Source organism: Quercus lobata, chromosome 8 (assembly GCF_001633185.2).
Source record: "Quercus lobata isolate SW786 chromosome 8, ValleyOak3.0 Primary Assembly, whole genome shotgun sequence".
NCBI classification, from domain to species: domain Eukaryota; kingdom Viridiplantae; phylum Streptophyta; class Magnoliopsida; order Fagales; family Fagaceae; genus Quercus; species Quercus lobata.
Genome location: NC_044911.1, coordinates 6,593,489 through 6,737,667, shown reverse-complemented (window position 1 = coordinate 6,737,667; position 144,179 = coordinate 6,593,489). Strand labels below are relative to the sequence as shown.

At 34.6% G+C, this 144,179-nt stretch overlaps 10 protein-coding genes, 2 long non-coding RNA genes and 1 pseudogene across 15 annotated transcripts; 1 reads left to right on the top strand and 12 right to left on the bottom strand.

Moving 5' to 3' along the window:
* Positions 1–40,677: 40,677 nt before the first annotated feature.
* Positions 40,678–41,492, bottom strand: LOC115956234 (annotated as a pseudogene).
* Positions 41,493–47,003: 5,511 nt separating this feature from the next.
* On the bottom strand, positions 47,004–49,123 carry LOC115956233 (receptor-like protein 7). The gene is made up of 2 exons (XM_031074669.1): positions 48,052–49,123; positions 47,004–47,974 (listed from the first exon to the last, which is right to left on the bottom strand). The coding sequence occupies exons 1-2, from the start codon at positions 49,121–49,123 to the stop codon at positions 47,004–47,006; spliced, it is 2,043 nt and encodes a 680-aa protein (XP_030930529.1).
* A 1,036-nt stretch (positions 49,124–50,159) lies between these two features.
* On the bottom strand, positions 50,160–52,564 carry LOC115955155. 2 transcript variants are annotated; one of them, XR_004084054.1, is made up of 4 exons: positions 52,456–52,564; positions 51,063–51,117; positions 50,378–50,470; positions 50,160–50,246 (listed from the first exon to the last, which is right to left on the bottom strand). It is a non-coding gene; the product is annotated as an uncharacterized LOC115955155 (long non-coding RNA). The 2 variants fall into 2 exon arrangements; XR_004084055.1 differs by lacking the exon at positions 51,063–51,117.
* Positions 52,565–59,365: 6,801 nt separating this feature from the next.
* Positions 59,366–59,761, bottom strand: LOC115956232 (receptor-like kinase TMK4). The gene has a single exon (XM_031074668.1). It carries the CDS (start codon positions 59,759–59,761, stop codon positions 59,366–59,368), a length of 396 nt encoding a protein of 131 aa, XP_030930528.1.
* A 4,221-nt stretch (positions 59,762–63,982) lies between these two features.
* LOC115955248 lies at positions 63,983–66,156 on the bottom strand. Its single transcript, XM_031073322.1, has 4 exons — positions 66,072–66,156; positions 64,899–65,000; positions 64,265–64,804; positions 63,983–64,169 (listed from the first exon to the last, which is right to left on the bottom strand). Exons 1-4 carry the CDS (start codon positions 66,072–66,074, stop codon positions 64,149–64,151), a joined length of 666 nt encoding a protein of 221 aa, XP_030929182.1. The 5' UTR covers positions 66,075–66,156; the 3' UTR covers positions 63,983–64,148.
* A 6,505-nt stretch (positions 66,157–72,661) lies between these two features.
* Positions 72,662–76,336, bottom strand: LOC115956230. The gene is made up of 4 exons (XM_031074667.1): positions 74,049–76,336; positions 73,698–73,955; positions 73,499–73,613; positions 72,662–73,399 (listed from the first exon to the last, which is right to left on the bottom strand). Exons 1-4 carry the CDS (start codon positions 76,334–76,336, stop codon positions 72,662–72,664), a joined length of 3,399 nt encoding a protein of 1,132 aa, XP_030930527.1.
* Positions 76,337–83,678: 7,342 nt separating this feature from the next.
* On the top strand, positions 83,679–84,283 carry LOC115955249 (mini zinc finger protein 3-like). Its single transcript, XM_031073323.1, has one exon. It carries the CDS (start codon positions 83,866–83,868, stop codon positions 84,151–84,153), a length of 288 nt encoding a protein of 95 aa, XP_030929183.1. The 5' UTR covers positions 83,679–83,865; the 3' UTR covers positions 84,154–84,283.
* Positions 84,284–93,390: 9,107 nt separating this feature from the next.
* Positions 93,391–95,756, bottom strand: LOC115956229 (receptor-like protein Cf-9 homolog). The gene is made up of 3 exons (XM_031074666.1): positions 94,937–95,756; positions 94,282–94,850; positions 93,391–93,612 (listed from the first exon to the last, which is right to left on the bottom strand). Exons 1-3 carry the CDS (start codon positions 95,754–95,756, stop codon positions 93,391–93,393), a joined length of 1,611 nt encoding a protein of 536 aa, XP_030930526.1.
* Positions 95,757–95,802: 46 nt separating this feature from the next.
* Positions 95,803–110,189, bottom strand: LOC115956228 (putative receptor like protein 25). The gene is made up of 2 exons (XM_031074665.1): positions 109,452–110,189; positions 95,803–95,997 (listed from the first exon to the last, which is right to left on the bottom strand). Exons 1-2 carry the CDS (start codon positions 110,187–110,189, stop codon positions 95,803–95,805), a joined length of 933 nt encoding a protein of 310 aa, XP_030930525.1.
* LOC115954621 (receptor-like protein 6) lies at positions 108,971–115,493 on the bottom strand. 2 transcript variants are annotated; one of them, XR_004083932.1, is made up of 6 exons: positions 114,603–115,493; positions 112,167–112,325; positions 111,929–112,072; positions 111,702–111,845; positions 109,388–111,391; positions 108,971–109,262 (listed from the first exon to the last, which is right to left on the bottom strand). XR_004083932.1 is itself a non-coding variant. In XM_031072533.1 (5 exons), exons 1-5 carry the CDS (start codon positions 115,351–115,353, stop codon positions 110,466–110,468), a joined length of 2,124 nt encoding a protein of 707 aa, XP_030928393.1. In that variant the 5' UTR covers positions 115,354–115,493; the 3' UTR covers positions 108,971–110,465. The 2 variants fall into 2 exon arrangements, 1 of the variants encoding a protein (XP_030928393.1); XM_031072533.1 differs by having other exon boundaries at positions 108,971–111,391.
* Positions 115,494–134,197: 18,704 nt separating this feature from the next.
* On the bottom strand, positions 134,198–135,194 carry LOC115954791 (receptor-like protein 9DC3). Of its 2 annotated transcripts, none has more exons than XM_031072728.1 (2): positions 134,491–135,194; positions 134,198–134,364 (listed from the first exon to the last, which is right to left on the bottom strand). In XM_031072728.1, exon 1 carries the CDS (start codon positions 135,148–135,150, stop codon positions 134,512–134,514), a length of 639 nt encoding a protein of 212 aa, XP_030928588.1. In that variant the 5' UTR covers positions 135,151–135,194; the 3' UTR covers positions 134,198–134,364; positions 134,491–134,511. The 2 variants fall into 2 exon arrangements, with proteins under 2 accessions (XP_030928588.1, XP_030928589.1); XM_031072729.1 differs by having other exon boundaries at positions 134,198–134,356.
* A 92-nt stretch (positions 135,195–135,286) lies between these two features.
* LOC115956227 (receptor-like protein 6) lies at positions 135,287–137,190 on the bottom strand. Its single transcript, XM_031074664.1, has 3 exons — positions 136,338–137,190; positions 135,378–136,259; positions 135,287–135,291 (listed from the first exon to the last, which is right to left on the bottom strand). Exons 1-3 carry the CDS (start codon positions 137,188–137,190, stop codon positions 135,287–135,289), a joined length of 1,740 nt encoding a protein of 579 aa, XP_030930524.1.
* A 1,263-nt stretch (positions 137,191–138,453) lies between these two features.
* On the bottom strand, positions 138,454–141,719 carry LOC115955315. The gene is made up of 4 exons (XR_004084094.1): positions 141,690–141,719; positions 139,357–139,411; positions 138,672–138,764; positions 138,454–138,540 (listed from the first exon to the last, which is right to left on the bottom strand). It is a non-coding gene; the product is annotated as an uncharacterized LOC115955315 (long non-coding RNA).
* Positions 141,720–144,179: the final 2,460 nt, after the last annotated feature.

Sequence of the window (144,179 nt, the reverse complement as noted above, 5' to 3'; positions counted from 1 at the left end):
AATCTTCATTGGTTGATGCTACGGTCTAGTAGCAGAATCCGGGAAGCTAGAAAAGAAAAAGGTTCGGCGCAACCTCGTTGGAGCAAGAAGCTTGGAGGGCTTAGGTGCACTGGGTAGATTAGGCTTGGAGGGTCTATTGCTGCCCATGTATCCCAACTGTATTTTCTAGTGGATTGTTTACCGCTTGAAGGGCGGCGGAGAGGTTTTACGCCGAGGGTTTCGGTTTCCTCTTCGATAACACATCGCGTGTTGTCTTTGTGTTTGCATCTTCCTTCCTCTCTATCTTTGCCTTTTTATTATCTGCTGTGGATTGTGTTGTGTTTTGGCTTAGATAGTTTTTAACCAATTCCATATTATAGCTTATGTTAAGTTTCCGCACACTTGTTTTTTGACATATTGCTTGAATTGGTTAAGTTGTAATTTGGGGGTCTAAACGTTCAAGGGTGTTTATACACGTTTTTGAACTTTCAATTGGTATCAGAGCGGGTACACTTGTTGTGGTTTTATTACCTAAGTGTGATCCTAGACCCCTGTGTTGTGGTAGTTGTTATGGAAAATACCATGCTAAATTGTAGCTTAAGTATTTGTGAAAATGATCTCATAGAGTTGTTAGAAACTAAGAAACATGCTAGAGTATTTGTTCACATGCTGGAATATCTTGAAAATCAGAATCATGTCTTACACAGTAGCATATCTGAATCTAAATCATTGATTAAGAAATATAAAAGAAAGAATAGAATGTTGTGTGAGATGATTGAGAGTCTGAAAATGAAAAGTCAATCTGAAAGAAGCATGAAAACTGATGATGAGTTTGTGTTTGAAGGTCAAGAATGTTTGTCACATGTGAACCTATTTGTGCATACCTCATTGAAGGTGTTTAATACATGTTTGTGGTATCTTGACAGTGGGTGTTCTCGCCATATGACAGGGGATAAGTCACTGTTTAAGGCGCTCAAAGAAAAGGTTGGTGACTATGTGACCTTTGGTGATGGAAGTCATGCTCAAGTCCTAGGCAAAGGAACCATTGAGATACCTGGTTTGCCGCTGTTGAAAGATGTGCTGTACATAAAAGGGCTGAAGGCGAATCTGCTGAGCATCACTCAAATTTGTGATGATGATTTCCTGGTACAATTCTCTAAGAAGGGATGCTTGATCATCAATGAAGAGGGGATTCAGGTTTTGGAGGGAAATCGGACTACAGATAACTGTTATGGAATAGTTCCCACGGCACCCATATCGTGTAGAAGTGCTCGTGTGGATATGTTGGAGCTGTGGCATCACAGATTTGGGCATGCCAACTTCAAACAAGTAGCAAAAGTCTCCAAACTTGAAGCAGTCGAGGGACTTCCTAAGTTTGGAAAAGTGAAGAAGACCGTTTGTGGTGCATGTCAAATGGGGAAGCAAACTAAGGCAAGTCATCACAAGGTGAATGTGATTGCCACTTCTCGGTGCTTGGAGTTACTTTATGTTGATCTAATGGGGCCTACCAGAACTGAAAGCCTAGGGGGGAAGAGATACATTATGGTCATTGTGGACGACTACTCAAGATACACTTGGGTTGAATTCCTTAGAGAAAAATCAGAAGCATGTGAGAGGTTGGAGATTCTGTGCAAGAAACTACAAAACGAAAAAGGGGTCCCCATTGCCAAAATTAGAAGTGATCATGGGAGGGAATTTGAGAATGCAAGATTCGAGTCCTTCTGTGAGAATGGAATCAAAAGAGAATTTTCAGCCCCCAAAACTCCACAACAAAATGGAGTGGTAGAGAGAAAAAATCGTGTGATTCAGGAAATGGCAAGAGTCATGTTGCTTAACAAGCAAATACCTCAAAAATTTTGGGGAGAAGCTGTCAACACCTCGTGTCACATTGGCAATAGGATTTTTTTTCCGTGTTGGTACAAAGAAGACCGCCTATGAGATATGGAATGGGAAGAAGCCTAGAGTGAAGTATTTCCGGGTGTTTGGAAGTAAATGCTATATCCTAAATGATCGGGAGAATCTTGGGAAGTTTGATGCGAGAAGTGATGAGGGTATTTTTCTTGGGTACTCTACTACGAGTCGAGCGTATAGAGTGTTTAACAAGAGCACAAAGACTGTGATGGAGTCCATAAATGTCAAGATTGATGATGCCTTATCTAAGGTGGAGATGATTGATAATGTAGAAGGGCCGAGCACCAAAGAGCCCGATGTTGAGGTAGAAGCTTTGGATATAGAAGGTGAAGAACCTATACCAGACGTAGAATCGACTCCCATCAACCCAAGAATGGAAACGAGATCGATGTCTAGAACATTAAGTCCTCTTACTCCTCCGGAAGTTCATCCTCCTATCTCTCAAAGTGATGAAGTCTCCACATCAAAAAGGCCATCTTCAAGAGTTATTAAAAACCATTCGGAAAGCAACATCATAGGATCTCTTGATGAAGGTCTTTGCCTCAGAAAAGGAAACATTCTGTTAGCCAATCATGTAACATATCACTGCTATCTTGCACAGTTTGAACCAAAAAGGTTTGAAGAGGCTCTTCAAGATGAGAATTGGGTTGAGTCAATGCATGAAGAGCTGAATCAGTTTGTGAGGAATGATGTGTGGAAACTTGCTCCAAGGCCTGAGAACGTTCATGTTATAGGCACAAAATGGATTTTTAAAAACAAAACTGATGAAGATGGAGAGATAATTCGAAACAAATCTCGGTTAGTAGCTCAAGGATACACTCAAGTAGAAGGAGTAGATTTTGATGAATCTTTCGCTCCTGTGGCAAGACTCGAATCCATTCGAATCCTCATGTCCATTGCATGCACTTTGAATTTCAAACTCTATCAAATGGATGTAAAGTGCGCATTTCTGAATGGATATCTAAATGAAGAAGTATTTGTTGAGCAACCAAAAGGATTTGAGGATCCTCATTTTCCAGATCATGTATTAAGATTGAAGAAAGCCCTTTATGGCTTAAAACAAGCGCCTAGAGCCTGGTACGATCGTCTTACACATTATCTTCTAGATAGAGGTTTCAAAAGAGGGTATGCCGACCGAACTCTGTTTGTCAAAAATGATGAAGATTATCTCCTTGTGGCACAAGTCTATGTTGATGACATAGTGTTTGGGGCAACCATCGAAGATCGTGCTACTGAATTTTCTGAGGAGATGAAGAAGGAGTTTGAGATGAGTATGGTGGGGGAACTCACATTTTTCTTGGGTCTTCAAGTCAAACAACAGAAGGAGGGTATATTTGTATCTCAAGAGAAGTATGCCAGAAACATTGTCAAGAAGTTTGGACTAGACTCCAAAAAACATGCCTCCACTCCCATGAGCTCATCCACTAAACTGAATGTTGATTCGTCTGGAGTCGAAGTAAGTCCTACATTGTATAGGAGCATCATAGGGAGTTTGCTCTATCTTACAGCTAGTAGACCGGACATTGCTTTCAGTGTTGGCGTTTGTGCCAGGTACCAAGCTAATCCGAAGGAATCTCACCTGACTGCTGCTAAGCGAATCATTCGATATGTGAATGGTACTTCAAACTATGGTCTATGGTATTCAAAGGACTCAAATGCTTGTCTTGCTGGGTATTCAGATGCTGATTGGGCTGGCAGTGTAGATGATCGGAAAAGTACTTCAGGCGGCTATTTCTACCTTGGTAACAATCTTGTCTCGTGGATGAGCAAGAAGCAGAATTCCGTGTCTCTATCTACTGCTAAAGCAGGATACATCGCTGTTGGAAGTTGCTGCACTCAGTTTCTTTGGATGAAGAAATTACTTCATGACTATGGAATTCCTCAAGAAACGATGTGTGTCTTCTGTGACAACACCAGTGCCATCAATCTTTCCAAGAATCCTGTCCAGCATTCAAAATCTAAACACATAGAGATACGTTACCATTTCATTCGGGATCTGGTAGAGGAAAGAGTTGTGTGTCTTGAGTTCATACACACCGACAGTCAAAAGGCGGACATCTTCACCAAGCCTCTCGATGGTCCACGGTTTGAATCACTCCGTAAGACCATTGGTGTTGGTACAATTCCTTGACTCTCTTGTGTGTTGTGTGCTTCACATATTTATAATATGATAAGTTTGTTTGTGTTGGAGCACACACTTCTTTGTTAGCTCTTTGTGCAGCATGTTTATTGTTTGTTTGTCCATTTGTGAATATTGTTGCTTCTTTCTATGTTTGTTCAATCTTTTTCTTCTTTTATGTCAAAAATCCAAAAATCACATAAAAATTAGAAAATCAAAAAGTTTGATTGACATTGTTGAGTTTTTGTCTCAAAACTTGGTTTGCCTTGTACCTTTGTGCTAATGGCTTTGTGCATTTTCGAGCATTGTTTGTTTCTTTGCACTCATATCTCTGTGGGAGAAATCTTGAAATCTATGTGATTGTTGTAAATAGATCTTCAAACTTGTCATGAATGATTAGTGAATGGTTTTGTTGATCTTGAGATATGCATAGACTTGTGTCTATATATATTCCCACTTTTTATTTTTGTTTTGCTAAAAAGAGCTCACCAAATGTAAATCTCCAAAATGAAAAGAGATATTGAGCTGTAAAAGCCTGTCGCACATTCTAGTATTCGACTAGAAAAAAGGGTAAGCGACCTTATATTAAAGTGAATGTTAATTCAAAAAGCCAAAGGCTTGTTCTTTAAAGTGAAATGTCATATATCACTCTCACAATGAGAGATGATTGTCTCAAAAGATCAAAATGATCAAATGTTATGTTTGAAAGTGGAGTCAAATGTTAAGCTCCAAGTTATGTAATCAAGTTGTGTGGGAGGTCACATATACATATTTCTATAATTGAGATGGGTCACATGATCTAGTGCTAATTGTGTATGCCTTGGTTGAATTGATCATTGAAGCTTCACATTAGACTAAGGACTATCTCATTGTTGATATCCACACACAACACACAAGTTTATGTTCAAAAAATGCCATATTCATTTGTGTGATTGTACTTGATGAAATGTGTTTTCACATGCTCAATCTTTGTTAATTCAAGCACAAAAAGATTTTTGAGTGTTTTAGGTGTTTTTGGAAAGTATTTTGTTTGAAAAATCTGAAAATTTCAAAAATCCAGTTTTGCCCTGTTTTGGCGGCTCAGTCGCGGGTATGTCAAGTCGTGAGCCTCAGTCGCGTCTTCGCGGGTCATTTTTGGCTACTTGTTCGCGAGTGGAAGGTCTAGTCGCGAGGTTTACTCAGAGATTTTCGTGGCTCAGCTCGCGACTCATTCGCGGGTAGACCTTCCAGTCGCGAAAAACACTTAGAAAAATTTTTCAAATTTGTGTCCTTGAGTGTTTTGGCGGCTTGATCTGGCGACTTTTTGGAGACTCATTTCAATCGCGAAAAATGCGTGTTTTGGAAATATAGGGGCAGTTTTTAAACTTTTTTGTTTTCCCTCGATCTTTTTGTGACTGTTCATTATCTTTCTCATCTGCTCTTACCCATTCACACCGTGCCTCCATTTTCGATCTCCATTTTTGCCTCTTTTCAGCTCAAAATCATCGAGTAACAGGTATGGTTTTTCTGTCTTGAACTCTATTCTACTTGTTGTTATGGTTTTCCCTCTGGATTATTCGCATTTGATTGTGATTTTGAGATGGGTTTTTAGCTCAGCTATTACTCTTTATCCATGCTTAGCTTATGGAAGCTTTTGTTTCTGTTTTGAGCTATTTTAAATTGTTGGTTTTGTTCTTCATCATATGCTTAGCTAGGGTTTGCTATTTTTTTTTGGTTTATCATCTTGTCTGATCTGCTGTTGATGTGTTGTTTCAAAATGATCCTGTGTTGAATATGGGTTCTTTTTCAGCTGATTGTGTGGTTTTATTTTGACTCCCCTTTACTGTGTAGTTCAATTTGGGCCATTTTTGTCCCTCATTGCTATTTTCTGGACATTTTCATCCAGCTGTTAGGGTTTCTTCATTATCCCTATATTACCACCAACCCACTGCTAATAAAGTCTGTTGGACTGTGTTTTGTCATTTCCTTGTTCATAATACAGACTAGACATGTCACCATTCAAGAAAGCAGCTGTGAAAGGAGGTAGTTCCAAAGGGAAGGAACCCGTAATTGATGTTGATGATTACCCACCTCAAACAAATGAGACTCACTCTTCATCAAAGAGATTTGATCCCAAAAAGTTCAGATCCTATGCAGCCTATCAGTCTCATGAGAATTATTTTCAAAATGCTACACCATTACTAGAAAGAACTGTGGATCAGTCCTCACTTCATGACACTGACATTCCGAAATGGTTTGCTCACAAGGACTGGAATTACCTTCTCTCTGATCTGGATGACGCATATGAAGATTTGGTAAAAGAATTTTATGCCAACGCAATTGTGGAAGAAGATGAACTTTAAGTGCTGGGTTCGGAAAAAGAGCTTTTCTGTCTCTCCTGCATATCTAGTAGAAATCCTTCACATCAACAGACCAATATTCCGACATTCACCGGTTTATGATGGTCTATGTCCTGATGAGGAGCTTCTCAAAGAAAGTCTTGGTCAAGACTTGGAGTTCTCACCCAATGGAAAATCCATCAGTGTTTCCTCTCTTTCTCCAAAACTGAGAGTGCTAACAATTGTGATGTTTCACAATTTGTACCCTTTATCAAGCACTGGGTATATGAACCTCGGACGTGCTTTGTTTCTTCATGATCTAATCTCTGATGTGGAAATAGACATCTGTGCTCATATCTTTCATGTTCTGCGCAAAACGGTTCTTCGAACTGAGTCTCGGATATGCGTTCCTTTCTGCAGTCTCATTTCACGGATCTTGAAGCTCAAGGGAATTTATCCAACGGCAGATGAATCTCCTATCTCAAAACCAAGTCCAATCAACATGCGTACATTCAATGCAAGCATTGGACATAGTCGGAAGAGAGCCAAACCAGAAACTTCTGCATCTCACAGTGGCTCTCATTTCAGCACTCTCTCCCTAGATGAGAAACTTGATCGCATTGTATCCTCTGTCCACGAGTTGAATACAAAGATGTCTGGACTCACAGCGTCTCTACACCATCAAAGCACTCGATGGGATATGAAGTTTACTTCTCTTCAAACTCAATTGGATCAAATTCAGAGAAAGCTGGAAGAGGATGAATAGCCTATTCCATGACAAAAAGGGGGAGTGATAGGCATGATCAGAGGGGGAGGATATTACCTAAGGGGGAGTGTCTTTACATTCTTCTTCAGTTTAAGTTTTCACTTTAAGTTGATATATTGTGTTTTGTAAACTGTTATTCAGGATGTTTTGTGTTTGTACCCATGTGCTTTTGTAAGCTTTTAGGGTTAATGTTTTATGCATAGTTTGTAGGCTTTATGGTATGTACCTTGCTTAATGCAGCCTTTATGCTATGTTGAAATCAGTACTTTAATCTAAATGTCTTGCATTTTGATTTATGTACTGTCACTCTTGTGCCCTTGTAGGATTGTTCCTAGATGCATATACCTTGTGTATTATGCATTGGTTGAGTGTTGAGCATACAAGTATCTTGCCTTGTGCTTGTTAACTTGTATGTCCTTGTGTTCATTCCAAGTGTGAATGAGCACTATGATCACTACCTTGTGGTGTTCACTTGGTTGATCAAGCCATGGTTTGTTTCTTAACTCCATCTTTGCTTGATCACATATTGCCTGTTTCATATGCATTTAACGATTTTCTGCTTACAATGATCATGGTGTATTGTTGTGTTTCAGGAGTCTTATGTTCATATGATTCAAGTGCTTCACAGCTTCTAGAGTTAGGTGTGAGTGAGTTTTGTTCAACTGTTCCCAACTCACATGTTAAGTCTAGAGTCTGTTTTAGGGTTTTGTCATGGAATAGCCAAAGGGGGAGATTGTAAGGTTGAATTTATTCAACCATCTAATTGGCTTTATTCTGTGCCAAATTTGCTTGTAATTCAGCATTTAGTAACCCTGTATTTAGGTGGGTTTGATGTAAGGGTAGTGAGTGAGATAGAGTGAAGATTGCTCAAGAGTGTGCAAGAAAACAGAGACTCGCGGCTAGGCCTCGCGGGTGACTCGCGGCTTCAAGCCGCCAGACGCAGCACACGTGCCAAGCATGCTAGAAGGTGAACAGTCATGCAAGCTGGAGCACTACAGGACAAAACAGGACAACTGGCCATACGGTTATCTCGCGACTGGATCTCGCGACTTAGTCAAGCCGCGAGGTCAAGCCGCGAGCCACCCCTGTTTTGTAAAACCTGACGTTTCACATTCCTCTCCCACTCCAGTATAAATACCCCTTTTACCCACGATTGTAAGAGAGCTTCCAGAGAGAATTTTGAGAGAGAAACCCTAAAGAAAAACAATATTGATTCACCCACAATCTATACATTAGAGTCTCTTCAAATTCCTCAACTCTCTTCCTCTCCATTGTCAAATCCTTGAGAGGCATTATACCAAACCTGATTCTCACCATTATCATTATTGTGAGAGAGCTGTTTGGATTTTTGGGAAGCAGTTAGGAAGGAACCAATCTTCATTGGTTGATGCTACGGTCTAGTAGCGGAATCCGGGAAGCTAGAAAAGAAAAAGGTTCGGCGCAACCTCATTGGAGCAAGAAGCTTGGAGGGCTTAGGTGCACTGGGTAGATTAGGCTTGGAGGGTCTATTGTTGTCCATGTATCCCAACTGTATTTTCTAGTGGATTGTTTACCGCTTGGAGGGTGGCAGAGAGGTTTTACGCCGAGGGTTTCGGTTTCCTCTTCGATAACACATCGCGTGTTGTCTTTGTGTTTGCATCTTCATTCCTCTCTATCTTTGCCTTTTTATTATCTGCTGTGGATTGTGTTGTGTTTTGGCTTAGATAGTTTTTAACCAATTCCATATTATAGCTTATGTTAAGTTTCCGCACACTTGTTTTTTGACATATTGCTTGAATCGGTTAAGTTGTAATTTGGGGGTCTAAACGTTCAAGGGTGTTTATACACGTTTTTGAACCTTCACTAGTTGACATTAGCCCAAACATTAATAAGTGTGAATGGAATTTACCCTTATTATTATTATTATTTTCATATCTTCACTGCGTTTATGATTGTTGAAATGGCTTGAATTGTAATGTCGGTGGATTGACATTACAATTCATGCATTCTTCTTCGTAGCCGAAATGGATGACTCTTTGGCAAATAAATGCTTGCCATTTTCTTTGACCAAGTAAGTGTCATGCCTATGTTAGGAGAAATTATAAGGTCCACATGGTGGACGAGTAACATGGTCCACCATATTCCACTAAAAGACTCACACATGTTTAAAATTGCTGAGTTAAAAAAAAAAAAAAAAATTTAAACAGAAATTGATTACTGACTCAGCAATTTTAAACAAGTGAGAGTCTTTTAGTGGAATGGTGGACAAGTGACGTGGTCCACTAGAGGACTGTATAATTTCTCCTATGTTAGGAAGTGTGACTTGATCAACAAAGCCAAAGACATGCTCAGCATGTAAGCATGTGTGAAGAAATCTGAAGTATTATAAATCCATAGTCTCTCCTCCAACATGAATGGTGGGTTCCACCATGAATTTAATTAGTATGACCCATTCATGTGAGAAGAAGAAGTATGTATTTATGGTACTATGGGAATACACAATAATTTTTCAGTATGAGAGAAGAGAAGCAAAAGAGAGTTCCTACGGGAGATAAAAAGAGTGCCTCTACGTGAGATAGAGAGATAGCAAAAGAACTTCTTCTATGTGTGTGCACCAGAGATAGGAAGCTAGAGTATCCTGCAACTCTTGTCTAAATACAATAGGGTGTTCTCTATTTATTTGTGAGAGAACCAAGGGTGTATATGAGGTTTGGGTTTGTGTGAGAGTGTCTTAAAGCCATTGTTGTAATTTCCACAATTATAGTGAAAAATTATTTTGTCGCCTCCCATGGACGTAGGCATATTGCCGAACCATGTAAATTCCTTGTGTCATATTTTTTCTCTCTCTTCTTTAACCTTGTGTAAATAGATTATTTCACCAATTTTCACAACAATGATACGGCCGTAAGCACAAAAAATATCTTGCACATTTATGAACAATTTTCCTGAAGCATATTGGCTTTTTATCATGGTTAACACCCAACTTTCTTGCATATAAAGGCTACTTTTTTCAAGTATTTGATTTTTTTAGTAGTGTTAATTACACAAAACTATTTTACACAGTTTTATACACTTTCCAAAAGGCAACTAACATGGTGCTTCCAAGTTGGATAATTTCTTTTTGGGTATGTAATATAGTTTATGTGCTATGGTACATTAAACAAATGCCCCAAAAGCACTTGTTAACCAAACCCCTTAATGAGAAAGTTAACAGATGCTCTAAGAACATTAGTTTATGAAATATTTTTAAGAACTTTTTATATTATAAGAAAAAAAATAACTAGGTTTTTGTCAACTTTTAATATTTCTCCTAAAATTAGTATAAAAATTCTTAAAACAAGAAAGCACTTATTAAACGAACTCTATATCTATATATTACTAAAAGCTGAAGTGTAGCATTTAATGTTGTTACGCTCACATAGAGCCATATTAGCAACTAGGCCACGTCATCATTTTTGTTTCCAATTTTTCTTATATATATTTTTAAAAATTTTCTCATTTAAGGTGACTTAAAAACTCCATTAATTAAAAATTAAAATATCTTTTAACCATTATTTTTATTATTAACAAAACTCTTTTACCTCTTCATCTCCCCACTACTTTCTACCTTAATATCATTTTTTCTCTACCTTTTTATCTTTCTTTATTTTGACTCTTCTTATTCTCAAGATCTTATTATAAATTTGACATTTTCTTTTTCATTCTATACATAGTTTTCACACATAAAAAAGGTTACTTCTCTCTCTCTCTCTCACAATTTGTTTTTCATTTTTTGTTTGATTTTTTTTTTATTGCATCAATTCTTTAGGTTGATGAATTTTTGTGTTAATTAGAATTCTACTTTGGGTTGATACAATTTAGTTTTATGTTTTAAGTTGTTATCTTTTATATTCTCTTTGATTAAATATTATCCTACTGCATTATACATATAGTATATAACATTATAGAATGACTTGGATAATTTGATTTTTATTGCTATATATTTTATTTTTACTCTTTTTTCCTCTCATCTTATTTTATTCAACATTTAAATCCAATCACATCTTCCATACTAATAAATTATGCAGCACAAATCAAAAAAAATGACTAGACACAAACCTGTCTTCCTTTACCATACATTGGGAGAATCAAAATATTTGTGTGATAAATGGTCATATAATTTATAATTTAGATAGCACCCTTTTAATGTATCTAGGCCCATAGATTGAGCAATTTGTAGACTTAAAAGGCTATTGAGAATGAACTTTTTGAATCAAGTCTAAAAAATATGAACTACTATATATTATTTAGATAAAAACTTGTACATTAATATTTTTTTGCCCCAAATTTAAATCATGCAAACTTAATAATTTTATATTATGTGTTAGCATCGTCTCTACTTATTCTTCTTCTTTTTCTTCTTAAAAATATTATTTATCATCTTTAAAGGAAGCCAACAATATTGATCTTATGGGATAAGTTACATAAAATATTGAGAAAAAATGTTTTATATTACAATCTACTAAAAATGTTTTTTAAAATATTTAAACAGTTCTATTTTTCATATCACTGGTGTGTTTTACAACTACCACATGTTAACTTAAGTCTTAATATTCTTAAGTTGTTTTGGCAAAAAAAAAAAAAAAAAAAAGGTTGTCACAAAAGAGTTCATGTAAAGTTTTTTGCAAAATGAAATATTTGTTTTGTAAGGCCACCAAACTTGATAATTTGCAAATGATGGAACCATTCGCAACAATATTTGCATAGTTATACAGGTCCAACTAAAGCAATTGTGTATACTTTTTGTCTTCAAAAAACACGCATCTAGCAATGGTTAAACGTTCATCTTGGGTAGTTTTAACTTTTCATATAATTTTACCTTTACATATTTATCTATTTTAATTTAGATTTTTTTTTCAAAAAAAAAAACTTTAATTTAGATATTTATAAGTAAACAACGAAATAATGATTCATGAATAATAAAAAACAAAAACAATATATATATATATATATATATACATATTTATCTTGTGCGGTTGTAACTTTACGTATAATCTTGCATTTATATATTCATCTACTTTAATTTAGATGTTTATAACTTAATAATGAAATCTATAAACAAGGTAATTAAAATAATCATATTTCTACAATTCAAAAGGTCACAATTTCTTTTTTCAAAAAATGCCTTTTACATTTCCTTGGAATTATTTTTAAATTTTTTTTATAAAACCTTTGACATACCACTAACCTAACCACTTCATACACTAAAAAAATTTAAGGCTCATTATTACTTCCGTTAATATATTATGGATATCTTAATTGATTGAGACCAAACTAGAGAAATGCTTTTCATATTTCCTTGAAAATTCAGAAGGAAAAATTAAAAAAAAAAAAAAAAATTTGACATACCACTAACGTAACTACATCTATAACTATTTAAGCCATGATATCTATTTCTTATTGATAACCATAAAATTTACAACTAGCAAGGGAACATACAAAGTAATAAAGAATATATAAATGAGGGAAGAAAAAAAAAATGAAGTCAAACGTTAATTAATAATCATTATTTGGAAAATTAAAACGTGGTCAAGAGGAGTAAGAAATAAAATAGAGATGGCTATATAGAGGACATTGAAAACTTTATAGTGCAATAAAATCAACCATTACATTCGATCACTTAATTAAATTAATAATCAACAATTAAATATAATAATACAAAATTTAAACTTAAAACTAATCAAACTCTAACTATGAGTTGTTCTACCTTTTATTTAATGTCTATGCTATGCAAATCATCAACCAATAAATATATGATAATGGTAAAAAAATAAAAGAAGAAAAAGTTATAGACAAGATTATGAAAGATATTATAAAACTATTTAAAAAAAAAAAAACTTTTTATAAAATCTAGGGACTAAAATAGTATTTTATCTAAAAAATTATCATGTGCAACACGCGGGTTTGCAACTAGTATATATTAAAGCTGTTTTTTGCTTTTTCTTTTTTGTAGGTATTAAAAGGAGTTCTGATTTTGATGGAGAAGAGAGTCCTGATTATGCTGATTTACAAAGAAAAATTTTCCCTCGCAACTGATATGAAAATTTGTTAAAATTGTTTTGTAGGGTATATTTGGAGGGCAAATGGGCCAGATTTTTGGGTGAAAATCAAGCTCGTGGTGCTTTCTTAAGTCTATTGGGTATCCAGCGCAGTCGACACACTTTGTGAGACAATCCCGAAAATGAGAACCTCAGTGGCAGCTGCATACAAACTTTCCCTGTGAGCTCTCCATTAAGGAATGCATTTTCACATCCATCTAAAATAATGGCCAGTTTCAAGAGCCAGAGATTGCAATGATTGTATGGAAAAGAAAAGGTGAGCAACTAGGACAAATATCTCCTCATTGTCGATCCCATATATGCTGATCAATTGGCAATCAGACGAACCTTGTAGTGATCAACAATGCTATCCAATCGGGTCTTAATCTTGTACACTCACTTGCAACCCATAACATATTTGCCAACTAATAGATCAAGCAAACCCCAATTTCATGTCTTAACCAGTGTATCCAACTCTTCCTTCATACCTTGCTGCTAAAAGGGATTAAATAGAGCCTTATGGATGGTATGAGTCCATGCGGGGTGGCAAGTGTAGAACCTACTGTTACTCTTCCTTCAACTCTTCCACTTTCTTTTTTTTTGGCTGTTCTTCTCCCCAATATTCCCATCTTACCATTACTCTCCCTCAAACTCTTAATTTTTCTTTTTTGACTCTTCTCCCCATTTTATTTTCTATAAATTTTCTAGTACTCTATCTACACATTTCTGTCACATTCAGTCCATGTTCTACCCACAAAAAAGGTGATTACTCTCTCTTTCTAATTTTCTTCTTTCTTTTAGTGGATTTTTTTTTTTTTTTATTTAAATTTTTTGCAACTTTGCTATGAGTTAATGAAATTGAGTTTTTGGTAATTCTACTTTGGATTAATGTGTTTTAGTGTAGTTTCTTAATTTTGTGTTTTAGTGTAGTTTCTTAATTCTCTCTCTCTCTCTCTCTCTCTCATATTGGAAGTGGAAACTTGAGTTTATATTAAAACATATTCTATTTAGTTATGCATTATGCCTACCAACTATTTGAGTAATTGATTAATATTAAATCTATTTCTTATGCCTTTAATTCCATCTTAATATTGGTTACAATAATATTATAATTTTGTAATATATTTTGATTGTCGTAATAATCTCTTTCAAAGAAGAAGAAATTGGAAATGTATCAAAATAATAAACTTGAACCTAAGAAAGTTCAGTTTTGTAAAGTTGTGATTTACAATTATGTTTTATGTTGGTTTTATTCCATGACAAAAAGTGTTGTAGTTGCTTTAATTTTGTTCCTTGTATTTGTGGGATTTTATTGTACTGGCTTTAGTATTAAGTTGGTGAAAAATCGAGCATGAATTGAAGAATCAATGCAGTTTCATGACTAGCTTGCAAGAAGTTTGTGAGAAGAGTAACCTGCGAAAAAGCCATTTAAGAAGCGCGCACATGCTGAAAGCTGAAGAGTCGTGCCGGGTTGTCAATTTCGCAACTGTCTCTCGAGAAGGGCCAACCCACGAAGTACTTGTGAAACATTTTGCTTGGAGGATTTTAAGAGTGACTTTCTTACCCTTCATTCATACTATATATACCCTCATTACCCATAAAAGTAAAAGAGGCTATTTGAAGAGAAAACCCTAGATAGGTTTCTAAAACACAACACACCCATCTTTTAGAGAGAGAGAGAGAGAGCTACTCATCCTTTAGTGAGAAATCATTTTAGCCTCTTCTCCTTCCCTCCCCCATTATCATATCTTGAAAGGAGATTTGTACCCAAACACAACTCATACCTATTCAGATTGTAGAGAGTGTTTTGGAGCTTGGAAGCTTTGGAGATGTGCCAAAAGAAGTTGGTGAGGCTTGACAGATGCAATCGGGCGTATTGCGGGATCCGAAAAGCTAGTGAAGACAAGATTCCGAGAAATCCGTTGGTAGCAGGAGCTTAAAAGGCTCAAGTACATTGGGTAAACTAGGCTTGGAGGGTTTTTTGTTATTCGTATACTCCAACTTATTCATTAGTGGATCGATTTTGACTTGAAAGGTCGCGGAGAGATTTTTCTTCGAGTTCTTCGGTTTTCTCTTCAATAGCACATCTTGGTGTTATTTTGTTTTTGCATCTCTCTTCTCTTACTCTTTAAGCTTTATTGTTTATTGTTGCTTGCCTGCTTATGGCATATAGAGTAGATCTAGTAATTGCGCTTCATTTACTCTTGTTTCGCATTTAGATGAGTTAAAGTAAAAGCAAGTAAGCCGTAATTTTTTTTGGGGGTCTGAACAAGCTCTTGTATTTCTCACAATCGAGTTTAAAAAAAAAAAAAAAAAAAAAAAAAAAAATTCTGGAGGCCTATAGTGGTGTTTTAGGGAGCCAATAGTGACATTTTAATGACCTATAGTGGCGTTTTGGAACTCGATCTTCATGAACTCGAGTTCAATGCAAGTTTTTCCTTTTTTTTACCTATAACTCGAGTTTATGGAGCTCGAGTTACAAAATGCCACTATAGGCTCCTTAAAACACCACTATAGGGCTTAACTCGATTTTGAGAAAATCGAGTTTTAAAAGAGGGGCATTTCCATGATTAGTTTGGAAAATGGGGCAAAATTCTAGATTGTTTTTTTTAAAAAGGGCAAAGGCCAATTTTTTCCCAAATCCAAGCTTTCAAGTTTTATAGAAAAAAATCTAGGAAAATACGACCCACTATATATGGCCCAAATTAGAAGAATATGACACATTTCAAACAAGAATAGAATTTAAAAAAGCACACTCAAAATATAAAAATAAAGAGTAAATAAAAAGATGCAATTGTAGAAAAAGAGAGACTGAGAAAATAGCTAGAGAAGTTGTTTCATTTGTGGGGAGAGAGAGAGAGAGAGAGAGAATGAATATAAGTTGGAGATGTTTATATGCAGCCAAGAATGAGGAAAAAAAAAAAAATTAAAGGGAAAACAAAATTGTTGAGTGTTAGAATACCCCTTGACTATAAGTAAGTGTATTCCTTCAAAAGATGGCCATCAATAGATTATCTTTAACAAATTTCCATGAACAACTTGTACATAATACTACATCACAAAATAACTACATAATCCTACACATCATGCTGTCAGCGACTAGTTGTATAAGAAAAAGTGATGACAGCTACCTCCTCGTTGTATTTTTTCTTTTTAAAATTTTAAAAAGGAAAAATACAACGAGGACATATTATTGAAGAGTGCAGACTATGATGGCTTTGTTGACAATAAATTTATTGTCAGTTGTCAACAAAGCCATCATAGTCTGCACTCTTCAATAATAAAACATTTTATTAGGACATATTGCCATATTGGTTGATTTCTTTTGGTTTTTCATTACGTTTGAGGTGTTGGCTCACCAAAACAAATAGAGTAATGGGTGCTCTTCTTTTTTCCATTGTTCACACTCGTCGTCAATAAAGCACTAATATATATATATATATATATATATATATATTTATATATATATATATATCTCAATAATAAAACATTTTATTAGGACATATTGGTTGATTTCCTTTGGTCATTCATTACATTTGAGGTGTTGGCTCACCAAAACAAATAGAGTAATGGGTGCCTCTTCCTTTTTCCTTTATTCACACTCGTTGTCAATAACGCACTAATATATATATATATATATATATATATATATATATAATAAAACATTTTATTAGGACATATTGGTTGATTTCTTTTGGTCATTCATTACATTTGACGTGTTCGCTCACCAAAACAAATAGAGTAATGGGTGCCTCTTCCTTTTTCCTTTGTTCACACTCGTTGTCAATAAAGCACTAATATACACACACACAAACACACACACACACATATATATATATATTCATTACATTTGACGTGTTCGCTCACCAAAACAAATAGAGTAATGGGTGCCTCTTCCTTTTTCCTTTGTTCACACTCGTTGTCAATAAAGCACTAATATACACACACACAAACACACACACACACATATATATATATATATATAATTAAACATTTTATTAGGACATATTGGTTGATTTCTTTTGGTCTTTCATTACATTTGAGGTGTTGGCTCACGAAAACAAATAGATTAATGGGTGCCTCTTCCTTTTTCCATTGTTCACACTCGTCGTCAATAAAGCAATAATATATATATATATCAATAATAAAACATTTTGTTAGGACATATTGGTTGATTTCTTTTGCTTTCATTACATTTGAGGTGTTGGCTCACCAAAACAAATAGAGTAATGGGTGCCTCTTCCTTTTTCCTTTGTTCACACTCGTCGTCAATAAAGCACTAATATATATATATATATATATATATATATATATATATGTATATGTATGTATGTAAAGTTGTGATTTCCAACTATGCTGTGTTGGTTTTAATTCCGTGCCAAATTTAATTGTAATTTCTTCAATAATTTTTTCCTGTATGTATGTGGGTTTTTTTTTTTTTTTTTTTTTAAGGGATGAGTGTGAGAGATCGGTGAAGAATTAAGCTTCAAAAGTTGAACAAGTGGATTTCGCGAGTAGCTCGCGAGAAGTAACTTGCGAAAAAGCCACGTGTAGAGCACATGACTGGAAGATGAAGAGTCATGCCAAACTGTCATTTTTGCAACTGTCTCGTGAGAAGGGCTAACCCGCAAAAGTCTCTGTTTGGCAAAAAGTTGTGTTTTGCTTTATCAAGTCTTCACCCACACTATATATACCATCATCACCCACAAAGTGTAAGGAGTGCTTTTCAGAGAAAAAATACACTTGAGAGTTAGAGATTGTTATACCCACAATCATCTACACATTTCCATGTGGTTTTCCTCAACTCCTATCTCTCCATCTTTAGATCTTTGGGAGGTTACTAGCCCAAACACTTAACACAACCATTTTAAGTGTAAAGTGAGATTTTGGTGTTGTTGGGAAGCATTGGAAGGAGTCATTCATTGGTGGATGCAATCAGACTGAATTGCGAGATCCGAAAATCTAGTGAAGACATGGCTTCGAGAAGTCAGTTGGTAGCAGGAGCTTGGAGGGCTCAAATACATGGGGTAGACTAGGCTTGGAGGGTCTTTTGTTATTTGTGTACTCCAATTTTATTCTCTAGTGGATCTGAAAGTTCAAATATGTGTATAAACACCCTTGAACGTTTAGACCCCAATTTACAAATTAACCAATTCAAGCTTTATGTCAAACAACTAGAGTGCGAAAAATGAACATAAGCTAAAATATAGAATTGGATAAATTATCTAAGCCAAATTAAAATCATAACCCACAGCAGATAATAAAAAGGCAAAGATAAAAGGGAAGGAAGATGCAAACACAAAGACAACACGCGATGTGTTATCGAAGAGGAAACCGAAGCCCTCGGCGTAAAACCTCTCCGCCGCCCTCCAAGCGGTAAACAATCCACTAGAAAATGTAGTTGGGATACAAAGACAGCAATAGACCCTCCAAGCCTAATCTACCCAGTGCACCTAAGCCCTCCAAGCTTCTTGCTCTAATGAGGTTGCGCCGAACCTTTTTCTTTTCTAGCTTCCCGGATTCCGCTACTAGACCATAGCATCAACCAATGTAGATCGGTTCCTTCCTAACTACTTTCCAGCAAACCAAACAACCCTCTTACAGTGATGAATATGGTGAGAACAAAGTTTTGGTAAAATGCCTCTCAAGGATTTGACAATGGAGAGGAAGAGAGTTGAGGAATTTGAAGAGACTCTAATGTATAGATTGTTGGTGAATCAATCTTGTTTTTCTTTAGGGTTTCTCTCTCAAAATTCTCTCTGGAAGCTCTCATACATTTGTGGGTATAAGGGGTATTTATACTGTAGTGAGAGAGGAATGTGAAACGTCAGGTTTTACAAAACAGGGGTGGCTCGCGGCTTGGCCTCGCGACTTGACTAAGTCGCGAGACCCAGTCGCGAGATAACCGTATGCCCAGTTGTCTTGTTTTGTCCTGTAGTGCTTCAGCTAGCATGACTGTTCACCTTCTGGCACGCTTGGCACGTGTGCTGCGTTTGGCGGCTTGAAGCCGCGAGCTACCCGCGAGAGCAAGCTGCGAGTCTCTGTTTTCTTGCACACTCTTGAGCAATCAACACTCTATCTCACTCACTACCCTTACAACAAACCCACCTAAATACAGGGTTGCTGAATGCTGAAATACAAGCAAATTTGGCACGGAATAAAGCCAATAAAATGGTTGATTAAATTCAACCTTACAGGATCGATTTCAACTTGGACGATCGCGGAGAGGTTTTTCACCGAATTCTTTGATTTCCTTTTCGATAACACATCTCGATGTTATCTTGTATTTGCATCTCTTTTCCCTACTCTTTAAGCTTCCATTTTATTGTTGATTATGGATGAATATGGCTTAGGGTAGTGTTATTGATTCATTGCACTCATTTACTCTTGTTCTGCACTTAGTCTAAGTTATAGTAAAAGCAATCCAACTGTAATTTTTATTTTGGGGTCTGAACAAGCTCTTGTGTTTTTGCACAAATCCAAGCTTTCAATTGGTATCAGAGCTTGTACACTTCTCAGATTTCAATATCCTAGTGTAATCCTAGACCCCGTGTGAGATGGATAGATCTCAATCCCTAATGCACCTCCCTACTTTGATGGGAGTAAGTATGCTTTTTGGAAAGTACATATGTGTGCTTTTCTTTGTGCGGTCGATGAGACGGTGTGGGATTCCATCGAAAATGTTTGGGTAATACCGACAACAGCCAAATCCAAATGGGATAAGGCTGCTCTTGCTTTGGCAAACGCCAATAGCAAAGCAATTAATGCTATTTTCTATGGTGTTTCTACTGATGAGTTTCACAGGATTTCGCATGTGAAGACCGCCAAGAAGGCATGGACCATTCTTGAGACAACCTACGAAGGTATCAAGAAGGTTAAGGACACCAAGCTTCAAATGCTCACTACTTGATTTGAAGAAGTAAAGATGAGCGACAATGAGTCGTTCGATTCCTTTTATGGGAGACTCAATGAGATAGTGATTGTCAAGTGTTAGGACATATGTGATTCACTTGTTAGGAACATATGCCACTATTTTATTTAATTGTCTAATCTTTTGACAAAACGCACTTTACTTATATTTGGGTAGATTTATGATGTGTTTAATACTTCAAGAAACTTTGTTTCAAGATCAAATGTTGAAGTCATGCAAGTCTGTCCAAGAAACAAGCTGAAAAGTGCCTATCATTAAAGCTCGACAGCTAGCTATCTATCGAGCTTAAGAAGCTGTTCCAACCCCGTGGCTCAATAGCTGCTCAACAGACAGCTATCTGTTGAGATTTATGAAAAACATAATTCCAATTCTGTTTTGACTCTAATCCGTGATTATGTATTTGGGCTTTCTTTTCTCACAACCCTAGACATATAAAAGGATTATTTTAAGGGTCTTCAAGTGTACACAAGTTGCTCAAGTGTTGAGCAAAAGTTTGTTCAAGCAAATTGTGACCGAAGACACAACTTTGCCCTAGTTCATCATTCTTGAAGAAGTTGCTGTGTTTGTGCACCGTAGGGTTTTATGACCAAGCATCTTCTTGATTTTCATCGTTAGTATGAAATGAAGAATTTTGTAGCCAACAACCTTTTCTAGTTGGTGATTAAAGTCGCATACTGGGATCCGCGCAATTGGTTAGTCACGTATTGGGAGCCGTGCATCAAAAGGGGAAATTGTCACTACAGAACAAGTCCAATTGGGTATTGGGGTAAGGGTTCAACTGTAGGTTGGTATAAAGTACTGAGATTCCTTTACTTGTAACCACTTGTTGTAATAATAGTGGAATTTCGGGAGTGGTGACTTTAAAATCACCCGGTGAGATTTTTGCCATGTAGGTTTTTCCCATTCGTAAACAAATCACCATGTCAATTTATTTTCCGTTGCATACTTAGTTTAATTGGTGATTTGTTTGTGCTACCATACCTTTGCATGCTAATTTGATTAATTAAAAACTTGGCTAATTAATCAATTAATTTAATCACAATGGGTCAATTCGTTTTTGGACTATCAAGTGGTATCAAAGCAGGCACACTCTAATTAGGGTTTAATCTTTGTTGTGTTTGATCCATTGACCCCTGTTTGTCATGGAAAGAGGACAGTCTTTTATTATACCTCCTTTATTTGATGGCGCTAACTATGCATACTGGAAAGTACACATGAGAGCTTTCTTATAGTCTTTAGATGAGAAAGTGTGGCAAGCTGTTGAGATAGGCTGGACCAAGCCAAAGGAAGCACCGGCTGATTGGGATGATGCCAAGATTAAGGTGGCAAACTTCAACAGCAGGGCGTTGAATGCTTTGTTCAGTGCGGTCACTAATGAGGAGTTCAAGAAGATATCCTCTACTGAAACTGCTAAGGAGACATGGATCATTCCCCAGACAACCTATGAAGGAACTAAGGCTGTCAAGGATTCGAAGCTTCATAGGCTCACTACAAGCTTCGAAGAGATTAAGATGGAGGATGATGAGTCGTTTGATGAGTTCTATGCCAAGCTCATGGACATAGTGAACTCAGCTTTCAATATGCATGGTAGACATATTATTCAAGGTTTCCCAACTTTAATTCCAACAATTAGGAATGACTATTCCTGATTTAGGTTTTATAAAGGAAAATAGGGTGAGTTGTTTACCATGCATGCATGAGGAAGAGAATCGAATCATGATGACATTAGAGGCACTTTTTTTTTTTTTTTAATAGGCTAATTTGAATTAAGGCAACCTATACTTCGTTCTTTCCAATAGTTATTCTATGCACCAAATCCTAAAAGTATTTGGCCTGAAATAATATGTATTTGACAATTTATGATACGTATTCTCCTTGCAAAAATTTTATTACATATTCTCAAGTTTGGTGGAAACTAGAAAATATGCATATGTAGATGTGGCTCATGTACGTATGTATTTTTTTTTTTTAAATTTTGAAAATATGTCATGTCTTTCCTTATATTGTGAATGTAATTTTTGCAAAGCTATAAGGACTATTCTTTTGAAGGTAACCCATCTTTCTCTTATACTTATCTATTATGTGTGTGTGTATATATATATATATATATATTATTCTTTTTGGTTTTAATAATTTCTAAGCTTAAAATCTTCTGAGTCTTTAAATTTTTTGGCCTTTCAAAAGTTTAAACTTTTAAATTTTTGGATTATTTTTTGCAATATCTAAAACTATTTGGCAAATTTCAACAACTATAGAGTATTGCCATGTAAATTTTTTTTAGGTTAGCTCATCTTTCTTTTATATATTTCTACTGTATGGTTATATATATTTTTGTTTTGTTTCATTAATTTCTAATTCTGAATCCACAAATTTTTTTTTTTTTTTTTTTTACTCTTTGTAACATTGAATAAAGTGAAAATATTTAACATTTGTTAACTATACGGTGCATCGCACAGCTTCGGTTTTATATATATTTAGATTAGAAATCCATATAAAATACTTTTGCCAACTTAAGCAATCCAAATCCTAATTGGATGCTTATCAAAAAAGTCCTACTTGGATTCCATAATTATGCTCCACAGATATATATATATATATATATACATGTTTTGTGCCTCAACATTGGTTTTGTAATGTAATAGAGTTCAAGTTGAGGCAATTTACTTTGAGAAAATTAAGGTTTCTCCTTGTAGTGAGAGAGCTCTTTAGAGTTTGGGTTTTGTGAGAATATTTTGATACTTTCTTTGTAATCTACATCTTTTCCTTGAATCATACAAATTTGTGTATTCTTTTATACACAAATACATAAGAGAGAGAGTCAATCTTAAATTCAAACTTAAAAGTTGATCATTTATTTCCAAATTTGCAAGGTTAATCATGAACACAATAAAAGCAGTGCAAACCCCAATATATATATATTTTTTTTAAAGTTGAGTATAGATATGAGCTCTTCTTCTGTTATTTTCTTCTCCTCTACTTTGTTTAAAATAAAAAATAAAAAAATAATTTTATGGGTTTGTGTACTTTTTTCTTTTTCTTATATTTTTCTTTTGAATTGTTTCAATAACTTATTCTTTAATTATATATCGTTTTTGGCATTTTGGAAGTTTAAACATCTAAATTTGTGTTAGTTATTACAATATTTGAACATGTTTAACAGATTTCAATGACTATACCATGTATTATTTTTTTGAAGGTAATCAATTTTTCTTTTATATTTCTCTATTGTGTAATCACATACATTTTTTTTTTTTTTGTTTCAAAAATTTATACGAAGTAAATCTTATGATTCTTTAATATTTTTTAGTCTTTTAAAAGTTTTAACATTTGAATTATTATTTTGATGGTAACACATCTTTTTCTTATATTTCTCTGTTTTATGTGTGTGTGTGTGTGTGTGTGTATGTGTGTATATATATAGAGAGAGAGAGAGAGAGGCTTTGAATCTTTTAATTCCTTTCAATAGTTATAGTCATGGATTATTCTTTTGAATGTAATCCATATTTCTCTTATATTTTTCCATTATTTAGTCATACATATTTTGTTTTGTTTCAATAATTTTTAAGTAGTGAGTCATCTAATTCTTTAATATTTTTTGGTCTTTCAAAAGTTTTAATATCTGAATTTTTGAGTTATCTTTTTACAGTATCTGTCTGACAAACAAATTTTTTGTAAGATGTGGCACGTTCAAGCAATGGCTTCTTCATCAAATTGTAATATAAATTGAAGTAATACAAGAGCAAATCATGCAATGGTGTAGTTTCTTAATCAATTTAAGATTTTATAAAATTATTTTAGTTTACCTCACAAATAGGTAGGTTCCCGTGCATAGCATGGGTTAGCGACTAGTAATAAATAGTTATCATCAAGAGCGGACGTCATAGGTTGAAACTATCTCAAAATAATAATAAGAATAATTTCCTTAAAATAATGAGAAATTTGAATAATTAATTTGAAACTACAAAAAAAAAAAAAAGAAAAAAAAAAGTGAAAACATTATGCACTAAAATAAAATTTTGAAGAATATAGACCATTTTTAAAGGGAATGAATTTTTTTTTTTTTTTTTTTTGAAAAGGGAATGAAATATTTTCAAAAAAAAAAAAGGGAATGAAATCTTTTCAAAAAAAAAAAAAGGAATGAAATCAATCCAACACAAGTACCCAAGTTTATTGAAAAGAATAAAATAAAACTCAAAATTACAGAGGTTAGAGAATCCACAACAATGGAGTTAAATTGCTAGAGCTAAAAATATAGCAATTTAGCTCCACCAAAAGTTACTTTATCTATTTTACCTATACACATACTACAGTAGTGGATCTATTTTAGCTTTCAACACAATAAAATAATATAAATATCATAATAAAATAATATATCCCACTATCCAAAAAACTTCCACAGCACCAACCATAACCACTTCTACCATCAGCCACAGCCATAATCACACCCACAACCACCACCACCACCACCACCACCAGTTCACAGGAGAAAAAAAAAAAAAAAAAACCAAATCTCCAATCTTTTTCCTCACCCAGACCAAACAAAATCACCAATCATAAACAAAATAAAAAATCACCAATCACAAACAAGCACAACGTCGGCAAGCTGGGTTGGCAGAAGGAATGGGTCGGCGAGCTCTATGGGTTTCAGACCGGCGGCTTCGATGAGCTTCAAACCGGCAGCTTGATGAGCAAGCGATCAGCGGCGTGAGATGAGATGAGATGAGGCGTGAGGCGGCGTGAGATGAGATGAGGCGTGAGGCGGCGTGAGATGAGATGAGGCGATCGGCGGCGTGAGACAATCGGCGGCGTGAGATGAGATGAGATGAGATGAGGCGATCGGTGGTGTGAGGCAATCGGAGGCGGAAGAGAAGTTTGCTTGAGAGAGTTTTGAGAGATGAGATGAGAGAGTGACTGAGAGAGATGAGAGATGAGAGAGATTTTTTATTATTTTATTAATCGGCCGAATAAAAAATTCTTTTTTTTTTTGCTCTCAGCTACAGTGCACATCTATCTACAGATGTGCACTGTAGCGGAACATCTAAAATTTTTAGATATGCCTCCACTGCTGCAGCGTGACTTTTGTGTATGTGGAGCTAAATTTTAGTAATATAGCAATATGCCTCCACTGTTGTGAATGCTCTTACAGCCCTCGCTGCTGGAGCAGAACACCCCCACGTAACGTAGAAGAAAAAGACAGTGAGAAAGAAAGACAGGTAATTCTTGTTTTGCGTTTCAGCGTTTCCCGTTTGATATTTTTGTTCTCTTAGAATATTTTTGAATATTGTTGGCCTTATCAGTCTATGACTCTCTGATTAATGGTTTTTCAAGAACGGGTTGGGTATTGAAACATTTGTAAATGTCAACTTTACTATTCGGGTAGAGATATAAGTCCACTAATATTTGAGTATTGATTTTTAGGGGTTAACGTTCTTTGTACTCTAATTTTTATTATTTTTCTTTTCATGGGTTCACTTAGAATTTCTCTGAATTTTTGTTATCTATGTATCTTTGAGTTAATTTGTCAAATTTTGTTTCATGAATAAAAGTATATTTTGATGATTTACTGAACTGTGAGAATAATATGATTTTTAAAATAATTTTTTAGAATAGACGGGAAGACAAAACTGAACTATTGGTTACTATGTTGAAGGAAACCGTGGATTTTGCAATAGATCTAATCATTTTGAAACATTTTTTCTGGTTGCTAATTATTTTTTGTCTGTGGAAATGGTTCTCATGTGTTAAAAATTTGGAATTTGTGCGTTTAGGAATAGATGCCCATTGCGGATGCCTTGGAAAAACTCCAGATTTCTTCATAATATTATATTCTACCTTTAATTATTCTTGATCAGGGCGACACATCTCCCTTTAATTTCAGCTCAGCAATATGGTCATTGTTTGATAGTTTATCTTCATAGCCGTCCCTAATTACTTTGTTGAGGGTCCATAGCTAATCCCATAATTTTGGGATTTTGTTGTTGTTGTTATTGTTGTAGAATATTGCAAATTCTAAATGTATATTGGGAAAATGTTCCTATATTATTGCCATTATCAATGCTTTGGTTCATTTTACATATTACATTTATGAGTAATTAACTTATAGTTGTTTTCTTTCTCCAAAAAAAAACAAAAAAACAAAAAACTTGTAGTTGTTTAATTTTTTTTTTTTTTTTTTTTTTTGAAATACAGTGACTGAACAATTTGTGCTGGTAGAGATGTAATAGAATACTCATCTAAAAATACAATTCATAGACTCTAAATTTTGCTTTTAGCATCTGCATGGCACAATACTCATTAAAGTAATTTTGTTAATAAATTTTGTTTCTTAATTCTAAATGTTAAAGAAAAATTTAGCTTTTAATTAAAGTAAGCCATGAAAGAATACTATGAGCGTTCTTTGATAGTGCTTTAAGCGTGCCTTGCACGTGCATCAAAACAAGTGTTTGGAAAAAGAAGTGATATAATGCGTATGACGTGGTTGATGATGTAACATAACAAAAGCTTTGCAAAACTATATGCAAAACTTCCATTATTATATACAGTATAGATTCTGATATATAGGCCAAAATGGCCAAATAACAAATTTTTGAAATATTTTGTAAAAAAACACTGTTTCGGAACTATATAGGAAAATACCACTTTTTATGGAACTCGAGTTTCTTAAACTGGAGTTCCTAGGAGTTTTGCCACCGTGGCACTGCTGAGGTGGAAATTGGGCCATTAAAAAATGCTTTTTTTTTTTTTTTTTCTAAGGTACTCGAGCTTGGTGAGCTCGAGTACCTTGTAAGGAACTCGAGTTTAATAAACTCGAGTTCCTTATAACTTTTTTTTTTTTGGTTGGGATTATTGACAAATAAACATAAACATAAAAATAAGTAGCTTTTTTTTTTTTATGTTTTTATTTATTTAAATAGAAGCATTGTAAAATACAGAAAGGCTTTGGAATTATATCTTTTTAGCACCAGTGCATTTATTGAAGCATCTGGTTGTCAACTCCCTGGCAAGGAGGTTGGAGATTCAAGCTCCATAAAGACAGAATCACAGTCTCCTAAAAGCTATCTTATGGGAACAAGCTTTTCAAAGCTCCACCCTAAGATTCAGTAAAAAATGAGACTTGCCACGAGACGGCAAAAGATCGTGTTCCTATTTATCTTCCTATTTTATACTGCGTTCTATGTAGTAATTATGGAGTAGTCCATGAGCATGAGCAGTATGAGGATAACTCCGATCTGCTAGGTTATTATAACTACGCGTATATAGATTGAAAGACAGACAAATATGCCAAGACAGAATGCTCTCCCGCAGTGATAGATCACTATTCACTGGCGACAGATCACTATTCACCAGCATGCGTGAATAGCTTCTAGACAGATACAAACAGTCCAGACAGATACAGATAGGTGTTCAAAAGTTACTACTGTTTACTAGCATGCATAAAAAGAGATCTGATAGATTCCCGAGATCTGAAAGATTCTCAGACAGACGCAGACAGACTACTACTCATCAGTACTAATTTCCATACCACCGACAGATTAACTTGAGTTAAATTTACCTACTTTACCATGGTTCATTTCACCTATAAAAGAGACGGACTACAAAGACAGAAGACAAGTTTCTAAGTTTCTAAGATTCTAAGCGTATAAGTTCCAAGTTTTAGAAAGCCTTTTGTAATAGCCTTCCCTCTCCCTCAAAAAGACTTTGTAGAAATAGTTTATATAGAAAACAGTGAACAATTTTTATGAGAAAACAATGAATAGTTTTAATTAATGCAGAAAAAAAATTTTATGAATGTAGTAAGCAGATTTGAATAGATGTACAGATGTACAAATATTCTGGACTTGTTGAGAAATTTGATTTCGTTGAAAGTACAAAATTGTGAAATTCATTTAGTTATTGTGTACATTAGATGTACAGATCATTCGAATTTGTAAAAAACAAAATTTAGATGTACAGATCGTTCGAATTTGATTTTGTTGATTGTATAAAATCTTGAAAGTACAAAATAAAATTGTGTAAATTAGATGTACAGATAGTCTGAATTTGTTGAAAAGTTTGAATTCGTTAAATGTACAAAATTGTGAAAATTAAATCGAAAACTATGTACTAATGTATTGATCATCCAAATTTGTTGAAAAATTCGAAATCGTTGAATGAAGAAAATCGTGTAAGCTCAATGGAAAATCAAAGAACGTACCAAATTGTTGAGCAGCACATGCAGCATTACGAACATTAGTGTAGTAATGGTGGACAGCTCACCCCCAAAATTTATGCATAAACTTTCCAGGAATGCTCTGCATCCTTGAAAACGGTGCATTACAAAGGGTTGCATATCTGTGTATTCACGTGGCAAGTCCTTACTTTAGGAGCCATATGGTTTTTTTGTGAAAGAGTGGTTGGTCTATGTGGTTTGGATGAGTTTGTATGTATTGGATTTATTAATTTTTGCTACAAGTAATGTACAATAAATCTAATTTGGGTGATAAGTGTTATGTGTTTAACATTTCAAATTACACAAATATTGGAAACATCAACATATCTAACTGGAGGCATTTCACTTCCTAAGGTGTTTCCTACATTACAAAGCAGAGGACATTGTCCAACCAAAGCACAAGAATCATATGTAGCAACAAAGAACAGCAGGGAAAAAATGACACAATGATTTCATATAAATTTAGCCAAAACTAATGAACAGTTAATCTTTAGATTTGTAAAAGTTGAATATAAATAATCATTAGTTGTCTTATATATAGTTAGAAAATAATTCTAAAATTATGTAATAATAACTCATTTAGTTATAATTTCTCAAAAAAATATATAAAGAAAATTCAAGATTAGAGCCATGCAACGCATGGAACTTTCACTAGTATCTTTTATAAATTTAAGCATTATAAAAAATTTCATCCATGCTTTAAGGGTATCATTTGATTCATGTTGACGACCCAACCCAACTCGAATAATATTGTGTGGTTTTTAATGGGAGATTTTTGGAGGCTTAGTCCATGGAATTAAATTCATATTTTGAAATTAAAATCTCTATATTTTACAATGCTTCTATTTAAATAAATAAAAACATAAAAAAAAGCTACTTATTTTTATGTTTATGTTTATTTGTCAATAATCCCAACAACAAAAAAAAAAAAAAAAAAAAAAAAAAAAAAAAAGTTATAAGGAACTCAAGTTTATTAAACTCGAGTTCCTTAGAAAAAAAAAAAAAAGCATTTTTTAATGGCCCAATTTCCACCTCAGCAACACCATGGTGGCAAAACTCCTAGGAACTCGAGTTCCATAAAAAGTGCTATTTCCCTATATAGTTCCGAAACAGTGTTTTTTTACAAAATATTTCAAAAATTTGTGGTATTTGGCCATTTTGGCCCTGATATATAACAAATAGTTTATGACGCTGTTACATCCAAAACAAGTTTAAATAAAGCCATATCACATTATTGGTCTAAACAAAGGTTTATCAAGCTCCCTAAGAGCTCCCTTGGACCCTTGCATTAATTTTTTTGCCCAGGTCTTTGATTCTTTGGCTGTCTCATCTTTCATTTCACCTCACTCAACCAATCTTACAAGCCAATGAGGTTTCACTATTTCAAACACAGTATATCCCATAGCTAACCCAAAAACCAATCCACAACCATAGCCCATTAACACTGCCTTCCAACCCCTGTTGCAAGCATTGAACCATTGTATTCTTGGACTATTGATGGTCTTGGTGGTAGTGACTCATCAATGCTACATTTCATTGACAAGGGAAATCCACACAGTCCTGGGTTCCATCATATGAGATGTTTTGAAATGTACCAAATTGTTTTCCTTGAGGTATAGGTCCAGTAAGCAGGTTTTGTGAAAGGTTTAACACAGCCAAAAATGTTAGACTTGTTAAATGCATTGGAATTTCTCCAGTGAGCATATTTGAAGAGAGATCTAAGGATTCAAGTGCTGTCAAATTTGCCAATGATGATGGGATATGGCTGGTTAGACTATTATGGGAAAGGTTGAGCACTCAATGAAACTTCAAGGTTCCAAGTGTTTCTGGAATTTTTCCATAGAACATGTTCCTCGATAGATCAATGATAGTGAAGATAGTTAAGATTTTAGTTGGTGCAAGTTCATTCCCCTTCATTGCTATTATGATGGAGTCTTGGTACACCTGCACTATATAGTTCTCTGTAAGATCTGTCCCTGAAAAGCCAGAGTTAAGTATTCCCCTATATATTTTGAACCATCTTCACTTTCATTGGTTGTCATTATAGCCTTCAACTGTTCAAAAAATTGAGTAGGTAAACTACCAATAAAATCATTGTGAGAGAGGTAACTTATCAGAAAAAAAAAAAAAAAAAATCATTGTGAGAGAGGTCAAGAATTTGTAGTTCAGGGAAAAACATCCCACCAGTCTTTATGGTTTCCAATGGGACCATAAAATTTGTTGGACCTCAAGATAAGAACTTCAAACTTTGGAAGAGCTTCCAACCAATAAGGGAATGAATCATTTATCATGTTATTTCCCAGGTTTAGAAGTTCCAAATTTATACAGTTGACCACAGATTTTGGTAACATGCCTTCTAAGTAATTATCATTCAAGGCAAGAGTTCCAAATTTATACAGTTGACCACAGATTTTGGTAATATGCCTTCTAAGTAATTATCATTCAAGGCAAGAGTTCTCAACCTGTTACCTTTTGCAAATGTGTTAGGAATGGTGCCATGGAAGTGATTCTTTTGCAAATTCATCACTGAGAGAAAATTGCTGATGTTTCCCAAACATGATGGGATTGTACCTCGCAAATTGTTTCTAGTGACGTCTAGGATTGTCAGGAAAGTTGCATTGCAAGCCATATATGGGATCTCTCCACTAAATCTATTTCTCTACATAAGAAAGGAATTCACGGAAGATGGTACAACAAGAAGCTTTCCATGCAGTAGATTAGAAGCAAAGTGAACAGCTTTAAGCTTTTTGAGATTTTTGAACATATCAAGGTCCACAATGCTAGTCAAGTCATTTGATGAAAGATCAAGATTGTTAAGATTTGTAAGATTAGAGATAGACTTGGGAATAGAGCCATAGAGCCTGTTATGATCTAATGCTAGAATCTCGTTAGAGATAGACTTGGGAATAGAGCCATAGAGCCTGTTATGATCTAATGCTAGAATCGCTAGTGAATTGCTAAATTGAAATTCACCAAATTGACTAGTGAGCTGGTTAAAAGACAAGAAATCTGAGATGAGTTTTGTGAGGTTGGTCCAAAAATCAGGAATCCTACCTCCAAAGTTGTTATATCTAAGGCCAACAAAAGTGAGATCCTTTATGTTTGAAAGTGATGATGGGAGTTGGCCAGTGAAGCTGTTAGTTCCAAGTAAAATTTTAAGTCTCGTGAGGTTCCCAAGCCACATTGGTAATGTTCCTGTAAAATTGTAATTTTATGAGATTCAAAAGATTTCTAAGGACTATATGTTGATAACTAAAAGTTCAGGATCTTATCACTAAGATTATTGGCTCGTAGATCCAAGGAGGAGAGTTCCTTGAGATTTGAAAGGGATGACAGCATCTGACCACCAAAACTGTTAGCTGATAAATTCAAGATGGTAAGTTGTGTAAGGTTACCAAGCCAGGTAGGAATTGGCTCACTAAAATTGCAATCACTCATAATCAAATGACTTAAAAATGTAAGCTTGCCAATTGATTTGGGTAATTCTCCCAAGTAATTTGTGTAAGAGGCATCCAAAACCCTCAAAGCGTTGCTTGAATTTACCATTGGAAAAAACCATGTGAGTTCAAGATTATGTGCTAAACTGAGCTCTTGCAGGTTTGGTAGGCGGAAAATGTGATCAAGTAGCCTCCCACGCAAGAAACAACTGTTGAGTGTAAGGGATGTCAAAGTGGAAGACAGATTCATTAAAGAACTCAATGAAAAAGAAGACATGTCAACATGATCAAGATGAAGTTCCCTGATTTTGAACAAGTGTCTTTACAACAGATGTTTCAAGGCTAACATTTCCATAGCCAGAACGATCCAGTGAGGTCAATTTGGAGAGGTTTGGTAATTCATACGGGACTTTGCCAGAAAACATGGAGTAAGAAAGATTAAGATATTTCAACCTTAAAATTTGTAAGTTACAAATTGGCCAAACCCAGATGAAATTGGCGAATGATTGAAGTAGTTGCAAGTGAGGTTGAGATGTTGCAAGTGAGGAAGATGAAATAGAGAACTTTTGGAAGGTACGGTGCCATAAAGCAAGGAGGTTAAAGCCAATCACATCTCCCTTTGTGCTATCACACCTAACCCCATCCCTTGAGCAACAATCAGTGTCCTCCTTCCAAGACTTCATCTTTGGATAAGAACGATAACCAGCTTCCTCACAAACGGAAGAAGCCTCTTTTGAATAAGAAAATAATTGCTTATTTTGCAGCAATGTGGAACTCTGGTGTTGGGAGCACAGTAGTGCTGAAGAAAAGGAGGAAGAAGAAGTTGACGATGAAGAAATGTATTGAGAAAACAAGAGCAGAAAGATATAAAAGAGTTGAAAGAGCCACATTAGTCTCCTCATCATTCCTAATGAGATAATAAGCACATATGTCTGTCGTGAGTAGAGAGCTGGAAGGTAAGTATTTTATAGGAAAAACCCACGAATTGATCTAAACAAAGGTGGTCTGGTGGTGAAATGACTTGAATTATGACTTTGTAATCGATGGGGGAGGCGGGCGGGACATTGGGTGTGTTTGGAGACTTATTGATAAAAAAGACTTGAATTTTTTATTTTTTTTAAGAGCCTTGATTCTAAGTACGAAGACTTGACTTTGTAACTTACATTGCGACAATTTGGTTGGTTTCCTTTTTTTGAAAAAAATCTACTGATGGGTGGATATTAGAGACTAAACAAGCACTAAGAAAGGGACTCAGCAGGGGTCCTATCATGGAAAAAATGGGGCGTATGATCACTACAAAAATTATTATTATTATTTTTTCAAAGGTTGATACCATTGAAAAAAGTAATAAAAACCAAACAAACTTGAGGCTTTTAGTGACTGTGGATGACAATATGTTGAAAAAACTCAAGTTTAGATATTTGACCAACAGTGAAACACGCACCATGTTGGGAAGAAAGTTGCACATTAGTTTTTTAGGTGATTACCACTGCTGAGTCCCTTTCTTAGTGCTCTATTCTTTTGCTTGATGGTTTTTTTTTTTTTTTTCCTTTCTACGTTTGTCTCTGCCTAAGGTGTTGAATTTGTTACTGTTGGGTTATTTAATTGGAGCACTGCTTCTTTTGGGTATGTTCATTCTGATTTTCTAACTATATTGAATCTATATATTAACTCTGTCATCTTTTACTAGAATTGGTCAAACAATTGGCGTGGGTTTTTTTGAAACCTCTTGTGTCACATCCAGGATTTTTAATCATGCGAGAGAATGTGCAGTTATATTATAGAACCAAGTGACTTGGAATGTCATGATTTTAGTAGCTTTCCCTTGTGTGAGTTGTGACCCCTAAAAGAATCATTCTGTATATATCTATTTTAATATTCTTCAGTACTTGAGATACTTTTTTTATGGATTCTTCAGTACACAGATAGAGTAGAAACCTGCATATGCTAATTTCAGAAATACATTTTTGTGGATTCTTCTCTGTCTCTCTCTTTTTCTTTACCACTCTCTGAATGATTCCTCCAACAAAATAAAGCATGGTTCCCCCTATTATGAATGTCAATTCAACTCAACTTTCTTCTACATGGTGAGATGAACCTGGATGAGAGGATTACATTATCTTAATTGTTGTGTTTTATTATTTTTGTTGAAACTTTTGGCATTTAGTTCAAGTATCATGTCAAAAAGTTGTTCACACTTGGTAATCAAAATTTGGAGTTTCAAATCACCATCATCTAATCATCTTTGATAGTTGTCCCATGAAAGAAAGATTGTTTCATAGCCTAACAGTACTGCAATTTCATAGCCTAACAATATTGCATCTTACATATTATCCATTTCATGTCTCACTTGCTATCTTACTGCACATTAATTTTCCTTAAGAAAAAAAACTGTGATGGTTCTGCTTTGGCTAAATCCTCCATAGATGCTAATAACCCTCTTGTACCTTTTCCCAGAACAAACTGATCGTAGAAAATCATCACTTTTTTCAATAATCCTCATCATAAAGACTAATCCCGCTTCCTCCACCTTTACTTTGAAGGATTTCTTTTCAATATATATTATAGAACTCCCTGGACATCTTATTTCAAGAATGGTGGAGTACTTACTTTTTCTCCACTAAAAAGGTTCCAGAAAAAGTTTCTGATTAACCAAGTGGTGGCTTAAGAAAAGAGTGAGGACTTCATTGAAAATGAATTTTACACCAATGCACCGGATTAACTTTCAAACAATGCCTTATCTTTCGATACCCAAAATAAATAAATTGGATTAAGAAATTGATTACAAATTTAATTGGGGTCAAGGAGAAAATTTTAATTTTATAGAAATCATATTCTAGAATTCAAATGCCCCCACCCCAACTATCGATGTAAAAAAAGGTTTAAAATTTTATATATCCTTTCTTTCTATTGATTCTATTGTTTAAAGAGAAAACTTACCCCAGGATTCAAATAATCCAATTTGAGGTGAAGAGTCTTTAGGATTCTAACTCAATTTTGGCCATGTGTGAATTGGACTAGACCTGTTTTTACATTGTCCTTGTGAGTTAGACCTTTTAAAAGGTTTGACATTTGCATGGATGGAGATAAAACCCTCTGGTATAACTCCATATGGTTTCTCAGTCCCCTTTTTAAATAGGCGTAGAGTGTTGTGCAAGATGTTACAAGTGCCGTTCAATTGTTTTTCAGGTCAGGTACTAATTATTAAGGAGGTAAACGCCACCATCTTCTCATGAATTACTAAGGTTCCCAAGCCATCTAAAATGGGTGATTGTAGACCTATCTATGTTGTAACATAATATATATAAATGCATTACTACAGTCTGGGCCGATAGGATTTAAGCCTTGGCTTAAGTATATTGATTGGTCAGCACCAAACCACACTTGTCATGGGAAGGAATATCGAAGAGAATCTTCTCTTAATGAAAGACATGAGGGATGCTGTGTGCTTTGTAAATTGTATAGCTCATGGCTGTATGAAATGGTGGCCATTAAATTAGTATAGAGTTTGTGTTTTCTTTTTTATGAGATCCATTGTGAATTTTTTCCACTAATTTGGATGGTTCTCCAATATTTATGTGCCGCCTTAAACAACTGACTATTTAAGCCCTTCAAATTCGTCCTTTTGTACTCCACTATAATAATTAATTTAAAAGAAAAGAATTTGAATCCTATTTCTCTTTCCTATGAATCATAGGCTATGATGTTACTAAAGATATTTCTGAAATCCTCTTAGCTCTTCTATTTTTTGGCCACCATCTGCTCATATATCTTCCTTTTTCTATCTATGTTGAAATTTCAATAAAGAAAAAAAATGTAAGATTCTTCACATTTACAATATGTTACAAAATATCTATGTGAGTGGGAAATATATTTTGCTCTCCAGCTAAGGAACTTAATCTAATATGGATGTTATTGTTCAACCTAATGTATAGGTTATGTAATTGTAAAGCCATAGTCATATGGAACATGTTATTGTGTAGGTGTGGGAGCAAATTTCATATTCGTAATGCAAAAAATACAAAGAATTCTCATATAAGCCACTCCATAGATATTAGAGATTTGCATAATTGTTAATTGTTGGATCTTCTGAAAGGTATTCCAATGTCTTGGATTAAATCTCCTCCACCCAGTGGACAACTTTAAATCATGGACAATCAATATGACTATAGAATTTGGTAAGTAGAAAATATGCCTCTTGATATGTAGTGATCCTACTATATGCAGAATTGATACCTTCATGGCCCCATCCTAAACACTTCTACTATCTGCATATTTTTTTACTTATTCATTTTTCTTTTTCAGGCAGGTAATTCATTGAAACAAATCTAAGAAACATTAAGAACAAAAAATATCCTCACAAGGCATCCCAATAAATATGGGAAACACATATTACAATTTACAACCAATACATTTCACCTGTTCCATTTTGTTTTATTGGTAAGTTACAGATGTACCTAGCAGGTTTTAAACTCTTGACCTCACCTTTCAACTAATTATTATAGGAGAAAGAAGTGCCAATTGAGCTATATATATTTAAGCATGTAGTTTGATGAAATATGTACTGATTGCCATGTTACTATTTGCTTGAAATGTTCATTTCCTATTGGATTTTTTTTTTTTTTTTTAATATCTGCATTGAACAACTTGCTAAATACAGGTTTTGTTACAAAGCATGGTTTAATACATCAAGATTCTGATCATATTTGCATTTTGGAGAACTATGTGAGTGTGGTTTCTATGATAGGTTACTTTCCCTATATCAGTATATTGTCTTTGAAGGAAATCGAGTACTTACCTTAAACTTGACTTTAACTGAGTCCACTTCAGAGATGTATTCACGAAAATATACACTTAAATGGCCATGAATATTTGGAGTCAAAACGTTTGCATCATTTTCCATATATGTGAAACTCAGCAAAATAATATCGTAGGCCATCAAATTTGAGATTGTTAGTAGATCTATAAGATTACCCCAGATTGATGTAAAGTTAAATGAAATACATAGCACAATTGCTCAAAATTTTCAAGATTGTCTGAAGAAAATTTCCCAATACGGCATTTATACCTGTAAACTTTCATTCGAACCAGTGAATCTTGCCACAAGCTATGATGTAGGTGCAACATCAGAGTCCTTCCATAGTATCTCATATGCCTTTTGGGATGTGATTTTACAAATTCTCTTTTGTAGCTCACAATAAATAACCGAAGTGCATCAGCCATGCATCATATGCCTTTTGGGAAATTCCATTGTTGCCTGAACAATTTATGTAACCAAAAGAAATAGGACATTGTTGAATGAGCTGCTTTGCTGGGAAATCCCATTGTAAATAGAGCTAGATGGTTTCTTCAAATGTGTCCAACTCTCAATTATAAATAAAATGAACATGCTATGCTAAGATTTTTTTATATTATCTTTTGGTTGTATAGGTTGTTCATATTTGCTACCAATTTAATATGGATTATCTATTAAATTGCAAGTTCAAAAGCTAGAATATATAGTCAAGTATCTCTAAATATTAGTTAGAAATTGATTTTTAGGTGGGTGTAATCAAATGGCTTTCTATAATTTGACTGAAAAATGATAATTAAGCCAAAACATTCGATGAAGAGATGTTGCTACTTCTGGAATTGTTTATAAGGCACCAATCAGAGCTTGAATTTCTATGAGGTTGAATATATGTCATTAATCAGTGAAATGGATAGGTTAGGAGAGAATAAAAGTTAAGGGGAATAAGGGTTCTCCAGTTGTCTTTGTTGGGTTCATAAATTATGAACGGTAAAAAAAAAAAAAAAAAAAAAGGCATATATAGCATGTAGGTGAGAATTCAGGGTAGTGCTAAAATAGGTAGTGGAATCTTTTAACACAAAGTGAAAGAGTAAAAATAGAGGGAGATAAAAAATAAAAAACGTGGTTGGATTAAGCATTTGGGTTGGGTCTTACCCTATGATGTTTTCATTATTAATGGAACTGCATAAAGGCAAGAATCTCCAAATAGTTTTAGAAAAATGCTCTTCATGTTACTTGTGTGAACTTACTATAATATTTTTTATATTATCTTTTGGTTGTGTAGGTTGTTCATAATTTTTACAAATTGATTACGAACTATCTATTAAATTGCGAGTTCAAAAGCTGGATTGTTTTTTCAAGTATGTCAAACTCCCAATTATAAATAAAATGAAAAGGCCATGTTAAAATATTTTTATATTTTTACATTATCTTTTGGTTTCTACCAATTTATTATTCATTCAAACATAGCTTCAAGGGCTGCCTCATACCTCAGGATCCCTGTGTTCTAGAGAGGCTTTGCTTCTGGTATGTATCAGACTTTGCTATGATGGTTTTTTTTTTTTTTTTTTGCCTTTTATATGTATATATTAATCAGAAAGACTGAGATGTGGATTTGGATCTCTCATTTATATGTTAGTTGGTTGAAATGGTTGATCTATGATTCTTTGATCAGAATATTGATCATCAGTCATGAAGTAAACAAATGAGTGAAATGGCACCTTCTTTGGTTGTAAGAATAACGTGTGAGAGGATTTTACATATTCATCTATTTATTTTATTTTTTATTTTTTTTTTGGAAAAAGTTCATCTACTTAATTTAGATATTTATAACTAGACAATTAAATAATAATTTATGCAACAATAAAAAAAAGCAAAAATTGTCTATATATATTTATCATGGATGGTTATAAATTTATGTTTAACTTTGCATTTACGTATTCTTATGCTTTAATTTACATATTTATAACTAAACGATGAAAATTATGAATAAAATAATTAAAACTGTTCACTCATCATAAAGCTAGAAAAATACTATAAATTACAATCCTAAACAACTTCAAAAATACAAACCAAAAATATCAAAAATACTCTTTACACAATCACAAAAATGCGCATGTAACATGAATTACCTACAGAATTATTGGTCAAAATATTATCCAGTGTGGGAAGACAATAGCCAAAATTTTAAAGCAACGTCAACTTTGCACTTTTTCTCTACTAATCACAATCTACAACGTCCAAAATTGTGGCACAAAATATTGTAGTCTTATATTTTCCCTTTTTATTAACTTTATACAATGAAGTCATGCACAATTTTAGAGCATTGATATATTTTTGAAAAAAAAAAAAAATTGACTTCATAGATCCAATATTGCAATTGTGATGATAACAATGTTCATGTGTCATCCTTAGTATATGATAAATGAAATGTTTTGTCATCAGTTGATTTTTTTTTTTAAGCACATCAGCTTCTTAATGTGTTTATGTTTACAAAAAACAGCTGCAGCAAGCTATTCAATTGGCTAACCAAAAAAAAAAGTTCTTCATGACATCAATCTAACTGGATTGCTCCAAAATTCTCTATTCCTTCGAAAGGAGGAAGGAAAACTCATTCATCAATGCTTTAGGGCTGGAAACAAGCAAGCACTATTTTGAGTCGAAGCTCACAAATATTTTGTACAAGATCAAACTAAAGCGGTAAAGAAATCTTTTTCAAGCCAACATAGAAGGAGACAAAAATGCAAAATACAGATTGGCAATTGCACTATTATGCGAATCAAATGATGAGGGAATACAATTACTGTTATCAATTCTAAACCAACCAGATGGAAAACTATTGCCGTAAAACTATCAACAAATCCTTCGACATACAACTTTTGGAACAAACACATTTTGCATCCCAAATAACCAAGCATGCAAGAAAAATAGAGTGGGTCATTGGGATCGTGAATGCCCTTACCCTTATGGAAATGAAGAATTACATGTAATATGCAAAATGTGCTCAATTGACTTGGAAATGTACAAATTAGACAATGGCAGAAATTATGTTTCAAAAATGAAATCTACAATAAAATTTCCTCATTCTATTCCGAATACTAATCTTTAATAATACAAAATTAATTCAAAGACCAAAACCTTCAATCACCATGAATCCTGAAATATATATATATATCATTATCATAAAAAATTTATCACGCGCAACGTGCGGGTCCGCGACTAGTGTGAGTAATTTTTGGGTTTCATTGGCTATATTTTGGACAATATGCTATTTTACATTAGCTGGTGCTAATGCTCTAATCCATATTGAATATCTTGCTAGCTTAGATTTGGTAATTCTTATGGTTAACAGCTGGTGCTAATGCTCTAATCCATATTGAATATCTTGCTAGCTTAGATTTGGTAATTCTTATGGTTAACAGCCATTAACTTTGTAAATTCACACTTGCTTGACAATATTGGAGAAGACTTTGATCTCAAGAATGGTGGTTTTTCTCAACACATAAGACCTCCTGAACGTAAAAACAACTGTGGATGAATTGTTAAGGAAGATGAATAGATTTTGGTTGATAAATGTCTTGAGTTATAACATAAAAGATAGTATTACATTTCAGGTGGAGTTCTAAGTATTACTGTTGGCTTCATTAATTAATCCCTCTCTCGTTCTTATAATTACTAGGAGTAAAATAAAACCCACTGAATGCATTTCTTTCTCAATTTTTGAATTCTTGTTTTAGGAATTTCTGTTAAAAATGTTCTATTCCGGCATTCAATAGAGAAGACCAGAAGTATGAGAAATAATGCAAGGCTGACCTTAGAACTAAATCAAACATGCCAGACACTGACAGTCTCAAAAGAAACAAATAAACACATGAAACACCCTCAAATACATAGATAGAGACCATGAGAACACAAGATACCCCAGGGCTAGCTATGTCCAATTTGTCACACAATCTCTTGACAAACAGACACAGAAAAGTATTTAAAAAAAAAAAAAAAAAAAAAAAAAAAAAACCATACAAAAATGAAAGTTGAACATATCTATCCTAAGAAGAAGAAAATAGCACCTTAATTCATACAAGCATGATCCACTCCTCATTAGCCACCATTCGAATGCCCTGGTGTAATTTAAAGGCTCACAATCTTCTCGCTGCTAGTTATAGAATACGGTCTTCATCACTTTCTACTTACCTTGCAAGTTTGTAACACAGAAAAATTATAGAATATACAAACTACTAATATTGTTTCTAATTCTAAGATATGTTTATTTGAAATCATAACATAATATAATTCTAATCAGAAGTTTGTCAAGCTCACCTAAGACCACCCTTGAATGCATTAAGTTCTTCTTCGCCCAAGTCTTTTATTATTAGGCCTTCTCGTCTTTCCATTTCGTTCTCCTTCAACAAACCTTACAAGCCAATGAGGTTTTTCTGTTTTAAAAGCAACATATCCCACAGCTACTCCAAACACCAAGCCACATCCATAGCCAATTGACACAGCCTTCCAACCAAATCCTCTTGCAAACATTAAACCATTGTCTTCTTGGACTATTGATGGTCTTGGTGGCAGTGACTCATCACTGCTACATTTCATTGACAAGGGAAATCCACACAGTCCTGGGTTCCCATCATATGAGGTGTTTTGAAATGTACCAAATTGTTTTTCTTGAGGTATAGGTCTAGTAAGCAGGTTTTGTGAAAGGTTTAACACAGCCAGAAATGTTAGACTTGTTAACTGCATTGGAATTTCTCTAGTGAGCATATTTGAAGAGAGATCTAAGGATTCAAGTGCTGTCAAATTTGCCAATGATGATGGGATATGGCTGGTTAGACTATTATGGGAAAGGTTGAGCACTTAAAGAAACTTCAGGGTTCCAAGTGTTTCTGGAATTTTTCCATAGAACATGTTCCTTGATAGATCGATGATAGTTAAGATAGTCAAGATACAACTTAGGGCAAGTTCATTCCCCTTCATTGTTATTATGATGGAGTCTGGGTACACCGTGTTGAAGTGGGCTCGTGTGGCTTGAATTGCTACAAGCCCAAGTTGACCGAATTCAACTAGGAATATAATTCCTAGTACAGCCGACTTTGACATATATATATATATATATATATATATATATATATATATATATTAGGTTTGAGATCAAGGGTAGCCGTGAGAGATAATTCCTAATAACCTAGCAGCTGCATAAGAAGAAAGAATAGTGTTTTCTTGTCTTGTGGGTGAGAGAGAAATATTATAGCCGCAAGTTGTACTCTGTATTTTTCCCTAATAATAGTGAAATCCCTGCAACTCCTGTGGACGTAGGTAAATTTTCGAACCACAAAAATATTGTCTTGTGCGTGTGATTGTTTTCTTTGGCGTGTGTTTTCTCTATTTGTTTTGTTTCTCACAGGTTGGGATTTTTAGTTAAATTCCCTACAATTGGTATCAGAGCCTAGGGTTAGGTTTGAGTGGGAGCAATGTTAGAGGAAACAGGAAAGGCGTCTAGAATAGAAAAGTTCGATGGCACAGGCTTTGGATTTTGGACGATGCAAATTGAGGATTACCTTTATAGGAGGAAGTTGCATCTACCACTTCTAGGGGAAAAACCTGAGGCTATGAAGGTTGAGGAATGGGCTCTTCTTGACAGACAGGTATTGAGAGTTATTAGGTTAACTCTGTCTAGGTCTGTTGCACACAATGTTGTAAAGGAGAAGACCACAGTAGATTTAATGAAGGCTTTGTCCGGTATGTATGAAAAGCTGACCGCAAACAAGGTGTATCTGATGAAGAAATTGTTCAATTTGAAGATGGTAGAGAATGCATTAGTAGCACAACATCTAAATGAATTTAATACTATCACAAATCAATTGTCATCTATAGAAATTGATTTTGATGATGAGATTCATGCTCTGATCGTCTTGGCTTTTTTGCCAAACAGTTGGGAGGCAATGAGGATGGCAGTAAACAATTCTACAGGAAAAGAAAAGCTGAAGTACAATGACATACGAGATTTAATTTTGGCTGAAGAGATTTGCAAAAGAGATGCAGGTGAAACCTCAGGATCTGGTTCTGCCCTAAACCTTGAGATAAGAGGCAGAGGTAATGACAGAAATTCAAACCAAGGTAGATCAAAATCTAAAAATTCTAATCAGAACAGAAGAAAATCTAGATTAGGCCAACAAGTACAATGCTGGAACTGTGGGAAAATAGGTCACTTTAGGAATCAATGCAAAAGTCCTAAGAAGAAGAATGGAGATGATTTTGCTAATGTTGTAACAGAAGAGGTACAGGATGCATTATTTCTCGCAGTAAACAGTCCACTTGATGATTGGGTTTTGGATTCAGGAGTTTCGTTTCATACCACTCCACACCGAGAAATCATACAGAATTATGTTGCAGGTGATTTTGGTAAGGTGTATTTGGCTGATGGTTCAGCCTTGGATGTTGTAGGTATGGGAGACGTCCAGATATTGTTGCCCAATGGATCTGTTTGGTTACTGGAGAAGGTTCGACATATTCTTGACCTAAAGAGGAATCTGATTTCTGTTGGACAACTTGATGATAAAGGGTATGCAATACTATTTGTTGGTGGTACTTGGAAGGTTACAAAGGGAGCTAGGGTATTGGCTCGTGGAAAGAAAACTGGTACTCTGTACATGACCTCAAGTCTAAGAGACACAATTGCATTTGTTGATGCAAGTACTAATACAAGCCTATGGAACCGCAGACTTGATCACATGAGTGAGAAAGGGATGAAGATGCTGCTGTCAAAAGGAAAACTACCAGAATTGAAGTCCATTGATTTTGACATGTGTGAAAGTTGCACTTAGGAAAGCAGAAAAAAGTGAGCTTCTTAAAAACTGGCAGGACACCGAAGGCTGAAAAATTGGAGTTAGTACACACTGATTTGTGGGGACCTTCTCCGGTTGCATCCCTTGGAGGTTCAAGGTACTACATCACTTTCATTAATGACTCAAGCAGAAAGGTATGAGTTTATTTTCTGAAAAATAAATCTGATGTATTTGAAACTTTTAAGAAGTGGAAGGCCATGGTTGAGACAAAAATAGGTTTGAAAGTAAAATGTTTGAGGTCAGATAATGGAGGAGAGTACATAGATGGAGGGTTCAGTGAGTGTTGTGCTGCACAGGGAATTAGGATGGAGAAGACCATTCCTGGGACACCATAGCAGAATGGTGTGGCTGAGCGCATGAACAGAACTCTCAATAAGCGTGCTAGGAGTATGAGGTTGCATGCTGGACTACCAAAAACTTTTTGGGCTGACGCTGTTAGCACTGCAGCTTACCTGATAAACCGAGGACCATCAGTTCCCATGGAGTTCAAACTTCCTGAGAAGGTTTGGAGTGGTAAAGAGGTAAAGTTTTCACATTTAAAAGTTTTTGGTTGTGTTTCTTATGTTCATTTTGATTCTGATGCTCGTAGTAAACTTAATGCAAAGTCTAAAATATGTTTTTTCATTGGCTATGGTGATGAGAAATTTGGCTATAAGTTTTGGGATAAACAAAACAGGAAAATCATCAGAAGTAGAAATGTGATATTTAATGAACAGGTTATGTACAAGGACAGGTCAACTGTAGTATCAGATATTACAAAGATAGATCAAAAGAAATCTGAGTTTGTCAACTTAGATGAAATGACTGAAGGTACTGTCCAGAAATGGGGTGAAGAAGATAAGGAGAATGTAAATTCATAAGTAGATCTGAGTACACCTGTAGCTGAAGTCCGCAGATCTTCCAGGAACATTAGACCTCCGCAACGTTATTCACTCGCTCTAAATTATCTCCTATTGACTAATGGTGGTGAGCCAGAGTGTTATGATGAAGCCTTGCAAGATGAGAACTCAAGCAAGTGGGAGTTAGCCGTGAAGGATGAGATGGATTCCTTATTGGGGAATCAGACATGGAACTGACTGAATTGCCAGTAGAAAAGAAGGTTTTGCACAACAAGTAGGTATACAGAATAAAGAATGAGCATGATGGTAGCAAACGTTACAAGGCCAGATTAGTTGTTAAAGGATTCCAGCAGAAGGAGGGCATTGACTACACAAAGATATTTTCTCCAGTTGTGAAGATGTCAACAATCAGACTGGTACTGGGAATGGTGACTGTAGAAAACTTACATCTTGAGCAGTTAGATGTGAAGACAGCATTTCTTCATGGTGACTTGGATGAAGACCTTTACATGATTCAGCCAGAAGGGTTCATTGCTCAAAGACAAGAGAATCTAGTCTGCAAACTGAGAAAGAGCTTGTATAGCCTAAAACAAGCTTCTAGACAATGGTACAAGAAATTTGACAGTTTTATGCATAGAATTGGGTTTAAGAGATGTGAAGCTGATCACTGTTGCTCTGTTAAGTTTTCTGACAATTCTTACATCATATTATTGTTGTATGTGGATGATATACTTATTGCAGGGTCTAGCATTGAGGAGATTAATAATCTAAAGAAGCAATTGTCCAAACAGTTTGCAATAAAGGATTTAGGAGATGCAAAGCAAATCCTTAGTATGAGAATCCTTAGAAACAAGGTTAATGATACATTGAAGCTTTCACAGTCAAAATATGTGAAGAAAGTTCTCAACAGGTTCAACATGAATGAAGCTAAACCAGTGATCACACCCTTGGGTAGTCATTTCAAACTAAGCAAAGAACAATCACCAAAACAGAGGAAGAAAGGGACCATATGAGCAAGGTGACCTATGCCTCAGCTATTGGCAGCTTGATGTATGCTATGGTGTGTACAAGGCCAGACATTGCACATGTAGTGGGAGTTGTGAGCAGATTCATGAGTAGGCCTAGAAAGTAGCATTAGGAGGCAGTCAAGTAGATTTTGAGATATCTGAAGGGTTCATCAGATATATGTCTTTACTTCACAGGTGCAAGTTTGAAACTGCAAGGTTATGTAGATGCTGATTTTACTGGTGATATTAATAGTAGAAAGAATACTACTGGGTTTGTTTTTACTCTGGGTGGTACAGCTTTATCATGGGCTTCAAATCTGCAAAAAGATTGTCACTTTGTCTACTATAGAAGCTGAATATGTTGCAACAACTGAAGTTGGAAAGGAGATGATTTGGCTACATGGTTTCTTAGATGAATTGGGTAAGAAGCAGGAGATGGGCATTCTACACAATGACAATCAGAGTGCAATCTTTCTTGCCGAAAATTCGGCTTTTCATTCAAAGTCGAAACACATACAGACAAAATACCACTTTATCCGTTATCTTTTTGAAGATAAGTTGGTAATACTTAAGAAGATTTGTGGATCTAAGAACCCGGCAGACATGTTGACTAAGGGTGTCACTACTGAGAAGTTGAAGCTATGCGCAGTTTCAATTGGTCTTCTAACTTAAGGACAGGAGGATGAGTTGCAGGGATGAGGGATTGTGTTATGGAGGATTGTGGTTGATGTTTGCAGCTTATGAGCCCTTAAGGGCTAAGGTGGAGGCAATGAAGGAGTTTGCTAGTGTAGCTTGATCAATTCAAGCCAAGGTGGAGATTTGTTGAAGTGGGCTCGTGTGGCTTGAATTGCTACAAGCCCAAGTTGACCGAATTCAACTAGGAATATAATTCCTAGTACAGCCGACTTTGAGATATATATATAAATATATATATATTAGGTTTGAGATCAAGGGTAGCCGTGAGAGATAATTCCTAATAACCTAGCAGCCGCATAAGAAGAAAGAATAGTGTTTTCTTGTCTTGTGGGTGAGAGAGAAATATTATAGCCGCAAGTTGTACTCTATATTTTTCCCTGGTAATAGTGAAATCCCTGCAACTCCGTGGACGTAAGCAAATTGCCGAACAACGTAAATATTGTCTTGTGCATGTAATTGTTTTCTTTGGCGTGTGTTTTCTCTATTTATTTTGTTTCTCACAGGTTGGGATTTTTAGGGACAAAATGGGCTTCAGCCCTTTTTGGGAAAATTAATTAGCCTTTTTCCCTTCTTCCTAAACTAAATAGGGAAATGCCCCTCTTTTGAAAATCGATTTTCTTAAAATCGAGTTAAAAAAAAAAAAAATTCTGGAGCCCTATAGTGACGTTTTTAAAGACCTATAGTGACATTTTAAGAACCTATAGTGACGTTTTATAACTTGATATCCATAAAATCGAGTTATAGGCAATTTTATTGCCTATAACTCGATTTTATGGATATCAAGTTACAAAACGCCACTATAGGTCTTTATAAACGTCACTATAGGTCCTTGAAAACGTCACTATATGGGTTAAATCGATTTTGAAAAACTTAATTTTCAAAAGAGGGGTATTTCCCTATTTAGTTTGGGAAGAAGGGCAAAAGGCTAATTAATTTGCCCGAAAATGGCAGAAGCCCATTTTGTCCGGATTTTTAGTTAAATTCCCTACACACCGTTACTAAATAGTTCTCTGTAAGACCCGTCCCTGAAATGCCAGACTTTGAGTATTCCCCTATATATTTTGGACCATCTTCACTTTCATTGGTTGTCACTATAGCCTTCTACTGTTCAAAAAATTGAGTAGGTAAACTACCAATAAAATCATTGTGAGAGAGGTCAAGAATCCGAAGTTTAGTAAAAAACATCCCACCAGTCTTATGGTTTCCAATGGGACCATAAAATTTGTTGGCCCTCAAGATAAGAACTTGTAACTTTGGAAGAGCTGCCAACCAATAAGGGAATGAATCATTTATCATGTTTTCTGCCAGGTTTAGAAGCTCCAAATTTATACAGTTGACCAAAGATTTTGGTAATGTGCCTTCTAAGTAATTATCATTCAAGCCAAGAGCTCTCAACCTGTTACCTTTTGCAAATGTGTCAGGAATGGTGCCATGGAAGTGATTCCCTCGCAAATCCATTACTGAGAGAAAATTACTGATGTTTCCCAAACATGATGGGACTGTACCTCGCAAATTGTTTTTACTGATCACAAGGATTGTGAGGAAAGTTGCATTGCGAGTCGTATATGGGATCTCTCCACTAAATCTATTTCTATACATAAAAAAGGTATTCACGGAAGATGGTACAGCAGGAAGCTTTCCATGTAGTAGATTAGAAGAAAAGTCAACAGTTTTAAGCTTTTTGAGATTTTTGAACATATCAAGGTCCACAATGCTAGTCAATTCATTTGATGAAAGATCAAGATTGTTAAGATTTGTAAGATTAGAGATAGACTTGGGAATAGAGCCATAGAGCCTGTTATGATCTAATTCTAGAACCTCTAGTGAATTGCTAAATTGAAATTCACCAAATTGACTAGTGAGTTGGTTAAAAGACAAAAAAACTGAGGTGAGTTTTGTGAGGTTGGTCAAAAAATCAGGAATCCTACCTCCAAAGTTGTTATATCTAAGGCCAACAAAAGTGAGAACCTTTATGTTTGAAAGTGATGATGGGAGTTGGCCAGTGAAGCTGTTAGTTCCAAGTAAAATTTTAGTAAGTCTCGTGAGGTTCCCAAGCCACATTGGTAATGTTCCTGTAAAATTGTAATTTTATGAGATGCAAAAGATCTCTAAGGACTATATGTTGATAACTAAAAGTTCAGGATCTTACCACTAAGATTATTGGCTCGTAGATCCAAGGAGGAGAGTTCCTTGAGATTTGAAAGGGATGACGGCATCTGACCACCAAAATTGTTAGCTGATAAATTCAAGATGGTGAGTTGTGTAAGGTTACCAAGCCAGGTAGGAATCGGCTCACTAAAATTGCAACCACTCATGATCAAATGACTTAAAAATGTAAGCTTGCCAACTGATTTGGGTAATTCTCCCAAGTAATTTGTGTAAGAGAGATCCAAAACCCTCAAGGCGTTGCTTGAATTTACCGTTGGAAAAAACCATGTGAGTTCAGGATTATGCGCTAAACTGAGCTCTTGCAGGTTTGGTAGGCAGAAAATGTGACCAAGTAGCCTCCCACGCAAGAAACAACTGTTAAGTTTAAGGGATGTCAAAGTGGAAGACAGATTCATTAAAGAACTCAATGAAACAGAAGACATGTTAACATGATCAAGATGAAGTTCCCTTTGCTTGGTCAGATTTTGAACAGGCCTCTTCACAACAGATGTTTCAAGGCTAACATTTCCATAGCCAGAAAGATCCAGTGAGGCCAATTCGGAGAGGTCTGGTAATTCAGACAGGACTTGGCCAGAAAACATGGAGTAAGAAAGGTTAAGATATCTCAACCTTACAAATTGGCCAAACCTAGATGAAATTGGCGAATGATTGAAGTAGTTGCAAGCGAGGTTGAGATGTTGCAAGTGAGGAAGATGAAATAGAGAACTTTTGGTAGGTACGGTGCCATAAAGCCAGCTACAACTGAGGTCAAGGCCAATCACATCTCCCTTTGTTCTATCACACCTAACCCCGTCCCATGAGCAACAATCAGTATCCTCCTTCCAAGACTTCATCTTTGGATAGGAACGATAACCAGCTTCCTCACAAACAGAAGAAGCCTCTTTTGAAAAAGAAAATAATTGCTTAAATTGCAGCAATGCAGAACTCTGGTGTTGGGAGCACAATAGTGCTGAAGAAAAGGAGGAAGAAGAAGTTGATGATGAAGAAATGTATTGAGAAAACATGAGCAGCAAGAAATAAAAGAGTTGAGAGAGCCACATTAGCCTCCTCATCATTCCTAATGAGATATTAAGCAAATATGACTGTCGTGAGTAGAGAGCTGGAAGGTAAGTATTTTATAGGAAAAACCCACGAATTGATAATAACCATCTCTTGTCCACACAGCATGCCTATTCTTGACGCTTCCATCTCTGTTATAGATCATTTCCTATCTTTGAACAATCATGAAATTTTGACTTTGAAAACAATGGGGGAGGCGGTCGGAGGGTGGGTGGGTTTGTAGACTTAATAACAAAGGCTTGACTCTGTGACTTACATTAGGACAAGGTGGTTACTGATTAAACAAGCACTAAGAAAGGGACTCAGCAGGGGTTCCATCATAGAAAAAACTAGTCGCTAACCCGTGCAATATACGGGAAAATTAATAACTAAGTTCTAAAATAGTGTTATTTATTTATTTTTAAGAATGTTAAATAATACATGAGTATTTATAGAAGTTCAAATATCTAAAAACACTATACCAATATGAGAAATTTGATTGCTTTGTTCTACCCAAGTACAAAGTTAAAACAACATCTAACTTTGTATAACTTATTTGTACCTTTAGTTAACAACCTCAAACAATTGGTTGGCATCCTATGTCTATTATCAATTGCATCCTTTCTTTCATGAAATTTAAGGTCTCTGAACAGTCTCTATCACTTTTTTTAACATAATCCCTTCTATTATTCAGTCTGTTTGCGAAATCTTGGTTATTTATTCCTTGTTCTTGTCATCATCAATGTTGCTTAAAAAATCACATTTAGGATTATCATTTGAAAAGTCATATATGGTGCAATTAGTAAACAGTAGAGAGGGAGCACAACATGCAAACACAAGAATGCTTTACATATCTTTATATAAACTACATCCATTTAAATAAATAAATAACATATTAAAAGAAAAACATTAAGGACCTTGAACTTGGTGAACCAAGGTTATAATGTTATTACATATAATGTTATTCATTAGCCTTGTCTCAATCTTGTGTGCATTGCAAGCATCTAATTGTTCATTAGTAGAAACTCCATCTCATGTAGGCCAGGCATTATAAAAGTATACATCCTCAGTCTCGTGCCCTTCGAAAGGCAAGAGAAATACAAAAGAAGCTCACCAATGCAACCCTTTTCACCTTAACTATCAAAAGAATAAAAGTTAGACATCCTTAAGCTAAACTCTCTCAATCAAAAAAGGGGAAACAACAATGTGATATTCCTTTTTGTTAAAAAGAGAATAAATAGAATAAATATTCCTAAGTAAAAACTAACCTCAAAGATTCCATGCCACTGGTGAGTGGTATAATTAGTCCAGTTCATCACCAATCAAAATGAAAAGCCATCTTTCTCCTTAAAATTCATAAGCTGCAATAAAGGAGTTGTTATACATTCTCTAAATCCTACACGTTATAATCTATTGTAAATTGGAAAGAGATATATTCTCCTAGAGATTCAAGATATGATGAGAGGGAAAACTATTATCAAATTTGATGGAAATGAAAAAGAATATCATATCATTCTTAGGTAAAACTAAAACATATAGTTTTTTGGATAGAAATTTCATGGTGTGAGCCTAAGAAGGGACCATCATGCATAATTTTACATGATAAGCTACAACCCTGAATATGAAGAAAATAGTCCTCTTGCTAACGCTAATTAGCCAAGAAGGTCATATCATCATATTTTAATTAACCCCTCCTTAGTCCTAACAAATCCAATTCTTCAGGCCTTTGTGCACAATAAAGCATTTTGAACTCTAAATGCAGGTTGTAGCTTCACTTCAAGTGAGAACTTGAGTTTAATATTGATCTTCAATAGCTTCTTTTCTTTAATTATTGTCATAATTATATAATTTATTTTTCTGTTTTTTTATCTTAATTTCAAAAAATAGAGTAGCCATTGGGAGAACCCATGGTCTTGAAGAGACAATGCAAAAATAGAAGAGAGTATATTATACCTTTTTTATACGCAAATTTGAGTAAGCATTGAGTATATATGTCCACTTATTAAACCTGAAAAAGGGACATTGTACAAAATCAAATTGTGGAAAAAGAACAAAAAACTAATGTAATTCATCAAACAATTTGCATTTTTGAATCAACAACAAATTCAAACCAAAAACCCTGTAGATGATGCGAATAAAGTTGAGAATAATAATGTGTTAGGAGAGTTATAAATTGGATTAATTGAGCAAAAAAATTCCAAAAAGAAAATTTAAAAAGAAAAGAGAAGTACATATTAGAATCTGTACAGGGAAGACTTCCTGCTATAGGCTTTCATGACAAGAGACCTATGTTTCTTGAAAACCATAAAAGAAAGAAATTTTGAAATAAAGAAAACATGGGAAGCATATTGGAAGCAAAAAGTACTACTCACAATACTAATTAAGAATACACTTTGATCATATATATAATTATTTAAGACATACAATTAGAGAAAGATTATTAATCAACCTCATGCAATTCATCTAAAAGTAAAGAAAATTAATCGTACAAGATTAGACTCAACTTTTACTTAAAATTGAAACCTATAACAAATCCTAGTATCAAAATTTTTAGAATCTCATAACGTAGGATCAGTACCCAATTAAAGAAACAAATGGATTGTAGAGAACCAAATTTAAGGTACATAAACTATCCTACAATTGTATTATGACTATTTGATAATCCTTTCAGATTTTTAATGAAGCTCCTTATCCACTATTTTATCAAATATGGGAATGACAAATAAGTTTGCTTAAGTTCCAATTCAATTTTTCAATCTCTCTATTAATTTACTTGTTGAAAGTTTTGTAGACAAACTTCGTAAAAAAAAACTGATAGAGAACAATGGTTCTAGGAATTTAATTAAATAAAACTGTATCTCACCAAAGTTCAGTCTGTCTCTTGAAAGAAAGAAAATACACTTTTTAATAAACAAACATAAGTTGTCATTAAGACTTGCTATGACAATTTCTCTATACTTTTTTTCATATCAATAAAAAATCTGCCACCCCATTATCTTATGCCACTTTGTTGATTACTAAAAATATTTGCTTTAAAGATTGAAAATAAACAACTTTCAAGGGAAAGAACCATCAAATTTTAATGTGGTTAAGCATTAGAACACAATAGGGGAAAATAGGACAAAATAAGGATTTGAAATATTATAGACAAAATAAGGATCTAAAATATTGTAGACAAAATATTATAAAAGATTTTGTAGTCCTCTTGCCTACTGAAGTTTTGAACGTGAAATTAACATTCTAGAATGTGCATCACTTTCTTCTACCTTAAAGCATAAACTTGTAAACAAAACTAATAAAAATAAATATGTTTAGATCCCACTGGAAGGAGAAGGAAAAATTATACCTTCTAGATGCAAGCCTTGTCTTAAGAGATCTCTGAAATTAACTTTTCTTGAAGCTTCAAGCAAAGCTAAACACCAACTTAGAAAACATAAATAGTCATAATTTCCATGGGTCAAATAATTTGTTTAAGCATTACAACACAACAATTGATTTAAAAGGTGTAATTTCCCGTTGTCTGGTCTACTAAAGTTTTGAACCATAAATTTGAAAGGGACAGATGTTTGGCTGAAAATGGCCTCTCTTGGTGCAATTAGAGGAGCCTAGAAAATTGAACTAATGGTAAGCGGTGGACTCTCATAGAGCATTGTAGAATGGCCACATTAATTTATGCAATAATATATATATTTTTTTTTATAGTATAAACACAAAAGAAAAAAAAAATGCAGGATTTCTTGTGAGAGCTCTCAAGCCAATAAAGGTGAACCACCTTCAACACCATTCTCGCATTTCACTTCCTCTCAAATTTGACTTCTACTTCCACTTCCACAACCAATATTATCTCACTGATCACTCAGAACTATCACAGTTTTGGTAGTTTTAAACTTCAAGTAACTTTGCTTCTCTTTTTCTCTTTACTGTCATAACCTTGTTTAGTTTTTATTGATCACTTCTAAGTACTTGAAATTATAGTTTCTAAGGAACTTACATGGTTTAGGTGCTAAGAACTTAGCATTTCTCATGTGCTTCCTTGATTTAGATTTAGCTTTTCTTCAGAAACTTCCTTTAGATGTTGCTTTAATTATACTGGAAAAAGTTAAATATATTATCTCAGTTGTTTCAGAATGAAGCACAAGAATGCCTTCATTTTGTTCCATTAATACAGTAGTAAACTAATCAGAAAAGCCATTCTACAGCTTCCATAGACATAAAACCATATATATTAATTCAATTGACATCTGTAAGGTACAAAGTATGTGTTCTTAGATGAATTAATTAGTATCAATATGAGGAGCATATATATAGGTTATGATATATAAGATCTATTAATAGTTCCCAAAACCATTCTTTGTTCTTAAAGGGAACAAATATGACAAAGAAATTGGACTTGAATAAAACAGGACACGTAATTTTTAAAAATCAATTAAATCTCTGAATCAATTTTGATGCTGCATTACGCATCACTAAAACTATCAAAGTTCTTAGTTTAATGCATAACTTAATAGGAGATTAGGAGAAAGAGAAACAATAAAATTTGATAAAACAATACCTGCAATTGTGTTAAGACGTATATCATTGATTGAAAAATAGCCTTCCTCATCTGCTTTGCTCCATAATTGGTATTCCTAATAATTGGGAATTGACATGCAAAGGTAAAATCTCTTTCAAATCTGGTTTAGGCATTTCTTCAAATAGTTGAGGAGGAAATAACACATGCCTCTAATTTGTGAAAAAGGATTTCATTAAAACTTAAAATTAGTAGAGATTTATAGGAAATTCACCAGACAAAGGTCAGGGAAAAAAGATTCAAATAGAAAAAAATTATTAGGAAAAAAAAGAAAACACAATAAAGAAAGTAAATTCAAAGAAAAGAGAACTCTCGTCAAACCATATCGTCTCCCCAGCAGCCAGATTTGTCCGATGGAATTGTCTCAGTCTCTCTCCAATGGAATTGTCTCAATCTCTGAAACTTGATTTGTCCAAATGACACATGAGAGTCGGTGTCTTAGATCTGATTGGGAATTTCTGTGGTTTTGAAGTATTTCTTGTACAACGAAACGTTAGAGATTGGAACGAACACTTCAAATGGAAATTATTTAACTTTGTTAGTTTAGGTGGTGTCTTTTAGGAAGACAAAATATGTTGGTTCGGAATTTACTGAAATGGTGGGTAGATAGTAATAGTAGATACTGAAACGTTTTAGATTTTCTGAATCAAGGAAGTGAATATCGTACCAGAGGCTGTACCGGTTTGGCCAACGGTATGATATATTTCAGATACTGGTCAATACCGGTGTACCATTTTGGATTTACCGCTATAAATAAATATATATTGATTAATTTAAGTTTTATTGATTAAATCTCATAAATATAAGTTTGTTAGTTTTTAGACCCCTTAAAACACAATTGGATTAATCTAGGTAATTAGCCAAGTTGTTACTTAGTCCAAATTCAAATCTAAGTTATCACAATCAAACAATCATATCATGTAAAGCAGCGGAAAAATAAATAACACAACGATATGATAACCCAGGAAAACCAAACCGGTAAAAAACCTGGGAAAGATTTAACCTAGCTATCCTTAAGGTAAAAAGCAAATCCATTAGAAAGAATCGAAGTTCATACAATAAGACTTACAAGCCCCCACGCTTGACTTCTTATTGCTACCAACCAGTAGAACTTACTGACACAACCATGTGCAAGCTCCGAATCTACGGACTCCTTCTTTCTTGGATTCACCACCAGATACAAGCACACCTGCTTGTGTTTTCTTTAAGTTTCAATGGCAACAACTGAATTGATCATCAAGGCGTAGATAAATCTTCTCCTTGAAAACCCTAAGTTTGTGTAAAGGAAAGCTCGTCTAGATCTCACAAGAGATTTACACAAACCGCAATAATGAGCAACACTAAAACGTGGCTAGGGTTTGCCTTTTATACTTAGGACAAATAAGAAACCCTAGAAACGTTTTAAAACACTTAGGGCTGAGTTGGAAAAGTCTACAGAAAATCATTCTACCCGAGCTTCGATCGATCGAGCCTGTCTTTCGATCGATTGAGCCAGGTCGAAAGGCACAATGCTTTCTTGCTTTAACTCGATTCCAACTTTACATAAATGCACAACTTTGAGCTAGTCTAAAACACTTCTAAGCACATTGTTTTGATCATGGTTTGCCAACAATACAAATTAGAGTTCTAAATACATAAAATCCTAAGACTTTAGAACCTAACAAAGTTATATAACCATATTGTCAATGACTCAATTCTTAACCTGTAATTCTAATCCAAGCTCAATAAAAAATAATAGATACACTTATTAAAAAATAATAACAATCAAATTAATATTATATTATATTAAAAATAAGAACTAATCTGCCACACGTGGGACTTTTAAAATTTCAATTCATTTGGTAGCAAAAGTCAAAAAATGCTAGCTATAAAGTAACAACTATCAGTAAATATCAATTTGAAGAGTTTTTAAAGCATGCTAGCTGTAAAGTCTATTTCTTGGGCGTGGTAAATATCATTTGAGAGGTTAGAAAAACCGAGAAAGAGAGAGAGAAAGAGAAAGTTAGATGGAGAGAGAGAGAGAGAGAGAGAGAGAGAGAGAGAGATAGGGGAGAAGAAGATGAAGATGAAGTAGCAACAGCCAAAATCAGTCCATGCCCCGACTTAAGGTCAAGAATGTAGAGATCATTGCCGGTGGAAGGTGAGAGTGAGAAAGAAACACTTTTCTTTTTTCGATATGGTGTGAATTTACCAGCCAAAATTCGATATAAGTCTCCGATACAGCCGAAACGACCCAGTAAGGCCAATATATTTTCCAGAACGAAACTACCTTGTTTCTGTACTAGCATAGGCACTGGTACGATAAATTCCAATTGTACCGGCCGGTGCGGTATGGAATTAACTACCTTATGTATGATCACTACCATTTTTTTTTCTTTCAACCCTTGAAAAAAGTACTAAAAACAGTAATACTTAAGCTTCTAGTAGGATAACGTTGTAATATTTGATATAAGATAGTTTTGGAAAATGTTATATATGTATTATATAGCATAATTGTTATAGAACTTTATTAGAAATGTGTTCAACATAAAAAAAAAAATAATAATTATAAATTGCACACACATATCTATTACAATTATTCAATCGGAGTAATAAGAAATTAAAAAAAAAAAAAAAAAAAAAAACTTTGCAGGAACATTATAGAATAAAAGTTAATATAGAATGTGTTTCTCTCTTTCTTTAATTCTAAAACAAAATACATATCCCAAACACTCACAGTGAATCACATTATTTACAAAACCTACAAATCAACAACATTCGACCTTAAAATCAAAATCATAATCATTGTTGTCATCTATATATATCTAAAAGCTAAAATGTAGCAATCATTGTTGTTACGCTCCTGTTGAGCCATATCATCGGCCACATTACTATTGTTTTATTTTTTTTATTTTTTGGTTTACTGAAACTATTAATTTTCTATTGCAGATTTATTTTTTGTGGCCAACATGATGCACTACACTGCACCATGAGTTGTGCTACCATTTTGTGCATTTCATACTTCTGTTTGTCAAAGTTTCACAACCTAGAACTGATTTGATTATTATTTTGGTTTATAAATTTAGTCCAAGAAAGAACTGTATGCAAACTTACTGTCTTTGTCCACAACATAATCTAATTAATTTTTTTTCTCACAATTTTCATTGTTTCTTACAAAGGTGGGAGGATGCGCCTCCAATTAAATCTTTTTAACCATTAAAGAAAAGATAATTTATTAATAAAATCATGAAAATTATCATATACCTGTTTATATATATATATATATATATATATATAAAGGAGATAATTTATGAATGTTGCCCACATCTATCACTCAAAATAAATAGAACTAAGATTAGGATCCTGCCCGTGTTAACACTCTACATAGTGTTGCAAAATTCAAAAAAGACCAATAGGAATACAAACTAAGACCCACATGAGATTTGGTCCTCCTGAAGTGAATAATTTCTACTTTTGTTGTTATCAAAAAAAAAAAAAAAAACCTTATATTTGTATTCGAACAAATTGGACTACCTAGATATCTTCCTATTCAAATAGACAAATTTATGAAGAGAACTATTTCTCACTTCTAAGTTCTAACCTTACAATATTATAGCGTTGGGCTTATAATATGAGGCCACAAAGGAGAATAGTGTGGAAGGGGTTGGACCCACGGGGCTTTGGTAGTAAAGAAAAATAAATTGTTTCCAACTGAAGAACCAAACATGCAACATCATTTAAACTTGATTCCAAATTGAAAGTTCTTGAACAAAGTTTTTATGATTTTTACAAATTCAACTCTTTGATCTTGTTTCCTTTGGTTTTGTTATGTTTCTAATGGGTCTCAAGTGAGTAAAGTGTTAAATTTCAAATCATAAGTAGGCAATTTAAATTTTGTTTAAGCCACATATTGGTATGTTGTAATTTGCCCCAAGAAAAATATACCACAATGTCTAAACAATGAGTTGGAATACCTGAACCATGTATAGTAGACTTCATGTTGGGAATTTACACAAATTCTTAGATTTGTGAGAAATGAAAAATAGATAAAAATAATACACACATAAGGAAATTAGATGAAACAAGAAATTACGTAATTTAGCAATTTGTCTACATTTACGGAGTTATAGTGATTTAATATTTCCAAAAAAAAACATATATAAGATATGACAATATAGTGTTTATCTCAAAACAACATGGCCTATCAGCTCAAGCAATCGCTTCATGGACTAGGTCTCAGAATATTTCCCACTAAAACCATAGCACTTTTATATTGAGTCAAATAATAATCTAAACCAAACACAAACTAGGTTCTACATATCCCACCACTAAATACACTTGTTAAAGGGTCAAGTATGTTGCTTTTCCTAGAGAATGAAAATTACCCACTACTTTATGTAGAGAAGGCTCAAAAAGATTTTGAAGGTGCATATCAACCCTACATGGTGCATGAAGTGGAAAAACTTGATATGATAATATTTTCCATTTGCCAAGATAAGGTTATATTATTTTCAACACTAATTCCACCTATTGATTTTATCATATCTAAAATTAATTTCCCCTCAAAAAAAAAAAAATCTAAAATTTATTTTACGGTATGGTGGAATAAAAAGCATCTTTGGGGAGGAACTAGTCCGAGACCCCTTAGAATTCATGATCCTAAATGAAATAAGAAAGAAATGCAAAGTGGATCAACACACGACTTAAGGGTTTGAATATGCATGTGACGCTTCACTAAATGGATGCAATCTAAATGAAATGAACATGAATACATGACAAAAATCCATTAAGGCCAATCACAAGGTTTATAAATCAATCACGTCACTCAAATGATGGTTACACAATAAAATGTCACTCACACATGTTGAAAATATGGTATACAACATGAAAACAACCATAGATTAAGTGAAGGATCACGCATAAAAATGTCCAAAATTTACACTCACATGGCCTCAATGGCACCGAAGGTGAACAACCCCATTATGTACAAACATTTGACAAAAAGCAATTGAAAAAAAAAAAAAAAAAAAGAAGCACAATTTCAAAACTTATAAAAACCTCAATCCATAAACCTAGATATGAATCTACGTGATTTTATTATGTAAATGCAAGAAAATATCATGAGATTACCTTAATTTGATGAGTGAAAGATGTTGGAATCAAAGTTATGGTTAAATTGAAATTTGAAAGAGTGTGAAAGAGATAGGTTTAGTTTCAGATGACCATGAGAAAGAAAATTAAAGGCCAAATCATTAAACAGCAAGACTTAGGTATAGAGCTTAGGTGCTATTCCTTAGGTTCCCCTTTTAAAATTCTGTCATATAGATTTTTTCTCATGAGATGAAGTGTATTTTTTAGTTAAATAGCCATATGGCTAAATTTTAAAAGGGAAACTTAAGGAACAACACCTAAAGTATTGTACCTAAGTTTTGTCTATTATTAAAATACATGTTTGAGAATCTCAACTGACCTAGTGTCTACCGAGACATTTTGTATGACCTTTGTTAGCCAAGCATCTAACGAAAATTCTTGCAATGCAAAATATAAAAGTTCGGATTCTCAGCTCTCACAGAGAAACTATATTAATTCACTCTCCACACGTAAAAATTACTTGCACAAAGATTAAAAACACAAAGAAAAACATATTTTTGTCTCTTTCACAAAGAATTTAATATGTTTACAGACGATTGGACTAGAGTTGTCGATTCTACATCGTTTGCCATCTTTGTGGATCTTGAGGAAGGCTCATGCTTTGGTCAAAGCTATAGATGTCCTCAACTCCATTTGAAGTGTTAGGACATGCAAGTTTCCAATGCCCTATAAGAGGACTTAAGATGTTGACTACATACCCCATATCCGGTCTTTGGTATGGCTTGGGAGTAGTGCAATGTCCTGCCAGTTCAACCACTTTGTATATGCTCTCCATGGTCTCCTCATCAGGGTTAATAGTTTGGTCAATGGCCATGGCAATGCTCTCCTTGTTGTTTAGAATACTACAGAACCATGTTACCAGATGAGGGTCCTCATCTGGCAGAGTGTCATCTATAGCATTTCTTCCAGTAATTAGCTGCATCAAAATCACTCCAAATGCATATATATACATTTGCTTTGATGGTCATTGCTCCTGTAGCTGTTGACAAGGAAAGGAACTCATCAAGCTAACTTGCAATGGTTCAACTAGTGACATTTAACTAGAAAATAATTATCCATGGTGAACATTAATTGGTGTCAACATACTTGGTATGATACAAGCACATGAAGAGAAAAGATTGTACAACAACAACAAGCCCTAGCCTCAAATTGTAAGGTCGTCTATTGATCATCAATAGATTAGTCAAGGTTGACTATACGTATATAGTGGTAGAGTCAAAATTTCAGTTTGGAGACTGGGAAAAATTAAAAGACATGAATGGAATTAATCATAAAAATGTTAAAATGTATGAATAATATATATGTAAAATAATACTATATCATGCAAAATAAAATGTAAATGTAAATTGTAATTTGTTTATCATTTCTAGATTAATTTACTTAGTTGCGCTCAAAGTTTTTTCATATTTTTTATTTTTCTTCATGATTTTTTTTCAATAATTTGATTAATCAGGATAAATTTAGAAAATAAATAAAATATAAAAGTGTTTAAAATATAACAATATGCTTGGAAAGTTGCACGTTAAATGTATTGATTGCTTTAATAAAAATGAGGGGATTGGTCCATAGAGAGAGTTTTGTTGGAGAGAGAGACTCAAGTAGGGTGAGAGTGCCAAGATCCGAAGGAAGAGTCCCTGAGAGAGACTGAGAAATTAATCGGATTTCGGTGACACTGCTTCCTTTGCAGCTAACGTTTGGCCACTTGCAGTAGTGTGTGCTGTTAGACCAGCTGTTTGGGGCGGTGCTAAAGGAGGCTAGGAGCTTGGCCATGACTGCGGCATCATTGGCAGATGAAAGAGCTAGAAAGGAGAAAATGAAGGTGGAGAAATAGATCAGCCAAACCATTTGAGATTGAGAAAGAGAAATGGGTTTGAAGTCTGGCAGCCTTGATGTTCAGTTTGGTCTTTGTTTGTTTGGGTTGTTGGGCGTTATATGAGACTTATTTTCATTTTTAGTACGCAAGAAAGGAGGAAAATGTGAGCTGTGTTGGAAGATAAGAATGACAATTTTTCCCCGTACCTCCCTACTTCGTTCCACGCATGTCTTCCCCGCCCCACAAAGGTGGTGGGGCAGGAATGGGGCATGATTTTAGCCCCGTACCATGGGGCAAAGCGGGGATGGGTTTAGACTTTTTAGACCCACCCCGCCCCTCCCCGTCCCGACTCACCCTGCATTGCTAAGAGTTATAATTGTAAATTTTTCATACTCCTAGAACCCTTCTATTTAAACAAACATATCAATATTAACTTATTTTATTCTACCAAATGTGGTTCTCTACCTTTATTTTATTATGTGTTATACTATGAGATTTTTTTATTTTTATGATTATCTTGTTAAACACTTGGATATATTATTCAATTTTTTCTAAAAATTGATTTGATTTGATGGAATGAATTTAGTTATAATTTCAAGTATACTTTTATTAATGAAATAGGTTTTATTAAAAAAATTGCACTAGTTATAGGGCAAGTTAACAAAAAATAGAGTTTTACAGGATGAGACGGGGCTTTGCGAGTCCCAAGGGGCGGAGAAGGGGTGAGAAAATTTTCCTCGTCAGGCGGGGTAGGGTAGAGATGGGGTAAGACAAAATCTTGTTGGGCGGGAACAAATACCCCATTTTTCGGCCTGGCCCCTCCCTATTGCCATCCCTGTTGGAGGGGCCAAGTAAACTCTCCTCATACAAAACATATCTATACAGTCTTTCGTTAACTCGATTTGAATATGATTATGTCCACTACAAGAATAGTCATTAGCTACCCCCAACCACAAAACAAATCTTTGGTAATTGCCAAGTGGGTTAAAACCTACACTCCTAAAAAATTGCACTAGTTGTAGGGCAAGTTAACAAAAAATAGAGTTTTACAGGATGAGATGGGGCTTCACGAGTCCTAATGGGTGGAGAAGGGGTGAGAAAATTTCCCCCGTCAGGCGGGGCAAGGTGGAGATGGGGCAAGACAAAACCTTGCGGGGCGGGAACAAATACCCCATTTTTCGACTTGGCCCCTCCCCATTGCCATCCCTGTTAGAGGGGCCAAGTAAACTCTCCTCATACAAAACATATCTATACAGTCTTTCATTAACTTGATTTGAATATGATTATGTCTGCTACAGGAATAGTCATTAGCCACCCCCAACCACAAAACAAATCTTTGATAATTGCCAAGTGGGTTAAAACCTATACTCCTAAAAATATATGTAGTGGTGCGAGTAAAGATCGTTCTCACAGAGAGTATCTAGCCTAGTTTTATGTTACGTGAACAAGGGGGGGAGGGTGTTTGAGTATAATGAAAACAATTTTAAGAAAAAAAAACAACTAAGGAACAATTCAAATTAAAGTATTAAAATCAATTAAAAGAACAAACCTTGGTCTAAATCAACATCCACCATCGGAATTTTACAACTAATCATCAATGCAAGTATATATCAATTCACACTTTGAATATTCACCATTGGAACTATTTTTCTATCTCTCCTTAGTCATAGTTAATTAGAAAACAAGCGATCTAATAGACCCTAACTATTAAACAACCCAAGACAAGCGCTAAAGGTTTAATCTAGTAGCAACCTTAAGAATTAGAGAGATCGATGAAACTAAACAACACGAACACAAGCGGTTGCATTTAATTTAGTCGAGCATTCTTCCTAAGATCTAATAATTTCTGACGCAGCAAATCATTAAATCTTGGTTGTTTCACAAGTTAGAGAGATCAAACAATTACGGATTTGATATCTAACCTAGCGATAGATTGCAATGAATAATAAACTAGTGGCCTCCTAGTAATTAAACGAGACAATCATGAAAATAAGTACAAAAGAACATCCGATATTCAAAGCATAAATCAAACAATAAAAAAAAAATTAGATCTCACAGTTTTATTGATTCTGAGGCTTCAGTTTCCTTTGACCAAGTATAAAAGTTTAGCCACGCAAGGCCATGATGAAAACTCAAAGGAAAAAATCAGAGAAGAGGGGAGAGAGAGGCGTGTGTGTATGTCTAATTCTAATTTCTCCTCCCCCTTTTACATGTTCATTCCCCCTTTCCCAAGCCTACAAAATCTCCTAAAAATATTCTCAATAATAATATCCAAATCTAACTAATTAAGAAAAAATATTAAAAATAAAACAAAGTCCTAATACAACTAGGAAAGTGGTGTTTTTCTACTGGAAATTTCGTGCATCAGATCTAGAGGCTTCCAAAAATAAACCACATCAGATACGCATATTAGAATTTCAGGCAAAGGATCATTCCAGAACGTTAGTAGTGCAGGTGCAGAAACTTCAAGCCCGATTTCTACCTTGATGCATCCCGTCACTACAAAAAAAATGTCCTCTGGCCGCGTTTTTAAAACGCGGCTATATGCAAAAAAAACGTGGCTCTAGCTTATAGCCGCGTTTTTTTAGGCCGCGGTTAAGAACGTGGCCTAAAACCCGTGACAATAGGACTAATGGTCCTATGGCCGCACTTTTTAACCGCGGCTCCAGGTCATGTCCTATGGCCACGTTTAAAACGCGGCCTAAGGCGCAAGTCTATGGCCGCGTTTTAAACGCAGCCGAAGACCTTACCATGAGGCCGCGTTTAAAACGCAGCCCAAGTTAGGACCTTAGGCCACGTTTTAAACGCGGCCTAAGGAGGGCACATTAGGCCGCGCTTAATAAGTGTGGCTATACCCTCCATGGTGAGGGCCTCTACACTTCTTTAAGCCGCGTTTTAACCGTGGCCTAAGGTCCAACCTTCGGCTGCGTTTAAAACGCGGCCTAAGGATTAAGTCTTGGGCCGCGTTTAAAACGCAGCCCAAGTAAGGACCTTAGGCCACGTTTTAAACGCGGCCTAAGGATGGTGCATTAGGCCGCGTTTAATAAGTGTGGCTATACCCTCCATGGTGAGGGCCTCTACGCCTCTTTAAGCCGCGTTTGAACCGTGGCCTAAGGTCCAACCTTCGGCTGCGTTTAAAACGCGGCCTAAGGATAAAGTCTTGAGCTGCGTTCCAATCGCGGCCTAAGACCCCCGAACCCCATTTAGAATTTACCTATAGCCGCGTTTTAAACGTGGCTATAGTTTTTTTTTTTTTTTTTTCCCTTTTCCTGGGCAGAGGAGTTTTCCTGCATTCTTTACAGCTTGCTGCATGCAACAAAAATTTCCTCAAGCAAGAGTTTTCAACAAAATATCCTTTCACATATTTTCTCAAACCTGTCAACAAAATATCTCTAAATGTTTACAATCATGTTTACAATATTTTGAATATCCACAAAGTAACAACATTACAATATTTTAAATATCCACGAAGTTACAATACTACAATATTCCGAATATCCGAACAATCATACACGAAGAGTCCTGCCTATGATGTAGCAGCGCTATCCTGAATATATTATATACATTCTATTAGCAGCACATAATAATGTATTAACCATAAACACACAAGTTTCATTAAATTAGAGGAAAAGTTCGTATTACCTGACAAATTGATCTTAAACTGCTTGGTGTGCTTTGTAAGAAGGCTAATACTTCATCCATTTTCCTCTTTGTTTCGGCCATTTCCTGCTTTGTTTCGGCCATTTCCTGCTTTGTTTCGGCCAGCTGCTGCTGATGCCGTGCTTCTGATTCGCGCATTGCTTCGGCCAGTTGCTGCTCATGCCGTGCATCTGACTCCCGCTTTGCTTCAGCCAATGCTTCGGCGATTTCCTCCTTATGTTGTGCATGCAATGAGGCTATCTGCTCCTGATGCCTCTGCTCTGAGTCAGCAAGTTGGTCCCTCGTCGAATTTTCCAATGCAGTCATCCGTTGGACCGTTTCAGAGGACGACGGCCCAGGCAAACATGGAAGGTTCGACCCACTTCTTCCTGAAGGGGTTGGTCCAAAACCAACCCCACGGACACGTCCAGAACGTTCTTTGCCCATCACTTGAGCGAACGCATCATCATGTGCCCAGAGAATTCCATCGCGACGGTCTCCTTTTAGTTTCCCCCCGTCGTATAAAATTTCTTTCATTTTATCCTGTTTTCATACAAGAACCAAATAACATATTATATTTGCTATAAACATTTCACGCACAAATTAGAAACTAAATAGATTCTGATATAGCGCTTACAATCTTATGTAGCACTACATCACTAATAGGAGTCCCATCTTTCGTGCAGTATGCTTTTATGAAAATATCTGCACGCTCCACTGCTTGGCCGCTTTCTTTTGCCTACATCATATTCAACAGCCTCATTACAATAGTGACAATTTATGTTGGTGATATGAAGCAACAATCGACAACCAAACATAGCAAATGAAATTTGGAACATAACATGCAATATAAATGTTAACAAATTTCGTAAATATGTAGTTTATTACGTTCAAAACGACGAGTTGTTCTCTTCATGTAAATGCTTTCTATCAAGCGGTTTTTGGTACCAATACTCTTGCCCTTTGATTTAATAAAATAGTCATTTCATATGAGGTAACGTTTGAAAAAGTGTGGCCATAGCACCCTTGTTGACAGCTTTGAAGACATTTTCGCCGCATTTAAAACGCGGCTATAGGCCACAACTATAGCCACGTTTCTTAAATGTGGTTATATCTGTTACCTATAGCCACGTTTAAAACGCGGCTATAACCCCCTAACTATTTTTAGAATTTGTCTATAGCCACATTTCAAACGCGGCTACAACCCCCTGCATATATGCATCCCAATTGTATTGAAGATGTCCACTTTCAACCTATTTAGTTTTCCACAAACAAGGTCACAAGAAACATAAATCACTAACAAAGTGACAAACATAAATATTAATGAAATCACTAATCAAAAACAAGAAACATCACAAGAAATGTCTATTAATAGTCGTAAACATGCAAAAAAGCCAAGTCTTCCTTACCCCAACACTGTGCTCCCCATCAGTACACTAGTTTCTTCAAACTCTTCACATTCATCACACATAATAATTTTAATTCAACCAAACAATATGTACGGAAATTTTTTTGTGAATTTTTAATATTGATTATTTCTAAACCAAAAAGTTTATATTATTGCCGTAATGAATTTGTGGATTGCTTAGTTTGGACCCTACGACATCGTTGGGTATTGCCACCATTACTGTCATCTCCATGCAAGCCCTTCCTCAATGCTAAACTCACGCAGACAAAATCTATTTTAATTTCCATGAATTCGAATCGACCATGTTCTTTCAGCAACAACATAAATAAATAGTATCATATTATGTCAGAAGTTCATTTAAAATAGTAGAGCATTACAACTTGGCTAGTAGGTTACTCTTACCATATTGTCAGCCGTTTGGGCAAAACTTATAGGCCCTGTCCTCGCTATATCCTTCTGTTTTGCACGACTTCTCTTGTTCGTATCACTTATTGTCTACGAACACATTCCCACCAACAAATTAAAACAAACAAATCAATTATAACACTGTACTCTGTATAAATAATTTCCATGAATTCGAATCAACCATGTTCTTACAATAAAGTCATAATAAATAATTTGATTTGAACCAAGCATAGGTAACTCATAATCAAGCAGAAGAATAGCTTGCTAGGAAAGAGTAACTTGAATCCAATTAAGACCAACTAGTGATGATTGGTTGAGGAGACTTCGATGGTTAAATTATTAAACTAGTTGTAGAAATGAAAGTGGCATAATAACAACATTTGCAGCTTAAAACCTGGTAAATTGGAATGATTGAGTATTAATCATAGTAGGCAAAAATAGATTTAGCGAGAACGTGTGTAAGTGGATGGAACATGTCCAATAATATTAAATACAATGTAATTGGTGAGATGTATTAAATGCTAATATGAAGAAGCTTAGTGACGCTTTTCAATTAGATATATTATATGTGTGTGTGTGTGTGTGTGTACAACATCTTAAATAAATATATGTAATTTGCTTATACTAAAAATTGATTAGTGTTTTGGGATTGTAATTCAATTGGTCAGAACACCACTTCTTTTAAGGATGTTTGTTTCGTTTGTACTATGTGACAAAGCAGAAGAAAGGATTCAAAGAAAAGAAAAAAATGTATATGAATAAAGGGATCTATAAGTAGGCTGCAATGTCATCTTGAGGTGGGGACTATTGTGTTTCATATTGCTTGTCCTAAGTATTTGGTACTCATTCCTAGGACGATTGGGTTCTACTGTATACTTCCAACAAGAGCCCTCAATTGGTTTGATCCTTATAGACTGAAGAGCGAACGCCTAGAGACTTATTTGGACATAAATGAAAATTCTTTTGGGCTTGTCAGGCCCCACCCCTAATAAATGGTACGAAAACAATTGTATCCAATGTATGAGCTACTTACCACCAGGCCTGCCTATTTATTTACTCTCTTTTTTGTTAGAGAAACCTATTTTATATACTTGTGTTAGTACAACCTTGGGCTGCGTTTAAAACGCGGCCCAAATACCCCATCACATATATTACCACTAAAAAATAATAAAGCAAGAAAATAGCGCAACCTTCGTTTTAGAATCAAACCAATAGTCAACTAGTGCGCGGTAGTCCTGCACGTCAGCCCAAGATGGTTGCTTTTCAATGACCTCTTCTTTCAACGCATCTTTTGGGTAGCATTTCTTTTTTAATTTACTCCTTCGGTTCCTTCTCAGCTCCCCTAATAAGCGCATTGCCCAGTTCATTTGATTAGCCGGTTTCACAATTTCTGGGTCAATGATCCACTTTTTCTGAAATGCAAAAAATTGAGTTAGCATCGTGCAAAAATTCACCCTACTGAAAATGCCATTTAGCACATACACGGCTATACATAACAATTAAAAGTAGCTTGATTTGATACAACCTCTATCGCTGCCCAAGCTTCTTCTTTGCATTTGCGGTCGACATGCGTCCAATTACTTGGCATAAGTGGGCAATAGTTGTTGCATAAGCATAAGGTGCCCAACCACCTTTTGAATGTTTGCCCGCTTTCTCCAACCGGTTGCATGCTCCCATTTAACCCACATACAAGTTTCTTGTTCGCTGGAAGGGCCCATATTCGCTGCATTAGCGTTATTCCACGTTTTTTATTTAAATTATTGGATATTGGGGTTTCCCGAACTGAATCTTCTGCATGCCCATCAGTGGATGGTGCGGTTGCGTGGACCAAATCGTCTGCATATAGTAAACCATTATTAGGATACACATTTCAAAGTTCACAATTAGAGAGAAGTCACTATATATAGCTCAAGTGGTCAACTAACATGATATATGTGATCTTTGTAAATGTGGACATTTTGATACTTAAAGAAACTGATAATAACAAATAAGTCGATGTCTCTATCTAAAAGTTGTTTTTATCCCTTACAAAAATAAAAAACTGTTTCTATCCAAGAACAATCAATTGCATGAATTTATCAATCATACAAAAAAAAAAATCAAACACAGAGAAGTGTAGCAAAGAGAGGAAAAACAAAGTATGAATACCAAATCCAAGTTGAACTCTAACATTACTAATTTCATTGACATAAAGAGAGAAAACAGATAACCATCTCTGAAATCATGTAGAATAAAAATAATATTACATAAAATCAACCCAAACAGTTAAAACAAAAAAAAAAAACAAAACTTTATTGAAAAACCAACCTGACTTTGCATTGGATGAGACACTATAAACCAGCAATTCCCCATCACACTAAATCCAGAAACATGAAGTGTATGTGCATGAAGTGCACATGAAGTGTATGTGCACATGAAGTGTATGTGCATTCTAATCCCCACCAATCTTTGTTCATCACTCTCCAACATGATCTCATTCTTTTCCTTTTGTGCCCATCTCTTTTTGTTTTGCCTCACGCATTCACACCACGGTGTGTAGTTCCCCCAATTGAGATTCTCTTGATCAAAGCTTGTCAACAGTTTTTTTTTTTTTTTTAAATAATATTTTTAACGTTTCGTTTCTTCCACCTTGCAAGTAGCCATATAGTGATTGTAGCAAATAATTTTTATATGGTATATTTTCAGAATTGTATTTTTAGATTAACTTTCTTCTTTTTTTTCGGTTGTATTTTCTAGATTGTATTTAATAATTTCCACATGTGATTTTGTAATAAGTTAGAATTAGTTAGTTTGTTAGGTATATTTTCTTACGCTATCTCTTGTATTGGTTAGTGAATAGTGATCTAATTCGCATACAATCAATAATACTAGACATTTATTTTTCACTCTCCCTATTTTTTGACATGTATCAGCAATAGTTAAAAAAAAAAAAAAAGTTGTAAAATTTTTGATGTGACAAAAGTAAACTTAATTAACTGTATATTATGACTCAGAGGGAAAAAAATTAACCGTATATTTTTGTGGGCGCAGGTCGTCCAGTTACTCAATCCACAATTCCGGAGAGATGGTCCCAGGCCTCTTTGACTTCACCAAATTGTATTTCATTGAGCCGCCACATGTCCATTTACTGGACGTTCTAATTTCTGTTTTTATTTGTTGGGGGTGAACTAGTTTAACATGTATAACAAATTTCTGTTTTTATTTGTTGGGGGTGAACTAGTTTAACATGTATAACACTGGCACACACACACACACACACACACACAGTGTCATATTAGTGTCCATTGCTGGAATTCTCCTTGACACTGTAAACCATACAATGCTATATGATTTTAAGGGTACCTAAGAGGCTCATTCTCTTCGAGTTTGGAAAGTGCTGTTAGTGCCAAGTTAGCGGCCTGGTGAGAGCTTGAGTTCCGAAAGGCATTCCTAATCCTAAGTTACATCGGGGAGTAAGTTTTCCTTCCTTTTATTTATTTTTATTTATTTGGCCCCCTGCATAATAAGCTCTGAATATTAAGCTGCAGACTTGTTTTTTCTTTTTTTATACAGAAACCAGCTCGGGCATGTTCACATATCTGCAGATGAAATTAGATCCTTAAAGCATTTAGGAATGGTAGATTTTGAGGAAAGAGTTTGGAAGGCCTTCGGACAAAAGTACACCATCAACTATGAAGACCGACGAAGGGTGAATATTATGTTGTTATTGTTGTTGACCTGTCATGGTTACTGTGTCTTGGCTAATTTCTTAATCCTTGAGAAGTCCGCTAAAGATACAGAATCTTCAAGTTCTTTGCTGTGTTTTCTTTTTGGTGGAAAAAAGAGTTTTTGCTTATCTAAATCAGTAATGTCTGCTTGTGCATTCTTTATTCTCTTCCATTTCTATTTTCTGGGTGATTCTTGAATGCATGCCCTCTTAGTATGTCCACACAATTTATATGAATGTAGGACTCTTTCGTTGTGTGCTTTTTTATGTTCTAGATCAACTAATCAGGAAATTTCCAACAAAGCAGAGGAGAGAGAGAGAGAGTTTTAACCTAAGATAATTTATAGTTGTGTGATATGGTAGACTTTGGAGAATAATTGTAATGAGAGGTGGTAGCAAGTTGCCCTGATTTAAAATTCCTTTCTCAGTGAGAGTAAACCTAAGCAATTATCCAGTTACTGTGGTTAGGGCCATCTAGCCTATTACCATTAGCATTTTGTATGCAATCTTGTCAAATGTTTCTAAAGTATAATGAGGTAAGTCAACTATTGAATATATTCAATTGAATTAGGAAAAGAAAGGAATATTATCTTATGCAATGTGGATAAATTTAAAACTAATTTTCAACTATGTTTTGGTGGCAGCCTCCCTTGTATCGACTCCAGCATTTGTCAAATTCACCTTTTCTTATTTTTGGTGTCTTGCAGACTCTTGATTGGGACATGAAAAAGATGCACATTCAAACAACAAAGCAAAATAATATATATGTTGCCTCTTATATAATCTAACAGTTAATCTTCTCTATTTATTTACTAGGTACATTATTAGTATGCCTCTTATCATTTTCTAATGCCATATTCATACATGATGTGCACACTTGAAATTGTTACGATTACAAAATGCATCTGAGCAATTTTACTTGATCATGTACCATAGTCGTAGAAGGTGAATTGCATTGGAGCAAATAATTCAGCTGTAAAACTGTCCCAACAGACATAAATATTTAAGTTCTACTTGAAATTACTGCTTGTCAAAGCAAACTAGATAACTGATTTCCTTCAATCAAATTATGATGCATGAAAATGCCATAATATATTTCTATGACTGAAATATAATGCCAGTTGACGAAGCAAGTTCATATGCATTTATATTGAGAGGGTTCAATGATGTTAAGTTTAACTTGGAAGGGTTAGACGTGTATCAAAAGTCTAAGGCCCTTGATTATAAACTTCTGATTACGCAACACGATTACACTCAATCCATGCAACGTGTTAGAAAAGTTTTAGCTATGCAATGATTCTCCTAATTAAGCCTAATATTGCATTTTTTTTTTTAATCAAGTTACTATTTCTTTGTAGGTTGACAAGTGAGCATTGCGTATATATAATCGTTGATGTTTGAAAGATGGTTTTGTTACATTAATGTACTCCTTAGGGCATAATAAATTTGTAGATTATAAGATAAAACTTAATTCATATAGTAATTAACAAGAATAGAGAAGCACTATCTACCTTGGGGCAACACTAGGATTTGTCCATTTATTAGATGTGATTATGCTTGTTTGTGAATTATTATTTCTTATAGATGCATCCTATAACCAAAAATGGATCAATGCTAGCCAGGCTAAAGTATCAATCTTTGGTTAAGAACATTCAATTGCTTAAAGGAATAGTAGAACCTAAAACTAGGGTTGCAGACTTATATAACACTGTTGAATATCGTCATACCAATCTTGGTAACAGCCAAGTTGTACAGAGCAACTTAAATTTATTTTCTCAATTGAGAAAGAACACTTGCACTAGCATTGATCCATTTTTATTTTAACTTCAAGTTTTTCCAATTACAATTTATTTTGATAAATAGAAGTTATTATAAAGATTAAATCATGTAGTGCCCCCTCTAGGGCATTGTTGAACTCATCCTCAATCTTTCTCTTTAATTAAGTTTCACAAGAAATGCCAGATATGAGCTTCAGGCAGCCAATAAGGTAATGCAATTGTCTTAGTCTAATTTTGTTTACGAGGGAAATTAGGCTGAAAGGTATAAAAAGCTTTTACTGCAGTTATCTTAATCACATGCATTTCTGATTGAGTATTCATGGCAGCTATGATGCAACTTCATTGAGGTAGTCCTAGGCTATAATTGTACCATAAGCACAATACTATACTAGCAAATATACCAGGAAAAAAAATGGAAAGTGAGTGAGGAAAGGCTGGAGGTGGGTGGTCCTCATCTTTGTCAACTAGCTAGCTTCAAAGAGAAAATATAAAAGTGTTTGCTATTTAGTCATTAACAGCAAGCATAAAAGTGTTATCCTAAGAATATTCTACACTGAACGAATAACTACCTGCAGATGGCGGCTGTGTCTCATCATCATCATCACCTCCTCCCCTCTCTGTCGTGAACTTGAGGGTCCTTCGCCGACTTCTACAAGTGGCAATCGGCGTTTCTTACCCATTCCTGCGTCCAACAACTTTACAAAACAAAAAAACTGTTAATTATACAAAACAATCAATTGCATAAAATGTAAGTGACACAGATTGGGTAAAATAATTCATATTTTAATATCTAACAATATATACAAACATATATCCAAGTTTAAGAGCTTCTCTTTGCCAAACACTACAACCACAACGAAATGAAACCCTAACACCACACGATCATATATCCAAGTTCATAAGAAATGAATTTCAAATCCAATAGCGAAGAGGGGAAGGAATTGGATACATAATAAGTAAAAATTAAAGGAATTAACAATATTCATTGGAATTAACAAATTCAACAAATACTACACAGAGGCATTCCAACTAATTAATGAATGAATACGTTTTCATTAACAACTGTAACATCCAAACACATAATACACCACTAAACTATTACACTATTCATCCTCGGTGTACTCATCGTTGTTCTCATCTTCATTGTCAGACTCATCGTCAATAAAGTCATCTTCATTGTTTACTCCATGAAGATCTCTTTCAGCAATGATGGAGGCATCAATTGTCATTCCCTCTAAATCATCCCGAGCCCAACGAAGGTTGTCACTCACAACCTCATTAGTACTTATATTGTAGGGAACATTTTCAGAAAAACTATATGTGTCATCCTCCTCACGTTGGGGACCAACACCAGCATCAAACACGTCCCTAGCTTTAGTTTTGACAACAGTATACCAATCCTTTTGCCTTTTATCTTCCACATAAAAAACTTGTGTAGCTTGAGATGCCAAGACATATGGTTCATCCATCATTTTATCCCCACCATGTATGAAGTGTGTAAAGTTTACCATAGGAAACCCAAATTCATCAGTCTTATATCCTCTCCTATGTTGGTCATGAACCCATTTACACTTGAACAACACATGTTTCATATTGTCAGAGTAATTCAACTCAATTATATCACTTAAAATACCATAGTAAGTATTGCCCCCATCAGTAGCGACACTAACTCCACTATTCTGCGTTTTCCTGTTCCCCTCATCATTTACACTCCTAAATTTTAAGCCATTTATTACATAATGCTTGAACCGCTTTACATAAATATACGGCCATTTGGACAATGCAACAAGAGTATCACTAACTCCCTCCCTTTCCTTATCAGCACCAGTGAGGGACATCACCTAACATCAGTTGACCAAAATAAAAGAATTCATATCAGTACAATTAATCATACTTGAGACAGTGTTATAAGTTTAATAAGTTGAAAATGTCATACGTACGTGACCCCTAAACCAAGTACAAAATTTCTCCATGTGGTGCTTATATATAATCGCATCGGAAACGTTACGATTGTGACCTTTTCGAAGTTCATCCTCTATCAATCTTTTGTGCATCCTGTGCAGGCAATTGTATTAGGGTTAATAGACCTTACATACATTCAATTGACGTGCAATTATATTTGTATTACCCAATACTTACTCACGAAAGCGGTTGATGTTTTCGGAATTGAATAGAACGTAGCGATGGGCTTGGGTCCACTCTTTATTGTTTAGTGTCATGATCGAAACCACCCCCGTTGACTCCTCAATCATCCGGGTGGGTCGATTGAATATAGTTTCCACTCCTTCCATATACCGTGAACAAAATGTTAAGCTCTCTTCTACTATGTATCCTTCAGCAATAGACCCTTCCGGAGCAGCTCTATTTCGTACGTAAGACTTAAGACGTGAGAGATACCTATAAAGGAATGATAAGATTAATGACTGACAATGGTAATTCGAACACGCACATGAAACTAGAAGTTGATCAATAATATTACACACATCTTACCTCTCAATTGGATACATCCAACGGTAGTGCACTGGACCACCAATCTTAGCTTCAGCAGCTAAGTGCATGACCAAATGTACCATCACTGTAAAGAAGGATGGAGGAAATATCTTTTCCAATTCACACAATGTCACTGCAATCTCTGCCTCACTAGTTACAATATCTGAAACCGTAAGGGTTTTCGAACAAATTTCTCTAAAGAAGCAAGCTAACTTTATCAACGGCCTAGTAACATGAGATGGCAAAGAACCACGTAATGCTATGGGAAAAAGTTGCTGCATCAATATGTGGTTATCATTACTCTTCAAACCAGAAATTTTGCGTGCCTTCATATTCACACAGCGTGAGATATTGGAAGCGTACCCATCGGGCACTGTTACGTCCTTCAAAACTTGCAAGAAACCATCTATCTCCAATGAAGTCATATGAAAACATGCGGCCGGTATGGTATACTGATCATCACTTTTTCGTTGTAGGTGGAGTTCACTTCTTATCCCCATGTCCGCCAAGTCAAGGCGTGCCTTGTAATTATCCTTCGTTTTATCCTTCAAGTTCAACAGTGTGCTTAGTATATTGTCCATCACATTCTTCTCTATATGCATCACATCAAGATTGTGTCGCAACTTATGATCCTCCCAATAAGGCAATGTAAAAAATATACTCCTTTTCTTCCAACCACTTTGCTCCGCCTCCCTTCTCTTCCTTTTTTTGTAAGCAAGTTGACATTTCCTACCCAGACAACGTCCAAGTAAATGTTCAGTTTCCACAATAATGTCAGATGTGACTGGTGGTTCAGGAGCCAATCGAGTATCATTAGATCCATCAAATGACATACCATCTTTGCGGAAATCATGGTCAACATCCAACCATCGCCGATGTCCCATGTAACAAAATTTGCGACCATTTCTCAAATATCGAGACTCGGTCTTCACGGCACAAGAAGGACATGCCAACTCACCTTTGGTACTCCAACCCGACAAATCTGCATATGCAGGAAAATCATTTATGGTCCACATCAATGCTGCACGCAATTGGAATACTTCTTTTGAAGATGCATCATATGCTTGTACTCCTACATCCCATAACTCCCTTAGTTCTTCTACTAACGGTTCCAAGTACACATCTATAGCAATCCCTGGTGAGGTAGGACCAGGAATAACTAATGATAGAATCAAAGATGACCGTTTCATGCACAGCCAAGGTGGGAGATTGTACGGGACCAACATGACAGGCCACGTACTATGACTAGTACTCATAATTCCGAAGGGGTTGAACCCATCCGCAGCTAATCCAAGCCTGACATTACGAGGGTCAGATGAGAAGTGTAAATGCTTACTGTCAAACATTTTCCATGCATCTGAGTCAGCAGGATGCCGCATTACCCCATCATCAGTACGACCATTAACATGCCATTTCATAGAGCTAGCCAAATCGGGTGAAAGAAATAGTCGCTGCAATCTTGGCTTTAAGGGGAACCATCGTAGGATCTTCGCAGCTTTCTTCTTCCCCTTAGTGGATGAAGCATGCTTACTAGCAACAGATGACTCATTTGTTTTCCACCTTGAAGCTTTACAACAAGGACATGCCTCGAGGTTAACATTTTGCTTCCAAAACAGCATACAATCATTGGGACAAGCATGGATCTTCTCATAACCCAAACCCAAATCTCGAACTATCTTCTTAGCCTCATAATGGTCCTTTGGCAACTTAGCGTCTGAAGGAAGCATATCCATCAGAACTTGAAGCAACAGAGTAAATGACTTATTCGTCCAACCACACAGAGTCTTCAACTGGAACAACACGACAATGGCTGAGAAGATGCTAAATTTCGTACAACCTTCATATAAAGGTTTGTCTACATCATCTACCATCTTGTAAAACTTCTTCGCGTCATCATTTGGACCTTCACCCGGACGTTGCGCAGTTGGACCTTCTTCCATTGGTTCGGGTGGGATTTCATGCGGGGGGCACAAATCGTGCAACATCCCATGGAAATCACCATATGGATTTTGGGTTTCTTGCACATGAGAGCTCCCACATTCGGTAGCCGACGTAGCAGCTGCCGATTCACCATGAAATTGCCAAACTTTGTAATTTTTAAGCATCCCCGAAGCCCAACAATGCTCACGTACCACATTTAGCGGTTGTATAAGCAAATTCACACATTTCACACAAGGACATAAGACCTTCCCATTGCGCGCGGATGGAGCAGCAAATTCCACGAATTGGTTTACACCTTCAAAATATTCCCTTGTACCCCTCCGCTTCTCCATCCAACTTTTGTCCATTGCGATACAATATTTACTGAATTGTACCTACACCAACATTTGTTACTACAAAGATACTAATTATTATAATTACATTCATTTGTCATTTGTTAAGAACAGACATACCCAACAATGCGGCTATTTTCTAACAAAAATATAACACTTGTCCTAAACTAACGCAATGTGATAAGTTGGAAAAGTAGTTAAGCATAAGTGTTTACAAAATATGATACCTGAAATTATTGGTTTGCATTTACGTATAATATCTGGAATGTAAATGGATATTGAACAATTTAGACAAAACTCACGAATTCTTTATCTTGTTTTTCTTTGTTTGTTGCTCTGCATTTTACTTTGGTTTAGAATTTTGTGAGACTATTTACTATTGTAGCTTGATGCATTTAATGGATTAATACTACAAGATTTGAATGTCATAATATTATAATTATTAATTATTTTTTTGTCGAAGTCGCCTATATTTGCTTCTACGAAAAACAAAGACGCCTATAATCTCTCTTGGTCTGCCATAATTGTATTTCATTATTCTTTTGGACAGTCAGAACATGTTTTGAAGAATAAATTGTTGGAGTAAAAAAGAAAGAAAAAAGAAACACTTTTTTCCTACTTGAGTGCATGGTTGGTAAAGAAATACATGTTTTTTTTTGTTTTTTAAATCTTTTTTCTAAATGGTCTATTCAAAATTTTGTTGAATGAGCAACAAATGTCAACATTAGATTTTGAAATTTCTATGAAAGACTCCGTGAATTTAGGTTTCTTTTTTCTTGCAAATAATTATTATTATTATAATTGTTTTTGTATTGTCGTAGTATAAAATGTTTACATTTTCAGTGTCCATGTGTGTTTTGTAACAAGAAAAGAAGGTATATTGTTGATGATGATGACTTGTTCTATTTAATGATCTTTTGTTGTATATTTGCTTCTCATAGTGCTTATTACAAGTGGCTGTCTTGGATATTGCATGATAGTGCTAATGCTTTTAGATTGTTTTCATCCTCTGCAATTTTGGGCTTTTCTATGTTTTGTATGTAATTATATTCTTAAAATCTTAGTTAATCTACTTGGGTGATGAGGGGGGAAATGAAAAGAATGGCAAATGCCAAATGCCAAATTTTTGGCAGTTGGAAAACAGATGCCAAAATCATTGTTCCATTGGTGTTTCGAATCTCAAATTTTGTTCCAACACGCAACAGTGTGGTTCTACAAATATAACCGCATTGTGGCGTGTTGGGAAAAATAATTTTATTTTTTTATTCACCTAGGTGGACCCTCTATTTGTTTATATATTGATTTATATGCCCTCACACTCTCTCTCTCTTCCCTCTGCGTCATGTCTGTACTCTCTACTCTCTTCCCTCTCGAATCTCCTCTCTTTGATCACCTTGCTCTCCCTTGCGTCAAAAAGTTGAAAAGGGTCCTATAGGTTGCCTGGGCGGGGCTGGCTAACAGGGGCCAAGGTTGTGGAAGGGAGGGGCCCAACTATTAATAACATAAAATATACCTACGAAAACGAAAAGAATTTTGGGCCGGGGGAGGGTCCGATCCCCCTACTAGGTCCATCCCTGACATAAAATGATGTACTTTAACAACAAAAGACAACTAAATATCCTGAGAAAATTCAGACCTCCCAAACAAAATAAAAATCATTCCATCAGCATACTAACATAGTGACATGAAGTTGCAAAATATTTCTCTTTGTACGGGAAATAAGCGTAAATTATGGTTCAGCTTCAACCTGGTAGCGAATGTCAGTTTTTGATGCCCACTCTGGATGAAATTTTCACACGGCTTGTTTACTGTTTGCACCTGAAATTAAGAAATAATTCATATTAAAGAACATGAAAAGTTTTATGTCCAAAAGTTGTAATTGTGGCATATATAATGAGACTTATATAACTGTAACTTGTTTTGCCCATGTTAGAAACTTATATGCATATGCCACTATGAATCGTGTCAAAGCATTTTCTCCATACTCTGCCAAAAAAACACTGCTGCAACAATTTTTAAATGTCCTCGCTAAACCAAAAGGTGATATTAACAAACCAAAAATTAATGATTTTCAATGTATGGCTGGCCAATTAGAGTTGTTATAAATTTCAGCAGCATCAACATCTGCTGAGATATACTAAGTGAGCATTACTCCATGATTCTGTGCTACAGAGAGGCCTCTAAATTTATAAAATCAGTTATTCAGACGCTTCCTTGCATATTTCAGAATTTCAATGATTAAGTCCTGCCACGATTATTATTATTTATATATTTGGACTCAAGAGAATCAGAAAAGGTCAAACAATGAACGTCTTTAATTTTAGATACATCACTACCACAGATCAACTCCATCTACGTAGGTATTACCCAAATTACATGTCCAAAAGCTATCAAAATTCAACGAAGAATTACAAATAAAATAAAATATGGGCAGAAGCACACCTTTAGTATATCATAACAGCACCAGAAATGTGCTGAAAAAAAATCTTCGCAGATGTCTACACTGAAGCAGCAAGCCGGAACTGATTATTAACCATAGCACCTATAGTTATGATGCAAATGAGTTTAGAAAATTGAAAATGATAAAAGACAGTAGGAGAAGAAAACCAAAAAATAAAATAAAAATAAAACTAATCTTTGTATTGGTAAGTCACATATGTTGATAAAAACGGATAAATCAGAACATACTTGTGAATATCTTTTTGTTTTTGTCATACACAAATTTTTTTCTTCCCAATTGTGGTAGTTACAAAATTTATTGCAATTTTTCATTTCATAACTTCATTGAGGTCAGGATATTTTCATAAATGCATGAAATGTTTATAAATAGGAGAAAACATTAATGATACCATTCAAATATGACTATATATAGCATTTATGCAAGATACCATTCAAATATGAAAGGTAAAAAAAAATGTGATCAACTGAAACACAAAATATGCATAGAGAAGTTTCATTCACCACAACTGAATCTGAGGACAGTAGTATTCCATCAGCAAGTGCTAAAACTCCATATTTGTACTCACTAATTCTCCAAAAGTAAAATCATCTAAAGTACTCTAAGAACTTCAAGAATTGGGCATGAAAGACAAAGCCATGAATTAATGAATCATCTAAACAATGCACGTAATAGTACTGAAGTGAAGGTTGCATATCCTAATGAAGGCAGCAACCAAGACACGAAGTTAGGAAGATTAGTGTGGATAATTCTGAACAAACTGAAGTGTGGCAGACATTGCCATTAAATTTAATTATTATCATTCTTGTCTGATAATACACTGCCTTGGTTGCCAATAGCAAGCAAGCAAAAGCAACAAAATTAATATTACAAAACGTAAAACAACATTTATGTACCTCTAACTTAAACTAAATCTAACAAAAATATGCCAAACAGGGAAAAAAAAAATCTAACAAAAAACAATGATGACAAAACAAAACCCCAGAAATTGTAAAAATAAATGGGGAATTAGGTACCTCTAACCTTGAGGCAGTCTTTTTTTATTATTAAACGCCCACTGTCTGCCAAAGAAATATGGTATACTGAGACTGGAGAAAAAGACAAAACAGAAAGGAAATCAGATATCAGAAATCAATTAGGAAGACGGAATCTGAAAAACTGTGATGGGTATAGAAGTAAAAAGGTGTAAAGTAGCTCTTTGCTGTTTTCTGTTTGTTTTTGTGTTTCGTTTCTTTTTTCTGTTTGTTTCTTCCTCTGTAATCTTTGCTCTGCCTTGTGTTTTCATGACGTCGTTCTTGAGTATACTTCTTTATTATTTATAAAAAAAAAAAAAAAAAAGGTGTAAACATTGTAAGGAAAAAAAAGGAAGAAAGTACTTTCACATTTGTTGTTGCAGGGAAGGAACGACACACAAGCAAAGGAGAGACTTGGATTGCTTCCAAGGAGTTGCCTTCCCACCTACAAATCCAGAAAAAGAAAAATCCTTCAATTTTTTTTATTACACAGAATTGGCATTGAAATCAATCGATGACAAATGAAATCTACAACTGAATCCAAGAGAGAGTTAAAAAAAAACCAAAGTGTATACTTGATAAACACTGAGTGAAACGATTAGAAACGTTTAGCTAGGAATGCTCATTTAAGAAGCATAAAGAAATTGAAGAGACCAAAAATACTCTCTGCTTTCGACGCTGATAAAACAAAATTACCGATAAGAATTTTAACTCCAAAATACAAAACCAAATGAACAATACAAATACCCCAACAAAGACAGAGAGAGAAACATTTCAAAGCTACTAAGCAATTACACCTTCACATAGTTTCATTCCATCTGCCTAGTCCAAACAGGCAAAATATATTTTAATTAAAAACAAATATAAATGCAGTAACCCTATTAGACCAAATATACACACCAGGAAAAACAGAACCAAAACGAATTAAAGCAAATGGTGTCATTTGAGGTCAAACCAAGACAAATAATTCAATAATTCATTGGACCACCTCTATACTATATCTACAGACATGATTTTCAAATAGAAATCATCCATTCAATTCATGATTTCAGTTCAAAAAACATGTTTACGAATCTTTAGCCATAAATAAATATGGTGGCTTTTGTTCAGGGATAGGGATGGGTGCAACAAATATACAAGTCCTGCTATGTTAACTTCATTTTTTTTTTTTTTGGTTGAACTTCTTTCAAGTGAGAGGAGTTAGAATTGCTTTAGTTAAGAGGGATTAAAAAATGAAGATCAAATAGTAAAGAAAGTACCAATCTTAAAAGAGAAAGTATGAGAAACATACTTTCATTAAACTTGTTCAATCAATACAATGGAACTTTTAAGTAGTTAAATTTCCACACTTAAAAAAAGATAAATTAGTAGTTACGTGGACCATTATCTGCATGCAAGCCATGATAAGGGTGTTCATAAATGATTTATGAAAATTGCATCTTGCTTTGGAGAAAGACGCAAAAGTTTTTTAATATGATGGGAAAAGTCAAAGGCGAGAAATTTGACTTTAAATTAAGGGAAAAGAAGTTCATTATCCCATATATTATTAGGTGGGAGCACGGTCCAAGTGCAGTAGGTGATCCGCTTATAAAATGAATCAATGTGTCATGCACATAATTTTTTCTCACATTGAATAATTCTTTCATTTATCAAATTCTGAGAGTGAGACACAGTTCAAGTGAAGCAGAATGCAGCAAACATGCCAAAAGGCCGAAAACTCCCTTTATGAAGGAACTATGTCAATTCCTCTACCCCAAAAAAACAAAGAAATGAATTACTTAAATAGTAATTGGAAACTTTTGCAGAACAATTATACACACGACAAGCATGTATACTACTGAAATGAGAATGGGAAGACGACTTTGCAGCCAAATCAACAGCAGAGACAAAATTGAACCGTGTGGACATTAGCACCACTTTATTATTAGAAATCAGGAAAAGAATCAATGGATTAAATTTATGTGCAGGTATTGTACCAAACACCTCTTACAGTCTCACCTGGGGAACACAAACCACAGCAGCCAAACGCATCCAAGTCTTAAGTAATTTCAAACACAAATTCAAACCCTACTTAGTTCCAAGCTTGAATTTCTAAGATTGGTCAAGATTCAAGTTTCCTTAAAGCAATTTCACATATATATATACACACATTATATTAAATTAAAATAATGTGTCTATCTTATATTAAAAAAAAGAACACCAAATATATTTTCTTTCCAAAAACAAAATACCAAACATCTCAATATTGGTGTCAGCATCACAAAAAATGGATTATGCCTAGACTATAAAATTAGGATTAGGCAATACTTTTGTTTAATTCATCGATTAAGAAACTAACATAGAGAAATTGTAGTTCATTGTTTTAGACCAGTTTTTGGAACTGGAATGATGTGTTTGATTGAGTTAAAAAAAACAAAAAAAGTTGCCGGCAAATAAACTGACAAAAAACGCACTGACCTGACCATGCATGTAGTTTGAAGGGTCAATTTGGGATATTTTATTTGTATTGACTTATTTTGTTTAAAAATTAATAATTAAGTTAAAGTAAAATATAATTGTACTTATATAAGTAATACTTTAAATAAAATTATAAATAACGCAATGTTTAAGTTTAGATAAACACACAGTGAATGGTGATTAGGCTAAATACATCTTGACATCAATGGTGGGGAAAAATGTTATATATAACCACGAACCATTACACAAAAAAAAATCTCACAAGAGTCCTCTCTCGTACCATGTGTTAATTCCATGCATGTAAGTTTCACAAAAAAAATGTCGTATGAGACACCTTTTCCTGTTTTATATTTATTTTTTATTATTTTTTTTTAATTTACGAGTGTTAGGCAGCAGGATTGGGTTGGACTTACACTCACTGAACCCAAGTCCATTGAAACCAAATGGGTAGGGTTTTTAAACTGTGACGGGTCGGGTGAAACCCAACCTGTCCCTTTCATTTTCTATGATTCAATCAGCCACCTCCCCTGCCATTCTGGAACTCTCTCTCTCTCTCTCTCTCTCTCTCTCTCTTCAAAAGCATTATGGTCCTTTAGCTCTCATGCCCACCGTAGGTATTGCCAACCATTGCCAGGAACACCACTAGTAGCCTCTCTATTTCTTTCTCTACCCTCCCCTCTATTCTCAACCTTCACAATTCTCCCTCACCCTTCTTCTTATCTCAATTGGGTCACCATTGGTTTTGCGTTGTCTTTAATAGTTTGGCTGATGACAGGTAAAAGCAACAAGGGAGCTCATTACTGTAAAATCGTTAAGAATGGTCCAGCTCCAGCTTAATTGCTCGGGGTGCTTTGGCTTATCTGTGGGTGGGTTTGATGGGATGGGGGATTTTTGGGTGGATTTTGTGATGTCCTTTGTGTGTTTCATTCAGAGTCTTGTTTTGACAACTTCTGTGGTTGATGGTTTCGCTGTTTTGTTGTTGGGTATGTGTAATAGTGATTGACCGTGCGGTATTTTTGATCGCTAGGTAGTGTTTTGGTGAGTTGGTTATGCATGAATAAAAGCTAAAAAGTTCTTAGCATTTGGTCATGGACTTCATACAATTCTTCTCTGAAATATTTATCAATTTTCTGTACAAAGTTTCTTTGGTAATTAGACAAAATTAGACAAGAGTTGGTGTAACAGTTGCTAGGGCGACAAAGACCTGTCTTTTAAGTATCAGTTTGGACCCACAGAAACCTGCCTTTTTTTGAGAGAATAATGGAAGCACTAGTGTTGGTGACGTGGTACACCTTATTGTTCAACAAAATAAAATTTTCAGGTCAATACATGCCATCTTCGTGAAACCCATAGGTCTTGAAAAGAAAAAAACTGTTAAAAATAGCCTGAGCATGACCTCATTCCAAGTTCTACTGGTATACCACTCAGCCATATAAATATACCATCTAGGGTTAGGGTTAGGTACCCAAAAAAAGGCTAACATTTTCTCCTACTTATCATCTAGTTTGGATGAATAAAGTGGAAACCCAAAAAAAAAAAATTCAGGCACCCATTTCCACTATTTATAAAGATCAAATAATTGGTTTTCCTAAATTGATCAGCTAGGGTTTTGGAGGATGAAGAAACGGCAAGTAGTAATGAAGAAAGATTGCACAGGAGGGAAAAACTCTACCACATCATCTTCAATGGTAAGAACTGTGAGGTATGTTGAGTGCCAAAAGAATCATGCGGCAAATATTGGTAGCTATGCTGTGGATGGGTGCAGAGAGTTCATGGCAAGTGGAGATGAAGGGACAAATGGTGCGCTTCTGTGTGCTGCTTGTGGTTGCCACCGGAATTTCCATAGAAGAGAAGTGGAAACTGAGGTAGTTTGTGAGTATTCACCACCTACTTTCAATGATTAGATAACTATATATGGAGATATAATAGCCCTTATGTATGTGTGAATAGCTAGAAGGTAGTTTGTGTGATTTTATCATTTTACCGATTGCTATCATAATAGAACAAATTGTTGTTGCAAATCCTCATCAACAGATCATATGACTCTTTTGTCAGAGGAAATTTCTCTTTTTAAGTATTGTATTATATATGATTTGATGGGTAAGATATCAATTGAGAAATCAAACTACAAGTACTTCATTCTTCAGGGGAATATAGTTTCTTTTCATTTTTATTTCTTTTATCATCTTAGCCCAACTCCTACTCTAAGAAAAGTGAAAAGGAAAAAGAAGGATAAGAATGTAGCCAAATTTTGATTGTTATATTAGAAGGAAGATGAAAACTTTGAGATTTGTTTGTATTGGTACAAAAGTATACATGTGAAGAATAAAAGCAAAGAGATGGAGATATCCATTTTTGGCTATATTAAATTTGTTAAAGTTAGCTATTCCACCCAAAATATAGTCTCTATCCTTATAGATGTACAATTTCCAAATTAAATATGGTTCTTTATTCTTTAGCGTCTGATGCATGAATTGTCAATTTTTTTCCCTCTTTTATATTATTATTTTTTTGTTTTTAAGTTGTCTAATAATGAGTACCATTGGTTTTTTATATGCAACTAAGGAAGATGAAACACGAATAGACAGGAAAGGAGGAACTTCAACCAATATTTAGATCCTTATGTCAGCCAATAATTCATTTCACCAAAACAAAGCCCTTTATAGCAAATGGAATTTTCTTCATCTTATCAAAGCAAATAATTTGGAGTAGTAGCTTACATATCAGGCATGGGACCCTAAGTTAATAAGATAGTTCAATATCCTTCTTTACTCCATTTAATTTTCCTTCATGATATTATCTCAATTTCAGTTCTAAGAGATATGCAGTGATGAAAACTAGGATACTCAGTTATGTCTAGCAACCTTGAATGAAACACTCGATCGGTGAGTTTTAATTGTTTCTAGAAGCCAAAAAATTGTGAGAATTCCTCTTTCTTGATTGAAGATGGTTTCTCTTTGCAACAATCATTTGGTATTTGGAATATAATATCCAGGAAGGCCCACATGCCCAGTCATGCTATGGCCACATTTTTATTTTATATATAGTATTACTGAATAAGGCAACTATATTTGCGCAAGCAGCAAATTTTTTTAATGTTGTAGAAGTGACCCGTGTTTTTTTATTTTTTTTATTTTATTTTTTATTTTTTGGTTTTGTTTTAGTGGTGAGTGGAACTTATCAGAAAGATAAAGAATAAGATAGAAGATTTCATATAGAATATTGTACCACTATTAAATTAGTTCAAAGTGAAGTTGTGCCTAATGTATATTCCTTCAGAACAATATAGGATATTTTCATTTTGAGATCCATATATCCACAAAGATAAACTTTCACAAATAAAGCAAAAGAAAGTGGTAAGACAGTCAGTCATTGAAGAGACTGGTTTTCTCCTATGGAATTCATAATCTTACAGTACTACCCAACTAGAGAAGAAAGTGGTTTGGACAAGGAACAGTAATCTATTGCATCAAAGAATTAACTCGCTCATCAATGTCGGGGATAGAATCATTACATGCAATAATGTTGAGTAGATATATTGGTTGACCTAGCCAATATGAACTATGAAGTTTTCCAAATCACATCTTTTAATTTCTTAATTCTATCCAAACTATAAGAAACATCATCATCATCATCTTCTTCTTCTTCTTCTTCTTGGTTTTTTCCTTTTCCATTTTGTTTTTCCTGGGCTATGGGTACTTGGGTAGTTGATTTAAGTCAACCAACCAAATTAATCACAATTTATTTACTCATTGTTGTACTATGTAAATATATTGTTGACCCACCTCTTCATCCTATTGACAAAGAGTAAGAAATGCTCGGTATGTAATTAAAGCTGCACATGTTATTTTTTATTATCAAGTCAAATTACTAATTAACTTTTACTGTAAATAAAAATGAAATTTTACATCGTTTATTCAAAAAACAAAGAAATTTATTACTTAAAAACTAATTCGAACTCAGTTCACACTACTAATATGTCAATTTATTATGGGGATTAATTAAAAATCTATGTTAATAGTTAATTTTGAAATAAATTAAATAAAACATAAGTCACTAATATTATCAAAATTGAACTATAATAGTATTGTAGCAATAAAAGACAAACAATTCTCTTTAATAATGTGACAGAAGTACACTGTTTATGACCGAGTCTTTGTCACAAAAATAAATTATGCCAGATGACTCAAATATATTTGAAAATAAATAATGAACATTATTTTTAAATTTCTTAAACCTTTTGATATACATTTTATTGAAAATACGATCTAAACAACTTCAAACTGTTATGGTTGAGTTTTACCTAGAATAAAGTATATTCTAACAAATTTTATATAATTTATAATATTGGTCATAAGAAAGATTTATATTGAGTCACACGAAATAATAAATAAATTGTGTATATATGTTTTAGCCATATATACTCAATTATGATAGATTGATGATATGGTCCCAAATCTGTAATTATGATCAGGTCTTTAAAGATAATGAAATTAGAGTAGGCCATGGGTATATCTCTTCCAATCAAAAAAGAATATAGAATAAATACAAAATGACAAAAAGAGAGGAAGGTGGGTGCAACTTTAATTGCACAAAGTCTGGCTATGTACAAGGCTACACAAGCAAATTGCATGTCAAATTTCCTTTCAGATACCCCATTTGAATATCTTTGTAATTAATTTCGAAAAACAATCTAGCAACAACAACTGGACAGAATAGAATTATACAAAAATACTCACATGGCCAACCAAAAAAAAAAACAGTTCCTTCATGACATGTCTGCACCAAGATTGGAAGCAAAAGAGTGGGGAAGCAACAGTTGGAGCTGAGGGTCCCACACCAATACAAAAAAGAAATGGGTCCCATATTTGACAAGAACAATTCCCTAAAACTAAAAGCCGTACATGAGTTTTGGATTGTTTCGTGCTCATTTTCATACATCTACGGAAATATATAGACTATATAGAGGAAATTTATGTAAAAGGGGCCCATGATGGTTTTAGATGGAAATGGGTGTTGTGTAAAAGGCAAGCAAAAATTACACCTTGGTGGAATTTGTATGTGCATTAGAGGAACGACATTTCTTTGATAAGGGAATTCAAGACAGACACTCATATTTAAGAGGCTTTTGCTCTGTTTCTTTTAATTTAGTGAGCACAGTGACATAGAACTAACAAAAAATCTAAGTAATACTATTCAGTCACTGGAACAAAACCAGCTGAGGAAAGTGGAAAAACCTAAGACAAAACTGACTGCAAGACAAAACTGATTAAATAGCATGGTTTAATGAACTTTGTGATAATTGACATTCAATTTATGACAAACTTGTAATTTCTAGCTGGGGTATCTTGATTTTCTTTTGAGAAGCATTATGTCAACAACATTTTCACAACAAATTATAGATGGTTGGTTATTATTGGTTATAATTTTAATCTATCACTAAAATTACTCTTTTGTCCTCACCAATAACAACCTGTAACAACCTACCATTTAAAATTTGTTGTGAAGATATTCTGGACATAGCATTTCTCTTTCTTTTTAGTTGAGTTTGGTTGGTTTTCAAAACTTTTCAATTTGACAAAGTTAGATTGGATTAAAATTAAATTTTTTTTTTTTTTTTGAGAATCGGATTAAAAATAACTAAAATTATCCTAATTTTAAACCAAGTTAATTATTAGTCCAATTATGTGCTCACTTACAATTGGTTAACTCAAACACCATACCATACAAAGTAAAACATTATAAAGACGAGATATGGTGATCCATGTAAAATCGATCAATGGAATAATTTGTCTCACAAAAAAATCACTGGGAGGGTTTAACCTATCAACCCTAAGGTAACAAAATTCAGTAGAATAGAATAGAAGTTTTATTATAGACTTAACTTTAAATTTACAACTACCTCATCATGTAATACTTACTAACATGACCCCATGCAGCAATTCACAAAACCTTCTATTCTAGACATTGTTGGTTGAATGTAAACTAGATTGCGAAAACTCACTTCAATCATTCAAAACTTGAATTGGATTCGTTGTTGATGCATTAAGAGAATATTGGAAGATTTTCAATGCTTGTGTACAAAACACGAAACACTAGATCAAACAGTTGAAAGAGACGGAACAAGAAATTAAATCTACAGGGAATCTTAATGAGTCGAGTTGTAATTGAGATTCCTGAAACTATGGGTCTTTTGTGCTTGAATCTTGGCCTATCTAGAACTTTAACTAGGCTTCAAACACACTCAAGACTAGGAATGGTAACCGAAAAAAAAAAAAAAAAAAAAAAAAAAAAAATGAAAATAAGAAAACACAAGCACAACAGAAAACCAAAGTAATTTTAGCAAAGAATATATTATTTATCTGATTTTCAACTACGAACACATCTACAGAAGTTCACAGTATAGAAATCCTAATTATTTTTGCAATGATAGATAAAACAAAAACCAAAAAAAGAGAGGAACAATAAAGGATTAAAAAAAAAAAATACCCAAGTCAGTGAGTCACAATGAGTCAGTGACAGAGGGGAAGTTTGATATATATACCCAAGTCAGTGAGTCATAATGAGTCAGTGACAGAGGGGAAGTTTGATATATATATATATATAGAGAGAGAGAGAGAGAGAGAGAGAGAGAGCAGTACGATGAAAGTTGTAAGCTATGTTTAGGGGGGAGTTATTGTTTATCGTTGGCCTTTATAGTAGAATTAGTCGGGGGCTTGAGAGGCCGCAGTTTACCCTGTGGTGGATGTCAAGGGTTCGAGTCTGCTTATCTCCAATTCGTAAACTTAGCCGATACAAAACTATATGATAGCACCAGATTTTTCCAATTCGGCAGTTTGATCTATGATTTCTCATTCATGGACGTTGATATAAATATATATATATATATATATATATTTGATACAGGTCGAGTATGGGGCGGGTAAGACTACTACCTGCAACCACCCTGAACCCGTTATGGGTGAGATTTTTAAAACCCTTCCGACCCCATTTGTTTTACAGATCAGGTAAAACTTGCCCCATTAGGGTCAGGTCAGGTTGTGTACTTATGAGTCGGGCTATTTTTGCCATCCCTGCTCAAGACACACCAAGATTTCTAATTTTGGTTACACAAGGTCACAATTTTCCAACCTAGTTCTATGGATTCAATAACATAAAAGAATCATAACCACAAAACTAAATCTTAAGGGATGTCAATGGGTTGAGCTGGAATCGAGTTGGAGTCAAGAGCACGTAGACCTTGGCATATCTTGAACTTGAACTTGGCTTTAAACCCGCTTAAGACACACTAAGATCTCTAATTTTGGTTACAAAAAGTCACATTTTGCAAACCTAAACCTATGGACTCAACAACTTGAGAGAAATAGATCCAAGAAACTAAATCTACATGAATCTCAATCGATTGAGATTTAGGCTCAATGGTTCGAGATTAGTGAATCTCAATGGGGTGAGTTGGAGTCGAGATTCTAGAAACTTTTCGTCTTTTGCACTTGAAACTTGGCCTTTTCTTGGATGTGGACTTGGCTTCAAACACACTCAAGGTACCCTAAGATTCCTAATTTTGGTTACACAAGATCGCGGTTTGCAAACCTAGTCCTGTGGACTCAACAACCTTAGATCAAACCCAATCCAAACTGATCTATCCATAGTCCAAATGAAAAGATTTTCTATCTTTTATTTAAAAGAATAAAACCAGTGAAAGATTTTCTATCTTTTATCCATAGTCTTATCTCCCTCTGTCCTCATTTTCTAGATGATACTTGTCCAAAATTTTAATCATGTCATCTTGAGTGGCATATTAGTTTTTAATATTTTAATTAAATTGATTAGTTTTATTCAATTTTACAATTAATTCCTCTTTTTCATGTTTTGCCCATTTAACTCGTCTTGAGTCTTTCTTTGAAATTTTTAAAACTAAAAACATTGGCTACAAAGATGTCCACACATACTTCTAAAAGAAACAAAATTAATGTCTTCTTAAATTAAAATTTCATGGTTAGGCACATCAAAACACTTGATTTTATCTAAGTATTAAAAACTTAAGACACAGGGGTCAAGCATCATACTTAAAACAGTCTTGCCTTTCATTTCAAAAGCACGTTTCAGAAAATGAAACAAACGCATTAACAATGTGTAATGAATCAGATTACAAATCTCACACTAGAGAGAGAGAGAGTACATACCCTTTTTACCACCGAAAGCCTTGTCAACCAGCCTTGTCGGCGATGGGCTCGGCGGCGTTGGGTATGGGTCGCCGATGGATATGAGAATTCCGCAGGCTGAGTTGGGTTCGGCCTTGTCAGCGTTGGGATCGTCGGCGCTGGGCTGGTCTCTCGGCGTCGGTGTCGGTGGAGTTTTTTCTGCAAGGATAAAAACACAGACACAGTGTCAAATGGGTTTCTCTGAAGAAAGAAAAAAAATTAAAAAAAAAATTGTGATAAAGTCAGGGTTTTCTCTTCATCCTTACCTTCACTGGCGAGTCAACTCAACTGACGGACAAAGCGCAAGCAAGAGGTTCAGATCGGATGGAGGGTGAGGGTTGAGGTCGGAGATGGAGGGTGAGGGCTTGAGAGATGGAGGCTTCAGATCGGACGGAGGGTGAGGGTTGAGGTCGGAGATGGAGGATGAGGGCTTGAGATCGGACGGAGGTGAGGGGTGAGATCGGATGGATCGCAGATCTGGGATGGGTTGAGGGTAGTTGATGCGTTGGAGAGTACAGAATAGTAATATTTATACTTCCCCTAAAGCCGCATTTTTAACATGCGGCTATAGGGGAAATCTGAAGCCCCGTTTCAAAAACGTGGCCCTATCCCTTTCTAGAGCCGCGTTTTTAATTGTTAACACGCGGCTTCAGACCAACCTTGAAGCCTCGTCCTAAAAACGCGGCTTCAGGGACTCTAGTGCCGCATTTAAAAAATGCTGCTGCAGTAAAAGAAAACAAAAAAAATAAATAAATAAGAGTTTGTGAAAAAAGGAAACGCGGAAGTCCTGAGGCCGCGTTTTTATCTCCAAAAAACGCGGCCTCATAACCGGGCTATGGCCCCGCGTACAAAACGGGGCTTTAGACCCAACTTGGGCCACGTTTTTGAAAACGGGGCTTTAGCCTCAACTTGGGCCGCGTTTTTTATGGCCGCGGCCTCAAAAACGCGGCCCAAGGCCCCCGTTTCTTGTAGTGTGTATCTGTCAAAACTCAAAACATCAAAGTTGTAGATATTTGTCTTGGCATTCCATAGCATCTTGAATCATCTCAATTGGAGCTTGGATGAGAGAGTTATGCCCAGATTATGAAGAGATGTCAAAGCTGTCCAGAATTGCCCAATTAGCTACGTTTTGCACTTAACGCCTCCATTTGCATCCTAAATCAAAATATAAGAATAATGAGTATATTTAGGCACCAAATAAATATAAAAGACTAAACATTAAGGGAGAAAAATATGACAATTTGCATTCTCATAATGGGTTCACTACTATAATTTAAGAGCTGAAAGACTTTGTATGGTAGTTAGTGGGGCTACCTCATAGTCATAGGGGGAAACTTCCACCTTTCTAATTGTATCGCATCGAGACACAAGTTTTGACTTTTTATTTTTATTTTTTTTGGGACAATTTTTTATATACTTGGAAGTCGAACCCTAATGTAGGTGGAATTGTATTCTACTAGGATACACATAGTCATTGGGATTAAAATTAGTTGAAAATATATATAATTAGTCATTGTCCCATGCAATGCATGGGAAGTTATTGAATATTTGATTTTAAGAAAATCATTAATTCTGTTTATGTTTCATTTTTTTTTTTTTTAAGGTAGTTTAAGAGATTATATCAAATCCTCATTTCATTATAATTTAGCTAGAATACATTACATAATTTAAGGAAATGCTTACAAATGAGAGATGACATTAATAATATACTAAAGCAAGACTTAGGTCTTGTTCTTTAGGTTACCCTTTTAAGATTTTGCCATTTGGATTTTTTCTTATGAGATAGAAATGTATTTTTTAGTTAAATAACCACATTACTGAATTTTTAGAGGAGAATCTAAGAAATAACACCTAAAGTATTGTACCTAAACTTTGTCTTAATATACTATATGTAAACAAGTGACAGTACTCCTTTAAAATAAATCAAATAAAATATTGGACTACATCGACTGTATCTGAGATATTTTGGGTGTTTTGGTCACTATAGATGTTTCAAGTGGTACAATTGAAAATGTAAAAAAAAAAAATAAATAAAAAAAAATAATGTTATTTAACCCAATATATTGGGTTAATGTATTTATAAAACCTTTTTTTTTTTTTTTTTTTTTTTTTTTGGTGATAGCCTTTTTTAGTTACTAGATTAGGTACACACATTTGGGGAATAGTGTGAATAGTCAAATTTCTAAACATTCTGATTAACCAAAAAGTAAGAAAAAAAAATTCGCTTAATCATATTCAGCTATCAACATTGTTCACTGGATGTGTAAATGTCCATTTCATGGTTTTATTTGACTGATTTGACATGTCATTTAAAATGTGACACTTTGATACATTTTTAGATTTGTAATTTAGAGTTGTTTTATGGACACAATAAATTATTACAACATTTTCACAATAACTAAAGTGTCAATCCTTTGTATCCATAGATTAAATAAAATAATAAAATATTAAAGCAGGAGCTTCCTGCAAAGTTCTACACACGGAATGCCCTCAAATATACATAGATTTGAGGCTTATTTTACAAAGAAGCAAATAGCAGTAGCACAATAATACATAAAAACAAGATTCACTCCCGGACAGCCTCCGTTCCTAATGGTCTTCCGCACGTTAAGGCTCACAATTTTCTTTGACTTCATAATCCACAGCTCCCTGTCCAACAGCTTGCTGGTAAGTGGTGACAGAAAATTTAAGGAATATACAGTACAAATTGCATATATTAATGTTGCATCTTCTAACAAAAAGTTTATATAAAACATTAGCATAATATTATTTTAAAGAATTTTTTGTCACACTCACCTTGGAGCACCCTTTAAATGCAGTAATTTCTGCTTCGTCTAGATCTTTGGTTGCTAGGCATTTTCAACTTTCTTGGCCAGTTCTCTTCAAGTAAACCTAGAAGGCATTAAGATTTTCCAATTTTAAACATGAAATACCCCATAGCTATTCCAGAACCAGTCCACATCCATACCCTAATAACACAGCCTCCCAACCAAATCCACTCATAAACATTGGAGCGTTGTCCTCTTGGAATATTGGTGGTGGTGGCCGCTCATTGATGCCACAATTTTTTGACAATGGAAATCCACACAATCCCAAGTTTCCACTATATGCGTTGTTTTGAAATGTTCCAAATTGTTTTCCTTGTGGTATGGGTCCCATAAGCTGGTTTGCAAAAGATTTAACACGGCCAAAAATGTTAAACTTGTCAATTTCATTGGAATCTCCCCATTAAGCTTATTTGAAGAGAGGTCTAAGGATTCAAGTACAGACAAATAGCCCAAAGATGATGAAATATGGCCAGTTAGTCTGTTATGGGAAAGGTTAAGGCCTCGAAGAAAGTTAAGCATTCCAATCACTTCAGAATTCTTTCCATGGAACTTGTTACTTGATAGATCTATGGCAGTGAAGATGGTTCAAATTCTCTCTAGCACAAAGCTTTGCCCCTTCATTGCTACAATAACTGAGTCTTGGTAATAGCCTTGTTCCATGTATTTCACTTCGCCTTCACTTTCTTTGGTTGTTTTTATAGCCTTCAGTCCCTTAAAAAATTTGTAGGTAAACTTCCAGAAAACTCATTATGAGAAAGGTCGATGATTCGCAACAAGGAGAAAGATGACTTGGTCTTGAAATTGTCTAGGTGACCATTAAATTTGTTGGACCTCAAGATAAGAACTTGTAACACCGGAAGATCTTCCAACCAATAGGGGAAGGAATCATTTATCTTGTTATTTCCTATGTCTAGAACTTCCAAATATTTACAGTTGACCAAAGATTTTGGTAATAGCCCTTCTAACTGATTACCATTGAAGACAAGAGTCCTCAACGTATTACCCTCTGCAAATGTTTCAGGCCAGGCATGGTGCCATAGAAGTTATTCCTTCTCAAATCCATGACTACAAGAGAATTACTGAAGCTTCCCAAACATGAAGGAATTGTACCACTCAAATTGTTGTAAGAGATGTCTAAGATTTCAATGGAAGTTACATTGCAAATCGAAGATGGGATTTCCCCATGTAGTAGATTGGCACGGAAGTTCAAATATAGAAGTGTTTTGAGCTTTTTGAACATATTAAAGCCCACAGTGCCATTCAAGTCATTTGATGAAATATCAAGAAATGAAAGGTTGACAAGATTATCTAATGAGAGAAACTCCAGTGAATCGCTAAATTGAAATTCAGCAAATTGACCAGTGAGCTGGTTGTAAGACAAGTGAATTGCGGTGAGTTTTGTGACGTTGGCAAAACAATTGGGAATCCTGCCTCCAATGTTGTTATATCTGAGGCCAAGAAAAGTGAGATTCTTTAGGTTTGAAAGTGATGATGGGATTTGGCCCGGAAAGTTGTTAGTACCAAAGAAAATCTCAGTAACTCTCGTGAGATTCCCAAGCCATATTGGTAATGCTCCGGTAAAATTGCAATTTTATGAGTTCAAAATATTTCTAATTGTGGACTACACGTTAATAACCAAAAATGCTTATGGATCTTACCATGAATATTATTGGATCGTAGGTCGAAGTAGGAGAGTACAAAGAGATTTGAAATTGATAATGGCATCTCACCACCAAAATTGTTAATTGATAAATCCAAATCAATGAGTTGTGTAAGGTTGCCAATCTCGCATTCACTCATAAACAAATGTTGTATGAATTTCATTTTGCCAATTGATTTTGGTAACTCTCCTGAGTAAATTGTGCGAGAGACATCCAAAAACCTTAGTGTTGTGCTCCAATTTACCATTGGAAAAGACCATGTGAGTTCAGGATAATCTGTTAGAATAAGCTTACGCAGGTTTGGTAGTCGGAAAATGTGATCAGGTAGCTTCCCGCGCAATAAACAATTGGATGTCAAAGCAGAAGATAGATTCATGAAAGAACCAAGAGAAATAGTGGACATCTCAACATTCTCAAGATGAAGTTCTCTTAGCTTGGTCAGATTTTGGACAAGCCTCTTCACAACAGATGCTTCGAGTTTGAGATAGCTATTGTAGTCAGAGAGATCTAGTGAGGCGAGTTGGGAGAGTTGAGATATTTCAAGTGGGACTTTGCCAGAAAACATGGAGTGAGAAAGGTCAAGGTGTTTCAATCTTGCAAACTGGCCAAACCTAGATGAAATGGAGGAATAGTTAAAATTGTTTGAAGCGAGGTTGAGCCATTGCAGGTGAGGGAGAAGAAAGAGGCTACTGTTGAAAGGAATGGTGCCACAAAGCCAGCTACAACTGAGGTCAAGGCCTATCACATCTCTTTTCATCCTATCACATGTAACACCATCCCATGAGCAGCAATCAGTTCCCTCCTTCCAGGACTCCATCTTTGGATAAGAATGAAGATCAACTTCATCACAATTGAAAGAAACATCATTGGAAAAAGAAAATAATTGCTTGAATTGGAGCAATGCAAAGCTTTGGTCTTGGGAGCACAATGGTGCAGAAGAAGAGGATGAAGTAAGTTGAGAATACAAGAGCAGCAAGAGGTAGAAGAAGAGTTGAGAGAGCAAAATCAAAGACCTCATCATTATTCTGGATGAGATCAGAGGCACGTATATGACTGTCCTACGTGAAAGAAAAACTGGAAGATTAATTTTATAGGAAAAAGCTATGACAACAACCTCGTCGTTGTATTTTATTGGTATTCTTTTTCTTTTTCTTTTTATTTGTATTAGTCTTGTCAATAAAGCAATTTTATGATTTTTGGGATGTTGGCTGACGAGTGAAGAGTGACGAATTAGGAATCACATATGAATGTCGTCAACAAAGCCAGTTTGCATGTTGTAATAAAATAATTGGATTAGATACAAATTACAGGCTGGTTATCTCCTGAATTGGAGACTTCTAAGGTTGGTGCGCCATAATTTCTGGACTCTGCAGACTTTTATTGATTCTATTTTGGTTTCGGAACATCCAGACTTGGTGAGCAAATTCTAATATATATTTTCACATTTTAAATAATTTTACACATTTTTTCATCCACATATATATCAAAAATACCCAAACAACATTACTTAAATTCCTCTACCAATGAAGTTCAAGTTGATAGTAATAATAAATCATAGAAAGACTAACTATATATCAATGACACCTAATTTTCCAGACCAACCATTTTTGTGAATGTTCTTTTCAATTATTTTTGCTTCTAATCTTATGTTTTAGTTTGAAATTTAACTTCTAAACGGACAATTCTAAGTAAAGTCTTTTTTATTATTTAAATATTAATTAAATAATATTTATTTTACTTTCTATATATATTTTTTAATTGAAAATTTATTATTATTTTTAGATACAAAATTACTAATTAAATTTTTGTATTTAGGTTTTGCTTTCATTTCATTTTCAATTGACCTATTTGTTTTAATTTTGAATGACCTATTAATGCATAAACAACGATAAGAAGTACTGTTGATAAATGTTGTAATATTTTTTTTCTTATTTTTTATTTTTTTATTTTTAACATCAGTAAGTAAAAGTTCTATCAAAATTAAAAGAAAAATGCTGAAGCTAAAGTACACAATAAAGTATACGAAGGACACTCAAAAATGGAAGAAGAAAAACAAAGACAAACAGGCAGTACAAGAATTAAATCATTGATACTCCTTCAAGAGTCTAGGAGATCTATCTCTGTCCCAACACCATAATCTTGCTGCCATTCAAAAAAAGAAAAAAAAAAAAAGCAAAAAACGCATGTCAATACCAAGTTGAAGACGTGCTTGGTAATGAGATGGAAAACTAAATTCAACTGATTGTAATTTCCTTTTCTTTTTATGTTTTTATTTGCTGTCGTCTTTACGTGAATTAGTGAGCAACAAAGCCACTATCATCTTGATATATTATTTATTGTTGGTTTTGCTAAGAACCATCATTTTGATATGGACCAAACTTTTAAGGAGTTCACCATTAAGACTTGACTCTGAAACTTGCTTAAAAGTTTTCTTATTCGGTGATGTTTGAAAACAAATTTGCACAAAGATTATTGCTGTTGGAAACTTCTGTGGTTGGTACACCATGATTTCTTGAACCCAAAAGACTTTTTGATTCTATTTTGGTTTCAAAACATCTAGGTTGGCTAGTTCCCATTTACTGATAAAGTTCAAGTTGATGATAAAAATAAATCATAGAAAGACTGGCTATCGATGACACCTTATTTTCCACACCAATCATTTTTGTCAAAAAAAAAAAATCTTTAAGTGACAGTGGAGGCAAGTTTACCAAGTTCATTAAAATTCAAAATGCCTTTCACACCTTTAAAAAATCGCTAAATACCCACTCGGGTATCTGTAAGGAAAATGAATACTGCATTCCAAGCATATTGATTGTATTTTTAAGAGAGAAAAAAAATTAAATAGGACACTTTAGTATCTATGATTAGAAAAGTTACTCCCACACTGGTCAATATAATTTGAGATTTAACAATCAAATCTAAGTTAAGTCTTTTTTATATATAAAATTAAATTATTTTCTAAATTTTTATATTTTTATTCAAAATATTATATACAAAATTACTAATTAATTATTGTATCAAAAATATTCTTTCATTATATTTTCAATTGATAATATGATTAATCACTTGATCTAGCCATAATTTATCTTAACTAAGATTTTATCAGTTTTAATTTAAAAAATCCCAAAAAATGGTAACAAGTATTGTTAGTAAATGTTTTAAGTGAAATGTTCATTTTGAAAAGATAAAACAATTTTTATATAATCAAAATGTATTATATATTTATACCATCACCATATTTGTTGAATTATTATCTTTCTCTTATGTTATTTATTTCATTATCTAACTTTTTTTTTTAATTTCCTTTTTATTTGTGAAATTTTCATCTAAATTTTATAATATATTTTCATATTATAAAAACAAATTTGTTAAGCACTATTGCAACTTCATTAAACAATAAAATCACAAAAAGTCTCAACATGTCCTAAAAAGTCTCAACATTCAACTTGTGGGACTTGAGTTCACAACTTTTCCTTTTTCTAACACATTCCAAATAATTCATTCTAATCTAAAATTTCAAGAAATTGCACATTACATTCTTATAAGCAAATTTCAAACTTGACTCCGAAACTTGCTTATAAGCCTTCTTATTCAATCATGGGCGGTCATTTTATAGTTCAGGGGGTTCAAATGACCCTGGAGCTAGCAATTTTTTTTTTTAAATATAATATATATATTTCTTTATTTGACTTCTTAAATAAAAATTTGAATACTCTAACATTCTAAATTTTTTTACACACCTACTTGAAATAAGTTTAATTATGATCATCTTACAATTTTGATCTTTTTAAGTAAAAAACTTTTTAATGCCTAACAACAATCCAATTTTATCTAAAATCCTGGAGAAATAGTTAGCCAACAAACAAAGTAAATTTTTTTTTTTTTTTTTTTTTTTTGTTTTTTTTTTGTTTTGTTTTCATCTAAAATTGTTTTAAAAAGCCCATTTAGATCTTAATAAATTTTAAATAAACTAATGAAAAATTCATAGTTTACATTGTACTATCCTTGTAATATTTACATTGTTTCTAAACAAATGTGTACAATATTATATAGTTTTTGCAAATGTGTGTAGTATAATTATTTATAATATAAATCTTACGTTGATGGTACAATGTAAACATGTAATCGTCATAAGCTAATAAAAAAAGTATTTAAGCAGTAATAATTAAAATTCACTTAATAACAACAATTAACATGTTCATTATATTAAGAAAAATGTCAAATAAACCTATAGTTTATTTTTTATTCTATTACTAGAATGTACTATAGAAAAATTTGTAATAAGAAAACCATTTAGACCATAAGATTCAAATTTTACCTAAGATTTATCTTCTTACTGACCTCCCTAGAAAAAAATCCTAGAGCCACCATTGTATTCAATGATCTTTGAGAAGAAATTAGCGTAAAGATTATTACTGTTGGAAATTTCTATGGTTGGTGCGCCATAATTTCTTGAACCCAAAAGACTTTTTATTCTATCTTGGTTTCAGAATATTTAGGTTGGTCAATCCCCATTTATCGATGGAGTTCAAGTTGATGATAATAGTAAATCATGGAAAGACTGACTATATATCGATAACACCTTATTTTCCATAAAAATCATTTTTGTAAGTAAGAGTGGAGGGCCTGGAGGCAAGTTTACCCATTTCATTAAAATTCGAAATGCCTTTCACACCTTTAAAAATCGCTAAATACCCACTTGAGTATATTTAAGCAAAAAGATTATTGCCTTCCAAGTTCCAAGCATATTGATTGTATTTTTAAGTGAGAAACAAAATAAAATAAGACACTAGTATCTGTGGGATGCAGAAATTTAATAAGGTAATAGTGCCATGTGTCATGTCCGATGCCGAGGGGACCGAGGCAATTCTGAGAATACCATACCCTCGGATGGCAAGGCCAGGAAGGCGAGCCACGTCGATGGCACATTACCAGAGGAGGTTGCACTGTAGTGGAAGGACTTCAGAGAGGGGGTTAGTTCTGGCATGTCTGAAGGGATGGTAGTTGCCACCACATTTATTGCACCCCACCAAACCCTCTAGTCGCGTTTATGTGGAGAAAACTCCTGAATAGTGCTGTCTTGGTTGCTGCAACTCACAGAAGATTTGGGGAAACATTTGATGGGACAAGCACTCGAGTAGTGGCCTACATGATCAACAAATAGAGGGTTAAGATCAGTGAAAAGAGACTATATAATGTAAGAAATCCTCTAGGAGAAGCGGATCTGAAAATCGGTGGAGAAAATACTATAGCAACAAGAACTGAAATTGTAACCAAGTCTGAAGAAATATATTTAAGAACTACTCTCCTCGGATTTTGCTGAGGAAGGATTTCTTTGCATAAAGCTTGTTTTTCTTTGCTTTCTTACTATCTTTAATTCACTGTGAGTGTTGTTTAATTCATTGAAGCCTAGTTTTTAGCTCACTCTCTACAAATTCATTGTGTTGGACTCTTTGGGCTCTAATCCTGTTACTTCTTGGGCTTAGGATCTAAATCGCGCCCTTACAGTAGCTATGATTAGAAAAGTTACTCCCACACTAATTCAATTTGAGATTTAAAAAATCAATTCCAGGTTAAGCATTTTTTATATATAAAAATAATTAAATAATATTTATTTTATTTTCTAAATTTATATATTTTTTATAATCAAAATATTATATAAAAATTTACTAATTAAGTTTTTGAATTTAATTTTTATTTTCAATAGATATTATGATTAATCACTTAATCTTCCAATGACATAATTTATCTTAAGTAAAATTATATCAATTTTAATTCTTTGAAAAACCCCTTTTAAGCAGAAACAATGTTAAGAAGTATTGTTAATAAATGTTTTAAGTGAAATGTTCATTTTGAAAAGATCAATTTATTTTTATATAATCAGTAATTTTATTACATATTTAGACATTAATATATTTATTGAATTATTATCTTTCTCTTATGTTATTTATTTCATTATCTATTTTTTTTTATAATTTCCTTTTTATTTGTGAAATTTTCATCTAAATTTTCTAATTTATTTTTTATATTGTAAAAACAAATTTGTTAAAAGATCTTATTTGAGATTCAATTAAGCACTATTGCAACTTCATTAAACAATAAAGATAAAGTCATCAAAAGTCTCAACATATGTCTTAATAATGACAAATTCAACTTCATTAAACAATAAAGATAAAGTCATCAAAAGTCTCAACATATGTCTTAATAATGACAAATTCAAGCTTCAACATTCAACTAGTGGGACTTGAGTTCATAACTTTTCTTTTTTTTTCTCCCACATTCCAAATAATTTTTTCTAATTAATCAAAAATTTCAAGAAATTACAAATTAGTGAAATTACATTCTTATGGTTTGGGGTAATTTTAATTATGTCCCCAAAGCAAAGTTTCAAAATTATGATACACTTCCTTAATTTGACTTATTATTTAGATTTGCTCCATTCATTCATAATCAATAGTAGAGCCACACACATGGCCCCCCTCCCCCAAAATTTTCTTTTTAAGAAATTCCTTTATAGTATGTATATTATTTACATTTAAAAAAATGTAACTTGTAACAATTGAAGTTGGCCACCCACATTTTAAGTCATTTCAACGATGCTCTTAAAAGAAAGAGAAATTATATTTAAAATCATATAATTTAAGAGATTTAACAAATTAAACTATGTAGTTTCAAGAGTAACAAATTAAACTTCGACCTACTATGTTTGAGATTTAATATAAGTTGAGGGTTAAATTTATTACTTCTTGAAATGAATTTAATTTATTAATTTTGAAACTATAAAGTTTAATTTGTTACACGCTTAAAATACAAATTACAAAAAAAGACCAACTGGTCTAGTAGTTATATAGACAAGATACTTTTTTTTTTCTCACCTTCATTTTTTATTGTAAATTATGATGTATGTTATGTTAAAGTTTTGCATTATTCTTGAACTTGAAAACTTTATTAATTCCATTGAAAATTTTTTATTCACTTAGATAGACGATTTAGTAATTTATATTAAAATGAAAATCTACAAAATTTCATTATGGAGATGTTGAAAATGAATTTTATTATATGAAAGATCATCACTAAGCATAATTTTAATATGAGATGTTGCATTATTTTTTTATTATTTATTTTTGTACATGTCTAATATAAGAAGTACACTACTTTTATATACTTATTAAAATTTGGAAAATAATCTTATTTTTTAGAAACAAACACACATGCTTAAGGGAGAGGGAAAAATATCTTCTTAAAAAATTAATTTATATATATATATATATATATATATATATGTATGTATGTGCATGTATGTGAAGGTTCGTCTTACCTGATATATAAATTTGTATTATCACAACTTTCCCCCGATCTAAATTTTTTTGCTCCGTTCGAAATTGAGTTGACCTTTAACAATCACCTCAGCCCAAAACCACCAAACTACGATGTTTTGAGTAATTCTAAATCCAGGTCAGCATTTTTTATTAATATATTAAATTATTTTTTAATTTCTTTTCCTTATTCTATTTTTTAATTAATTAATTCATTAATTATTCCTTTTTATCTTTCCTCTCTCTTTTTCCCAACCCACTCTTGATGGCACAAACCCGTTGGGTCATGGGCACAAGTTGTACGAGGCGAATCGGAAATAATCTCGGCCGTCCATCACACTCTCCTTTTATCATCATCAACGGTTCCAAGCTCATGCATGCGTAATGATTAATTTGGCATTAGTTGTAAACTTGGGTTAGGAGATTTTAAGGCGAAAATGGCCAAATGGCCATCAGATTCTAACTATTTAGTTAATAGACCCATTTTGAAACTATATAGCATATTAGCAATTCGAGTTTGAGAGTCTCGATTTTGGAATCCAAAATCGAGTCTCTCAGACTCGATTTACAAACAAAATTTTTTTTTTAAAAAACTTTGAGCCTCACCTCACCGGATCGGATCAGATCACAGAGGGAGAAAGAGTCAGATCAGATCAGGGAGAGGGAGACTAGATCAGAGAGAGGGAGACCAGATCAGAGGCCGCACGACCTGGGTCGCGCGACCTGGGCAGCGCGATGCCGCGGCCAGGCCGTCGCGCGAGCCCCAGGTCTCGTGCGACCTGGCCGCGCGCGAGCCTCAGCAGCGCGAGCCTGGCGGCCTGACTCGCGCGGCCAGACTCGCGCGCGGCCAGGTCGCACGAGACCTGGGGCTCGCGCGACGGCCTGGCCGCGGCGTCGCGCTGCCCAGGTCGTGCGGCCTCTGATCTGGTCTCCCTCTCTCTGATCTAGTCTCCCTCTCCCTGATCTGATCTGACTCTTTCTCCCTCTGTGATCTGATCCGATCCGGTGAGGTGAGGCTCAAAGTTTTTAAAAAAAAAAATTTGTTTGTAAATCGAGTCTGAGAGACTCGATTTTTGATTCCAAAATCGAGTCTCTCAAACTCGAATTGCTAATATGCTATATAGTTTCAAAATGGGTCTATTAACTAAATAGTTAGAATCTGATGGCCATTTGGCCATTTTCGCCGAGATTTTAATATCAATGTTTGGATTGTGAAAGGGCAGTTAGTCCTGCCCATTGCATTTGGGTGTAAAAATTTGACAGAATCAAAATACCTCTTGTACTTGGCAGTAGGAGGTTTAATTGCACACTTTAATTGTTCGATAAAATGGCTGAAAGATGCAATGTTGGTTTTTCAACCACTTTACGCTTTTAATGTGCTTACATTCAGGTAGCCTAGGCCGTTTCATTGAATATTCCATGCTTAGACTTACGTTTTAGGTGTATTTTGCATTGAGTTTTCATATCACATCTCATGTGCACCATATTCATTTTCTTGTACCTTTGTGTTGCATGAGTCTCAGGTTTTCACCATGCCACCTAGAAGATCTCGTTAATCCACTTGATCTTCCCTTCCTTTGGATAGACATCACTTTAGGGATATAGAGTATTACGAAGTCCAAACTTCCCCTCATTTTTTTGGTCTTAGAGCAGCACATTTGTCTGAATGAGCTGGAGTCTAATTGTGTTTCCCACATTTTTACATCTAGACTTTGGCTTTCCTTGTGCTCTGTATTTCCGCAGCCAACAACCCATATCATTTTTGAATTCTATGCTAACAACTTTAACTGTGATACTGAAAACAGTTCATTTTGGGTCTATATTCAGGGTAACAACTATCAAATTATCTTCATGTTGTGTCTGATACTTTAGGGATACCTAGGGTTGAGAATGCCCCTTTCCCTTTCTTTAAGAGGCCTAATTATTCACTTCTCAAATGCTTACCCAATTTGTGGGTAGCATTTTTCATTGGGTGGCAGGCTTAACTGATGAATTGCATATTGAACAGAATTATAGGTAATATCTTGTCCCCCATCTCCCACATCAACACCATTATAGTGTCTCTTGCTTACCTGTATACGCTTTATTAACCGATGTTTCTATCAATTTGTGTCACCTTATATGTTTGATCTTTTCTGAATGTGCATCATAATCCTAACATTCTGTCTGCCCTTCCTCATCTGATTGTTGTCACTTGGATTTTTCCTTATTCGGGTGTTGTCATATCCCCTGATATTGACCATTTTAGACTCCTATCTCCCTTTGGCTAACTTGAAGGGAGGTATGAAGAGGTTTAGAAGAATTTTGTCGTGAGCTACAAAAGAAAAACCCTAAACCTAGTTTTATTAACCTGCTTGTACTAAAGGCGAATCTAAAGATGGAGTTTCAGTTTGGTGACCAATGCTGATGCTACAGAGCAATCCTTGTATATGTTTGTTGTGGAGGTCAAACCTTCAAGGTGGTCCTTGGAGTCATTGGATGCGGTTTGTGCAAGAAATCCAGGGTAACACCATTAGTCATTGAAGGTGACCGTTGGGAGAGGAGGCTGAAGAACAACCCTAAGGGTGGAATGAGATACCAATGGTTTACCTCTATCAATTGCTTGTCTCTTATGAGGAGATATTTCCAAAGGTGAAAAAATATTGTCAATAGCTGTGAAAGGACGTTTAGTTGGAGAAAAGAAAATATTTGAGACTAGTATTTTTAAGAAAAAATGAAACAACAAGTACATTTCATCTTTCAGGCACATAAATTTTTGTGTATCAAATATCTCAACGTCTAGGTAAACATACAAAATCTTCCCTTCAAAAGCTTGATAGAAATATATACAAATCTCAAAAAAAAGAAAAAAGAAAAAAAATGACAAGAAAAAAAAATAGCACCGAAGACAAATAAATTGAGTTTTTATACACAAACGTTTTACAAAAAGTAGATTCTGGACGTAATAATTTCACCAGCTATGGAAACCAAATTCTTCTATATTGTTTGTTTTTGTTTCATTAGCTCAATGTTTGCCTACTTTTCATAATCACATGTAGCTCTATATATCAGAGTTCAATTATCATACAAAATCCTTGGAATTTTTAGGATTAAGTGGGTGAGAATTGAAGGGTCAACATGAAAAAAAAATCAAATATGAACAGTCAAAACAAAAATTTCAAAACATAAAGGGCTAAAATGATAACAACTCCAAACTTTAGAGTTCAAAAAGCTTTATTTTCAGTGGAGGAAGGTTTCATGAATTTGGAAGAATGTTTTCTAAGTGATGAGAAGCTCCATGGACATCATAAAAACAAATTTCAAGAGTGAAAATTACATGGGCTTTGAAAAAGTGTTTTATCAAGGAAAATTCTCATGGATTTTTTGAAAGCCATTTCCAAGAGGAAAAATCCCACGTTTTTAAATTTTATTTTTCAAAGAAAAATTCCATGGGTTTAGAAAAGCCATTTTTCAAAGGAAAAATCTATGGTAGGAAAAGTGTTTTTCAATGAGAATTCCATGGGTTTTTGAAAGAGTCTGGCATAGCAGTGAAACATGCTTAGTGTCTTGAAGCACCAACTTTTTGAATCACGAATGTATGAGCTGGGCAAATTTGTTTGCAAAGTTGTTAATTCAAGCTGTTTTGGGCCACAATTCATGCATTTTGCCTAATTCTTCCAGTTTTTACAAATTTCATTCTCAGCCTTGTGAATATCGATTTGACACAGATGAAGTGTCGTTGGAAAGCTTGTAATGCCAATTTTCTGAAAGATATCAAGTTTGTGGCTTTTCGTTTCATATTTGGAAAATATAAGAACAAGAATGCAACACCGAGTTTTGGCTCAAAATCACACTTTGGGCAAGTTATAAGAACAACAATGAAAAGCCTAGTTTTGGCAGGTAATAAAAACAAGAATGTGGTACCAAAAACAATTTTTGGTCCAAAATCACACTTTTCTTATTTTCATGAATACTCTTTGTTCGTCTGTAATTTTTGTACTTCGAACATGCCAAATTGAACCTTGTCACGATATCTCTCCAATGACATCTTATTTGACATCATTTAACCGCAATTTGGTTGCAATAAGCTCTAGGACACTTTTTCATTAAAATGGCGCTTTTTTTTTTTTTTTTTGGTAGTTGCCAATTTTTCATTATTTTCATGATATCTTGCTTGATTTAAGTCTGACCTTGACCCACGAGCAACAAATTTAAAGGGAATTCAATTACTTTACAAATGAGCTTGAATTTGTCACAATCAGACAATTGGATTTTTGGTAAATTCTGTCAAACATGGTCAAATTTGGTCAAAGCGCTTTGGAAGGTGTGTTTGGGTGTGATAAGATGTTATTCGGTGTGTTGGTAGATTTTTGAGATTGTTTGACTGTTAGTCAATCCCACTGCCCAATTCATGAAATTAGTGGATCCTACATTCAATAGAGACAAATTAATTTAATACCTGTCATTCCATTGGCATTGGGGGCAAACATGTAATTTTCTATGTCCTATTCAAAATTTTACAATAAAATCGAAAGCTGATAAAAATAAAATGCATCATAGACAACCCTTAGAGCATCTCCAATAGTCAATGCATAGCCAAAATATAGAGAATATTTTACACTGTTCATGCTCTATATGCTCTTGTTCATGCTCCAACAGCTTAGCTATCTAGAAATTTTTTTTGCTAATGAACAGTAGCTCATTAGATCTGATGAGCTACTGTACATTAGCAATTGAATTTCTTGCATTAAAATATTATACCAACTCCTTATTTTATCAATTCTTTCTCTCTCATCCGGATTTCTTTTTTTCTCTCATTCTCTCCGTTACTTCCTTTTTTTTCTTTTTTTTTTCCCTCACATTCTCTCATTCTCTCCGTTGCCGTTGCTTTTTTTTTTTTTTTTTTTTTTTTCTCATAAACCAAATGAAATCAGAAAAAATAAAAGAAAAAAGAGAAAAGAGAGAGACCTGTTCATGAGCAAAAGAACTAATCCAAACACAAAACACAAACCACAAAACAAAATCCAATTCTTAAAATAAATTTGAATAAGAACAAGCAAGTATGAAAAAAAAAAAAAAAAAAAAAAAAAAGAAAAAGATCTGACCCAGCCTGGTGGTGGAGATGCTGGAGCGGCGGTGGAGGCCAAGCCGATCTCTCCCAGTCTTTCTCCTCTCTCTCTGTCTCTGTCTCTCTCTTTTCTCCGATGAGAAGAGCAAAATTTTTTTATTTTGAGGAACAGAGGAGCAAATGAGATGTTGCTGGAAGTTTTGGAGGAGAAAATGAGAAAAAGAATAAAAGAAGGGGGATAGAGGACACGTGTGTGGAGGAGAATGAAATGAAAGAATAAAAAATCCTAATTGAGAAATTTTACCACAATATTTTCATAATAAATTTTAAGTAACAAATTGTTATTAGTTAATATTGGCGAGAAAAAAAAAAATTTCAGTGGTAAGTTCAAACTAGAATTAGTAACAACTTTTCACATAAATTTTGTTGTGAAAGTATTGCAAAAAATGTTGTAAATCTAACACTTTTCATTAAAAAATATAATTGTTGGGAATAAATATAGGAAAAATAAATGATGATAAAAAATGAATGAAGAAATAATATTTAAATGAGATAGAGAATGAGATAGAGAATCTGTTGGAAGTGTATTTGAAAAAGTGGATATGTAAAAGCTAAATGTCATTGTTCATTCTCTAAACAGTACAAAAATTTGCTGAAACTGTTGGAGATGCTCTTAACCTACACTAAAATCCCACTTAACACACATGTTTTGCTTCTTAGAGTTTGGACTGGTTTTTCTTCTAGGTTGAAGATTCACTAATACCATTGGTCTTCTTTATGTCGTTGTCCAGTCGCTCCAGTGCCAAGCTTGACTTTAGCGATTAACACACAAGTGTCTAAGGGGCTGTTTGGATTGCAAATTTTGATAACTCAATTCTCAGTTTCCATAACTCATAACTCAAAAATGGTGGGACTCATAGCAAAAAGGTTGTTTGGCAAACGATAACTCTATTTCCATCACTCAATTCTCTGATTTTTGAGTTATGAGTTATGGAAACTGAAAACACATTTTGGCTGTTTTCAGTTTCCATAACTCATAACTCAATGACATTTCTGTAAATAAACACACATGGAAGGACCCATAGCCGCAACTTTTGACAACCTTTTGACCTTTTTTTTTTTTTTTTTTTTTCACTTGTTCAGTCTTCAATTCTTTTTTTTTTTTTTTTTTAAAGCTTCGGTGAGTTTGGGTGCTGAAAAAAAAAAAGAAAAAAGAGAAAAAGCTGCACCGGTTGACAGGTATGGGCCCACAAATAGTGTGAAAAATATTGAGTGATGGAAATTGGGTGATGATGCTAAATGGGTGTGAAAAATTGAGTGATAAGTGATGAGTTATGAGTGATGGAAATTGAGTGATTAAAAAAGTGAAGCCAAATAGCCCCTAAGTTACTAAAAAAACTAAGAATTCCTATTTTAGGTTAATCTTGGAATTATTATTGGCACCATCAGTCCCTCTTCCCATTTTAAAAATTACTTACGGAAAATAAACCCACATAATGAAAATTTCCTTTTCAAAATCAAAATTCTTGTGTTTTATAATTTACAATTAGAAATACTTCATTTTAGATTTTATTTTTCATAACAATAAATTAGTAATCTAACTAAGCACAAGACCACCCTCAAAACTAAGTCCAAAGTATCAAAACAAACACAAGTGAACACACGTAATACCCTCAAATATAAATATATAAGTATAAGCCAACTGAGCACAACACTAGCCCCAAAACTAAGTCCAAGACATGATACAATAATAAAACAAACACAAAGAATACCCTCAACCTCAAATACATACATGAAATCTGAACATGATTATTAGAAGAATAGGAAAACAACACCACAATTCATATAAACATGATCCACTCCATAATACCCAACATTCTAAGGAACAGTTGTGAGTCAAAGCTCGTTATCTTCTTCAACTCATAGTAGATAATAGGGTCCTCATCACTCCCAACAATACCTTGCAAGTAAATAGAGAAAAATTATGGAACATATACCAAACTACAAATGTTAATGCTACTTCTAATATAAGTTTATATAAATCCATAGCATAGTATTAATGCAAAAGAAGTTCGTCACACTCACCTATTAGCACACATTGTATGTATTAACTTCTTTGCTTGCGTCTTTGGTTGCTATGCCTTGTCACCTTTCCACTTCGTTCTCCTTCAATCAACCTTACAATCCGTTGGGGTTTTCTTGTTTTAAAAACATCATATCCCACAACTAATCCAAACACAAATCCACATCCATAGCCAATCAACACGGCCTTCCAACCAAATCCTTTTGCAAACATTGAATCATTGTCTTCTAGGAATATTGTTGGTGGTGGCTCATTAGTGCTACATTTAATTGACAATGGAGATCCACACAATCCTGAGTTCCCCTCATATGATTCGTTACCAAATGTATTGAATTGTTTGCCTTGAGGTATGGGTCCAATAAGGTGGTTTTGTGAAAGGTTTAACATGGCCAAAAATGTTAGAAGTGTCAATTGCATAGGAATTTCACCATTGAGATTATTTGAAGAGAAATCCAATGCTTCAAGTGCTAATAAATTTCCCAACGTTGATGGGATATGGCCGGTTAGGCTGTTATGGGAAAGGTTGAGCAATCGGAGAAATTTAAGCCTTCCAAGTGCATTTGGGATCTCTCCTTGAAATTGGTTGCTTGATAAATCAATCATTGTGAAGATGGTTAGGATTCTCGGTAGTTCCATCTTCAATCCTTTCACAATCAGCTCTATTGAATCTTGATAAGAACCTGTAGGCACTTCAGGAGAATCTCTTTTAGGAGAATCTCTTCTATATGTATTTTCTATATACTTATGACCATAATCTTGTGCCAAATATTGTGGTTCTTGTGCAGTTTCATTGCAAATCATCATGGCTTCCAAATTTTCAAAGTAAATTCTTGGTAAAAGACCAGCAAACTCATTGTGAGAGAGATCGAGAATTTGTAGTTTAGAGAAAAATGCCCCCTTATTTTTATGATTTCTTATGGGACCATGAAATCTATTATGACTCAAGACAAGTAACCGTAACTCCGAAAGGTCTTCCAACCAATAGGGGAATGAATCATTAATCTTATTATTTCCGAGGTCAAGAACTTCCAAATTTGTACAATTGACAAACGATTTTGGTAATTTACCATCTAAATGATTTCAATTAAAGGCAATAGTTGCTAGACTATTATTCTTTTCAAATGTATCAGGAATAGTACCATGGAAATTGTTCATTCGCAAATCCATCACTGAAAGGCTATGACCAAAGTTTCCCAAACATTGCGGAATCTTACCACTCAAACTGTTGTTAGAGATATCCAAGATTTCAAGGTGACTTGCATTGCAAAACATAGATGGGATCTCCCCAGTCAGTCTATTGTCCGACATAAGAAAGACAATCATAGTAGAAGGTGGAACAGGAAGATTTCCTTGCAATAGATTGGCATGAAGATCAAGAAACTGTAGATTCTCCACAACTTCAAACATCCATTTTGGGATTTGATTGGGGATTCCATTATAAGATAGGTCCAAGTATCGTAAATATTTTGACGATTTTAAAAATTTTGGGAATTCAGTTATCTTGCAAGAAGACAAGCTTAATGTCCGAAGATTGGGGAAGGTATGGTTCGAGTTGCTTTTGATGCCTAACAACCGACTATTGTTTGAAACGTCAAGGGTTTCAAGGTTTTCGAGATTTGTGGACGTATCAAATTCCACAATGCCACTCAAGTCATTCGATGCAATATTAAGCTCTATAAGATTCACAAGATTAGAGATTGAACTTGGAAGAGAGCCATAAAGCCTGTTATTTTCCAATCTAAGATATTGTAGTGAATTGTTAGGTTGGAATTCACACATTTGACTAGTGAGTTGGTTGTAAGACAAGTCAACTGTGGAGAGTTTTGTGAGGTTGGTCAAAAAAGGAATTTTACCACCAAAACCTCCAAAGTTGTTGTGACTGAAGTTAATAAAAGTGAGATCCTTTAGGTTTGACAGTGATGACGGAATGTGGCCAGTGAAATTGTTATATTGGAGCGTAATTTCAGTAACTTTTGTGAGGTTCCCAAGAGACACTGGTATTGATCCTGTGAAATTAAAATTAGTTGGTTATAAAATAAGTAAACTTTGGCAAGTTTTTATAGGTTTGTAAAAAAGTCAAGAGTTCTACCTTCAAATTTGTTACAACTAAGGTCAATAACGTTGAGATACTTCAGATTTGAAAGTGACGATGGAATTTGGCCGGTAAAGTTGTTATATTGGAGCATAATATCAGTAACTTTTGTGAGGTTCCCAAATGATACTGGTATTGATCCTGTGAAATTAAAATTAGTTGGTTATAAAATAAGTAAACTTTGGCAAGTTTTTATAGGTCTGTAAAAAAGTCAAGAGTTCTACCTTCAAATTTGTTGTAACTAAGGTCAATAACGTTCAGATACTTCAGATTTGAAAGTGATGATGGAATTTGGCCGGTAAAGTTGTTATATTGGAGCTTAATATCAGTAACTTTTGTGAGGTTCCCAAATGATACTGGTATTGATCTTGTGAAATTAAAATTAGTTGCTTATAAAATAAGTAAACTTTGGCAAGTTTTGTGAGGCTGGTAAAAAAATCAAGAGTTCTACCTTGAAAATTGTTAAAGCTGAGGTCAATAAGATTGAGATCCTTTAGATGTGAAAGTGATGAAGGAATATGGCCGGTGAAGTAGTTAGAGTCTAGGAAAATTTGAGTAACTTTGGTGAGGTTCCCCAACGACGTAGGTATTGGTCCTAAAAAATTTCAATTTATGAGATTCAAAATATTTTTCAAGAATTGTGTATTCCTAATTGAAATTGAGGTTCGAAAGTGACGATGGGATCTTACCACTGAGATAGTTCCCTTGTAGATCCAAGTAAGAGAGTTCCTTGAGGTTTGAAAGTGATGATGGGATCGTACCGTTGAGATAGTTACCTCGTAGACTTAAGGAAGAGAGTGCCTTGAGGTTTGAAAATGATGATGGTACCTCACCAATCAAACCGCTAGCTAATAGATCCAAATAAATGAGATGGGTAAGGTATTTAACAATTATAGCAATTATACAATCCTGAATGATTTATTTAGTGCTTCAAAACAAATGATTTATTTTGAATTAGGTATTTAAAGAAAATGGTAAACTTCGTATTTAGTTTCTAACATTTATGCTAAATGTCAATTTAGTCTTTGACTTTTCAAATGTGTCAATTTGGTCTTTATCCTTTTGAAATTGTGTCAATTTTGTCCTTGTCATTAAGTGATAGATGAAAAATGTTGACATGACTAACAAGCAAATTTAAAAAAAATAAAATTATGACACATACGTGTATAGTGTACTGCCATGTAGAATAAAAATTAAAGAATAATAGTAAAATAAAAATAAAAGGAAAACCAGTTTATGTTAAAAATTAGGATCTCATTATGAACAAACAAATTTCAGAGTGCCGCATCAACCAAAAATTAACAAAACCTGTTTAGTTGCAGAGAAACCATAGGAAAAGGAATTAGAAAAGCAACTGAAAGATCTACAATCATTTCAAAATAAAAATTTTCCGATACTATAGGAGATGGAGGTGGAGAGAGTCGAGAGGAGGATAGTGAAGGGTTAGGGGTATGATCAGAATTTAGTGAGAAGTCAGGGAATATGGTGTAGAAAATAAAACGGTGTCGTCTGGGAACCTCAAGTTCTTCTAGGATAATACAAGCCATGGTTTCTAGTTAAGACTGACACTTGCTTGTTTCCAAAGCTCAATGGTAATACAACAACAGATTTTTTTAAGGTGGCAGGATCTATCACTACTTTCTTTACTCGTTACTAATTGAAAAAATAAAAAGACAAAATGGGTACAAAACCTTGGCTGTAGAGGATTTCGTGTCAAAACCATAACAGAAGAATTTTTTTTTTGTTATTTCTTGTATTTCAATAGTTACAATTTGCAACAGAAATAATAGAAAATTTTCATTTTGGATTGATTTTAAGTTTTTCAGTTGCTTTTCTATTTCCTTTTCTTATGGTTTCTTGGCAACCAATCAGGAACTTGTTAATTTTTTGTCTCTGCGGAAGGTTGGCAGCGTAAAACTTTGATTGTTCAGGAGGAGATCCTAATTTTAACATAAAATGGTTTTCCTTTATTAAATTATTATTCTTTTTTTTTTTTCCACGTAGCAGTACACATGTCATTTTTATTTTAGTTGTTAATCAGGTTAGCATTTCCATCCATCACTTAATGACAGGGACCAAATTGACATAATACCAAAAAGTTAGGGACTAAATTGACACATTCAAAATGATAGAGACCTAGTTGACATTTAGCGTAAAGGTTAGAGACTAAATACGTAATTTAGCCTAAAGAAAATTATTTGAATTTTAATTTTTAACTAGCCTATAACACCATGTGTAGGCATGAATGAATTTAGAAACTATCAATAATTGGATACAAATTAATATTCCTACCTAAGTTGAATACTACTAATAGTCATTTTTATATTTTTGTGTTTTGTCAACTCTTTTAAAAAATAATCCTTGAAGGATTATATGGTAGAGTATGTAGATTATTTATTATTTTATTTTAGAAAACAATAAAATATATTTTTGTCACTTCTTAACTTCATTTTTGTTACTGTGATACAATAAATTTATTTCATGTATGCATTTTTTCAAATAAGATATAAACAACTAATTTTTTAGAGTATGGTACATTTTTTAATTGAAATTTATATTTAAACTAATAATAATTTTTTATATGAAAATCTTGATTAGTTTTAAGTAGATTGTAAATAGTTTCAATTTTCAATTGGGTATTAAAATAGTTTTTAATATCTCAGAAAGAAGTATTACATATTCAAATTGTTAGATAGAAGTGAAATAAATTGTAATTTTCCTTATATATTTTTTAAGTTAAGATTCATGCATGTACTTGTAAAGAGACTAGACATGAAATAAGATATATAATGACTTGGCACAAAATTGAAACTCATTTAAAATCTAGAGACATATGGCATCAAATTAGAAGACAATTGTAGAAAATTGGAATGCAATTAGAATCAAATTTGATTCTTGATTGAACTTTCTCTCAACTTTTATTTTAATATAATATTAGGGGTGTCATCAACATACGTATTTGCTAATGTAACTCCTTAATATTTTTCAATGAAAGTTTATTATGGATTTTTTTTTTTATATATATAAAAAATGTTTTTCTCAAACCAACCAAAGAATTTTAGGTTTTTAACAACTCTAGTATGTGTTAGAATTCAAAAAATAAAAAGGTGCGAATTTGTACTTACTTCCTAAATTGAGTTCGCGTAAGTTTTGTAAGCCAAAAATGTCAAGATCTGGCAGACTTCCATGCAAAGCACAAAGTTCGAGTGTAAGGGATGCCAAAGAAGAAGACAAATTCCTGAAAGAAGTAAGAGAAACAGAGGACATGTTAACCCTATCAAGATGAAGTTCCCTTAGCTTGGTCAGATTTTGAACAAGCCTCTTCATAACAGATGTATCGAGACTAAGATAACCGACGAATGAGAGATCTAGTGAGGACAATTGGGAGAGGTGGGATAATTCAAGTGGGACTTGGCCTTCAAAGTCGGAGCGAGAAAGGTTAAGATATCTCAACTTAGCAAAACGACCAAATCCAGATGAAATTTGCGAATAATTAAAGTAGTTGAAAGCGAGATTGAGGCGTTGCAAGTGAGGGAGAAGAAAGAGGCTAGTGTTGGAAGGGATGGTGCCGTAAAGCCGGCTACAACTGAGGTCAAGACCAATCACGTCCCCCCTCACACTGTCACAGGTAACCCCATCCCATGAGCAACAATCAGTGCCCTCCTTCCAAGACTCTATCTTTGGATAAGAACGCTGACCATAGTAATCACAAATATCAGAAGCATATTCCCAAAGAGAAAACAATTGCTTAAATTGGAGCAATGCAGAGCTCTGGTCTTGGGAGCACAGTAGTGGTGAAGAAGAGTTGAAAGAAGAAGATGATGATGAAGTTGAGAATAGAAGAGCAGCAAGAGGTAAAAGAGTTGAGAGAGCCATATGAACCACCTCATTATTTCTGATGAGTTCATAAGAAGATATGTGATATGTGGAGAGCTGGGATGTTAGTATCTATTTTATAGGAAAAAATGGGACAATTTCGCACGCTTATTAAGTTCACTTTCTAATATTTGGAGACAAACAAGGACTCTATGTAGTATGTATATCTATTTGTTACGAGTCACGATGAGACTCGTGACAACATATACCAAAATGGGGTCCCAAAATTTTTAAAAGGGGCATTGTGATTACAAACGGTCAAAGACTTCACACTATAACTTGCTTTATTTTATTTTGTTTTTATTACTTTTTTCTGAATAGTGTAACTTGCTTTAGGAAAAGAAAGAGGAAAGCGTGAAAATGGGCCATGCATTTACCAAGTTTCGACTCAGAAACTCGCTTTAGGAAAAGGAAGAGGAAATCTTGCATTTTAAGTCACCTTTAACAAAAGAATTAAACAGTCAGGGGCGCAACATAAAGAAAATGGGCCCTTGTGTTTTCAAAGACTTGGTCTAACCGTGTAACTTGCATCTATGGTCTAACCGTGTAACTTGCATCTATACCTAATTATTTTGTGGGAAGAAGTTAACAACTTAAATTTTTGGGATAATCAATAGTTTAAATGGTATTAAAGCAAAACTTTTTAAGTTCAATCACTGTCTACACTCTATCTCCCATATAAAATGTGAAAATTTCATGTGTTTAGCTTCAATTATTGAAAGAGAGTTTGGACACACATGTGAATGAGAGTATTAAAATTATGATTAAGTGATTAAATTCACAATTTTTTAATAGTTTAAACTTTTAAGATAATCAGTAATTTCTCAAAAGTTGCACAAAATATTTTGGCAATTAATAAATGATAAATAATGATGCTTAGTTGTTTGAATAAAGTAGTCTCCATTCGCTCATGAAATTCAGGTTGATAGCAATAAAATCATAAGATATGCATCCCTTGTAATGAATTAGAGGAGGCTTGTTTTTCTGATTCATTAAAATCGGTTGTGGGTATTTAGCAATTTTGTAGTTATGAAAACATATAGTTTTAATGAAACTAAAAAGCATGTCTTCTATAATTCATTGCATCAGGAAGTTTTTTAAGTTTTTACAAAAAATAATAAGTCTCTAATGATTTTTTTATAGATATATTAATATCAAGGTGAATTTCATGAGTGAATTGGGACTACTTGATTTAGGCAAGACTCAAGAGCGTCAAAAACCTTTTGTGTAACTTTCTTCCCAAAAAAAAGGAAGTCAAGTCTTTGAATTCACATGACCGATTTTCTTTATTTTGGGACCCTTAATTCTTTTAATATAGGAATAGTAAAGAGTAAAATGCAAGTTATTCATGTCAAGTCTTGCTAACTACATTCTCCTTTTCCATTTTTATAAAGAAAAGAAATCTAACAACTTGTCCAAAAGCAAGTTATTACAGATTCAAGTCTTGGTAATCACATCATGGCCCTCTTTCACCATTTTCATTGGAAAACTTACATGTTTGGCTCTTTGGACTCAAGTCCCTAATAGTTTAGGAGTCACGAAATTCACGACATACCAAAATGGGGCCCCAAAAATAAAATTGTGAAAAGGAGCCTTGTGATTAAAGAGAGAGAATCTAAGACTTCACAGTGCAACTTGCTCTAATTTATTTTTGAATAGTGTAACTATTTTAGGAAAAGTTGATTATGTCTTTTCATTAGAAAAAAAAAAGGTAGAGAGAGGAATGAAACCGTCAAAGTGGGCCATGAAATTATTAAGACTTGAGTCGTTTCTAGTAACTTGCATGATATGTTGCCTTTAATACAAAAGAATCAGGGGCCCAAAATAAATAAAATGGGCCTTGTGATTTCAAAGACTTGACTCCAAATAGTGTAATTTGCATCTCTACCTAATTTTTTTGAAAGAAAATTGTGAAACTTATAGTTAAGTGAAACATTTCCAAACAACTTAAAGATTTTTGGTTAATCGATAGTTTATCATTGTATTAGAGCAAGATATTTTAAGTTCAATCTTTATCTTCAATCTCCTCTCTACCTCCAATGTACAATCTTAAAAATTCCATGTGCTGAGCCCCACTTATTAAGGGGGGTTTGGGCCCATACATTAGCAAGAGTATTAGAATTATAATTAAGTAATTAAATTTAATATTTCCTAATAATTTAAACTTTTAAGACAATTGGTAATTTATCAAAAGTTGCACAAACTTTTTTGGCAATTAATAAAAAGGTGCAAGGCTCCAAACTTCAAGAAATATTCACAAGTGTGCAAGGCTCCACTAAAGTTTAATAATTATTCTCTAAAAAAAACAAATTAACAAATTAAAATTCCTTTGAATATTCTCAAAAAAACAAAAATTAAAAATTTAGCATTGGCTAATCTTCAATATCAACAACTATTGTGAAAATAACTATTGTGAAAATAAAGTCATTAAAGCAAAATTAAAGAAGAGTGAAGAAAAATAGACAAAGAAAATTTATGTCCACATCACAAAAACAGCAAAAGTAAATTTCTTAAAAATCAAAACGGTTAGAAAACTTCAAATTTTAAACAATCCAATAATCACTAAACACTAGTTTCTACCATTTATTAATGCAAGCTAAAAAAAAAAATTATTAATGCAAATCATAATACTATTCTTACACAAACCACCTCAACGATAAACCTACTACTCCTCAAAATCTAAAATAGAGAAATAAGGGATGAGCTCCCCAACTAAGCAAGTAACCAATTTTTTTTTTTCTTTTTTTGAGAAGAAACAGGCAACCAATCTGAACTAGCATGATCAAGCATATATACAAGTAAAATAAATAAATTATTCATAAGATAAATATCATATACTTAAAAATTTTATTTCAGATTAATTAGAAAATAAAATACAATTTGCAATAAATTCCAAATATTAAAATTTTCAGCCAACTTATGTGACTGATTGAATTGATATCAAATGATCTAATAGGCTTAGATTATTTTCTAGAAAGTGAAAAGAGAGCATGTATTACTGTAAATGAAAATTGAAATTAATCAAATTCATATGAAAATGCAGAAATTTGTCAAGAATGTGACTGATCGAAAATGCAGGGCCAAACATATAAGTTTTCCAATGAAAACTGTAAACAGGGCCATGTAATTACGATGACTTTATTCTAATAAGAAAGAAAAGATTACGAAGACTTGAATCTATAACTTGCTACTTTTGGACAAGTTGGTAGATTTATTTTTTCTGGAAAAATGGAAAAGGAGAATCGATCGAGTTACTAAGAGTTGACACAATTTACTTGCATTTTACCCTTACTCCTTTAACAAAAGAAAATCCACCATGTGATTTCAGAGACTTAACTCTAACAGTGTAACTTGCATCTTTTCTGGGAAAGTAATGCAAAAAAGACTTGACTCTAACAGTGTAACATGCTAGTGATGTTAAAAAAATCAACTATGAATAATATTTTAAGCGAATTTGCCGTTACTTGTTTGTTTACATTTTAAACCAGTAATAAATAAAATGTAACCAAAAAAAAAAAAAAAATCATTAGAGCCATAGGCCTAAAAAAACCCTGACTTTGACTCTAGATCATGAGAAATTTTGGTAAATTTAACTGAATTTATTTTTGTGTAATGGGAAAAATGTGTTACTTAATGTTATTATTTTAAAATATTTTATACATTCTACGTAACCTTCTCATATAGCAGTTTACAACATTATCCACGCATCGCGCGGGTCCTCGACTAGTTTATATAATTATTATAGCAATTATGTATTTTTATACAATTTCACATGATTTGATGTTGATAAATTTTTAGCTTAATTGGCTATAATATGATATATATATATATATATATATATATATATATATATATATATTATACAAGCACATATACAAGTTCTCTTAGAGTATTAGCATTGGGGGTGTAAAACCCTCAAAATTGCTATTTTTCATTCTCAGAGGTCCAAAACATGCTTTATCTGGTTGTTATTGCTAAAACTTTCTAGCAATTATGAGCAGTAAGTTTGTAGTTTGTATATATACAAACTATTGTAGCATGGTTGTAAAACAAAAATATTTTATTTTATTTGGTTTGTTTTAAAGGATGAGATAGAAAAGGAGTGGAAGAGAGAGAAAGGGTGGGGAGGAAGAGAGAGAAATGAATAAATAAATGAATTGAGTTAAAAAATAAGAACTGAAATGTTGGTTAAATTGTAAAATAAGATAGTAAAATAGATAAAAAAATATATTTTAAATGTGTAAAATAGATATTTTTTTTAAATACCGAACACTTATCCATAGATGTTTTCTATATTTTATTTTTTTGCTAGATACTGTAACTTTTTTTTTAGGGAAAAAAATGGGTGTCTTTTCCTTGGAAGAATGGGCCATGCAATTACCAAGACTCGAGTTGACTCTAGTAATTAAATTGCTTTTTAAGTCTTTTTAAGAAAGGAATTAGGGGCCCTAAAAAAAAATAAAAAAATAATAAAAAAAGGGAAGAGGAATCTGGTGCCAAAATAAAGAAGACCTTGTGATTCCAAAGACTCCGTTGTAACTTTCTTATCTCGTTATCTCTACCTAATTTTTCTTTTGGGGGAGAAAGTTGAGCAAAAGAATTTTGGCGATGGATAACCACTTATTAACCAGTGACGCTTGTTTAAATTGTCTAGTCCCCATTCAGTCATGAAATTCACATTGATAGAGGACTGTATCTAGTTGGATATCGCTTATTTTGCTGAAAACTGAAAAATTGAAAACTGAAAACATTGCAGCAAAATAATTTTTAAATGTATGAATAGTGTTGTGAGACCCATTTTTAATGAAAAAGTTGCCGAAAAATAAGGTTTGTGGGTCTTGTGAACAATGCGTGAGACCCACTGGTGTGCACTGTCCATCGTTTATTTTGCTAGTGTTAACAGTGCATTGACAGAAAAGTCAAAAATCACGGCTCAAAAAAAAAAAAGAAAAAAAAAAAGAAGAAATGCAGATGCAAAACGCGCTGCTTTTCATCCATATCCAAACATATTCGTAGCTTCTTATTTTGCAAAATATCTATGTATTTTTTTTTTTTTTTTGATAGGCTAAAAATGAATTAACCAATTGTGATAGATTAATTGATTAATTTGCCAAGTTTATTAATTAATCAAATTAACATGCAAACGCATGGTAGCACAAACAAATCACCAATAAACTAAGTATGCAACGAAAAATAAATTTGACATGATGATTTGTTTACAAATGAGGAAAACCTACATGGCAAAAATCCCATCGGGTGATTTTCAAGTCACCACTCTTGAAATTCTACTATTATCACAACAAGCGGTTACAAGTAAAGGAATCTAAGTACCTTATACCAACCTATAGTTGAACTCTTACTCAATACCCAATTGGACTTATTCTGTAGTGACAATTTCTCCTTTCGATGCGTGGCTCCCAGTATGTGATTAACCAATTGCACGGATCCCAGTACGCGACTTCAATCACCAACTAGAGAAAGTTGTTGGCTGCAAAGTTCTTTAGTTCATCCCAACAATGAAGATTAAGAAGATACTTAGTCACAAAACCCTACGGTGTACAAACACAGCAACTTCTTCACAAGAAAGATGAACTAGGGCTAAACTGTGTCTCCGGTCACAAATTACTTGAACAAACTTTGCTCAACACTTGTGCAACTTGTGTACTCTTTGACGGCCCTTAAAATAATCATTTTATATGTCTAGGGTTGTGAGAAAAAAAAGCTCAAACACATAAACACGGATTGGAGTCAAAACAAAACTGAAAATCTGTTTTTCATAAATCTTGACAGATACCCTATCTGTCGAGCTGCTGTCGAGCCACGGAGCTGAACAGCTCTTTTAAACTCTATAGATGGCTAGCTGTCAAGCTTTAATGACAGGCACTTTTCAGTTTGTTTCTTGGACAGACTTGTATGGCCTCAACACCTGATCTTGAAACAAAGTCTCTTGAAGTATTAATTATTAAACACATCTTAGATCTACCCAAAAACAAGTAAAGTGCGTTAGTATTAATTATTAAACACATCTTAAATCTACCCCAATACAAATAAAGTGCGTTTTGTCAAAGGATTAGCCAATTACATAAAAATAGTGACATATGTTCCTAACAAGTGAATCACATATATCCTAACAATTATTATTATTATTATTTTTTGCAAAATGGGTTACAAAAATTGTGATGAGGGGCCTTGTGATTAGGAAGACTACACACTGTAACTTGCTTTAGGAGAAGTTAGGGGTTAAACTCTTTAACATAAAATATTAAAGAAATTAGGTAGTTTGTGTGAAAGAAATAGCTCCTTTGAAAAAATGCACGAGAAAGAGGGTGGTTGTTGAAGACTAAGGGGCTGTTTGGTAACGTTGTTCTAGTAATATTGTTTGTATTTTTTAGAAATATGTGTGGGTGAAAAAGTGTAATGTTATTTAAAAACTGAAAAGTATTGCTTGAACTATCATACCAAACGGCCCCTAAAATAGGGAAATAGTAGTCCCATCATTGATAAAATGGACCATGCAATTTACCAAGTCTCAATTCAAGTAACTTGCATTTTAAGTCTTTTTTTTTTTTTTGCTAAATAAAAAAGGGTCTTCAGTATGAATTTATCAACCTTAAGTCACGTGACAATAAAAATAATATCACGTCTATTATCAGGGTCTTGATAGAGTTATTATTGTGGCCGGGCATAACACATTTATTGAAACCCACTGCATCTCTGGCTAAGGGTGTAATTTGCATCTCTACCTAATTGTTTTTGGGAAGAAAATTGCACAAAAGTTTTTTGGTGATTGATAACTAGTTACGCGTGTCTAAAAGTCTAAATCAAGTAGTCTTCTTCTGTTTCAGTCAACAAATTCACGTGGATAGTAATTTAAAAAAACAATTATCATCAAAGAAACTTATTAATGTTTGTTAAAACTGGAAAAAAAATATATCGGATGCATGATGCAGTTAATTAAAGGGGGCATGTTTTTCCATTTCATTAAAATTTATATGTTTTCTTTTTTGAGAATCTGGTAAGTAAATATTTTTATGTTTTCATGAACTAAGAAAATGCTAGATGACCACTAAGTATATGTTGTGTACTTAACCAAAAAAGAAAGAAAGTATATGTTGTGTATCTCTGACTTGCTATGAGAAACAAGATTATTTCAATTTTCAATCCATGCATTGTTTTAGAAGGTAAAAAAGGGTTAAAATGATAGTTAAGTAGTAATGAGTAAATGATATTCTTTGAAGTGTCTTATGTCTGGCCAAACATCAAGAAATATTCACAAGTGCACAAGGCTCCACTGAAGTTTAATAATTATTCTCTAAAAAAAACTCAATAACAAATTAAAATTCCTTTGACTATTCTCAAAAAAAGCGAAAATTAAAAGTTTAGCATTGGCTAATCTTCAATATTAACAACTGTTGTGAAAATAAACTCACTAAGGCAAGATTAAAGAAGAGAAAAAAATAGACAAAGAAAATTTACATGATTCGGTAATATGCCTACATCCACAGACGACAACAGAGAAAGTTCCATTATAAAATAAAGAGATTATAATAGTAGCACAATAGCAGCACCCTATTGTATTTGCACTAGTCTTGTAACACTACACTTTCTCACACAATACAATTCCTCAAGCCCTAACATAGTATATTTACTAGGACTTAATTTCTTTATGCGGTGATACATAAAGAAATTAAAATTGTAGAGAAAACTCTTTAAAAAAAAAACATTTATTAAAATTGTAAAACTCTTCTTACACTGAAGATTTGGTTAAGAGTGAATTCTCATTAACTTGGGAAATAACGATTACACAGATGTTTATACACAAGCAAAGAGAGGGAAAAACTAACAGATAAGCATTACTAACTTCTAACTAACTAAATACACTGTACAACTAATCACGCATACACATGCTGCTCACGTGTTCACTACCCAAAGTTAAACTACATGTAGCTTTTATCAAAACTGCTTAAGCTACTCGTCGTCTAGACTTCATTCTTTTCTGCAAATTCTATAACTTCTGGTCTGTCTAATCTAGTTTCTTCTTTTTGTTTCTTTGATTTCTGATATACACAAACCACCTCAACGATAAACCTACTACTCCGCAAAATCTAAAATAGAGAAATAAGGGATGAGCTCCCCAACTATTGAAGTTAAAAAATCCACTATGAATTTTATTTTAAGCCAATTTGCTGTTACTTATTTGTTTAAATTTTTAACCAGTAATAAATAAAATGTAACCAAAAAAAAAAACTGTAAATAAAATATCACAACAAAAAATACATCATTATAGCCTTAGGCCTAAAAAAAACCCTGACTCTGACTCTAGATCATGAGAAATTTTAGTGATACTTTTCAAAGATATCAAAGTAATTAGTAGAAAATGTTTTCTCAAAAATATTTATGACTACTAAATTATATATTCACTAAGTCTTTTATCCCATTTTAGAGCATTCCCAAAGAACTGAACAAAAATTCAAGCGAAACATTTTCTACAAAATTGCTGGGGGAGCCAGGGCAATTTTATTTTATTTTTTACAATCAATGTCAATTTGCGATTTTGAAATTTCAAATATTAGTTTATATTGGTTGGATCAAGGATCACTCTTCATTTATATACAATCACACTTTACGTTTTATTCCAGTTAATATTTTGGTGATAACTTTTTTAAATTTCTAGATTAGGTACACAAAGGGAATAGTCTAAGTACCCACTAATCAAATTAAGCTATCAGCAATGTTGATTTGAAATGGAGATATATTTCATGGTTAAGACTTATTCATAAACTTGATAATAGACAAAGTGATACCTTATTTAACGACATGATACTAGATACACTTAACTTTGTTATATTTAATCTAAACTACCAAATTCCAAATAGAAATGATCCTAATACAGTCTAAACAGAGTTTTATAAAGAAGCAAACAGCACTGTGATACATGCAAACAAGATCTAATCCTGGACAGCCGCCATTTTTAATGATCTGCAGCAAGTTAAGGCTCACAATTTTCTTTGACGCTTAGTAGAGAACATTCAACATCGTCATCACCTTGTTCAACAGCTTGCTGGTAAGCAGTGGCACAGAAAAATTAAAGAAAATAGTTGGCCAAATAGCGTATATTAATGTTGCATAGTCTTCAAGCTTATTATTCTAATCAGAAATTTGTTACACTCAACTTCGAGCACTCTCTAAATTCAGCAATTTCTTCTTCGTCTAGATCTTTCATTGTTTGGGATTCTCACCAAACAATGAAAGATAAATTGTTCAAGTATTGGAAGCAAAGAGGAATTGCTTGAAATATTGATTAAATCACCAATTTTTTCCAAAATTTGTGGATTTTTTCTTCTTATATTATGTTAAATTAATTATTGCTCTAAAAGTTTAAGAATCTTTCTTTTTTTTTTTTTTTTGGAAATGTTAATGAATTCTTTAAGGGTATTGGTTTAAGAACTATTTTAAAAAATATTGTATGGAAAAATAATAAAGTAATTAATTTTTCTAACAGTTTTTTTTTTTAATATTTCCCATGAAAATGATACTAAAAACTTTTCTAAAATAGTTTATTAATAATTGCCCTAAGGACACATGTTATCATGACATTTTTTTTATACCATATTAAATTATCAATTAACTTTGAAATTTAAACTGTAGGGCCGGGGAGCTTATGATCCGGCCCACGCTCTATCCGGGCTCAGGGCCCGTGCCGAGAAGGTAGTGTGCCGAGGACGAGTGATCAAAGGCCGAGGGGTTAAAGGGAACAGCTGAGGACGACCCTATCCTCGGCATTCCAAGATTTTGACGAAAGGAGCAACTTCTTAGTGAAGGCCATCTCCAAATAGTCCCCTGAAGGGGATGTGAGTGGAATAGGGCCCACGTGGAGGTACGGTGCAAAATAGGTTCAAAGAAAATACGTCCCCTCCGCATTAAATGCACCGCCCAACGTCCTGATCATATTAAATGAGAAAAGACGCCTGGACGGTATAACTTCGATCCTCACAACTAATAGAAAGTAAGAGGGGACAGCTGATGGGACAGGTACAGAAGTAAGCACCTGCCTGACCAACGAGTGGAAGGCTAGGATCAACCAAGAAGGACTATATAATGTAAAAGTTAGTGCACAAAGAAGGGGCTGGGAAAAATGGCCAAAAACCAGAGCCTCCCAGCCCGCCTCCAGGAGAAAGACTCCTAGGGCGAAGACGACTTAACCATGTATGAACATCATGAAAAACCCACCGTTTGGTGACCAAGGCCTAGCCTTTCAAACCCACGCTCTACAAATGATATTGTTTGAGCCTTTTTACGTGCGAACCCAACACTGTTACGGTTCGTTACGAAACGTGTCCCTACAATTGGCGCCGTCTGTGGGGCGGCTTGTGTCTTGGCATAGACGGTAGGTCGAGACAATTCCCTTGTCATTTCTAATAGCTGGTTATAGAGTTCTAGTGTAAAGTTCCACTAGGGGCTATGATTCTTGACTAGGGGCTGCGCTTTGTAGCGTCAATCGCATGGAGGGTTCTAGGGGCTCGGCCGAGGAGCCAATCCCCCTAAAACTAAGGTCCCATGCCATAACTGAGTTTTGGACAGAACCAAGGTATTGTATGGTCCTCGGACTCAAACCTATGGGGAAACCAACTACTTAGATGATGAGAAAACTGAGTTTTGGATAGAACCAAGGTATTGCATGGTCCTCGGACTCAAACCTATGGGGAAACCAACTACTTAGATGATGAGAAAACTGAGTTTTGGACAGAACCAAGGTATTGCATCGTCCTTGGACTCAAAGCTATGGGGAAACCAACTACTTAGATGATGAGAAAACTGAGTTTTGGACAGAACCAAGGTATTGCATGGTCCTCGGACTCAAACCTATGGGGAAACCAACTACTTAGATGATGAGAAAACTGAGTTTTGGACAGAACCAAGGTATTACATGGTCCTCGGACTCAAACCTATGGGGAAACCAACTACTTAGATGATGAGAAAACTGAGTTTTGGACAGAATCAATGTATTGCATGGTCCTCGGACTCAAACCTATGGGGAAACCAACTACTTAGATGATGAGAAAACTGAGTTTTGGACAGAACCAAGGTATTGCATGGTCCTCGGACTCAAACCTATGGGGAAACCAATTACTTTAAAGAAACCTGGGCTTTAAGCAGGACTTAGCTACTACACATGACATCTAAAATGGTGCCTATATCTTTGTTGAATAAGGGTTTTGAAACATGATGTTAAAATGTATCGCATGCGCAAATATTCAAACATGTTAAGATAAATTAGTTCAGAATTCATAAACAATAGTAAGTATCGACAAGGGCAACTAACAAGTAACTAAAGGGAAAAAAGGAAGAAGAAGATTTCATATATACGTATTCAACAGGTTCAAACTACCAGTAGATTACAAAGTTTTCAAAATGAAAAAGAAACAAGTTAATTGTTAAACTGAAAACAAATATGGAACCTAGCCAGGGTTTCTATTTCTTTAGTTTTGCGTCGGCCACATCCTGGGAAGGCGGAATAGAATCAGCTTTGGCGCCCTGGAGGATAGCCCCTTCTGGGGAGGGCTGAACAGGGTCAGTATCGGTACTCTTGGGGACTACAGCAAGGGGAATTGCCTGTGGGGGCTGGGCAAGTATGGCTGGCTCCTCAGCACTAGACACCTGAGTACCAACCACGGGCTCAGTAACCACTTTAGGTGCCTCAGGACTCGTATGCTGAGATATTTCTATCACATCCTGAAGTTCTCCCTCTTTGAGCATCTTGCCAGGAGGGCCGCTGGCCTGTAAGTCCTCCGGCTGAGTGACCCCTTCCTCGGGTTGGTCACCCATAGCCACGGAGCTGGAGGAAGTGGCCTCGCGGATGGCTATAGGGTAGAATATGTTCTCCGCCTTCCACAAATCGGATGAAGCATTCACCCCAGCTCGCTTCAATGCCTCTTCCCAAACCTGGGAGTAGTAAAGCCTGCATACTCCAGGAATCTGGGCTTTAAGGGTGGCTTGGGTTTCAGCTACCCCCGCATTATAACCATCATCCTCGGCCGTTTCCTTGGCGACCTCAGCCTCATTCCTGGCAAACTCGGCCTCCCGCTTAGCCCTTAGGGCTTCATCACGGGCATACTCCGCCACACCTTTATCATGCTCGGCCGCGGCCAGCTTCTTATTTAAACCCTCGATCAGATCTTTAGCTATTTGCAACTGATCATCGGCTTCAAGTAGACGCTTTGTTTGGTCCTCGGCCTGTTTTTGGGCGCTAACTAGGCCCGCCGAGGCGTTATCTCTTTCACGAATAGCAACTGTTAGGTCAGCCTTGGCCTTGGTGAGTTCATCCTCAGAGGCTTGGAGAGTCTTCGAGGCCGTTATACGCTTGGTGCGTTCATTCTCGGCCGCCTTACTCTTATTGTTCACCTCTTCCTCTATCCAATAGGTGGCCTGGAGAGCCTAGTAGAGGAGATAAGCGCATGGTTAATGACAAACCAGGAGCGAGAATTAATAAAGTTTTAGGTTTCAAGAAACCTTACCATGCCCAAGTACCTCTTAGTACTGAGGAAGACCTCCTGCATCCTCATTTTTCTCAGACTATCCATGTCAGTAGGAAGTAGCATGGTTCTCCCTAGTGCATCGGCCACGTAGCCACCCTCGCCATCTCCAAGGTCCCTCATGGACGCAGTTTCCAGTAACGGATCCCCGTGAAGCATTGGGGCAGGAAGCCAGGCGCTCGGCGAGGACTGGGCCTCGATCCCCTTTCCCTTGCTTTGAGAGGATTGGACTTCAGTTTCTTTACCCTTGCTGTGGTGTCCAATCTTCAATTGTTTGGTGCGTGGAGCCTCCTCCTTCTCCTTAGGAGGTTGGGATTTTCCCCCGTCCATAGTTTCCTTGCCCTTGGGGCTCCTCTTTCTCTTTGAATCAGTGCCTTCCGGCCGAGGAGGCGGAGCTGGTTGGGAGGACGCAGGAAGTTTGGGGCGAGGGGATTGTGGCTGTGACCTGGTGGAAAATGACCTAGTCTGGACAATCTGGGGCTGAGGTGGTGGGGAAGGAGCATGAGGTTGTGGCGTTCCCTGCGTATCCTTCCCAGGTAGGCCCTCGAGAAGTTCGAATAGGGGGGTCGGGGGCTTTCTCTTGAGTCCCATCTCGGCTTGATAAGAGGTGCCTACTGATGACAATTCCGCCTCGGACAAGGTTGGGTCACCTATATCACCAGGAGGATCCTCGGATTGGTGGACTAGGTCAAATACCCCAAAACCTTCCTCAGGTCGGTCTAGCTCGCCTTCGTCCTCTGCTACTTGGTGAGACGAGGAAGGGCCCACTGGTGGGATGTTCTCGGGGACAGATGGTTCCTGGGAGATTGAAAATCCTGTCTCAACCACGGTAATTTTTGGAAGCTAAGGACGGCTGGCGCTGATCACGTGCCTTACGTCCGCAAATGACTTCTGAACAGGAGGGTACCCTAGTATTTTGTGAGTTGCTCGGACTTGACCATCTCCGTCATTTACAAAAACTGCCGCTTGTAAGATGGTCTCCAAGTCCGCCCGGTTGACTAAGTGAAAATGCCGTTGGTGGGCGTGTGGATCTACAAAAAGAAAAACATGCATGCCTGGTTAGTTACCAAACAACATCAGATTGGAGTGGCGTTAAGGCTCATCGCCCTTCTATTCCCAATACCCCACCTGGTTCTCCTTCTGCTATGGGGCACGGGTTGCCATCGTGCCATTCACCAGAGACGATAAGGAAATCCTTGTTTAATCCCTTGTTGGAGTCAGGGAGGCATTGGATTAATCGAACCCTTTCGTCCCTTGACTTCATGTAAAAGATTTTTCCCCTTCAACTTTTGGAGATTATAGCACCAGTTCACATCATGGTAGGTCAGTGTTAACCCCATCTTCTCGTTTAAAGCGTCCACGCAACTCAGAATCCTAAAAACGTTGCCGGCGCACTGTGTGGGGGCTAATCGGAAGTGCCTGAGGTAACCCCTCGTTACCGGCCCCATAGGGATTGTCATACCCCCCTCTACGAAGGTGAGGACGGGAATTACCACCGCGCCCGTTTCCCTCTCATAATGCCACTCCCCCATCTTACAATGCCTCAAACTTACGTTGGGAGGAATCCTATAATCGACGATGAACTTATTCATCGCCTCTTCAGTATCTACTAATTTCCTCAGTCTCAATTTAGCCATCTCTATGATTTACTAGACAAACTCAACCCGTGACGGGAGAAGAAAGGGAATCAGCGAAAAACAAACCCAGAAAAGAAAAAGCACGAGTTAATGGAGGTAGGGAACTTACATAAAAGAGGAAAGGCGCTTCGGATAGACTTTTTGTGCTGGAGATAGACTTGAATTTGGACGAAAATTCAAATGAACCCAGAATATACGCGCTAGAACTCTTAAGTGCAAAACTGAAGAGACAGATCCGTTCCAAAAAATCTCTTATACTTTCCAGGGCAACTGCACGAATTTTCTCGCCCATAAAGACCAAGGGATCACGACCGTTCGATCTTCATCATGTCGTAGAACGTGGGAGACACAAAGCCGCCCGTATTTAATGAAGCCACGTTTCGCCTTCTAAAGGCTCTAGGAACGTACCTAGGGCAGATAAAAAGTCTCGGGAACCGATAGGTGACAAGGATAGACAGGCATTGGTGGGTATGTGATGTCATCAAAACCCTCCTATCCGTCCGAGGAATCGGATAGCAGGATTTTGAGGGGCTATTGTAGGGCCGGGGAGCTTATGATCCGGCCCATGCTCTATCCGGGCTCAGGGCCCGTGCCGAGGAGGTAGTGTGCCGAGGACGAGTGATCAAAGGCCGAGGGGTTAAAGGGAATAGCTGAGGACAACCCTATCCTCGGCATTCCAAGATTTTGACGAGAGGAGCAACTTCTTAGTGAAGGCCATCTCCAAATAGTCCCCTGAAGGGGATGTGAGTGGAATAGGGCCCACGTGGAGGTATGGTGCAAAATAGGTTCAAAGAAAATACGTCCCCTCCGCATTAAATGCACTGCCCAACGTCCTGATCATATTAAATGAGAAAAGACGCCTGGACGGTATAACTTCGATCCTCGCAACTAATAGAAAGTAAGAGGGGACAGCTGATGGGACAGGTACAGAAGTAAGCACCTGCCTGACCAACGAGTGGAAGGCTAGGATCAACCAAGAATGACTATATAATGTAAAAGTTAGTGCACAAAGAAGGGGCTGGGAAAAATGGCCAAAAACCAGAGCCTCCCAGCCCGCCTCCAAGAGAAAGACTCCTAGGGCGAAGACGACTTAACCATGTATGAACATCATGAAAAACCCACCGTTTGGTGACCAAGGCCTAGCCTTTCAAACCCACGCTCTACAAATGATATTGTTTGGGCCTTTTTACGTGCGAACCCAACACTGTTACAGTTCGTTACGAAACGTGTCCCTACATAAACTATTAGAAAATTGTGAATTTAATTGTTAACTATAATTCTATCAAATTTGGATAATTAAATTTGTTGTTTATATATATTTTTTAGAGCTAATTACAACATGCTGCTAATCCCACAGCTCGAACCCTTTCTCCCCTAAACACCTAAGCATTTTATGCATGAAGAGGTACCAATATGCTGCTGCTAATCTCATAGCTCTCAATGTTAAACCGCACAGCATAACAGAAAATTGAAAAGAAGCAATTACCTCCACCAACACAAGAGCGAATTACAGAATGACACATGGCCACTAATATAACTGAACAACAAACTACAGCTATTTACAACAGAAACACTTGATGACTTGCAGCATAATGTCTTCTGAACATAAACGGCAGAAGCTATATTGTAAGCGACTTGTCGTGAAATGTGAACAGACCAAACCAAATACGACCAGCCGTTTAGATTGCAACTTTTCATTTAATAGCACAGGGTATATATATTGCTACAGTATTCACCATACCTTTATTTTGTTTTTGTTTTTGTTTTTTTTTTTTTTTTGACTGAAATGGTAGAACTTTATCTTGTTTTTTTGAGTACACAAATAGAAAAAAGAAAAAAGAAAAAGGAAAAATAAGAGAGAGAGAGAGAGTGCATATATTTGATTGGTAGCAACCAGAAAATTTTACAATAAAACTAAATATTTGATTCAAAGTTCAAACGAATGATTTTTCTTTTTCTATTTCTTTAATTTTTATTTTTATTTTACGTGTCCAAGTGGGTTTATAGATAGAGAGTGATAGATATTGTGATTAAAAGAGCAACAATGAATGGCTTCTTTTATTTACAGCTTTTGTGTGTGTGTTATTGTGTCTCAGATTTTGGACTTCCTGTGTTTGTTTTCTTATTAAATGCTGTATGATACTAGATGTCCCATTTGTTGCATTTTACATGTTTGTGGAAATGTGTGTGAGAATTATGTGATTTATTTTTGCATTTTTATAGAGTTTGTGGGGCTTCTCTAGGTGTTTATATTCCATTTCCTAGACAATGCCCAATGCATGCACGCCCCGAAGGGACATGAACTATTGCTATTGTTGTGAGCTTAGGAAAGAATTCAAATCCATCATCCTCTTTATTTATTTCCCTTTCAGTTTTGTTTCCTCAATACTTATTTGTTATTTGTACTCATGATTTCTGACACTAACCATTGATAAATTTATCAATGATACGGAAAGAGAGAAGCTAGTTAGATTTAGCTCTAATATAGCTTTTGATGGCTATTAGTGTTATTTCCTTATTTTGTAATTGTTGTATGCAAATACATCTTTCTTTCTTTTTTTTTCGTTTCCCTTTATTAGATTTTTTAAAACTTAATTGTAAATATTGGAAAACTAATGCTCTGACTATGTGCTCCTTATATTTGATTATTTTAGATACGAGTTTTTGCATATGTATATAGGGTGGATTGAAGGAATAAAGTTGGAAGAGAGAGATTGCTACGTTTTCTGGTGATTTTCTATAATAATAAGTTATTAACAAGCACTTTACTATCTTGATATTCACACGCTTATAACCTTCATATTTCTCTATCTTTCTCATTTTGTTATCTTTTATTTTCTTTGTGGTGACTTTCCATTTCTTCTCCATTTTCTATCTTTGAAAGATGGTGAAATTATGACATTTGTAAACTACGGGGGAGGCGGGCGGGACATGGGGTGTTTTTGGAGACTTACTGATAAGAGAGACTTGAATCTTTTTTCTTTTTCTTTTTTTAAGAAGAAAGCCTTGATTCTGAGTACGAGGACTTGACTTTGTAACTTACATTGCGACAATTTGGTTGGTTTCCTTTTTTGAAAAAAATCAACTGATGGGTGGTTATTAGAGTCTAAACAAGCACTAAGAAAAGGACTCAGCAGGTGTCCTATCATGGAAAAAAGGGGCGTATGATCACTACAAAAATTATTATTATTTTTTTTTCAAAGGTTGATAACATTGAAAAAAGTACTAAAAACCAAATAAATTTAAGGCTTTTAGGGCCCGTTTGGTAGAGGAGTTTGAGTAATGTTATTTGTAGTTTTTTGAAATACATGTGAGTGAAAAAGTATGTTGAAATGTGTATAATGTTATTTAAAAACTGAAAATGAGTTATTTAACAACTTTACCAAACAGGCCAAAGTGATTGAAGATAACAATATGTTGAAAAAACTCAAGTTTGTTATAGTGGACTACAGATATTTGACTAACAGTCAAACACACACCATGTTGGGGAAGAAAGTTGCACATAAGTTTTTTAGGTGATTACCACTGCTGAGTCCCTTTCTTAGTGCTCATTCACTCAAAAAATTCAAGATAATACTGATAGTAATTAAAAATCATAATAGAGACTTATTAATGTTCTTATATTTCCATTTCATTGATGTTTCTTCATAACTAAAAAAGTGCTACCCACTACTCAGTATATAAGTGTGTCTATATGAGAAAAGATATCATTGCATAGTTTTATAAGGTGTTAAGAAAAAAAAAAAGGGGAGGAAGAAGAAGAAGAAAAAAGAAGAACCAGTGCAGTTTATATGACTAGTTACTCCAATATTTACCACATCTAGTTTTGCGAGGAAACAGATGAGGACCTTTATAAAAAAAAAAAATGAAAAATAGATTATGGTAGTGACTTGTATTTTTTCACAAGCATTATAGTAAAATCCTAAAATCTCATTCTGCATAAATGGTTCATATATAATTTAATGTGAGTAATTTTTGGGTTTCATTGGCTATATTTTGGACAATATGCTATTTTACATTAGCCAGTGCTAATGCTCTAATCCATATTGAATATCTTGCTAGCTTAGCTTTGGTAATTCCTGTGGTTAACAGCCATTACCTTTGTAAATTCACACTTGTTTGGCAATATTGGGGAAGACTTTGATCTCAAGAATGGTGGTTTTTCTCAACACATAAGACCTCCTGAACGTCAAAACCACTGTGGATGAATTGTTAAGGAAGATGAATAGATTTTGGTTGATAAATGTCTTGAGTTATACCCTAAAAGATAGTATTACATTTCAGGTGGAGTTCTGAGTATTACTGTTGGCTTCATTAATCCCTCTCTTGTTCTTGTAATTACTAGGAGTAAAATAAAACCCACCGAATGCATTTCTTTTTCAATTTCTGAATTCTTGTTTTAGGATTTTTTGTTAAAAATATTCTATTCCGGCATTCAATAGAGAAGACTAGAAGAATGAGAAATAACGCAAGGCCGACCTTAGAACTAAATCAAACATGCCAGACACTGACAGTCTCAAAAGAAACAAATAAACACATGAAATACCCTCAAATACATAGATAGAGACCATGAGAAACCAAGATACCCCGGGGCTAGCTATGTCCAATTTGTCACACAATCTCTTGACAAACAGACACAGAAAAGTGAAAAAATAAAATAAAAAAATACAAAAATAAAAGTTGAACATATCTATCCTAAGAAGAAGAAAATAGCACCTTAATTCATTCAAGCATGTTCCACCCCTCATTAGCCACCATTCGAATGCCCTGATGTAATTTAAAGGCTCACAATCTTCTCTCACTGCTAGTAGAGAATAGGGTCTTCGTCACTTTCTACTTACCTTGCAAGTTTATAACACAGAAAAATTATAGAATATACAAACTACTAATATTGTTTCTAATTCTAAGATATGTTTATTTGAAATCATAACATAATATAATTCTAAACAGAAGTTTGCCCAGCTCACCTAAGACCACCCTTGAATGCATTAAGTTCTTCTTCGCCCAAGTCTTTTATTATTAGGCCTTCTCGTCTTTCCATTTCGTTCTCCTTCAACAAACCTTACAAGCCAATGAGGTTTTTCTGTTTTAAAAGCAACATATCCCACAGCTAATCCAAACACCAAGCCACATCCATAGCCAATTAACACAGCCTTCCAACCAAATCCTCTTGCAAACATTGAACCATTGTCTTCTTGGACTATTGATGGTCTTGGTGGCGGTGACTCATCACTGCTACATTTCATTGACAAGGGAAATCCACACAGTCCTGGGTTCCCATCATATGAGGTGTTTTGAAACGTACCAAATTGTTTTTCTTGAGGTATAGGTCCAGTAAGCAGGTTTTGTGAAAGGTTTAACACAGCCAAAAATGTTAGACTTGTTAACTTCATTGGAATTTCTCCAGTGAGCATATTTGAAGAGAGATCTAAGGATTCAAGTGCTGTCAAATTTGCCAATGATGATGGGATATGGCTGGTTAGACTATTATGGGAAAGGTTGAGCACTCGAAGAAACTTCAAGGTTCCAAGTGTTTCTGGAATTTTTCCATAGAACATGTTACTCGATAGATCAATGATTGTGAAGATAGTTAAGATACTACTTAGTGCAAATTCATTCCCCTTCATTGTTATTATGATGGAGTCACGGTACACCTGTAATATATAGTTCTCTGTAAGATTCGTCCCTGAAAAGCCAAAGTTGGAGTATTCCTCCCCTATATATTTTGGACCATCTTCACTTTCATTGGTTGTCATTATTGCCTTAAACTGTTCAAAAAATTGAGTAGGTAAACTACCAATAAAATCATTGTGAGAGAGGTCAAAAATCCGAAGTTTAGGGAAAAACATCCCACCAGTCTTATGGTTTCTAATGGGACCATAAAATTTGTTGGACCTCAAGATAAGAACTTGTAACTTTGGAAGAGCTTCCAACCAATAAGGAAATGAATCATTTATCATGTTTTTTCCCAGGTTTAGAAGTTCCAAATTTATACAGTTGACCAAAGATTTTGGTAATAGGCCTTCTAAGTAATTATCAGCCAAGGCAAGAGTTCTCAACCTGTTACCTTTTGCAAATGTGTCAGGAATGGTGCCATGGAAGTGATTCCCTTGCAAATTCATCACTGAGAGAAAATTACTGATGTTTCCCAAACATGATGGGATTGTACCTCGCAAATTGTTTCTACTGATGTCTAGGATTGTGAGGAAAGTTGCATTGCAAGCCGTATATGGGATCTCTCCACTAAATCTATTTCTCTCCATAAGAAAGGAATTCACGGAAGATGGTACAACAGGAAGCTTTCCATGTAGTAGATTATGAGAAAAGTAAACAGTCTTAAGCTTTTTGAGATTTTTGAACATATCAAGGTCCACAATGCTAGTCAAGTCATTTGCTGAAAGATCAAGATTGTTAAGATTTGTAAGATTAGAGATGGACTTGGGAATAGAGCCATTGAGCCTGTTATTATCCAATGCTAGAACCTCCAGTGAATTGCTAAATTGAAATTCACCAAATTGACTAGTGAGTTGGTTAAAAGACAAGAAAACTGAGGTGAGTTTTGTGAGGTTGGTCAAAAAATCAGGAATCCTACCTTCAAAGTTGTTATATCTAAGGCCAACAAAAGTGAGATCCTTTATGTTTGAAAGTGATGATGGGAGTTGGCCAGTGAAGCTGTTAGTTCCAAGTAAAATTTTAGTAAGTCTCGTGAGGTTCCCAAGCCACATTGGTAATGTTCCTGTAAAATTGTAATTTTATGAGACGCAAAAGATCTCTAAGGACTATAATGTTGATAACTAAAAGTTCAGGAACTTACCATTAAGATTATTGGCTCGTAGATCCAAGGAGGAGAGTTCCTTGAGATTTGAAAGGGATGACGGCATCTGACCACCAAAATTGTTAGCTGATAAATTCAAGATGGTGAGTTGTGTAAGGTTACCAAGCCAGGTAGGAATCGGCTCACTAAAATTGCAACCACTCATGATCAAATGACTTAAAAATGTAAGCTTGCCAATTGATTTGGGTAATTCTCCCGAGTAATTTGTGTAAGAGACATCCAAAACCCTCAAGGCGTTGCTTGAATTTACCGTTGGAAAAAACCATGTCAGTTCAGGATTATGCGCTAAACTGAGCTCTTGCAGGTTTGGTAGGCGGAAAATGTGATCAAGTAGCCTCCCACGCAAGAAACAACTGTCAAGTGTAAGGGATGTCAAAGTGGAAGACAGATTCATTAAAGAACTCAATGAAACAGAAGACATGTTAACATGATCAAGATGAAGTTCCCTTAGCTTGGTCAGATTTTGAACAAGCCTCTTCACAACAGATGTTTCAAGGCTAACATTTCCATAGCCAGAAAGGTCCAGTGTGGCCAATTCGGAGAGGTTTGGTAATTCAGACGGGACTTGGCCAGAAAACATGGAGTAAGAAAGGTTAAGATATTTCAACCTTACAAATTGGCCAAACCCAGATGAAATTGGCGAATGATTGAAGTAGTTGCAAGCGAGGTTGAGATGTTGCAAGTGAGGAAGATGAAATAGAGAACTTTTGGAAGGTACGGTGCCATAAAGCCAGCTACAACTGAGGTCAAGGCCAATCACATCTCCCTTTGTGCTATCACACCTAACCCCGTCCCATGAGCAACAATCAGTGTCCGCCTTCCAAGACTTCATCTTTGGATAGGAACGATAACCAGCTTCCTCACAAACAGAAGAAGCCTCCTTTGAAAAAGAAAATAATTGCTTAAATTGCAGCAATGCGGAACTCTGGTGTTGGGAGCACAGTAGTGCTGAAGAAAAGGAAGAAGAAGAAGTTGATGATGAAGAAATGTATTGAGAAAACAAGAGCAGTAAGAAATAAAAGAGTTGAGAGAGCCACATTAGTCTCCTCATCATTCCTAATGAGATATTAAGCAAATATGATTGTCGTGAGTAGAGAGCTGGAAGGTAAGTATTTTATAGGAAAAACCCACGAATTGATAATAACCATCTCTTGTCCACACAGCATGCCTATTCTTGACGCTTCCATCTCTGTTATAGATCATTTCCTATCTTTGAACAATCATGAAATTTTGACTTTGAAAACAATGGGGGAGGCGGTCGGAGGGTGGGTGGGTTTGTAGACTTAATAACAAAGGCTTGACTCTGTGACTTACATTAGGACAAGGTGGTTACTGACTAAACAAGCACTAAGAAAGGGACTCAGCAGGGGTTCCATCATAGAAAAAACTAGTCGCTAACCCGTGCGATGCACGGGAAAATTAATAACTAAGTTCTAAAATAGTGTTATTTATTTATTTTTAAGAATGTTAAATAATACATGAGTATTTATAGAAGTTCAAATCTCTAAAAACACTATACCGATATGAGAAATTTGATTGCTTTGTTCTACCCAAGTACAAAGTTAAAACAACATCTAACTTTGTATAACTTATTTGTACCTTTAGTTAACAACCTCAAACAACTGGTTGGCATCCTATGTCTATTATCAATTGCATCCTTTCTTTCATGAAATTTAAGGTCTCTGAACAGTCTCTATCACTTTTTTTAACATAATCCCTTCTATTATTCAGTCTGTTTGCGAAATCTTGGTTGTTTATTCCTTGTTCTTGTCATCATCAATGTTGCTTAAAAAATCACATTTAGGATTATCATTTGAAAAGTCATATATGGTGCAATTAGTAAACAGTAGAAAGGGAGCACAACATGCAAACACAAGAATGCTTTACATATCTTTATATAAACTACATCCATTTAAATAAATAAATAAATAAATAACATATTAAAAGAAAAACATTAAGGACCTTGAACTTGGTGAACCAAGGTTATAATGTTATTACATATAATGTTATTCATCAGCCTTGTCTCAATCTTGTCTGCACTGCAAGCATCTAATTGTTCATTAGTAGAAACTCCATCTCATGTAGGCTAGGCATTATAAAAGTATACATCCTCAGTCTCGTGCCCTTCGAAAGGCAAGAGAAATACAAAAGAAGCTCACCAATGCAACCCTTTTCACCTTAACTATCAAAAGAATAAAAGTTAGACATCCTTAAGCTAAACTCTCTCAATCAAAAAAGGGGAAACAACAATGTGATATTCCTTTTTGTTAAAAAGAGAATAAACAGAATAAATATTCCTAAGTAAAAACTAACCTCAAAGATTCCATGCCACTGGTGAGTGGTATAATTAGTCCAGTTCATCACCAATCAAAATGAAAAGCCATCTTTCTCCTTAAAATTCATAAGCTGCAATAAAGGAGTTGTTATACATTCTCTAAATCCTACATGTTATAATCTATTGTAAATTGGAAAGAGATATATTCTCCTAGAGATTCAAGATATGATGAGAGGGAAAACTATTATCAAATTTGATGGAAATGAAAAAGAATATCATATCATTCTTAGGCAAAACTAAAACATATAGTTTTTTGGATAGAAATTTCATGGTGTGAGCCTAAGAAGGGACCATCATGCATAATTTTACATGATAAGCTACAACCCTGAATATGAAGAAAATAGTCCTCTTGCTAATGCTAATTAGCCAAGAAGGTCATATCATCATATTTTAATTAACCCCTCCTTAGTCCTAACAAATCCAATTCTTAAGGCCTTTGTGCACAATAAAGCATTTTGAACTCTAAATGCAGGTTGTAGCTTCACTTCAAGTGAGAACTTGAGTTTAATATTGATCTTCAATAGCTTCTTTTCTTTAATTATTGTCATAATTATGTAATTTATTTTTCTGTTTTTTAATCTTAATTTCAAAAAATAGAGTAGCCATTGGGAGAACCCATGGTCTTGAAGAGACAATGCAAAAATAGAAGAGAGTATATTATACCTTTTTTATACGCAAATTTGAGTAAGCATTGAGTATATATGTCCACTTATTAAACCTGAAAAAGGGACATTGTACAAAATCAAATTGTGGAAAAAGAACAAAAAACTAATGTAATTCATCAAACAATTTGCATTTTTGAATCAACAACAAATTCAAACCAAAAACCCTGTAGATGATGGGAATAAAGTTGAGAATAATAATGTTTTAAGAGAGTTTAAATTGGATTAATTGAGCAAAAAAATTCCAAAAAGAAAATTTAAAAAGAAAAGAGAAGTACATATAAGAATCTGTACAAGGAAGACTTCCTGTTGTAGGCTTTCATGACAAGAGACCTATGTTTCTTGAAAACCAAAAAAGAAAGAAATTTTGAAATAAAGAAAACATGGGAAACATATTGGAAGCAAAAAGTACTACTCACAATACCAATTAAGAATACACTTTGATCATATATATAATTATTTAAGACATACAATTAGAGAAAGATTATTAATCAATCTCACGCAATTCATCTAAAAGTAAAGAAAATTAATCATACAAGATTAGACTCAACTTTTACTTAAAATTGAAACCTAAAACAAATCCTAGTATCAAAATTTTCAGAATCTCATAACGTAAGATCAGTACCTTGTTAGGTTTTGAGTTTGTAATGTTGGCAAACCATGACAAAACATGACAAAAACTAAGTCTCATTAGTTTGGAATGGTCTACATTGAAGCCCAAGACAAAAAACTCAAGTTAAAAAAAAAAACAAATAAGTTACCTGCTGGTTGGTTCGATTGCTGCTAGGGATTTTCGATTGATCGAAAATCGCATATCAGCAAAATCAGCAAAACGTAAAAAGGCCATAACTTATTCGTTTGAAGCCCAAATCGCGAGTCGTTTTTTCCAGTATTTAAAGGAAATTATAAGCTAACCCTAGGAAGGGTTTTGAGAGTTTTTTAGAGAGATTAGAGTGCATCTTGTGCCTCTTTTATAGATCTAGGGTTTTCTACCCAAAAGCTCTCTTATGTCTTCTACCGGTGCTATTCCTTGTTGAATCTCAAGATCCGGTATTGTAGAAGTTGCTACCTTCTTTTGTCATCAAAGGTGTTGACGATCTAAACCTTCAAGGGTGCTCTTGGAGTCACAAACAGGAGAGTTTGTGTTGCTAAACCTTTGAGTGGGATCTCAAAGTCACAAACAGGGGTGTTTGTGTTTTGCAAAGGCCAAAGAAAGAAGGAGTCCGTGGATTCGGAGCTTGCACGTGGTCGTGTCAGTAAGTTCTACTAGTTGGTAGCAATAAGAAGTCGAGCGGGGGGGCTTGTAAGTCTTATTGTATGAACTTCGATTCTTTCTAGTGGATTTGCTTTTTACCTTGAGGATAGCTAGATTAAATCCTCCCCAGGTTTTTTACCGGTTTGGTTTTCCTGGGTTATCATATCGTTGTGTTATTTATTTTTCCGCCGCTATACATTGATATGATATATTTGTGTTAACCTAGATCTGTTAATTTGACTAAGTAATCACTTAGCTAATTACCTAGGTTAATTTGTTTGTGGTTTTAAGGGGTCTAAAAACTAACATACCCAATTAAAGAAACAAATGGATTGTAGAGAACCAAATTTAAGGTACATAAACTATCCTACAATTGTATTATGACTATTTGATAATCCTTTCATATTTTTAATGAAGCTCCTAATCCACTATTTTATCAAATATGGGAATGACAGATAAGTTTGCTTAAGTTCCAATTCAATTTTTCAATCTCTCTATTAATTTACTTGTTGAAAGTTTTGTTGACAAACTTCGTAAAAAAAACTGATAGAGAACAATGGTTCTAGGAATTTAATTAAATAAAACTGTATCTCACCAAAGTTCATTCTGTCTCTTGAAAGAAAGAAAATACACTTTTTAATAAACAAACATAAGTTGTCATTAAGACCTGCTATGACAATTTCTCTATACTTTTTTTCATATCAATAAAAAATCTGCCACCCCCATTATCTTATGCCACTTTGTTGATTACTAAAAATATTTGCTTTAAAGATTGAAAATAAACAACTTTCAAGGGAAAGAACCATCAAATTTTAATGTGGTTAAGCATTAGAACACAATAGGGGAAAATAGGACAAAATAAGGATCTAAAATATTATAGACAAAATAAGGATCTAAAATATTGTAGACAAAATATTATAAAAGAGTTTCTAGTCCTCTTGCCTACTGAAGTTTTGAACGTGAAATTAACATTCTAGAATGTGCATCACTTTCTTCTACCTTAAAGCATAAACTTGTAAACAAAACTAATATAAATAAATATGTTTAGATCCCACTGGAAGGAAAAGGAAAAATTATACCTTCTAGATGCAAGCCTTGTCTTAAGAGATCTCTAAAATTAACTTTTCTTGAAGCTTCAAGCAAACAAAGCTAAACACCAACTTAGAAAACATAAATAGTCATAATTTCCATGGGTCAAATAATTTGTTTAAGCATTACAACACAACAATTGATTTAAAAGGTATAATTTCCCGTTGTCTGGTCTACCAAAGTTTTGAACCATAAATTTGAAAGGGACAGATGTTTGGTTGAAAATGGCCTCTCTTGGTGCAATTAGAGGAGCTTAGAAAATTGAACAAATGGTAAGCGGTGGACTCTCATAGAGCATTGTAGAATGGCCACATTAATTTATGTAATAATATATTTTTTTTATAGTATAAACACAAAAGAAAAAAAAATGCAGGATTTCTTGTGAGAGCTCTCAAGCCAATAAAGGTGAACCACCTTCAACACCATTCTCGCATTTCACTTCCTCTCAAACTTGACTTCTACTTCCACTTCCACAACCAATATTATCTCACTGATCACTCAGAACTATCAAAGTTTTGGTAGTTTTAAACTTCAAGTAACTCTGCTTCTCTTTTTCTCTTTATTGTCATAACCTTGTTTAGTTTTTATTGATCACTTCCAAGTACTTGAAATTATAGTTTCTAAGGAACTTACATGGTTTAGGTGCTAAGAACTTAGCATTTCTCATGTGCTTCCTTGATTTAGATTTAGCTTTTCTTCAGAAACTTCCTTTAGATGTTGCTTTAATTATACTGGAAAAAGTTAAATATATTATCTCAGTTGTTTCAAAATGAAGCACAAGAATGCCTTCATTTTGTTCCATTAATACAGTAGTAAACTAATCGGAAAAGCCATTCTAAAGCTTCTATAGACATAAAACCATATATATTAATTCAATTGACATCTGTAAGGTACAAGGTATGTGTTCTTAGATGAATTAATTAGTATCAATATGAGGAGCATATAGGTTATGATATATAAGATCTATTAATAGTTCCCAAAACCATTCTTTGTTCTTAAAGGGAACAAATATGACAAAGAAATTGGACTTGAATAAAACAGGACACATAATTTTTAAAAATCAATTAAATCTCTGAATCAATTTTGATGCTACATTACGCATCACTAAAACTATCAAAGTTCATAGTTTAATGCATAACTTAATAGGAGATTAGGAGAAAGAGAAACAATAAAATTTGATAAAACAATTCCTGCAATTGTGTTAAGACGTATATCATTGATTGAAAAATAGCCTTCCTTATCTGCTTTGCTCCATAATTGGTATTCCTAATAATTGGGAATTGACATGCAAAGGTAAAATCTCTTTCAAATCTGGTTTAGGCATTTCTTCAAATAGTTGAGGAGGAAATAACACATGCCTCTAATTTGTGAAAAAAGATTTCATTAAAACTTAAAATTAGTAGAGATTTATAGGAAATTCACCAGACAAAGGTCAGGGAAAAAAGATTCAAATAGAAAAAAAATATTAGGAAAAAAAAAGAAACACAATAAAGAAAGTAAATTCAAAGAAAAGATAAAGAACTCTCATCAAACCATATCATCTCCCCAGCAGCCAGATTTGTTCGATGGAATTGTCTCAGTCTCTCCCCAATGGAATTGTCTTAGTCTCTGAAACTTGATTTGTCCAAATGACCCAAAAGAGTCGGTCTCTTAGATCTGATTGGGAATTTCTGTGGTTTTGAAGTATTTCTTGTACAACGACAGTTAGAGATTGGAACGAACAGTTCAAATGGAAATTATTTAACTTTGTTAGTTTAGGTGGTGTCTTTTGGGAAGACAAAATATGTTGGTTCGGAATTTACTGAAATGGTGAGTAGATAGTAATAGTAGATACTGAAACATTTTAGATTTTCTGAATCAGTGTATGTGTGCTAAAAAACCTAGACAGCAAAATAAAGCAAAACTTGTAGGTAAAGCAAAACCTGTAAGATTGTTGTTAGATTTTGAGGAAGTTGATGTAGATAATGGCATTTGGGGGAGGAGAAGGGTAGAGAAATAAAGAAGAAAGAGGAGAAGGAGAATCACGTTTTTGGGTATCGGGTTTGATTTTCTTCGTGAAAGAGTTTTGGTGAAAGAAAAGGTACAACATGAAGAAGGTAGAGCATCGGGTGTGGGTTTTAAAAAAGTTTTATTATTATTATTATTTTAATATTATGCTGACGTGGAAAATTGTGGGAGTTTCAAAAACTTCGGTTTTATATATATATATATATATATATATATATGGCGTATGATCAAGGAAGTGAATACCGTACCAGAGGCTGTACCAGTTTGGCCAACGGTACGATATATTTTAGATACCGGTCAATACCGGTGTACCATTTTGGGTTTACCGCTATAATAAATATATATATATATATATATATATATTCATTAATTTAAGTTTTATTGATTAAATCTCATAAATATAAGTTTGTTAGTTTTTAGACCCCTTAAAACACAATTGAATTAACCTAGGTAATTAGCCAAGTTGTTAATTA

What these genes read in the sequence shown, in the direction of transcription:
- LOC115956233 (XM_031074669.1), bottom strand. Translation starts at nt 49,123, where the DNA reads ATGAGGAGGCTAATGTGGCTCTCTCAACTCTTTTATTTCTTGCTGCTC. An exon ending in ACGAGCCAATAATCTTAGTG is followed by an intron (nt 47,975 to 48,051) that starts GTAAGATCCTGA and finishes ACAATTTTACAG; the next exon opens with GAACATTACCAATGTGGCTT.
- LOC115956229 (XM_031074666.1), bottom strand. Translation starts at nt 95,756, where the DNA reads ATGGAGTCCTGGAAGGAGGGAACTGATTGCTGCTCATGGGATGGTGTT. An exon ending in ACGATCCAATAATATTCATG is followed by an intron (nt 94,851 to 94,936) that starts GTAAGATCCATA and finishes ATTTTACCGGAG; the next exon opens with CATTACCAATATGGCTTGGG. An exon ending in GCCTGAAACATTTGCAGAGG is followed by an intron (nt 93,613 to 94,281) that starts GTAATACGTTGA and finishes TTTGCAAACCAG; the next exon opens with CTTATGGGACCCATACCACA.
- LOC115955249 (XM_031073323.1), top strand. Translation starts at nt 83,866, where the DNA reads ATGAAGAAACGGCAAGTAGTAATGAAGAAAGATTGCACAGGAGGGAAA.
- LOC115956232 (XM_031074668.1), bottom strand. Translation starts at nt 59,761, where the DNA reads ATGTATATATATGCATTTGGAGTGATTTTGATGCAGCTAATTACTGGA.
- LOC115954791 (XM_031072728.1), bottom strand. Translation starts at nt 135,150, where the DNA reads ATGAAGGGGAATGAATTTGCACTAAGTAGTATCTTAACTATCTTCACA.
- LOC115956227 (XM_031074664.1), bottom strand. Translation starts at nt 137,190, where the DNA reads ATGAAGTCTTGGAAGGCGGACACTGATTGTTGCTCATGGGACGGGGTT. An exon ending in ACGAGCCAATAATCTTAATG is followed by an intron (nt 136,260 to 136,337) that starts GTAAGTTCCTGA and finishes ACAATTTTACAG; the next exon opens with GAACATTACCAATGTGGCTT.
- LOC115956230 (XM_031074667.1), bottom strand. Translation starts at nt 76,336, where the DNA reads ATGGACAAAAGTTGGATGGAGAAGCGGAGGGGTACAAGGGAATATTTT. An exon ending in TGGATGTATCCAATTGAGAG is followed by an intron (nt 73,956 to 74,048) that starts GTAAGATGTGTG and finishes ATTCCTTTATAG; the next exon opens with GTATCTCTCACGTCTTAAGT. An exon ending in GTACTTGGTTTAGGGGTCAC is followed by an intron (nt 73,400 to 73,498) that starts GTACGTATGACA and finishes AACTGATGTTAG; the next exon opens with GTGATGTCCCTCACTGGTGC.
- LOC115956228 (XM_031074665.1), bottom strand. Translation starts at nt 110,189, where the DNA reads ATGATGATTTGCAATGAAACTGCACAAGAACCACAATATTTGGCACAA. An exon ending in AAGGAGAACGAAGTGGAAAG is followed by an intron (nt 95,998 to 109,451) that starts GTGACAAGGCAT and finishes TCTTTCACGTAG; the next exon opens with GACAGTCATATACGTGCCTC.
- LOC115955248 (XM_031073322.1), bottom strand. An exon ending in ATGTAGTGCTACATAAGATT is followed by an intron (nt 64,805 to 64,898) that starts GTAAGCGCTATA and finishes GTATGAAAACAG; the next exon opens with GATAAAATGAAAGAAATTTT. An exon ending in GTTTAAGATCAATTTGTCAG is followed by an intron (nt 64,170 to 64,264) that starts GTAATACGAACT and finishes TAATATATTCAG; the next exon opens with GATAGCGCTGCTACATCATA.
- LOC115954621 (XM_031072533.1), bottom strand. Translation starts at nt 115,353, where the DNA reads ATGGCTCTCTCAACTCTTTTACCTCTTGCTGCTCTTCTATTCTCAACT. An exon ending in ACGCGAACTCAATTTAGGAA is followed by an intron (nt 112,326 to 114,602) that starts GTAAGTACAAAT and finishes TGGATCTATTAG; the next exon opens with CTAGCGGTTTGATTGGTGAG. An exon ending in ACAAGGGAACTATCTCAGTG is followed by an intron (nt 112,073 to 112,166) that starts GTAAGATCCCAT and finishes GAAATTTTTTAG; the next exon opens with GACCAATACCTACGTCGTTG.